The 124,990-nt window shown below is 37.2% G+C and overlaps 4 protein-coding genes and 1 long non-coding RNA gene across 9 annotated transcripts; 3 read left to right on the top strand and 2 right to left on the bottom strand.

Annotated features, from left to right (window-relative positions):
• Positions 1–3,385: 3,385 nt before the first annotated feature.
• On the top strand, positions 3,386–51,407 carry rassf7a (Ras association domain family member 7a). Of its 3 annotated transcripts, none has more exons than XM_079859701.1 (6): positions 3,386–3,503; positions 44,108–44,259; positions 44,670–45,532; positions 46,686–46,854; positions 48,614–48,700; positions 51,126–51,407. In XM_079859701.1, the coding sequence occupies exons 2-6, from the start codon at positions 44,157–44,159 to the stop codon at positions 51,155–51,157; spliced, it is 1,254 nt and encodes a 417-aa protein (XP_079715827.1). In that variant the 5' UTR covers positions 3,386–3,503; positions 44,108–44,156; the 3' UTR covers positions 51,158–51,407. The 3 variants fall into 3 exon arrangements, with proteins under 3 accessions (XP_079715827.1, XP_079715829.1, XP_079715828.1); XM_079859703.1 differs by lacking the exon at positions 3,386–3,503 and adding an exon at positions 14,103–14,208; XM_079859702.1 differs by lacking the exon at positions 3,386–3,503 and adding an exon at positions 22,979–23,156.
• Positions 51,408–54,355: 2,948 nt separating this feature from the next.
• LOC307151568 lies at positions 54,356–55,568 on the bottom strand. Its single transcript, XR_013819902.1, has 2 exons — positions 55,386–55,568; positions 54,356–54,976 (listed from the first exon to the last, which is right to left on the bottom strand). It is a non-coding gene; the product is annotated as an uncharacterized lncRNA (long non-coding RNA).
• Positions 55,569–60,386: 4,818 nt separating this feature from the next.
• Positions 60,387–79,882, top strand: phrf1 (PHD and ring finger domains 1). Of its 2 annotated transcripts, none has more exons than XM_079860191.1 (18): positions 60,387–60,483; positions 61,020–61,158; positions 61,682–61,810; positions 63,975–64,162; positions 66,043–66,126; positions 66,577–66,707; positions 68,260–68,351; positions 68,453–68,610; positions 68,947–69,079; positions 71,046–71,164; positions 71,381–71,574; positions 71,671–71,793; positions 71,938–72,083; positions 73,135–76,260; positions 76,398–76,474; positions 77,972–78,091; positions 78,192–78,320; positions 78,519–79,882. In XM_079860191.1, exons 2-18 carry the CDS (start codon positions 61,065–61,067, stop codon positions 78,675–78,677), a joined length of 5,202 nt encoding a protein of 1,733 aa, XP_079716317.1. In that variant the 5' UTR covers positions 60,387–60,483; positions 61,020–61,064; the 3' UTR covers positions 78,678–79,882. The 2 variants fall into 2 exon arrangements, with proteins under 2 accessions (XP_079716317.1, XP_079716318.1); XM_079860192.1 differs by having other exon boundaries at positions 60,406–60,483; positions 68,453–68,592.
• Positions 79,883–80,117: 235 nt separating this feature from the next.
• Positions 80,118–87,494, bottom strand: irf7 (interferon regulatory factor 7). Of its 2 annotated transcripts, none has more exons than XM_079860195.1 (9): positions 87,315–87,494; positions 86,279–86,438; positions 85,864–86,032; positions 85,685–85,785; positions 85,037–85,085; positions 83,854–83,988; positions 82,432–82,821; positions 80,825–80,940; positions 80,118–80,741 (listed from the first exon to the last, which is right to left on the bottom strand). In XM_079860195.1, the coding sequence occupies exons 1-9, from the start codon at positions 87,320–87,322 to the stop codon at positions 80,595–80,597; spliced, it is 1,275 nt and encodes a 424-aa protein (XP_079716321.1). In that variant the 5' UTR covers positions 87,323–87,494; the 3' UTR covers positions 80,118–80,594. The 2 variants fall into 2 exon arrangements, with proteins under 2 accessions (XP_079716321.1, XP_079716320.1); XM_079860194.1 differs by having other exon boundaries at positions 86,279–86,435; positions 87,315–87,402.
• A 5,925-nt stretch (positions 87,495–93,419) lies between these two features.
• On the top strand, positions 93,420–95,102 carry LOC307151602 (achaete-scute homolog 1b-like). The gene has a single exon (XM_079859700.1). The coding sequence runs from the start codon at positions 93,722–93,724 to the stop codon at positions 94,265–94,267; it is 546 nt and encodes a 181-aa protein (XP_079715826.1). The 5' UTR covers positions 93,420–93,721; the 3' UTR covers positions 94,268–95,102.
• The last annotated feature ends 29,888 nt before the right edge of the window (positions 95,103–124,990 follow it).

Here is a 124,990-nt window from a genome sequence, read left to right as displayed (position 1 = left end):
GACAAATGCGGAACAATTAGTTCATGCGTTCATGACATCAAGGTTAGATTATTGTAATGCTATTTTGGGTGGTTGCCCTGCACGCTTAATAAACAAGCTACAGCTAGTTCAAAATGCAGCAGCTCGAGTTCTTACCAGAACCAGGAAGTATGACCATATTAGCCCGGTTCTGTCAACACTGCATTGGGTCCCTATTAAACATTGTATAACTTTTAAAATATTGCTGATTACTTACAAAGCACTAAATGGTTTAGCTCCGCAGTACTTGAGCGAGCTCTTAACACATCTAACACATCTCTTAACACTCACGTCTATTGCGATCTCAAAATTCCGTCCAGTTGATAATATCAACAATAGAATATCAAAATCGACTGCTGGCGGTAGATCATTTTCCTATTTAGCACCAAAACTTTGGAACAGACTTCCTAACATTGTCCAGGAAGCAGACACACTCTGTCAGTTCAAATCTAGACTAAAAACACATCTCTTTGACCTAGCATTCACATAATACATTATAGACTTCTATAATTCTATGTTAGGCTGCATAGTTTAGGTCAGCCGGAACTTGGAACACTTCCCATAAATCCTGATGTACTTATTACATCATAAGAAGGATGGCGTCTACGCTAATATTAGTCTCTCTGTTTATCCGAGGTTTACCGCAGCTCTGTCGGATCCAGATCTGATGAAGGACCTGCACCTGGACACGATGACAACGCAGTCCTGAAGTGTCAACCAGTTCCTCCCTGTTTACTGAAGTCAGGTGGATCCCGGCTGTATCCAGATCAGATGGTGGACCTGCACCTGGACCCATCCATGACGCATCCCTGAAGTGCCAGCCTCATCAGCCCTGTGAAGGCCTCATAGACACAACAGCCATCGGCACTGATCCTCAACAAACTCATCTCCATACCGACGTGATGACAACAATTTCCAACCAGATGGAACTGGATAATATTCTGAATGTTCTGATCCAATCTGACTTCTGACCTGTAATGCTGCCTGGATCATAATCATACACTGTTTGCTCGTTGGCCAGAGGAGAACTGGCCCCCGACTGAGTCTGGTTTCTCCCAAGGTTTTTTTCTCCATTCTGTCACCTGATGGATTTTTGGTTCCTTGCCACTGTTGCCTTGGCTTTTGGCTTGCTTAGTTAGGGACATTTCATATTCAACAATATTATTGATCTGCCTTACTTAAGGTGGACGATGATGCAATCTTCTTTTAGAAACAAACTTTGTTGTATTATTTTCATGTAATCACTGTGAAGCTGCTTTGATACAATCTGTATTGTAAAAAGCGCTATATAAATAAAGGTGACTTGACTTGACTTTCAGAGCCACTGTAAAATCTGCTGAAGTTGTCACATACATTGCTGAATCATTAGGGGGCGCCATTTCCATTATGATAAATGCTTGTTTTTCTCTGCTTTATTTTAGATGTATTCCATGTTAGATTGACAGGAGAGAGTCTTGGTCCATATTCGTCCACTGATGTTATGTGAACGCTAATACAGGGAAATAATACTGTAAGTGTCCCATTGTGGATGTTAATGTCAGAGGAATCATGCTTCTCATGAAGACTATGTTTTCCTGTCGTGGATCTCCAGCAGTGCAGCATCCCCATCTGTCAGATTCTTAACATGTCTGGTCTTGCAGGTACAGTGTGTGCAGAGCAGACGCAGGTGCAGGTGCAAGACTGTTATTCCATATGTCTCTGAAATATTTTCCACTGATGATAAGTCAGATAACAGAGTTGTTCTGAAAAGCAACATATAATTAACCTGTCAATAATTTCCACATGGTCTAAGTTTTTTAAGCATTTTGGACAGTATTTAGGATTTTTATTTTTAGGTTTTTCATTGTACATCCAGATATGTATCGTAATGATAAAATAACTAAATAAAATAAACATAAAATGGCTAAAATACAGTAAGAAATTTGTTGGAGGGTTAGAGCTAAACATCAAAAGCTGATTGTTAAAAAAAGGCAAATGAAGAATGAAATTGGTAATTTTTTTCAGTTTCTCTACTCATCTCATTTTGAGTCCAGCATAGTGTGACAAAATGCATAAATATGGATCTATGACAAAACATGGCAGTTTTTCATTTCAGTGAATATACACACCTACAATAAACAACAAATATTACAATACAATTTGTTGCATTTACAACTATTTCGACTAAATAAACAAGTGTAGAGTGGGGGGAAAACAATTAGTGGCTTTTTCTTTTTTTTTCTTTTTTTTATATAAGCTTTATTTGAACATTCAGTTTACATGGTGGAACAACATAATTTGAATACAATAAGTATTAAGAATATCAGAAGTATAAAGAATAGTAAAAGAAAACACTTCACCAACACCATAGCACAAAACAAAAACCGAATTAGACAGTAAAATAAACGAGAATGGGAAAAAATGGAGGCCATAACTTTAAAAAAAAAGTAAACATTAAGTACTTAGTGCAAATTGTACATGTTCTGGTTGTGCTTTTGGGTTAAGAGAAGATGAAATCGTAATCAAGTAATGTTTTATCTTGTGTAATACCAAAAAATAGGTTTACAATTTAAAAACTTATGAATGTAAAATCTACATATAGGAAAATAATTTGATTTTTATAAAGCAGGCATTTGAATTTGCTTTTAAAAAAAAAAATCCCAAAATAACAGTTTTGGGATTTATTGAGAGATTTTGCAAGATATTGCTTGAGATAAACAAACTAACATCTAAAGTTAGTAGTTGCAACTTCCAAAGTTGCATAGACATTCTCTGGTATAACTGCACGACCAAAACAAATGAGGAGGAGTTTCAGTGTCATTCTGACAGAAAAAAAAAAATTGTACGAAATTTTTGACAGGGTAAATATTATGAATTAATTAAACATATTGATTTGACTTTGTTTGTGAGGAAAAAACCTTTGTTGTATGGACCATATATTTTATGATCAAAATGGACTAATTTAAATGATCAAAAATCCATTCCAATATGAGATTGCTGGAGGGCCAGAGACAATGTTCTAAAGGAATATAACTCTTACTTTATAATTTCTTCCTTTTTTTTCCCCAGTGTAACATATCTCACCAATAGGTGTGTTGACAGGAGAAGGTAAAGAACCTAAAGAGAGAGTTTTATTTTTGAATAGCATGAGTATGCCAGATGCAATAGCATCCATAACTGTGGCAAACTCTTTGGGAGTTACTGGTATATTATATTCTGAAAGAAACTCTGCATACCTAAAATAACCTTCGTTATTAAAGAACTGTTTAACATGAAATAGAGCTTATTATTGCTATGCACCTATATCGACGCGACGCACGTACAAACCTTTTTGATTGGTCGACTGGCGTCGACGTCACGATTCCATCACTCACAGCACAGACTGGTTGGGAGAGTTGTGAGTTTGTGTTTGGCGTCGTGTTGCTTGATAAGTGTACAGACACACACACACAGTGTCCTTCAGCAGTATTGGACGAAAAAGTGCGGGAAAATGCATTGCGTCAGTGGTAAGTATATATATATATGCACATTCTTAATTTGGTATAATCTATGAATGAAGTTTGTGAGTTGGAAGCTAAATGTCTTTACAAAGCAAACCTCCTACAGTTAAACTCTCCAGACGCTTCTGGTTGTCATGAGTCACATGTCCATATTGTTAAAATGATGAATTGCACCTGCAAGGAAACTGAACATCCTCTACATCCACTTCATGCATCCACTAAATTCAACTTGACACCTGCTGGGTAAAAAATACTGCAAAAAGAAAGAAAAAAGAGGCTCGGTCTGTTCTGAGAAAAGATGCATTATTTGTTTGTATCTAATGCAGTGACATTTGATTTTAATTTATTTGTTTAGGAAATTGAATTACACGTTTGTGGATTTATCTGGACTAGTAGTGTAAACCATGCTCTGCTCATCATCCACTTAATGCATTCAAATTGGAATATACAGCAGACTAAGAGTAAATGCTTGTAACCAGTGCTGAGGTACGCAAGAGAGGAATATTACTGTAACTGAACTGAATTCACATGTTCTTTATGTGCATGCAGAAAACCCATCACTGTCATGGAGCTTATTTGTGGTAATGATAGCAGTGCCTTGTTGTAGTTGTGATGTGATGCTTTGTGTCATGTCAGTTGTGCAGTCATTACTTATATATGACAGGTGAGTCATGAGGAAATTATATCTTTGATATGATGTACACACACACAAGATGAAGTCTCTCCAGTCATCATTTTCAAGGCACATAACCAGACTGATGCTACTAATCTTATCTCTGTAATACCCCTTTTATTAGATGCATATGGTTGCAGAATACATTTATGATGAGTGACAAATTCAATAAAATATGGTATTTTGACAGTGCTAATTATAATTGAAAACTTTTCGCTTTGCATGACGCTTCACCCATACCGATAGATGTCAGTAGAGAGTTCAAGATAACTGTGATATAATATTACTCAAGGTAATGGTTCCAAATGATCTACTTTGAGTTGTCAATTTAGAAAGTAAAATGGGTATTACATTTTTTTTTTTTTTTTTTAAATACAATTTGGTGTACAAAAAAATGTAAAGTTTTGGTAGTCTGATCAAATTATGAGCCAAAGCCAGAGATGTAAAAAATCATGGTTATAATTCATGGTTATAATTATAATTCGCCGTGAGTTTGATTGACAGGTCTGACCGAACATAATGCTGAATCTGCGTTTTGTCTGACAAACAAACCAGACAGGAGAGTTAGTAGATTAATGTTTGTGGACTTGAACTTCAAAAATAGTGTGTATTGACATCTTTTCGCGGTTGAAACGATGTTCATTCATGTTTATTATGTGCTATAACTAGTAGGAAGTGATGATCGGCTCACATGCCGCTTGAACTGAGGCGCTACAGCGATCTGTCACGACACAAAACAGGATTGTTTGAATTTCTTAAAAAATTACAACATCTGAAAGCTGAGACTTGTTTCATATCAAAAGTAACCAGCTCTGTTTTGTCTGTCGGCACATTGTTACGGACCTCTTTGCTCCACAATGTAGCCTATTTGTCACTGTGTGAGAGCGAAATGGCTTGTCGGACGTAGCAACAGTAACTAAGGGTGGTTTTTGTTAGGCTAAAATGGCCGCTTAGTTTGAGTGCACTGCATTGTGGGATATAGCATTCTGTTGAAGTGTGTTGTATATTACAGATGTAGTAGGCCATCCGTGTAGTCTGTGCATACAGGAAACTCACTTACTGTGTACAGTATTCATATTCTGCAGAAATACTGCAATAAGTATGTCGAACATATTTGTTTCATAATTTCTTTACGTTAGACCAAACATTTATTTTGGCAGGTTGTAATGAAGACCTTTGAGTTTATGTGTGTTGTTATAAAATGTAATATTATTATTATTATTTAAAGTACAATCTACAGTGCAATAGTTATGTATTTCTTATAATTTTTTTTCAAGTTAAACCAAACTTTTATTTTGACGGGTAGTCGTGAAAACCTTTGAATTTCTGTGTGTATATGCAATAGTTTTATCAAGTGAAATGCTGGTGAGTAACTCTCAGATCAGCTCTGCAGATGAAGTTCACGTGTTCATATCATCATGTAGTGAGAAGGCAGACGCCAAAAACACAAGTGTCACGCGTCCTTCAGTCAAGTCAAGTAATCTTCATTTATATAGCGCTTTTAACAATGTAGATTGTTCCAAAGCAGCTTTACATTGATAATAAGAAATTTAAGTAATAGAGATTGTTTTGGCTTTATGGCAGCTCTAGAATAAAGTTATTGTCCAGCTAAAGTTAGTGTGTGGCTGCATCCAAAACCGCATACTCTTGAGTAGGTACTGTTGTATCTAGTATGAATGTGTGTAGTATAGATGTAATCTGGACGTACTACATTCGCCATGTTGTCATTATCATGTGACCTACCAGCTTCTTGCGTCTCTTCACTGCCATTCATTAATCCTCTCCTGTGGCCTCATGGGATAGTAAAGTGTCCATCGTATGCACACTTCAGAATCTCACCGGAAATAGTCATCCGGGTACTTTTTGCCTACTATTTTATGAGTACTGTGAATTTGGACATGCTTCTTTTGTCACATACTGTTTTTCACCTACCATATCATAGTGAAGAGAGGGCCTGTCCCAAATGCCACACTTCATGTGCACTTGTGGTCTTGTGGACTTAAAATGGCTGCTGCGTGTGTGTGTCCGTTAAAGGCCCCCTGAAATCAAAATGTAAGTTTTTTTAGCTTTTAGTATGAATATGTTAGCCTTGAGGTTATAAATAAGCTGGTTTGTTCCAAAACAATGACAGAATTTGCATTTAGGAGATACAAGCATTCAAAACTCACAGTCTCTCACTTCCGTTAAAATGGATCATGGATTTGTATGACATCACGCAGACTTCAGTTTCTCATTACATCTTCTGTCCAATCAAATGCTCTCTAGAATCTAAAGCTCCGCCCCCTATGCTATAAACACCACCTAGCTAAAGCGACCACTGACTTGTCAGGAGCAATATGGGTTGGAGATGTGTGTTCGGTTGCTCAAACGCTCGAGTTTTATTCCATCTTCCAACTGTACGTTTGTTAAGAATGAAATGTCTAGAATTTATTCACACCTCTACTATTGAATCCAGCGTATCATCAGCGCTCGGATTCGCTTCCATGGAGCTGTTTCAAGTGCGACTCGCAGTCTGTGAGGTAAACTAAACGATATTGGCTGTTTGAAAAGGGGGAGGAGCCATTCAATATGTCCCGCCTTAACTTCCTGTTTCAGTGGAAATTACGTCAACGCATCAAACAAAGCTGCGCGTTCCAAGGCACTTCAGTGGGACTTTAAGTTTAGAAGAACGTAGGGTGTCCCATTTATCATTTTAGTTTTCAGAAGGGTGTTCGTGAGCGCCACCTTTGCGCCCTCGATGCACCGACCTCGACCACACTGAGACTAGCTCAGACTTTTGCCCTACAGTCACAGCGGCAAACATTTAATTTTCATTCCTTGAACCGTTTCTAGTCCCTGTCAAAAAGTCCTCCAACTTCTGCATGTTATTAAAGGACCAAATGACAGTCTCATCACAGCATAAGTTCACTTAATTAAAAATGGAGATTTAACTGTCCTGAGTTTCCTTTAAAACTCATAAGACATGTAAACTCTAGCTGCTCTAATTGCCCTGATTATCTCAATAAAATCTTATTTGCAAATATAATGTGTGCATCGATGGCTATGAATTTTATTATTTAAGTGATTTCTTCCTGTTGCATCAATAGCCACTTGTAATGGCATACAAACCTTTATTTATATAGCACTTTATACTATACAGATTGTTTCAAAGCAGCTTTACAGTGATAACAGGAAAATGAATCAATGATGCAAACAGATCATTTCGGGTGTACACCAGCTTGTTTTGTTTTTTTTAAGTGTCATTGTTCAGCTGAAGTCAGTTCAGTGTTGATTCAGGGCCATTGTAAAGATCATCAGTTATTAAATTAGTTAATTTAATCTATAAAGCAGTTCTGCAAACAGTGATGTCATTGTCCAGTCAAAATATCATTTCAAAAGACTGGTAAAACGTAGTCATAAAGTTCAGTAACATAGTCATAAAGCTCAAGCATCGCTCCATTTCCGGGGGGAAGGGAAGAGCGCTTACTTGTCTCTGCCACCTCATTCGCCTCGCTCATTCAAACCTATGATTCAAACAGATAGAGCAAGTCAAGTCAAGTCACCTTTATTTATATAGCGCTTTTTACAATACAAATTGTATCAAAGCAGCTTCACAGTGATAACATGAAAAAAACACAACAAAGTTTGTTTCTAGAAGAAAATCACGTCATCGTCCACCTTAAGTAAGGCAGATTATTAATATTATTGAATATTAAATGTCCCCAACTAAGCAAGCCAAAAGCCAAGGCAACATTCAGGAACCAAAACTCCATCAGGAGACAGAATGGAGAAAAAAGAGTCTAGTTGACACAATCTCTGCTGACACTTCAGGGATGCGTTGTGGTCGTGTCTAGGCGCAGGTCCTCCATCTGGTCTGGATACGGCCCGGATCTGGCTGACTACATCATGCGTTGTGGTCTTGTCTAGGCGCAGGTTCACCGTCTGATCTGGATACGGCCTGGATCCGGCTGACTTCAGTAAACCTCGGAATAAACAGAAAGACTAACATTAGCGTAGATGCTATTCTTCTTATTATGTAACGAGTACATCGGGTGTTATAGGAAGTGTTCATAGTTCCGGCTGACATAATCTATGCAGCCTAATAATCAGTTAACTTATTTGAATAATAGAAATGTATAATGTTCTATATGAATGCCAGGTAAAAGAGATGTGTTTTTTGTCTAGATTTGAACTGACAGAGTGTGTCTGCTTCCCGGACAATGTTAGGAAGACTGTTCCAAAGTTTTGGTGCTAAATAACAAAAGGATCTACCACCAGCAGTCGATTTTGATATTCTAGGTATTATCAACTGTCCGGGATTTTGAGATTGCAATAGACGTGAAGGACTATAATGCGTTAAGAGCTCACTCAAGTACTGCGTAGCTAAACCATTTAGTGCTTTGTAAGTAGTCAGCAATATTTAAAAATGTATACAATGTTTAATAGGGAGCCAATGCAGTGTTGACAGAACCGGGCTAATATGGTCATACTTCCTGGTTCTGGTAAGAACTCGAGCTGCTGCGTTTTGGACCAGCTGTAGTTTGTTTATTAAGCGTGCAGGGCAACCACCCATAAGAGCATTACAATAATCTAACCTTGAGGTCATGAACGTATTAACTAACTGTTCCGCATATTTCATTGAAAGCATATGTCGTAATTTAGATATATTTTTAATTTGGAAGAATGCGGTTTTACAGATGCTAGAAACATGACCGTTATCAGTTTGTAGCAGTAAATGAAGAGATGTCTCATCGATCACAAGTTCAGTATGGCGTACCACAAGGCTCAGTACTAGGACCGCTGCTGTTCACTCTGTACATGCTACCCTTGGGAGATATCATTAGGAAACATGGAATTAGCTTTCACTGTCATGCTGATGATACTCAGCTCTATATTTCTTCAAAACCTAACGAAACTTACCAATTCACAAAATTAACGGAATGCATAGCTGATATAAAAAATTGGATGACTAGTAATTTCCTACTACTTATTTCTGAAAAAACAGAGATTCTAATTATTGGACAAAAAACGTCCTCACGTAATAACCTAGAATACTGTCTAACACTTGATGGCTGCTCTGTTAAGTCTTCGTCGTTGGTTAGGAACCTGGGTGTGCTCTTTGATACCAATCTTTCATTTGAAAGTCACGTGTCTAGTATCTGTAAAACCACATTTTTCCATCTTAAAAATATATCTAAATTACGCCATATGCTCTCATTGACAAATGTGGAACAATTAGTTCATGCGTTCATGACATCAAGGCTAGATTATTGTAATGCTCTACTGGGTGGTTGCCCTGCACGCTTAATAAACAAACTACAGCTGGTCCAAAACGCAGCAGCTCGAGTTCTTACCAGAACCAGGAAGTATGACCATATTAGCCCGGTTCTGTCAACACTGCATTGGCTCCCTATTAAACATCGTATAAATTTTAAAATATTGCTGATGACTTACAAAGCACTAAATGGTTTAGCTCCGCAGTACTTGAGCAAGCTCTTAACACATTATAGTCCTTCACGTCTATTGCGATCTCAAAATTCCGGCCAGTTAATAATACCTAGAATATCAAAATCAACTGCTGGTGGTAGATCCTTTTCCTATTTAGCACCAAAACTTTGGAACAGTCTTCCTACCATTGTCCGGGAAGCAGACACACTCTGTCAGTACAAAGCAAGATTAAAGACACATCTCTTTGACCTAGCATTCACATAACACATTATAGACTTCTATAATTCAATGTTAGGATGCATAGATTAGGTCAGCCAGAACCGGGAACACTTCCCATGAATCCTGATGTACTCGTTACATCATAAGAAGAATGGCATCTACGCTAATTTTAGTGTCTTTGTTTATCCCGAGGTTTTCCCGCAGCCTGCCGGATCCAGGCCGTATCCAGATCTGACGAAGGGCCTTCGCCTGGACCCGATGACAACGCAGTGCTGAAGTGCCAACTAGTCTCTCCCTATGGAGGATCCCTTTACCACTACAAATAAAGCATTTTCGGGAAATTCGTTTCGCGTACCTACCCCGAAGTGATAAAATAAAATAAAATTCTGTATCAAAATTTATATGGAAAGCTCAGTACTTTGTTTAGGCTTGGTCTGTAGGGAATTCCAAACCTGCGCACATATTATTCAATATTCAAACGCACATAACTATAGAACCAATTCTTAATGCGCATGTGACCGTCATCAGCGTTTCTCACAGGTTCGCGTTTAAAGTCTGTGTAGAGAGAATGGTGTCATCTGATCTTAGCGTCCCCTAATTTAATAACAAATGATCATTGCGACGGAAGCGAATCAATCAAAACTAACTTTAGCTGGAAAATAACTTTATTAAAGAACCGCTATAAAGCCAAAACAATCTCTGTTACCATAAATTATACGTTTATCTCTGTAAAGCTGCTTTGAAACAATCTACATTATTAAAAGCGCTATAAATGAAGATGACTTGACTTGACATGACTTTCAAATGAAACATTGGTATCAAAGAGCACACCCAGGTTCCTAACCGACGACGAAGACTTCACAGAGCAGCCATCAAGTGTTAGACAGTATTCTAGGTTAATACGTGTAGAGGTTTTTTGCCCAGAGATAGCCAGTGGAATTGACAGACAGATAAACATTATCACACACTAAATAATGATAAAGCAGTCATACCTTTTGTCCTATGAGTGGCAACTACTAACAAGCCCAAATACACAACTGCATTCTGTAAATAGCCCCCCCGCCCCCCAAAAAAAGCTGTGACTGCACAAATCTATAGGCAACTAAAAAGCCCAAAGTTGCATGTATAATAAGTGGACTTGGCAACTCTAGACAGAGCCAGACATGGAGAGCATGCAGACTTCAGACTTCAATAGCAGATTTTTTTAAAGTCCCCCTGTGGTGAAAATCAAGCTTTTAATGTTGTTTATATGTCTATGTGGTATTTTTAATATGCTTTAAGACAAACTATGTAAATTAATAAGTCAACACCATTACTGAGTATTTTCCCCTTAAAACTGCAGTGAAACAAAGACAGTCTCAAAAACGCGGTTTGATATCGCTGGTGTTTCTGCCGTCACAAACTACCTTGTAACCAATCAGATCAACGTGTGATCGTCAACGAGTGGATCTCTGGAGGAGTGAGTGAGTGGAGGCGGGGCTCATTTGCATATTCATAGAACCGCTTATACTAAATGAGGCAAGTGTGTAGAGTTGCATTCAAGCTATTTTAAGGCATGAAAAAAAAATTCTAAGAATTTTTTTTTTAATATGTAATTTTGGTGATCAAAGATGAGTTTTAAGGGATAAAATGATTGACTACAGGGGGACTTTAAGACATTCCTCAGACATTATAGTCCATATTGTGTATGATTCATTGTACAGCCCTACTTTTGATTTATTCATCTAAAAATGGGTAAAATCCATGACATTTCGCTTTATACAGTAAGTCATTTGTGACTGGATTCCGTCCATGTTTTCTGCATTGCAGAAATCATAGGACTCACATGGTATTTTCGGTATTTAAAACACATATCTTACATGAAATTGAAACTGGTATACACCCCAGCACTACTACATTGCTACTAGACTCTTGGCTCACAAAATGTTGCTAATGTGATCACTATTTTATTGAATGCGCTTTATGTAATTTGTAGTATTTCTGCAGTCATAATATATCTGTTGCAATAGCATTCCTCGCACGCCCTCCTCCCCAAACATGATTTACCATGTTCTTTCTGGATGGAGTGGGCCAGTTTTTGGCGGACATGGGAATCAAATAGTGTCTGTCTCTCCTCCTGCGAAACCTCTTCAGTTCACAGTGACTCATCTGTCCAGCTGCTAGATGGATCGAGAACAAAAAGAGCTTATGTACCATCTGGAGATAGCGCATACTTCTTCACATCTCACACACATAGGCTTAACTATTCCTCATGAGTTATGCCTCCACTTTACGTTCCCATGAGAGAAATATGTTGGGAATTACAACTTAAAGTTCCTGAAACACAATCTTTGATTACTGCATTGCTTTTTTGATTATGTTAAATATTATCATGATCGGAATAGGGCAGTTCAGAAGGAATGAATGAGCATTGCAAAATAATTTGAAGTGATATCCTTTTCGAGTCAGTTTCGGTTTACAGAACTTTATAAAGTGGAATGGGTAGTCTTTGGCATTTGTACCAATTAAAGGGGTGGTTGATTATGTTTTCACTTTTTAAACTTTAGTTAGTGTGTAATGTTGCTGTTTAAGAATTAACATCTGCAAAGTTACGACGCTCAAAGTTCAAAGCGAAGGGAGATATTTCCTTTTAAAAAATTGCTTTTTAAGGACTACAACAAACGGCTGGTAAGGACTACACAACATTCCTCCCAGGATAGTGACAACACTAACCCTCAAATTTACATTACCCCCGGGAACGTGATTTTATAGATTATCATGACAGAATATGCTAATCAATGACTAGAAGATAACTACATGTAAGCTACATAAATTCATCAACTAACCATTCAGAAATGTTGTCTACATGTTGTCACTTCTTGAGTCTCTCCATCATTGTCTGACTCCAGTTTGAACATAAAAGGCTAAAAGTTTTTGAAATTTTCAGTGCATGTCTGTGTGAGGATGTAATCGAATCTTTTAATCGAAATGGTGCATTTTTCTCACCCTCAAAAAGTGTACATTTTAACATGCTATCATGCTATCTGTGGGGTATTATGAGCTAAAACTTCACATACACACTGTTGGGACATCAAAGACGTAGATGTAAACTTATTTTACATCTTGTGAAAATGGCATTATACCACCCCTTTAAAAAAAAAAAAAAGAAACTAAAGGAGTAACTCACCCAAAAATAACAATACTGTCATCATTTACTCACCCTCATGTCACTATACATAAAATGCGATTTATATTTACAGTGTCTTGACTCTTGAATGCACCTCTTCTATGAAAAACAAGTTTTAAATTTCTGAATTAAAATTCAATTTGATATTTTTTGGGGTTTAAAATAAAAAGTGTGGATGATACTGTCCTGAACTGTCTTGATATCATAATTAAGCAAAAAAGCCTCATTAAAAGGATGAAATTATCACGGGAAAAACTATTAAGGGACCATTCACACGCACACATAAATCACTATCACTATCACTTCATGAACAGGTTTAATAGTAATTGAGCTTTGCCCTCTTTATGTAAATCCTGGTATAAATCAGTGTTACCAGTCTGAATCTATCTATCCTGTTCTGCTTGAAATTTTCAAGGTTGTGTCTTTTTGCGTCACATTTTGTGTCTGCGTTATTTGCATTCCTGTCTCAGTAAGATCAATTAAAGAAAAAATGGATCCCTTTTTGCAAATGGACAATTTACCCCAGAGATGAACTATTGTTCACTGGAGTTTTATGGACCGTAATATTGCTCTATGATTACATCAGAGTCACTGCAATGTTTGTAGGGCACTTATGAACATCATGAACCTCATGATATAACATCATGAACTCGTTCGAAACACAATTGAACAGAAATTGTTTTATAGTTTGAGGGAGCGTTGTTATTCCTTCATGATTCTGAAGTGCGTTTTTAACCTCTTTATCAAAGTTTGGTTTAACAGTTATTGCATTCAATGGAAAAAGAATTTGTTTTGACAGATTCTCAGTGATTGTTAAAGGTCACTGGTTTTGCTTGGCTGAAGGAATGGCCCCTAAACAAGCATGAAGTTGGTGCCTCACCATGGTGGGATCGCTCGCCGTTTGATTTCTTTTGTGGCTCTTCCAAGCGTCCATTCCTCCCCCAAATGCCCCGACAACTCCTGCCCACCCCAACCCCACTCATGTTTTGTGTGCTGCTCAAACACTGGTCATGTGACTTTTGTCCCAACACAATCGCAGTGCCTCGCCATTGGCCAGTGGCTTTGAAAGAGCATCAGTCTCCATGGTGATGGAATGGCGGCACCACTTCAGATTGTCTCCGGGCCCCTCCTAACGTTTCACACGGACGCTCACGTACCACATCAGGTGGCCTCAACTGTCTCGCAGTCTCAGACGAGTCTTGCACTTTCTAAAGACAACATTATAGGTGAGTAACTAGTTTTTATGGGCATGTAGGCATATAGGGCTTCATTTTTCAATGTCTTGAAGTTTCATGCAAACTTGTGGAGTTTAAACATATATTAGATTTGCAAGAGTTCGAAAAATAAGCTTGCTTTTAGCTGCGCTGTTCCATTTAAGAGATGTTTGATCACACAAAAGTGCTGGCTTTTCTAATTACGCAGATCTTTTGTTCTTGGTCATGGTAATTAGTATTTTGTGTTACCATGGTAATGTAATTTAGTCAAATGTTCTTCAGGGAGAGGAGGTGAATTCAGGAAACACTTGCCAGGAAATGCTTCTTGATGGTGCTTCTCTGTAAAGTTTTCGTGTTGAATAGCCTTGAATGAAATATTACGGTAGTTTAGTATTTTTATGTTTTTTTCTTTCCTTTTTTTATTGGAGGTCCTGTTGTTGCCTCCAAAATGTATGACATTGCATTAGATTAAACATGAAACCAAGTGGCATCTGAAAACAAATGTGGCAAGAACAGTCTCGCAACAATTTTTTACTATTTTGATTTACCCAATTCCATGTGATCTCATTTGTACGGTTTGGTATGATCTTCTCTTTTCGGCGGGGATTTAGGAGACTCATACTTAGATTTCCCCTTACAAATCATAAATTTTATGTTCATAAAGTACATGGTCCCAATGTCATTTGTAAAGGATATGATTTAAAAAATGTATGTGGAGGCACTTTTGAATCCGATGGTGTTTGTGTCATCCTGTCCGTCATATTGAACACTAGTATATCTGTTGTATATATTACAACCAACAAACTTCTCATTGTGAAGTGTTGTGTTTTAATATGACTCGTGTATCAACACTTTTGGGCACACAGTTTATGTGCAATGTATTATAATCATTCTTTTGTATATTGATGACTGAGGATGTAAGTACTTGTTGAATGACATGGCATCATTTCTAATTTCAATCCTGAAATTCCTGTTGACCTGTTGCCCTCAGGAATGATTCCTTGTCTGGAATCCACCCAAAATACTGTCATTTACACAAACCGGCCTTTATTATCATCTCTCTGCCACCTAGAGCGTTCCAGAAGCCCAACAAAGCTTCATTCATACTGAAGATGTGCTGGCTACAATTCAATAACATCTGTTGGAAATGTTTTGAAATTTGTATGACATTTGGGTTTTTGGATCTACAAATGAATTCACAAGACTAATTTCTAAGAAATGGAACAAAAACATCTTTATATGTGTCTGTAGCTCTTAGATGGTGATGAAGGATGAAAGTGAAATGTTTTGAAAGCGTCATTGTTCTCTGTGTTTGGATATCTGTCAGACAGAGCTGGGGGGCTTTGAAAGACGAGTCCTTTTGTTTCTTGTGCCCCATGACCCCTCAGGCACATGACAGGTGATTTTGTTCATACCCCTCTTCCTGAGCTTTTGAAAGCCTTTCTGACAGAAAAGAAAAACAACCGGCCCACCCAAAACCGCACCTCCAAATTTTGTACCTCTCGCTGGAGACGTAACCTTGAAGTACTTCAAGCTGTTTTACTGTCCTAAAGAACTCCAGATGCTCACATAGTTGTCTTTAATAAGACAAACATCACTGTTGTCATTGCTCAAACTTGTGGTCAGGGATTTACTGGTCTTGGCTGGTTTAGTTGGTCTCCCAGCATGGCCAAGCTGGTGTTATCTGGTATTTATCTGGTTGGCCAGCTGGTCTCCAAACCTTACAAATACCCAAAACCCCTCTAAACCCAGCAAACAGACTAGCTTGGCCCAGGCTTGAACACCAGCGAACTATGGAAACCTAGATCTATTTTTATTTTTAGCATTCTTCTATGAGTAGAATGCTAAAAATGAATAGATGAAAGAACATTTATTTGAATTAGAAATCTTTTGATACATTATAAATGTCTTTAATGTCACGTTTGATCAATTTAATGCACCCTTACTTAATAAAATGATTAATTTCTTTCTAAAAACAACAACAAACTAAAAATGTAATGACCCATATGAATGGTAGTGTATATGGACACTAAGTGTAGCAAAATTAGATATATGGATGATATTCAGATGAGATCTAACTGATACACTAAAAATGTTTTCTCATTTTTACAGAAAAAACTGGCAGCTGTGGTTGCCAGAATAATTAAGTAAAAATACAGTAAAAACGTAGTTTAAAGTCCCCCTGTAGTCAATAATTTTATGCCTTAAAACTTATTTTTGATCACCAAAATGACATATTTAAAAGTTTGTTCCTTGAAAAAAGTCTTCATGCCTTAAAATAGCTTGAATGTAACTCTACACCCTTGCCACATTTTGTATAGTTCTATGAATATGCAAATGAGCCCCGCCTCCACTCACTCACTCCAGCTCAGAGATCCACTCGTTGACGATCACACGTTGACCTGGTTGGTTACAAGGTAGTTTGTGACGTCAGAAACACCAGCGATTTCAAACCATGTTTTTGTTTCACTGCAGTTTTAAGGGGAAAATACTCAGCAATGGTGTTGACTTGTGAATTTACACATGGTTTGTCTTAAAGCATATTACAAACACCACATAGACATATAAACAATATTTAAAGCTTGATTTTTACCACAGGGGCACTTTAAAACAACTGTAATTTACAACAACAACAAAAAAACATTTTAAACTAGTAAGTCCACTAGCCCTTTTCTGCTGAATTAGCAAGGCCATGTTTTAACATATACTAACATCACCATAATAACTGGTGGTAAAGAGAAATCGTAGCTTTTCCACAAGCTGATGGAAATACTATGTAGAAAGTGCATGCAGTGTAATGCACACAGACACAAACAAATAACACAATAAACAATAATTTAACAAAAGATGTAACATAAAATCCTAATGCACATAACCGATAACAAAAAACTAAGTAGAAATATATTTATTAAAATTAAAAACCATAAAATGTGAAGTGTCAAACAAATTCTGGTTGATAATGTAAGTATTCCCTTTATGGCAGATTAACAGTAAATGGCCAATAGTAAAATTCTTTACAATTGTCTATATAAATTTACTAAATTAACTAATTTTAAAGTCTACATGTAAATTCATACATCACAAAATTGTAATGTGCAGAATGAAAATGAATATTCATCTTGAGATTTGCCAATGATTTGCCAATGACTTTTTAAATATTATATTTAAGTATAGAAGCAAAGGTAATTTAAATGTAAAAAAAAATAAGCATTCACAATTATAACTGGAAAAAAATATCCCATTTTGACCAGTATTATACAGATATATTGTGCATCCCTAAAACTATCAAAGACTGGTTAGAAGTCCATTTAGATTCTGGTTTACCTTTCAGATGCAACTTTGGTCACATGTAAAATATCTGCCAAGATATACAGTAAGTCAGGAGAAAAAGTTTTTAAGGCAGAAAAATCATCAGCAATTAAATGAGCAGCAGGTGAACATAATCATGTTTATTCTTTTCAATATCACTGTGAATCTGACAAAATAATCAGCAAATCATCAGGGTTTTGTAACTGTATCAACTGTAACTACAGTTTGTTTTTCAACTTTGGTTTGAGGAAATAAACTATAGTAAATAGTGGCATGAAAGTTCAGATTGAATTTGTATTATCTGGGTATTATAGACTTGTGTGGTGAGTGTTTTAGTGCAAGCTTAACTTCTAGTGAAAGATGAATATTTCTTCAAACTCTTAGATGTTGTTGAATATAATTTGCTTTGAGTGTGCGTTTAAAATAGACCTGAAACTCAAGCTGTTTCGAATTGTCTTCAGCCTAAGGAGAAAGGAGAACACTTTTATTGTTGACAATGTGATTTGGGGCTTTTCTTTACTGAGTTATTGAAGTTTAACTGCAAAATGAGAAGTGTACGTTGCACTGCACACAAATCCCAGCAAATGACAAAGAACTGTGTCATCATGCGGTGACCGTAATGACAGAGTTGGGCTATATTTAACCGCGCTCTCCTATAAACAACAGTCAAGCAGTGCTACCTTGGTTTGTTTCTGCTTTCACTTCATCCTGCACTTGATGCCAAAGCTAAGCATTGCATCTTGTGGAGAAGCTTTATGCATGTGTATAAATCACTGTTAATAAACAAGATTGGATTTTTAAAGCATCATATGTTGCCTCCTGACTGAAAGGTTGTTCCAAACCATTTTGGATTTTGCTTTACTTTGCTTCAAAAGAAGTAAAAAGTAAAAAGTTGAATAACAAAGTTAATTTTTTTTACTTTTTCAAAGTATTGTTGTGCATGTGATGGACTTGATGATGGTGAGGTCAGATCTCTGTGTGGAGCACCGGCTGTTGTCAGACTCCTTGTTTATACAAAAATCTTACTATAATTACAACTAATGGCAAAAGGAATGTTTGAAAATGTAAACCGATATTTCCTACTGACACACTACAGCAAAATATATAAATAACTGGCTTAAAACTATTTTAACGTGCCTTTTGCACAGTATTGTGTGTGTGTATGTGTATACACACACACACACACACACATATATATATATATATATATATATATATATATATATATATATATATATATATATATATATATATATATATATATATATCATACATGCATACATACAGTTTATTTATATATAAATAGATCCATTGACACCTGAAATGCATATATATATATATATATATATATATGTATGTATGTATTTATTATGTATATGTATATATATTGGTGAATTCAGGTTGATTGGGATACATTTTCCAAGTCTCAATTTTCCAAGACGCATTTTTTTTCCATCTCAATAGCGAAAAGTTTCCCAATCACCCTGAATTCACCCTGAATTATATATAGATGTTTTTCTTCGTTCCTTCTTCTTTCTTCATTATGTGAAAGAAAAAGACAGAGGACCGTACACCACAACACCGCTCATACCATTTAAAACCACAACCTGTTCACACAATCTTGGCATTGCCTGTTCCAATTATGGGCTGCTTTTTTTCTTTTCTTTTTTTGTAGCCTTCTGTCAAGGTCAGATTGTTTTGTTAAACAAAAATGTTTCACTTCTCTCTTGAAGAAGAGCTTTGTCAGTTATTTGTAATAAGAGAGATACATGTAATGCAAGGTTCATAGCCTTTCCAAAGCCATTGTGTATGTGCATTTAAGGGAATAGTTCACGCAAACAAGAAAATCTCACCATTATGTTGTTCCAAACCCGTATGACTTTCTTTCTTCCATGAAACACGAAAAGAGTTTGGTTTTTCGGGTGTACTAAGGCCATGTTCATCTAGATGGTCTTGACAGAAACAAAAAAAAAAACATATGAAATTGGATTTTTTTTTCCACAACTGATTCAATTCACATATGGAAGTAGTTTGAAATGCGATTCCAATCAGATTTTTACAGATGTGACTCAATCTGGACACTCTGGCTGTTAAACTGTCTTTTGCAGCACTAACACACAACGATAACATCAAAGCTGGTGATAGAAATGCCAGAAGTATTCATACGGTGTTCAAATGGTATGTCCAAAGATTTGGGCATTTCCCAGTGGATGGAGGAGTTCTGCACAGCGACTCTTACTAAAGAAACCCAAAGGTTGGATATGTCTGGATACACAAATCTTTTTTGATCACTTGCAGTTAATAGTGTGGACAGTCTGCCCGAAAAGATCTGATTTGAGAAAAAAAAAAATTAGCCTAATTCCCTTAATCATAGTGTAAAGCGTTGTATTTAGTGTGCACTGTTATGGGTTGTTAATGTAGTATGCAGTGGCCTGTTTGAGCACAGCACACCTGTCCATGTTTTGTCCACTGATCTAAAGAGACTCTAGAGTGTTTCTGTCATTGGATTCTTCAAAGTGCACCTGTGCTTTGAAAACATCTCCTGGACGAATGATGAAATCTGTTTGAGGGAAACTACTGGGTCACATCTGTTCACGTTTTATGTTGAAACAAGCTTAACCGCTGAGTGCGCTTTTCTTTATGATGGAATATTTATTCTTTTACAATGCAACAAACGGCTTTGTTTGCGAATGGAAATGCAATGACAAGATGGATTAGGCAAGGAAGTAGTCGCGTTCCTATTCAGGCCAATCCTTGTGTTTCCTCATAAAGTAGGTCATGTGGTTATCTCAGGCATGCTTTCTGATGTCCATAATATCAAATGATAAACAAACAAATTGTACTCTTGAGAAATCGGTTTAAAATGATGAACTCACATTAAATACCAGTTTTATTGTACAGTTGGACTCCCTCATAGAGTCTGGCATTTTGTGAACACATGACCAGACAAATACTGCTTGCTGTATCTCTATAACATTCTCGTTATTGGACCTTTATGTTTGCCAAATTATTTAATCTTGGGAAGAAAAAACATACCTTTGAATAGTGCTGTTGCATTGGCAATGATATTCAAAGTGACTCTACATCCACACCAATAGGTGGCAATGGAGAGTCCAAGACAGCAAAATATTTAAAAAGTAATTTGGTGCACATTTAATTCACACATTTTGAAATGGGGTTGTAACCTGAAACTGAGGGAATGTTAAGTAACCCTGACAGGACGGCTCCAGAAAGCGTGGGGGGTCTGAGACGCCGCGGGGGGGATGGGCCGAGATTACAGGTTTGAGAAGTTGCCCTCAGGAATGCTTGAAAAGTGTCAGTGGAACGTAAAACAGATAAAACCAAGAGTTATAATCACCCTTAATCCCTTAATGTTGACCACTAAACCTGCCTCGTTCACACTTTACTAAATTAGAAGAGGTTTTAGAGGCCAATGAACTCCACCTGTTGAGTATAGACGGCTGTTATGTGATAAAGCATTGTATGATTGTTATTTTTATCACAGTGTAGAAGGTAATTGTATTGCTCTTGATGGTGTACAAAGTGAGAGGATGCATTAATAATTGACTGCTGGTTTTGTTGTGTGTCGTTGTGTGGACAAATAAGGCCAAAGGCTCAGTTGGCACTCATTACAGTCATTGTGAAATTGCTGTATAGGGCTATAGATACCAGATGTTTACATCTACAGTATTTAACTGCTCGATGTATCTGTGGAATTTCGTGCAGGTCACGTTCCTCAACTTCAGAAGAAATACAATTATACTGTTTTGCCTGAATAAAATTAAACTGATTTAGTCAAGTCAAGGCACTTTTATTTATATAGCCTAGCGCTTTTTACAATACAGATTGTTTCAAAGCCGCTTTACAGAGATAACAGGAAAATGATGCAACAAAGTTTGTTTCTAGAAGAAAATAGCGTCATCGTCCACCTTAAGTAAGTTCAGTGATGGTTCATTTTTGTTGTAAAAAAAATAAATAAATTGGCATATATATATATATATATATATATATATATATGCCAAAGACAAAAAAGGCGACAGTGGCAACAAGGAACCACTGCATGTATAGCCATATTGTTTCACATTTTGACATAATTTTTCTGACAGTAAATCACATTGGCCAAATTCTCATTACCACAACACATAAATATTGTATATTATGTGGAAGCTTTTATTCATCATGCTAGTACTTGTACTGCCTTAAATTTGATGGATAACAAAATATTAAATAAATAAATGTCTCTTAAAAAATATATAATGCATAAATAAAAAAAAATTTATTGTTCACACATTTTAGCCCTTATTTTCTTTATTTTTATTCATTTATAAATGTATTAATTAATACCTTTTATCATTTTTATTTATTTATTTATCCATTTATTTTATTTAAAGATAGAAAAAAATCCAATTGTGGCTAGGATGATTTTCATTACTGTATTATAATAATGAGAAACTAACAAGATCATCAAGATAATGAAAATCATAAACTCGAAAGTAAAACATTTGGACACATTACTACAGTAATGTAAAATTATCAAGAAAATGAGTTGAATTTTCACAAACGTCTTAATGGTCTTATAAAATGGCTTAATTTATTTATGCAAAACAATTTATTTCATTTATTTGTTTTTGGGTTGTAATATCACACAGACATCTTTTCAATAGATTCACCCACATAACCGTAATGATTTGTGATTGAGCTGTTTGTCCACTTGAGTTTTTGTTGTATGGTTTCAGTCGGAAGCTGATGGTCCGGTTTCAGTGTATCGTATGTATGTGTTTAAGCTCTCTTAACAGTGCGTATCATTATCTATTGAAAAGAAACATCACAGATGAGATCTCCCGTCTCCATTGATTCTCCAGACAGCAGTGAGATTAAATGCAGTCTTTTTTTAGAAGAATACCTTTTTTTAGGTATTTTAGAAATAAAAACAGAGACCTCCATGAAGTCTTCTGAACTGTGAGCAATACAGCTTTCCTCTGGGTACCAAAAGTGACAGAAATCTGTTTGAATAAGCTGAACCATGTGACTTCCGTCGCAAGCATCTGGTTACACTCACACACAGATAGAAGCTGTGTGAAAAAACACCTCCAAATGCTCACTCGTGTAAGTTTTGCACATATGCTCATTGCACGTTGTTAGTTCATGTGATTTAATGCAATACTTAATGTTAAAATTAAAACCTAATTAAACCTTATTGTAAAGTATTACCAACATTTCATACAAATAGTGTATTGTTAATAATGAATAATGTTTTTTTTTTTCCTGTTTGGGTTATGTTTGTGTTAGCAAAGTTAGCAATTATTATTAGCTCTAGAAAACTAACTGAGGTCTAAGTCAAGTATGTCCTCATTAAGTGAACTAAATGGATGGGCGTGGGTGTGAAAGACATCAGGGGACAGAAACTCAAGACAAGACACTCCTCCTACCTGGAGACGGGGGCGGAGTTGAGAGAGAGAGAGAGAGAGAGAGAGAGAGAGAGAGAGAGCTGCAGATGTGAGTGGGAAGTGCTGTCAGACTCTTGAGGAGTGTTAAAGACCCGAACACACACACACACACACACACCACCTGCACGTCTCTCTCAAAGGAGGACATTTCTACTTACATGTGGAAGTAGCCGGCAAAGCCAGGAGGAATTCTGTATTTATGAGGTAAGAAAACTGTCCTCCGCTTGTGTTTGCAGTTGTAAATCAACCTGTTGTTCCTGAGCCGCTGCTGTGACGTCTGTGAGATCTCCGGCTCGAGGATTATTTTACATCAAGCCTTGTTCAGAGGGAAACTTGCTCTTTAATAGCTCAGGAGGCATCAACTCTTTTTCAGATGTTTTTCCTAAAATATACACAAATGAGAACTATAAAATGAATGTGGATGTAGCCTAGCTCATTTCATTTGGTTTTAGATGAATCGTGGCAAATCTGAGCACTGTTTGAGACATTGTTGAGATCTATTCTGATTGAAACCCTATTGGAGACACATCTGAGATTATTGGAGTCTTTCTTTGAAGAAAAATCTGAGCAAAAGTCGCACATTGTTCTCCATTTTAATCGTATTTCTTTATTCTCATTTCATAGAGTTGGGTTGTTAAAAAATATATCCTTAGTGTTTTTTTAAACATATTTTGGAGAAATAAAAAATTAGACTACATTTGAGTGTATAAAGGAACTAACTATAAAAGGAATATGGAAAACATAGAACAAGATCTTTGAGTTTATAATCCAATTCTTAACGTTTAATAGCAAACTTTGGTATTTTAGAAAGTCTTTGAGACTGTTGAGATCTCTTCTGAAACTGCAGAGACACAAGTGAGACTATTGGAGTCTTTCTCTGAAGAAAAATATGAGCAGTTCATTTAAGCAAATGCGTGGATAACAGAAAATTAGATTTGAGAAGGATCAGATGAGATGTTTATAATGAGATGTTTGATGTTAAATTGCAAACTTTGCTATCTTGGAAAATCTGAGCACAGTTTGAGATCTCTTCTGAAACTCAAGATGGGAGACCTTTTAAATATGTTTACTATCTTTTTCCTCTCATTGAAAAATGAGACATGAACCCTAACATGATGAATAACTGATGATATAGCGTGGAGCCTGTATTTAATTATGTTCCCGAGTGTTCAGAGCTACATTAATCATGCTTCTTTAACAAGGCGCTTCTCACCAAGTCCTTTATGAACTTGCTGTTTGCTTTTAATCTAACCGGATTCCCCTGTCAATCTGTGTTTAACCGCATTCGCTCTGCTAATGACCAGACTGCATGCTTTAAAGTCCAGCACAGACACAAAATCTGGTTAGTATATCATTAGGAGTCGTGTAATATCATTATCCTATTCACTCAACAAAACCTTCTCAATCATTTTTCGATGTATGCATGACTTGGCCACTCAGAACACCCTAGCAACTGCATAGCAACGCATCCAGTCAGATATTGCAGATGCTGCACCTGTGGTATATGTGTTCACGTGAAACATTTCATGACTAATCAACTTAAATCTTGTGACGTAGAGTCGAAAGCAGCAGGTCATGTTTTGAAATGCCCAGCTCAGCTCTTTGTTAAAGTGTCAGTTCAGCACTTGTTCGTGTTAAGCTGTTTAGGTGATGCTGATGTGATCCGTTTAGACCACCTCGTGTTACTGATGAGGAACAGCAGGTCCGAGTGCACAGCTGGACATTAGAGATGTGTGGCCATTGATCGAGAGTGAGATGGGACATGGGAAGCGTTGTACAGGAGAGTGAGTTTCAGTAATGGTTGTAAGTCGAGGCACCTTTATTTACATAGTGCTTTATACTATTGTTTCAAAGCGGCTTTACAGTAATAAACAGAATGATCGGTGAAGCAAACAGAATTCAATTCTGCTGTAAACAGCTTGAAAAAGACCATTGTAAAATGTCATTATTCAGCTGAGGTCAGTTCAGAGTTGATTCAGTTCTGTTCAATAACTGTAAAGATCATCAATAATTGAATCATTTCAGTTTAGCTATAAAGCATTTCTGGAGAAAACATGAGAGTCCAGCTCAGTTCTCATCCGGTAGTGTCAGTGCAGTCAAATCAGTAATATTGTTGAATTTTAAGTGTAGTTGTAGTTAATTAAGTGGTAGGCTAATTGGTGGTTGAAGCTTATTAAAATCTAAATCTAAAGAAAAAAGTGTTGAGGTTTGAGAAGAAAAAAAAGTGTCAGAAAGTTCAAAAGTGTTCAATATTTGTATTTAAAAGGTCAAGTCTTTGTGTACTTACTTAAAGGTATAGCGGAGGATTTTCTTTTTCCGGGTGGATCATCAAGACTATTGGTCCTCCTAAGTGTCAATCATTCTAGTGATATGTTTACGTAAGGCCGTCGTACGTGCTCGTGCACACGATTCACACGATGGCGTGCGCTCAAAACACAGGTTGGGCTTCCCACTGATGCCTCAGTCGTGAAGTTTCTTGACAGGTAAAGTTTGGCATGCTATTTGGAGAAATCCATTTAAAATCACTGCTAGTAAAAGTTAATGTAAGCTATGATTAGCTCGTGCATGCTCTCTCGTGCACACGTTTAATAGGCGTTCCCTCTCGGGAGCAGGTAGAGTGTTGCGCATGTGCATTTTTTCAAAAAGTGGAGAGGGCGGTTCTTTTCTAAAATTCGGGAAAATCCTCCGCTATACCTTTAACTATATTTTGGGGACATATTTGTACCCAGAAGTGACCAAAACCTGACAAAATCTCCCTTTAGGGACATCCTCATTTGTAAATCTGGAATAAAAATAAAGTAATTAAAGGCTTATACGATAATTTATATATGTATATATATATATATATATATATATATATATATATATATATATAGTGCTTAATGAGAATTTGGGGAAAATGTGCTTATCTTGATCTTAAATAGGTTTCATTTTCTGTATCATGCCACTTTTTTTTTTTTTTTTCAGGTAAAATGTGACCAGGGCAAGCTCTTTTTTTAGTTTTTCACTCATATCCCCATGGTAGTAGGAAACACATCATGGTCTTTTACTGGAAAGTGATGAACAGTTTGAGTTTCATTGACCCCTGTGGTGACCACTAAGCATCATTGGCTTTCTCTAGATCAATGTTGACTAACACATGTGAGCTTTCATTAGGGTTTGTGAAAGCTTTTGTATTTTAAGATGGACAGTTTCACCTTACATGCAAATCATTCACTTGCTTTGTAAGTATTCAGTGAAAACCTTCTCCTTGTTTCTCTCTATCGTTATCTGGATCTTTCTAGTTCTCTGCAACTTACTCTTTCATGACCTGTAAGCTTTTGTCTTTCACACTCCATTGACAATCTCAGAAAGGTGTAAAAATATGTTCAAAAGTGTGAAGATTCCCAGATAACCCAATAAAAAGCCGTTGATCGCTCTCAAGGTCAGGTTAGCTTCTAGCCAAATGAAACCCATGCACTTAAATGTACTGTGTAAAGACCCAGATGATAAATGTTATAGAAACATTTTCCCAATATTCCAGTTTAGAAATGGTATCAGAAACTTTAAAACGGACAGTTTTCTTAATGCAAGTAGAGCATTGGCAATAACATTTATAAAGAGATTCTCCATTTCAATTAGCATTTTAGTGTTTAACATTTACATTAAAATGCAATGTTCAATGGTGAATTGTGTTGCTGAATATGTACAAAATAATGCTTTGTCTAGGCAATACCATCCACAGTTATTTTGGGAAGCGGAAACTAGCAACAATTTTCTGTTGTTTCAGCATGAAATAGGTTTACAAAGCACAAAGTCACTCCAAAGAGTTATTCTCTATCAGTCCGGCACTGTTTCTGAACTCTCTGAAACACTTTGTAGTCTTTCTTCCGGCAATGAACACGTCACAGTATTACTCATTTAAATAATTCCCGCCCAAGGCATACGCAAAAAAAGGGGCCTGGCCTGGTTGAGTCGAGTTAGTAGAGTGTTGTAGAAGCGGGTCATTTACATAACATGTGCAAAGCTCCTGACCAATCACAACACACTGGTCCAGTCGACCAATCAGAGCACATTGTGCTTTTCAGAAGGAGGAGCTTCATAGAGACAGGAACTGAACAGAGCATTACTGACAGACTGGGAAGAGAGGAACTGTAACAATGTCAAATATGTGAAAATTCATGTATTTTTTGAACATTCAAGCATTACAGGGGTCCTATTGTGCTTTTTCACTTTTTCAACTTTAGTTAGTGTGTAATTTTTCTGTTTGAGCATAAAAAAGATCAAAGTCCACTCCAAAGGCAGATGTTTTATTGAACAGAATCCACTTTCTAAGAACTACAACGAACAGCTCACTTGGACTCCAACACGATATTTCCAGGCTTTATGAAGTCATAATGTTCCTCATTTAAATAATGCCTCAACTCATTTGTTTGACCTTCCTAAGGCTGACGAACTTAGAATGGGTAAAATTAAGCAATAAGCCCCAAGAAACCGTGGTTTACAGTGAATTTATAACAGCTAACAGCATTTCCCAAACACACGCTAAGCACTGCCAATCACAACACACTGGGCCAGCTAACCAATGACAGCACATTTCGTATTTTGGAAGGAGGGGCTTCATCGAAACCGGAACTAAAAGACACGTTTGGGACTGTAATAATGTAAAATATGTGAAAAATACATGTAAAACACAAGTTTTTTTAACAATCAAGAATGAAAGAATTTTCTACTACACCTCAAAAACAAAATCAAGACTTCCTAAAAGCGCTTAATAGGACCCCTTTGAAACTTATTCTAGGAGACCAAAAACAAGACTTGGTAAAAAGGAATGATATTTATCATATTTAGGTTGTTGTTTCTGAAATGATTACTTAACACCATTTGTTGTAGCGTTCCATAAGTGCAATCTATGAAATACTAATCATCTAGGTTGTATTCTTATTATTTAAACATTAGAGACAATTATTGTATGATTATTAGTGGGTGTTTTTGTGTGTGTGTGTGTGTGTGGTTTACGTACTTAGGTTGGTGTAATGTTTCTAAAATCCTTTCAATCAACCTCGATTGAGTTAACATTCTTGGAGTGTTTATTTTTAATGCTCCAAAAATATTCTGAATATGTATAAAATACTTCATCTAGGCTGTCATTCACATTATTTGAATGTTGGGAACCATTATTGTGGGAACTTTCTAATCTAGTCAAGTAAATAATTTTCTAGTAAAATTTTGTAGTACTGTACGTTTCCACTGGCAAACTTTGTTATAGTTTGACATAACATTCCAGAAAATGTTTTAACACCTTAATTGTATTAACATTTTAAGCATTCTAGCTACAATGCTTTATAATATTCCAAATGTGTGTTGTTGAATATATCCTCACCTACAAGAGCAGGTGCAGTTATTCTGCTTTTCTTGTGGTTATTGAACAATATGAAAGAAAGATGAACCAAATGCAACTCCAATGCAAACAATTTATGGAAGAGACTGTAGATGTTGACCTTCCCTTCACATTGTGGTATGAGCATTCCTAGAAAGAATTAAAATGACACAATCATAATCATCATAAACATAAACATTTAAATGCTTGAATGCTCCACCTCTGAGAGTGGACCGCTTTACTCGGTGGAGAAAGTGAAAGGTGTTTGGGTTTGGCATTTACTCATATGGCAGCTCCTGTCTGATGCAAGCAAGATGGAAAAGCAAAGCAACCACAAACACTGAGTGCTTGCTTACTCAACACACAAGGACAACTAACAACATACTCAAAGCATATTACTATCATCTGAAAATCTGCAAGGACTCACACATTTTTGTCATTTAAGTTAAATTCAAAGTCAAAGACATGGCGCACATTTTCTGTATGGTTATATGAATATATTTCTTAATATAAACAACATACACTGCTTTGAATACACATCTTCTATGATGAATACGTTTTTTCATGAAATTTCTGAAGGAAAATGTATTGTGATACTTTTGGGCGTTCCATAAAAAAATGTCAGGGTGGTACAACTGTTCTGATATCATAATTAAGAAAAAAAAGCCCCTTTTGGGAGGGGGTGGGGGGCATTGAAGTGTTTTGTTAAAAATATTGTAAAAACTTTTGACAAAAAACATTTGTCTGCCAAATCAAAGTCATGTGGTGCAACCAGCATATAGAAACGTGAAGGGAAAAAAGGGAATCATATCAGTAAATCTCTTAAAATATCTGATCATTTTAATTTGGAAAATGTCATGTTGTACAAAAAAAAGTTTTGAATTAATTATAAAATTAATTTTATAATTCACAACATTTGTAAGAATAAATTTTTATCTTTTAAAATATATTTAAATGTTTGTTTTTAATCATGATTAATGTGTACAGTCACATTGTGTATTTAAGGTGAACAGAGAATATGTTCTTACGTTTTGCTTATGGGTTGCACCACATTACATATTTAGACTAAATAAATTTAAACTTCAAAACTAAATGAAAGTCAATATAGAACACAAAGATTCAAACTTGGCACATTTAGGCTATTTTAAACTAGATTTTTTAAATAATTTTATTCATCTTGGACACTGTTTTTGCAAATGTTGAATATTAGATATTCTCAGATTTGGTTGACTGGATCTTCTCTACAATTTGAAACTTTTTTGAGTCTTTGAAACGTTGTTGAATTTTCTCTCAAAGTGGTGAGTTTGTGAGACAAATTAAGTTATTTTTAAGATGCCTTAACTTTTTTGAAGGCAGGTGATGCTTCTATTTTGTTCCTCGCCTTAGCAGCTGCTGTTATTTTTATTCTACAAAATCACAGTTCAGGAAAAGGGTTAGTCTGTCTCTCATTTTCTCATGTCTCATCCTGACACCCTTTACAGCTTTTCTCACAAAGCTCAGTTGTTTGATAATCTTTGATAATCTGAAAGAGCTTAGATCCCAATCCTCTGAGTTGTAACTTTGTTTCATCCTTGGTTCCCATGTCTTGACTGAAAAATCAATCTCCTATGGTACTTGGATTCACACGCATACTAATTGAAAAGCTTGTCTGGCCCAGGACACTGGCACAGACATTGTCTTTCTGCCTGATGCATTTTGGAGACTTGGAACCATGTGAACAATCCGAATGTTGATGTTTTTCATGTCCCAAGGCTGTTTAGGTAATTATTTCGCAAAGCTCACATAATGAGAGAGTGAGTACGCTATGCTTCGGCGGGATTCACCCATATAAATATCCTCCCTTGGAAACCACAAGCTGTTGGCCACTGTTGCTTAGTGCCGATACCCCAAAGTTCCCAAATGTGCCACTGCTTGACTGCAGAAGTAACAGGACAAAACGTTGATTGGCAGTTTAATGTGTTACCAAATACGCCAAAAGAGCAACCTGGTCGATCTGTCAAGGAATATGTGTACTGAAAGTTTTATGCTAAAATTCTTTGATGGCAAACATGAATGAGATTTTAACTTCCGGATCCTGACTGTTGTGTTCTTTTGGGTGCTGGAATTGATGACACCTCATCCACGCTCTTGGTGGGAGGTAACTCTTTATCATGTTTTTTTCAGCTTGATTGGAATAAAGCTGGCAGGGAGATGTCAAGAATGCATGCACTTCGCAATGCTCCCACACCAGGAATGTGTTGTTTCGCAACACACGCATTCCTCTTACGGTTTTGTCAGTGAATCAACTGTGAGGTTTCCCGCCACAGGGACTGGATGTGTCACCTAAAACTGCACATTCCAGACCTTTTGCAAACATTCCCTGAAACTTGAAAGGTCCAAATACAGACCCTTGACCTTGAGCAAAGAAGGAATGTGGAAAGGTGATGAATGCTTATGCACTATCTTGGGTAGGAGTTGAATTTAACATGGTTTTTAAATAAACCATGGTCAGCATTCAAATCCCCATGGACACTTCAAATGTTTGGTTGTTTAATAACTGGATCTGTAAGCTTTTTGAGGAATCAAGTATATACAGTAATACAAAAGTTTGTTTTAAAACGGTTAAGGATGAAATACTGTATATATGTAAAACTAAGTATTGCAAAATATTGAAATTGCCGATCTAAATTTAAAAATTAGATAATCTTCCCTATCAACCTCACTATAATCAACCTCACTCCTTAATATAGCCTCTCACGGCAGGTGCACCTGTTCTGTCTTGCATTGAAAATAGGCCAATGCCTCAGGACTTCCTTTTGTTGGCGGTCTGTCTTTTACACCTCAGGCTTTGATGTTCATCATTTAGATAAATCTGGAATGGAAACCAAGTTTATATAAAGTGTGGAACTCCGTTTTGAATAATTTAGCGCAGCAGGCATGTATAAGAGTATTAAATAACTTATGAACCAGAAGTCTCACGCTGTACACAAGTAAATTTCAGGAATAGAGATGGTAAAGTGGACACATACACTGGCTTAAATTGGAACGGCTGTTTAGTGATGTCGGTAAACAAGTTCTTCTGATTTCATTACCTCAATGGAAAAACACATTTAATTGGATATGACAAACTGCAAAGCTGCACACAAGAGAACATAATGTTTCAAAGCTGGTTTCTTATAGGGCTTGTCGTACAAGGCTCGTACTATTTTCTCTGCAGATTCCCTTATGGTCTGCTTACACCTGGTTGGTTCCTCTCATGAGAAGTGAAAACCACCCACCTGTCTTTATGACTTGAATTACAACCCATGCATTATACTTATGTCTAACAGATTCTTTTCTTGTGGTCGCACACAGAATTATTTTTCCAGATGGTTTCAAACCCAAGATTGACATTAATTTACGACCTTTTCGCGAAGTTGATTCGAAAGACCAAAATGCAACTTCCCATTGACGGCCTGACAAAAATGCGCGCCCACACACTTGCAGTCTCTCTCTCTTTGTGTGTGTGTGTGTGTGTGTGTGTGTGCGTGTGTGTGTGTGTGTGTGCATCCCACTTGTTGAAGCCAAGATAGGGATTTCTGGGCAGTGAGCAGAGACAGCCTTGTTTGTTTTCCCAGGCTGCCTTTGTTTAGGTTAGAGGTGAAGCCTGGTCACTTTTGGTGCCCTCAACATTCCTCTGTCTAGAATCGCTCATACCATTCATGCGGTCGGAGACATCTAGAAATCTTTATTCTTAATTTATTATACAGTAAATCATAAATGACTGGAAAAATCATGAGCCCTTATTATATCGCTGTGGACTTGGAGGGACTTGTCAAAAAGTTTGAGACTATTCTGCAAATTTAGCAATTTTCTAAACTTATTTGCTAAATGAATCTACATTTGTGAGGGAGAACATTTGACACATTTTTGTTACAATACAGTATTACGTAAAACTCAATCAGATTGCAATTCCGTTTAGTACCACTAGTAGAGCAGAAATGACGCACTTCAGTTCAATTTGTTGTAATGCTGCTTTTAATATAAGCTACTCAACACATGGTCCAAGAACTGTAGGCTACAGGACTGTGGTAGATATTATATTATAAAATAAAGTCTTGTTTTGTGTCTGTGATGCTGTTCTTGTTAGCTTTGTGTGTCCTCATTAGCTGTGTCCTTTATGGTTTGTACTGTTGGAAAATGTGTTTGGAATTTGTCTCAAAAACATATCTGCCAAAGTAATGTACTGTCAAATGTATAATTCAGCAACGGAACTGAATAGTGGTGTTTTGTCCTGTGACTATGCCGTCTCAGTCAGCCAGTTGCCCTACTGTGGGGCTCTGCAACCGGAACCGAACAATGAATGCGGCTCGCTAGGCTAAGTTTGGATGCGTGTCTCAAATGCAGAGAAATATTCAGGCTGACAGAGAAGATCTCAGAATTAAGCACGTGTGAAACCCTCATCGCTGTTGGCAGTGGAAGGGACAATAACAGGAGATGACATGACTCACCATGTTTGTTGACTGATTTCGACTTACCAAAGTTGTTTTAACTCATAAAAATGAGTGTGAGAGAAGAAAAAAAAGACGGTAAACACAGATGACAAGTTAACAGGCTAGTGAAATGCTAACGTGTTGTGCTAGCGATACCGATTTAGATTAATAGCTAGCGATGTCAGATTAATGTGATAGGCAATTTTAGACAATATCAGATATATGGTGATGAGTAAGTTATATTTAGCAATATAAACAACAAGGGATGATAGAGATTCAAAAGAAAGCTATACAGAGCTACAAACACAAACCACTCAGCAGCGAGGCATACAGGAACCAGTCTTACATGTCTTAAATGTCAGGGTAAAATATGAGCAAATCTATGGTTGAATTTATGAAAACAAACTGTTTTTGGAAGAACATTTACCAATGAATTGTTAACTATAAGACCAGTAAATAAATAAAAAGTAACATTTTTACTTCATGTTCCCTTTAAACATATCTGTCTGGATCAGGAAATTAGACAAATTGCAGAGTTATGGACTACGTTCAGTTTCTGATTGCGTTTGTGCTGGCAACAAGGCAATTATGAAAGAATGTCTGTTCAGGTTATGGATGGAGACTCTCAATGCACGCTGATCCGGCTGTAACTCATGTGTGAAAGCATATTATAGGTGCATGTTTGTTCAAAGAAGACTAATCAGTTATTCAAAGAGGAAATGAGGACAAAAATGTTAACCACCAACTGACTCATCTGTAATGTTGTTGGCGGGGGGCATGTTCAGAACTTGCCTGGAGTTGTTTGATGGTTATTTTGATGCAGAAGTGTGAGTGGGATTTCCATGAATGGATGGGACAGTACGGTTGTTACAGAATTATGCAGCCAGCCATGAATTTTTTGTGCTAATTAGTTTGTCCACAAGCTGGGGCTGTCGCAATTTTCCTTCCACTGTTGACATATTTCCTATTCACCTTATTCCGGAAGTAGCACTGGGTGGCGCCATCCGCGTAATCTCACTTCCTGGTTTAGCTACTTAGCGCTTTGTTTGCCCTGGTCCAATCTGTTATCTGTCTTGATATAAGTAGATAGACTATAATATTATAGCCAAATGCGTTGGCCTATGGTTATTAACAACTGCTGCAACGTACTAAAGTACATTTCACTTGAAGCTTTTGAAACAATGCCACAATCAAATTATTTAATAGCTGTGTCTTTCTAATAGCTATTACTTAGTTATGAAGATGTGCACAAACACTACTACATGTAAAGTTTGAAACATTATTACACCAGTTTGTTTGCTTAATCACCATACATTTGCATTTGCCAACAAATGAGAAAAAAATAGCCACGAACTGGTGTAGAAAGAAAGTAAAGCCTCAACTAGATGAACAAGAGGGTAACGTTAGCTTAGCTAACTACTAGCTGCAATTTCTTATGGTTTGATCTCTAACACAAGTAATGGCTGTAAAATAAATCCAGCGACTGAATTCTAGAGGACCATAGCTTTCAAACAAGGTATAGCATGTGTATGTGTCCTGTAGTGAGACCATTACAACATTAGATGTTTGTGGCTAATGTAGGCTAAACACTACACATCGGCCGGGCTGCGATCAGACAGGCAGACGGGTCATATAAACACCTAAAAGTCGTTTAAAAATTACCCCGAGAAACAGTGCATTGCTGTGCTGTTGGTACACGCGTACATAGCACATTTGGCACAAATTAGCTTATATTATGTGACATTTTATCAGTGAGACTTCTCTGCAGTTCTCCTCGAAATTGAATGAGGGTCCGCTAAACCGGAAGTTGGTTTACAACGGAAGTACTGGACAGAAGTAAAAGTGGGCGGGGCGGAATAAGGTGAATTGAAAAAGGAAGTTGCAGAATAACCATTAGCCTTTAGTTTACATCACAGCTATGGACAATGATTAGCTACTTATGGTGGTAAGATGGTATATGGGGATGGAACATTGTCATTCTATAGTTGATTTTATTGGTCAAATATTGGGACATGCCTACAAATTTAAGGTGAGTCATCAATATTTTTGGACGGAGCAGAACACGGACGAGCAAGCAAAGTATACTTGTGGTTTCTGGTGTGCGCCTAAATGGCCAAAAATATGTCAATGTTTGTTTTGGTGAGTAGATCCATGCATTGTATTAAACATGGTTTGAAATCGCTGGTGTTTCTGACGTCACAAACTACCTTGTAACCAATCAGGCCAACGTGTGATCGTCAACGAGTGGATCTCTGAGCTGGTGTGAGTGAGTGGAGGCGGGGCTAATTTGTATATTCATAGAACTGCTTATACTAAATGAGGCAAGGGTGTAGAGATACATTCAAGGTAAAAACGTTTAAATATGTAATTTTGGTGATCAAAGATGAGTTTTAAGGGATAACATTATTGACTACAGGGGGACTTTAAAGCCTAATGCAAATACCTGCTACTGTCTGTGTCATTAATGTTAAACAAAATACAAAGATGAAACCACTCACTGCTCTTGATTGAATAACTTTAGTAGTTTTAATAAGAATCAATGTATATTTAATGCATACAGTGAAGACTATGCCGTGTTTAACTCAGGGTTTAATGACTAGTTTGACAACTGATTGTTTAATGCAATACTGTGTTTTAAATTGTGCAAATAGATAAGTCTATAGTCTGGATATTCTCAATAGTACATCTCAAAATTGGGAAGATCGCGATTCAGATTGTGAATCGGGATTGTTTGTTATAAGATCGTGATATGAAATTTTGGGAAGATCTCCCACCCCTAGTCTGACTGTTTATTTGTTTTAATTTCTATATAAAAGACCATTATCCAGAGATGTTGCTGATGCATCACTGCTGCTGATTGGAGATGCCATCCTAATAAATCACTGATTGATCCATAATGAGTCGAGACAGTAATAATTCTTCACACACACCCATGACACAATCCCTCTGCTTCCTCAGCACCTCATTCATTCAGTGATCGACTGCTGAGGAAACATTCAATCAGAGCCACACAACAGCTGACAGTGAGAACCGTCCCACCCTGCCCTTGTATTTTACAACTGTTTTGTTTAAAGCTGCTGAAAAATTAGACTTGTTTTTTGTGGCTGGGTAAAAACAGATGTTTTCTCACTCTCACAGGTATTTTGTAAGAAAGAGCAGTTGTTGTGCATAAATGGGGGCTGCAGATGAAGTGCATCATGGGATATATGCACATCAACAGCTGTAACAGAAAACACTGGCCTTTATTGCATGTGATACAAATGGCCTTTTGTGTCGGTTCATATTAACAAAGGTATGAAATTAACCCACCATGAGCCAAACAGGTGTAATTTTGCTCGTTTATTGCCATTATGGCAAGTGACCCGTAAAAAAATGTTCAGTTTGACGTTTGACAAGATACTCCATTGCTTGGACACAAAGATGTGTGCTTAAAGAAATGCATTGGATTACATAGAGAAGAACAGACAAAACAGTTAGTTGCGCAAGAGCTTTTCGAAGAACACAAAGAATTTTTCCCACCGTTATGTTTATACATATTGCGGCTAATATTTGGCTGATTACTAAGGTGTTCTGGGTAGTTGCTTAGGGGGTTGCTAGTGGGTTTTGAGTGGTTGTTAACAAGTTGGATGCTGATATGTTCTGCAAGTTGCTAGGGTGGTTGCTAGAATTTTTTTAACACATTGCTATGTGGTTGCTAGGGTGTTTGGGGTGTTGTTGACAGACACGTTGCTATGTAGTTGATATGGTGTTTTGGGTAGTTGCTAGAGTGAGATGTTCCCATGCAAATGCTAATGAGTTCTGGGTAGTTGCTTAGGGTGTTGCTAGCTGGTTGTTAGGATAAGTGGTTGTTAATATGTTACTATGCTGATGCTAAAGTGTTCTGGGTAGTTGCTTAGGGTGTTGCTAGGTTGTTGCTAGGGTGTTTTGGATGGTTGTTAACACATTGCTATGTGGTTGATAGGTGTTCTGGGCAGCTGCTAGGTGGTTGCTAGGGGATTTTAGGTGGTTAACTCATTGCTATGTGGTTGATAGGTGTTCTGGGCAGCTGCTAGGTGGTTGCTAGGGGATTTTAGGTGGTTAACTCATTGCTATGTGGTTGATAGGATGTATAGGTAATTGATTGGTGGTTGCTAGGCTGTTTTGGGTTGTTGTAACACATTTCTATGTAGTTGATAGGTTGTTCTGGGCAGTTACTAGGTGGTTGCTAGAGTTTTGTTTGGTTGTCAACACATTGCTAGGTGGATGCAAGGGTGTTTTTGTCTATGTGGTTGATAGGGTGTTCTGGTTAGTTGCTAGGTGGTTGATAGGGAGTTCTAGATGGTTGTTAACATGTTGCTATGTGGTTGATAGGTGTCTAGGTAATTGATTGGTGGTTGCTATGGTGTTTGGGGTTGTTAACATGTTTCTATGTAGTTGATAGGGTGTTTTGGATAGTTGCTAGGTGGTTGCTAGGGTGTTTTGGATTTTTCATCTGCCAGGCCTGAACTGTTTGGAAAATATCAGCGCATTCATGTCTGTAGCACAAGAAGTTTAATACTTCAATAGACATAGTCTTCATGTGTAACTTCATTTTTTCCTCATGAATTATTTGCACTTTTGCGCTTTCACATTTTGCGTATTAAACAGCTGAATTGCTAAAAGAGAGCACAGCTCTCCTCCCTTGTGGGGCAAGATGGTGTTTACGTGCTTCATTCTGCAGATGTGCTTGTGTGAATCTACTCTATCTCCCCCGAGAGCTTCACTCCTCTAACTGTCTTAATACATTTACACTGATTTATTAATGGCAACTTCACACAGTAGTGTTTGGATAAGAACAGCTGGCTAATAAACTCTGCATCAAGAGAAAGCACCACGCCTGCACAACAACAGCGTGCTTGTTCCTCAGGACATATTCCCAACAGCCCGCAAAACATAAAGAGGATGATGAGAGAGAGGAACGGGATCATTCTAGTAATCATAGCTTCTTGAGGCGGCGCTCAGAAGGGAGGAGACAGGGATGTTTTAGACTTGTCTGGGGTGGGTCTGCATTTCTGAAGCAGTGGGTCTGGACATGTGCGAGTGATTGTGCTTTAATATGGAAGTTCCACCCAAATCTCAAATGCAAGCCTGTTGTGAGTCAAATCACAATGCTAAAATATATTTTTTTCTGCTCTAACACTAATTCAGTGAGCATAAGACCAAACTGTCCGAGTTTGGCACCTGTTGATTCTTCTGCGCTTCATCTTTCACATTCCAGTACTTCATTGGCATGGTAACTTCAGTGGTCTGCATTGAGGAGTTTACCCTGAGGCCACGGACCTGATTTAGTATGAGCCTGTTAGAGGTACAGGAGACAAAAGGAGATTTGTTTTACTCCGCTCCGCGTGGCCCAACAAGGTGGCATTCCTCTGCTTCAGTGTGGATGAAAATGAACCATTTCAGAGTTTTTGAAGAACAGAAAAACAATAGATTAAGAGACTTACAAGAGCAGGTGGAAAGAAAACCGATATCAAGTTTAGGACTTGAGTTTAGGAGTAACTTCTTTACCTGCACTACTAGGTTTTGTAATCTGGCTCTGTTTACACCTGACATTAAAGTGCGTTTTGGTCGATTGGATTACAAGTGGACGACAATAAATACAGGTGTAAACAGGGTCTAAAACGTTTTGAGCTTGTCTACTTTTCATTTCGACCACTTCCAGAGGTAGTCGAAAACACATTTGACCAGATTGCTTTTGTAGTGTAAACGCTCATGTGGTCGAATGTGTTCAGACAGCCACAAAAGACCGTCTTCTCTCCGCCTACTGACCTAATGCATAACATTATGGGAAGCGCACTAGCCAGACGGGATTTAAACTTGGTCGATTGAAGACCCATGTTTGGTTTGAAGACGAAAAATGTACCAAGCACAATGTTCTCTCACCATTCCTGATTTCTAACCACACACTCACAGCGTTCATTGTGGTCTTGAGTCAGAGTAGAAACTAAAGCTGCTACTCTCCATAAGTTTTTCTGTTTTTTCCGGTCGTGTTCATATGGAAATTGCGTGAGCTTATTTCATCCATTAGATCGAAAGATCTGAAAAAACCTTTACATTTACCCGCCCATAGACCCTCCCCTCGAAGAAATCAGGACAGATGTGGACAAAAGAGACGGATTAAAACACCAGGTGTAAACGGGATTGTGTCTCCTTGTGTCTCCCTCGTCTTCTTGTGATCCGATCGACCAAAACACATCTTAATACCGGATGTAAACAGAGCCTGTGTTGTTGTTAAAACTCAGACATTACACTGTTTGTGCCCTAAATATCAAATGACTCGTACAAGTTGGTGTGCTTTGGCTGGTTTCTAATTATTTATTTAGATGGCTCAAATGCCAAGTGGCTGCTTTCAGAAACACTTTGTCACGCTTGATTGTGTGTTAAATAGTTGTTAAATAGTGTGTGTGTGTGTGTGTGTATGTGTGTGTGTGTGTGTGTGTGTGTGTGTGTGCATATATATATATATATATAGATATATATTAGGGCTGGGCGATATGGAGCAAAAAATATATCTCGATATATTTTGCTATATCTCGATATACGATATATATCTCGATATCTTTACAGGAAAAATAACCCTCCAAAAACTACTGCAAAAACAAATATGCCAAATACCACAAAGTCTTTTTTTATTGAAGTGCAAATAGGTAGGCAGTTCATGTAGGAACAAAGTGTTTCTGCGACATTTAAAAAAAAAATCCCTGTATACAAAAATAATAATTTAACTGTAAAATAAAGGAAGAAATAATACATATTGCACTATTTTAAATAAACCTGTATAGAAATATCATTACTAATTTTGGCAAAAAAAAAAAAAAAAGCCATATATCCCCCAAAAACTGCACAACTGTAGAGTAAAACATTTAAAAAAAGTGATACAAATGCATCTAAAAATTGACATGATTGTTACAAAATCACACTGTCTGGGGCCTCTGGAGAACTCAGAACAACTGCTAGCATAAAGTTTAAGGTAAAAATAACTGCCATTAAATTACAGTATCTTACTACTATGCAATTAGATAAACTGTTCATTCATTACATCACTTTACCTCTGTCTTTATCCACCTTTATCCTCTTCTCTTCTTTTTGGCACTGTATCTATAGCAGAATAGGTAGGCTAATGCTAATTTATAATGTGTCATGTAAATTCGGCCATCCGTCACAATCAGGAAACTTTCACCGTGTCTAGACCTGGCGCGAGCTGCCAGGCCCGTTTCTACAGGGGAGCATGTTAAGTGTGAGTGTGTTAAGCGCCCTCAAACAAAAGCAATGCGGCGAGAGGCGACGCTACACAAAAAATGACCAACAACAACTGATCGCGCGCGCGCTGTTTCTGACGCACTTCAAGCACTCGCTGAGCGGGGAAAGATTGATGTGCCTGACCGGACTCGGGGGACTTGGTTGAATGAGACAACACGCGAGGGGAGGGGGAACAAAAGCAAGGAGGCGGAGGAGGGCGGGGGCGAGCACAGCACAGAGAAGGCAAACAAGCAACGTGGCGAAATCAGATCAATATAAATATAAACAATATATCGATATATACGATATGTCAAAATCCATATCGAGTTTAAAAAATATCTCGATATATCGTAAATATCGAGATATCGCCCACCCCTAATATATATATATATATATATATATATATATATATATATATATATATATATATATATATATATATATATATATATATATATATATATATATATATATATATATACCTGTTCAGTTTCTCATTAATGCAATTATCTAATCAACCAATCACATGGCAGTTGCTTCAATGCATTTAGGGGTGTGGCCCTGGTCAAGACAATCTCCTGAACTCCAAACTGAATGTCAGAATGGGAAAGAAAGGTGATTTAAGCAATTTTGAGCGTGGCATGGTTGTTGGTGCCAGACGGGCCGGTCTGAGTATTTCACAATCTGCTCAGTTACTGGGATTTTCACGCACAACCATTTCTAGGGTTTACAAAGAATGGTGTGAAAAGGGAAAAACATCCAGTATGCGGCAGTCCTGTGGGCGAAAATGCCTTGTTGATGCTAGAGGTCAGAGGAGAATGGGCCGACTGATTCAAGCTGATAGAAGAGCAACTTTGACTGAAATAACCACTCGTTACAACCGAGGTATGCAGCAAAGCATTTGTGAAGCCACAACACGCACAACCTTAAGGCGGATGGGCTACAACAGCAGAAGACCCCACCGGGTACCACTCATCTCCACTACAAATAGGAAAAAGAGGCTACAATTTGCACGAGCTCACCAAAATTGGACAGTTGAAGACTGGAAAAATGTTGCCTGGTCTGATGAGTCTCGATTTCTGTTGAGACATTCAGATGGTAGAGTCAGAATTTGGCGTAAACAGAATGAGAACATGGATCCATCATGCCTTGTTACCACTGTGCAGGCTGGTGGTGGTGGTGTAATGGTGTGGGGGATGTTTTCTTGGCACACTTTAGGCCCCTTAGTGTCAATTGGGCATCGTTTAAATGCCACGGCCTACCTGAGCATTGTTTCTGACCATGTCCATCCCTTTATGACCACCATGTACCCATCCTCTGATGGCTACTTCCAGCAGGATAATGCACCATGTCACAAAGCTCGAATCATTTCAAATTGGTTTCTTGAACATGACAATGAGTTCACTGTACTAAAATGGCCACCACAGTCACCAGATCTCAACCCAATAGAGCATCTTTGGGATGTAGTGGAACGGGAGCTTCGTGCCCTGGATGTGCATCCCACAAATCTCCATCAACTCCAAGATGCTATCCTATCAATATGGGGCAACATTTCTAAAGAATGCTTTCAGCACCTTGTTGAATCAATGCCACGTAGAATTAAGGCAGTTCTGAAGGTGAAAGGGAGTCAAACACAGTATTAGTATGGTGTTCCTAATAATCCTTTAGGTGAGTGTGTGTGTGTGTGTGTGTATATATATATATATATATATATATATATATATATATATATATATATATATATATATATATATATAATATATATATAATATATATATATATATATATATACACACACATACACATACACATACACATACACATACACATACACATACACATACACACACACACACACACACACACACACACACACACACACACACAGACACACACAATGCATAAGAAAAACATATTTATATACATTATATATTTAGATTTTGGGGCCAAAATATGACCCAGACATGTTCCTGTGAGTTGCTCCTCTCACCCTCATTCTCTTTATTCTCTATTAAGCCTGACTTTAAGGCCTGGAGATAGAGCATCCGTCATCTGGTACTTACCAGCTGCTAAATGGTCTTCTTTGTATCTCAGCACTGTTTGTTTTCATTAGTTATTGCAGTAGACTTTACCGTAGAATTTCCTCACAAAGGTTGTAATACGTAACAGTCAAAGTGCACAGAGACAACATTCATTTTGTCTCACTCTTATTAATCTCACAAACTGGGATTCACTCAATAACTGCACGGCTAAAACGTTCAGATGCTACGCCTTACCTTAGCATTGCCATCTGTTCCTGCTGTGGGGCTTCAAAGTGGAGTCAGAAACACATGCAAGCACATGCAGTCTCTGAACAACTAAGTTCTGCCTGTCTGTTCCCTTAAGCATTCATCTGCCAAAATGCCTTTGAAGAGAGCCAGCAGTGCAGTTAATTGGAGCAGAGCTATGAGTCCATCAACCTCCTGCTAATAATAACTCTTGAAATTTGCTTACCCACTGGACCTGATGTTCAATCATGATTTCATGTCTCATGGCTGGAAATCCTGCAGAGTTTGAGCAATCAGGTAGAAACAACTGAAGTAGATAATAGCTTGATTTTTCTTTATGGATGTTTTTATGGATGGACCTTATTTGACAAGTTTAGACTAGAGATTGCCACTTTGGTCGTTATGTCTTCTCAAACTCCACAGATGAGGACGTAGTTTTGGTCTGAACATTGAAGAGTAAACTTTTTTTAGAGGGGTCCCAGGGCTTGTTTGTTTATTGATGTATTCTTGCAAAATGGTCTTTCGTGGTTTTTACTTATCCACACATGCAAAGTTGGTTGATAACATAACTCCAATAAAGTAATAGCCTAGTTATTACTTGTTTACATAGGATATATGATGTAGCTATTTTAGATTATTTAAGCATTTGGGACCTTGTCAGTTTGACAGAATTTTCCACTTCAAAGTGCCATGGAAAGTCAAACTAACTTTACTTTGAAATAGTTTATTTCCTACTCCTTAACAGTTCATCAGACTTTTAATGATTTCTGCCATGTTGGAATATCTGAAGGTCAGGTTTTCTTGTCCGTCATCCTACGAACAGAACACATTTTTACACATGGGGAAAACTGATTGTTTGGTTAATAATTCAAGAAGGTCCAGACTTTAAAGCTTTTGATTCTAACTTGTACTTGCCCTTATGAAACTGTACTATAGTTATTTTAATTGTTTAGCTGTAGCATTTTTTACAATAAGGCTATAATTATCTGTAAGTCGCTTTGGATAAAAGCGTCTGCTAAATGAATAAATGTAAATGTAAATTATAGGTGAGACCATTGATGTCTCCTTAGTAGGCCAATGTTGACTTCTGTCTTTTTTTTATTGATCTATAGCTTTTGTTATGAAAAATAGCAACCTACACATTTAGAAACTATGGCTACAACATTCCACAGTTGTAATATAGTAGAAAAATATATTTCATTAACATTTTTTTATTTTTTTTATTCTACAAGTTAGTCAGAATTTACCACAATAAATACAATAAAAAAAAAAGATAAATTCTAGTATAGGTGGTCATGAATAGATTAAAAAGTTTTCTAAATTATGTTTGTGCATTAAGATTAGTTTCTTTCCTCTTTTCATCTGACTTTTTAATTTATGTGGCTGTTTTAGATCATATTTTCACGCCACGAATGCACAATTAAATAAACCAGGCTTCAGTCATATAGCACTGATAATTGGTCCATTCAGTTCGGAGGGAAACTTAGCATGTATAAAAGCTCTGAACGTGTGATGTATATAATTAATGAATACACTAATTCTTATTAATCCATGGATTCTTGTGCATTGTTTTGTTAGTTGTTCTATGCATATGTATGTCACATGGATGTCTTCGGCCATTGTATTGCATCTTGTACCATGGGCGTCGCTTTTTTTAGGATGGCGTCAACTTAAAAATAATACTTTTTAAAAACTGTTGAATCAGACCTGCAAGGTATCACTGAAAATGACAATGGATTTTTGAAGTTTGTAATGTAATCTTTTTCAGACCATGAAAACATGTTGCAATAACTTGTCACTGTTGCTGTTTTGTTATTTCAGAATCCAGATATTGTCATGCATTGCTGATGTAAGCTGATCTGTGTCTCTGATGGAGCTGAAAGTTTGGGTTGATGGAGTTGTACGAGTGGTTTGCGGCCTGTCGGAAGAGACGTCATGCCAAGATGTAGTCATTGCACTCGCCCAAGCCATTGGTAAGTACCTCTGAGAATGAACTTAAGGTGGTGAGGTTAGACATTCAAAGATCTGGGCTGTCTCTATAGCACGAATTGTATTTATCGTGCAATTTATACGCGAAAATGAGTTTTTACGTGCATATGATACGCACTTTATGGCGTATAAATTGCACGGTAAACATAATGCCTGCTATAGAGAGACGTATTTCATTAGATCTGGGTTGACTAACCAGTAGATTGTAGGTTAGAAGCCAACAAAGTGGTGGTCAATGAGCCCTTGCCATAGTGCCCTTGAGCAAGACACTTAAAATGACCCTAGGACAGTTCCCCCAGATCAAGGGGGTTGGCCACATAAAAAGGGTACAGAAAAGTAAGTAAGTAGGTGTGATGCATTTTTTGGTCTCTAACTACCCCTGTGCTCTCTACAGGCCAGACGGGTCGTTATGTTCTCATTCAGAGATTGAGGGACACTGAGCGCCAACTTCTGGCCAATGAGCGCCCACTGGAGTCCCTGGCCAAACTGGGCCAACATAGCAGTGAGGTACAGTTCTTCCTGCGGCGGACTGGTCCCAGCAGCAGTGAAGAGCAAAGTCTGCACAACCGCACCCTCCCTCACTCCAAGCCTTCCACGTCAGAACCCAAACGGGGACTACCGAAGAAATCCTTAACCTTCAACTTGGGCCCTTCCTGTTCTCCTCGTACAAAAACTAAAGACTCTCGTAAAACACCCTCTCCTGAACAGAGGGCATCCCCAGTTCCTCACACGGCGTACCTTCCAGCGCCATCTAAAGAGGAGGTGTTTCGGCATGTTCTCCAGCAGCAGGAGCATCTCCGTGCCCTTGAGTCCCAGCTGGTGGATCTGGACAGGGAATGCGAGACTTGGGACCAAACGTCTACAGAGGAGTCGTCCCTGCAGGCAGAGATAGAAGTCTTGGAAAATACCTTGTGGAAGAACCAGCAAGAGTTGGTGGACGAGGAGTTCTGGGAGGAGGAACTAAAGCTAGAGATCGAGAGGGAGCGTGGGATGAAGCGGCGATTAGGAGAGCTGCATGCTAAACTGGATGACTGTGGGCAAAAGTTGCATGAATTCAACACTCGTGCAATACAACTTGAAAAGGACGTTCAGAGGGAAATGCTACAGGTGGACACCTTGCCCAATCAGCCCGATTCAAAAGACTCTTTGGGGGTAGTCAAGGCAGATGTTCAAAGTCGACAAAAGCAGGGGGAGGACTTGGAGGCAGAGCTTGTAGAGCTTGAGAAGGCTTTGGGGAGGGCGGAGACTCTGCTGAAGGTAAGCAGAGAGGGCGTGGCTCAAGAAAGAGGTTTATAGCTGTTGGCGGAAAAATGATGGCATGTATTACTGTCCCCTTAGGCAAAGGGCGTACGAGCAATGAACTGAAAATCTGAAAGTGAGCAAAGGAACTCACCTTTTGAAATTATTCACTCAGAATGTATGCATTCAGTCTTTTAACCTACTTTCTGTGCACAAAAACTAATGTTTTTATTTGAACACGCATACATTTATTTTATTTCCTGTGTATTTTATGCCTTGAAAGGACAAAATAAAGGTATACACCTATTAAATGAGTTTCCTTTCCTGCTAGGCGTGTATGAATTTCACACTGTAGGTAATTATGCACCAGACATTTCAATATTTCACTATTCCAGTGACTTAAATCAAAGACTTCCAGTTCTGTGAAGATGATCTGAACTACTTCATATCGCAGTGCCACTCAAAAATCTTCCTTTATGTCTTCTTCCAAAAAGCAAGAAAATCAGCCATGACTAGCCGGATCTTACATAATCAAAATCTATTCCCATTAGATAAGTCTTGTGAAGTAAGACAAGTAGGCTGCTCTGCCTCCACGACCACACAGTGAATTATCATAGTTTGCGAATAGAAACTCAGGTGATTACTTGAGTCACATACTTTGTGATTACCTTTGACTACCTTTGTCTGTATTTTAGTTTGGCTTGTCTTGTTAAACACATGAAATCTACAGCCGTAAAGGTGTCAGACAAACCCATTGAGGACAAATCCTGAGATTACTGTAAACACAGCCGAAGGGCACAAACTTACTGCCTTGGCTGTTGTTGCTGTTAAAACATGGCGTCCCCTTGTGACTGCTGGTGGAATTACAAGAAAGAAGCAAAAGAAAAGAAGCAAAGTTTTGTATTCAGACAACATTCACAGGATTAAAACGAAAGGTTTGCATGGATTGATTAAAGGTACTACAAAATTATATTATAAATATAAAAAAATAATTTAATAAATACAAACATCTAAAATGTATCCAATCTTAGGCTTCTTAACAACATACTACAGTGCAGCAACTCCAAAAATGACTTGAGTTTAATAATTCATCTTCATAATGATTTAAACTGTACTTGATTTTATTTTCGTCAGCAGGCTGTTTGTGATGGTCTGTTCTCTCTGTGTGTAGGCAAAGCAGGAGGAAGTGGAGGAGTTGAATAAGGAGCTCAGACAGTGTAATTTACAACAGTTTATCCAGCAGGCTGGAGCCCTGCCCACCCACACTCAATCCCGCACAGACCTTAATGAACACCCAGAAGAACTGGACCTGACTCAACAACAGCAGGACAAACACAATGGTATGGCCTGCACATACACACACACACTAAGTGGCTGTTTACACAACACCGTTTTCAACTTAAAACCTAAAACGTTTTATGCGTTTTGGCCGTTCGTTTACACGACAACAGCATTTTGGGTGCCTAAAACGCAAACTTTTGAAAACGGGTTTCCTAAAGTGCAAGTTTTTGAAAACGGTCTCCGTATAAACAACAAAAACACGAATCTCTGAAGATGGTGACGTCATGCACATGCGTATTACGTGTTCAGTCTATAGTGTTTCGTCGCCATCTAATGGCCTGGCAGGAGAATACAGCGTTTTTAGTCGGTTTCGCGGATCCTTGTGAATGGGGATCGTTTTGACAATGTACGCGGAAAACTCAAAGGAAAAACTTCTCAGTTTTAAGCATATCGTTGTCGTGTAAACGTACCCTAAATCTACTGCACGTACACATGCATAATTCATCAGAGTAAATAAATGAATACTAGCATACTGTTTACTGCATACTACCAACTAGTTGCATGCTAACATAGTACTATAGTGTGTATTCACACCTATACTTGGAATTCCTAAATGATTTACTGATTTATAATGTATACAAATCAGTATACAAAATACACACTGCAGAATACTATATCCTACAATGCAATGTGTTAATGATGTGGTAACTGGAATCACATGGACCAAATTTGGAATAGCATACTACCATACAAATCTTCGCATTTCTAGTAGTGTGCTACAGTATAGCCTGCAACATTTTAAGACTAGATGATGCTCGCTAAATTAAACATGTAACATGATGAGATTGCATACTACTATTTTAAATGTTTATCCTTGCATAATGCATACTGTTTCACATAGTATATATTTTAAATAGTATATACTGCACAGTAGACAAGTATTTCATTCAGAACTAGGGATGCACGATTTATCGCCCACCCTATCGGTATCAGCTGATATATGTTAATTTTTTATGTTATCGTTATTGGCCTGGTGAGAAAATGATATTCGATAAGAAGGCTGATATATTAAAGCAGATAAATAATGGATTTCCGATGGAAAGCCGATAAATTATTTCCTTCAGCTTTTCACCATGATGGTTTTGAATTGCTTGAAATATGATTAGAGTCTGTCATATAGGCTACATAAAATTATAATGAGTACGTTATAATTGTGTGCTTGTGACAAGGCTTTTTATGGTGAGACTTTTGGTTTTGTAATCAGGCTCACAAAAAATATATAAAGATTTAGATTTATCGGCCAATATATCAGTTATCGGCTTTCAAATATAAAGAATTATCGGTATAAGCCAAATTTTTCATATCGGTGCATCCCTATTCTGAACATGTGAATCAGTATGCAGTATGTAATGGCAAATTGTCTCACTTTGTTGTCATATTACCCAATTATGATTGTTTATGCATATGTAATTCAAAATATAGCATTCGGTTATCTTCTTGGATTTAAATATTAGAGTAACGTGAAAATTGATAGAGAAAAAAATGTTCTAAACATTTATATATATATGAGATTCTAAACATCTCAGCTGGAAAAGGAAAGTGCGTTGCATTGTGGGATACAGCATTTCTTTTAATGATTTTTGGTTGTATACTGCATTTCTTTTTGTTATTCCATGAATACACATAGCATACCGCACAAATAGTACAGTATAGTACAGTATGACAATAGGTCATTATATGGCCAGCACAGATATGTGTTTTTATATGAATGTCTGATGTTGTTGTTGTATATTTGACTTACATATTTCATTGGCACAGATTCCCCCCCACGTCCCACTGCTAAGCAGTTCCTTGGTCACCCTCGAAACCTGCAGCACCCGCTGGTGTCCAGCCTGAACCCTGAGGGTGTGTATGTGTGACAGACGCCCGCTGCTGCTTCCCTGCTCCTCAACCCCAGCGGGACAGTCCTGTCTGGTGCCTGCATGGTGCCCCCCCCCCCCCTTTAACCGCACTCTTTCCATCAACATGCCTGATTATTGTAGCACTTTAGCTGAAAGGCATTGCGTCAACTAATTTACACAACATTACCGATATATCTTCAGTCTCTGTATATTAGTATTATTAATATACAGTATATGCTGATTTTGTTTAACTACTTGGGTCTATAAATATGGATGTTACATATTACATTGTCAGTATGTAGTGCCTTTCATAAAGAAGTGTTACTATGACCTGTGTTCTTCAACACTTTAGTTTAAAGGGGTAGTGGGCTGGTTTCAAATTACATCTTGACAAGCTGCTAACAACTTAAGTCTAGTTGAGATATTTTTGCTTATGAAGATGTAATTTGTCTTAAAATTCGCAAACTAAAGTGTTTCCGCAGTGTTCCTTTGAGCTCTACACACCTTTCCTTTTTTACGCTGTTCTGTCCCAGTTTGGTGTCCTTACATTGTGTGGTTTTGAGCCCTGTTTCGCTGATTTATAGTGCCTCTCTCACTCTCTCTCTCTCTCTGTGAGTGTGTGTGTGTGTGTGTGTGTTATTAAAGGGATACTTCACCTTATATATACAAATTCAGTTTTCATTTACTTTACTTGGGGTTCCAAACCTGTATAACTTTCTTCCATGTAACTGAATGTTTTCCCAGTGATGAGCTGGACTCAGCATAACCTGAATGTGTTTGGGGTTCCAATCCAAACCTGGAGCGATGTGTATCAGAGAAGAATTATATTTTTAAAGGGATAGTTCACCCCAAACTTAATTTACTCACCCTCATGTCGTTCCAAACCCGTAAGACTGTCGTTCATCTTCTAAACACAAATGAAGATATTTTTTATGAAATCTGAGAGATTTCTGTCCCTCCATTGAAAGTCTCTGCAACTACCACTTTAACGCTTCAAAAAGTTTGTATTGAGCGGTTTAGTCCAAATTTTCTGGAGACGCAATCACTTTATATAATAAACAGATTTAATTTAGTCTTTTATTCACATATAGACACTCATCAACACAAACATCAGTTGTGGTAAACGGAAGCTCAAGCATGTTCGCTTGACGTGCGAGAACCAATGAGGTTCATTCTCTTATTACGCATCACGTTTGAGCTTCGGTTTACGTTTGCTGATCAATGTTTATATGTAAATAAAAGCCTAAATTCATCATAAATGCGACCGTGTCTCTTCAGAAAATTTGGACTAAACCGCTCAATTCATATTGATTAGTTTTACGATCTCTTTATGAACTTTTTGAAGCGTCAAAATGGTAGTTGCGTAGCTGTCAATGGAGGGAAATTCTCTCAGATTTCATTTTAAATGTCTTCATTTGTGTTATAGAGATGAACGAAAGTCTCACGTGAGGATAAGTAAATGATGACAGAATTTAGATTTCTGGGGGAACTGTCCCTTTAAGAATGTTTTGTGAATCTTGCCCCTGATTACTTATGGTTTCGAATGGAAAAGCAGCAGCTTGAACATTTCGCGAAATATCTCCTTTTGTTTTCCACGGAATAAAGAAAATCATATAGGTTTGGACGTCATGAGAGTGAATAAATCAAGACAAAATCTTCAATTTCGGGTGATCTATCACTTTAAAACGTCTAATGATGTGACATGTTAATATCTCTTGTCTCCTTAAACAACTATTTGTCCACAAGATGTGCCCGAGTGGACAATGATCCAAAACAGTCATTTTATTCATTCTGAATGTTAATACAAGGATTGTGACCAGTGTACATAAAAGAGTCATTTTGGAAGCATCGCGTTTGTGGCATATGATTGTGAACGAATGGCATTTACAAGTATTCAAAAATATAAACTATTTCCACTCATATACTTTCAAACAATTACAAAGCTGGGACTTTTAAAAAGCGGAACCAGTGGCTAGCTACTTATTCTAAGGAGAAACTTTCCAATGATGACATTTTCTTTGTGCAAGAACATGTAAATGACAAGAATATCATCAGTAGATGTTTTAGCAGTGATCAGTTGTTTTTTTCTGGTCTGTATCTGGACTGTTGGAAAGTCTCTGTGTGTATTCGCTATTTCCAAAGAACCAATGATGTCGAATTTATCCTTCCCACATATTATCAATGCCTTGTGCTATATTTTACATATTCCTCCATAAGACTGAGTCGGTATGTTTCTGGTTTAGCGACTGCTACATGCAGAGTGAAGACGTTTGGGCTTTTCTCTGGGTTTGAAGCTTCCCGCTGTGTTCTCTCGGCTGCTGTGTGCATGGGAATGTGTCTGAAACCTCCACAGATGAAGTATTTTTGTACCTATCATGGTTTCTAAACCCAACAGCCTCACTCAATGTACTTTTCTATGTGTCTTGCAGTCCTGACTTCCAGGGAATCGTCTTGGCGGTAATAAACCTGAAGCACAGGGCTAAGGATGTAGAATGACTTTCTGCTTAAATTCATCTTAACCGGCATCAGTATAACAGTTCATGTTATATATATATATCCTGTATATATGAATAAATATATATATTAATGATATATTTACTACTTTTTGGTACATTTCAAAACATGTATTTACTGTAAAATATTACCAGATTTTATCTCGAGAACTTTTACTTTTGTCTATGTATTTAATAAAGACTGTGCATTGTGTCTTAGATGACTTGCGCTTGATGGTTTGTCGACGAGACTCACTTTCCATTACTGATTCACAAAGTTCAGATGTTAAGAGAAAGCAAACACAGGGAATGTTTTCTAACACTTACACTGGGTTAATAATATACATGTTATAGGCTAACATGAGTGTTCATATCACACAACTGCAGTCTGCCATGATATTAGTTTAGAACTAAAACCATAAAAATTGGTGATTGAAATAAAATAAACTTAAACTGAAATAAAATTTTACAGTAAGGTTACATTTGGTTACCATTAGTTAAGATAACATTAACTAACAATAAACAATACTTCTAAAGCATTTATTAATCTTACTTAATGTTAATTTCAACATTTACTTATTCATTATTAAAATCAAAAGTTGTATCTGTTAATATTATCTAACGGACCTGAGCTAACATGAAACTGTTGTAATTTTATAACATGAACAAATACATTTCTCATGCACTGTAAGTTAATGGATTAACTAAAGTTAAGTAATAGACCTTACTGTAGAGTGTTACCAAAAAAACCTATTTTATTTCAGCTAATTATTCAGCTTTTCATTTTTATTTGGTTTAAATAACTACTAAAATGGAAAAGAGTAATAAAAAATAAAAACTATGGAAAAAATGAATAAAACAAACTTAATTCTTCTAAAACGACACTGACAGTGGGGTCCAAAGTTTACACTTATTTATTATTATTATTACAAATTATATTAAGATATTTTGAGTAAAACAATTAACATTCATTTTCTGAATTTCTTGGTATTATGTGTTATTATACTGTACTTAAGCTGGCCTGACCTCCACAAATATATATTTTTATTTAGTTATATTTTTTATTGTTATATTTAGGCATTATATGCTTGTATACTTATATCTTACTTACTACAATACATTTCACATTTAATATACATAATATTAATATATTATTTTATTTATTTAAAAATTATTCTTTTTTTTTTATTATTCTAATAATTTGGAATTGTAATAAACATTTTTTATTCATCATCACCTATTCATGTTACGTATATGGTCTGAATCTGATTTGATCAAATATGGTTCTTGGAATTAAGTTTAGGAGACACTAATCTAAACCCAGAACTGTCCTATAGTGTATAAAAATCTATAAAGACATATTTTTATAAAGGAAGTCATAATTTCATTAGTCCACTAACAGGAAAAAACTCTACACATCTTAACTTATAATATCACAGATCTGTTCTTCCACTTCACCACAAAGGTTTTAAATACCAAGCATGATTCAGTGTAAAAAACCCTGATTTTTACCTGAACCTGGTTTGTCTGAGTTGTTCTCTTTTAGCTTGGCTGTTTTGATATCATGAATAACTATATGAAAGTGGATTATATAGATAAGATCAAGGAACCGTCAGCCATGGTGGATAAGCCTCCAATCCTCTTATGCCTGTCAGCAGGAACTATAGGATAAATACACACACACACACACACACACGTAAAGGCGTGGCTATATGCTCATGAATTTACATTAATGAGAATTATATTTTTTAATTCATAATTTTCACATTAATACACCAAGGGAGGTTTAATCACAACAAAAAGGCAGGTTCAAAAGTGATTCAATCAAATCAAATCTCTAATCTGTGATGAATTCCCTGAAGTGGACCAGAGCCATTAACGGCACTAATGCAGTCCGAGACACAAGAGACACAGTAATGATTTTTCAGTTATTGAGTTTTTCCCCAATAATGGCCATACATTACACTCTCAGAAAAAAAGGTACAAAAGCTGTCACTGGGACAGTACCCTTCAAAAGGGTTCTAATATGTACCATTTAGGTACTAATATGTACACGTCTGGTACCAATATGTACATGTTTGGTACCAATATGTACCTTTGAGGGACTTAAATGCACTCTTTAGGTACAAAGGTGTACCTTTTGAAAAGGTACCGCCACAGTGACAGCTTTTGTACCTTTTTTTCTGAGATTGTATAAAGAATTTGATTTAATGTTAGGGGGCAGGATTTACATTTTATGGAGCTCAAACTCCAAAATGTAACCATTTATCACCTAAATTTAGTCAGATTTATGTAACAAAGTGCAGTTTGTGCTTTTCAAGACAAAAGCCTGGAGTATTTTTGACTAAATTTGACATTTAAAAATGAACATGTTAACTTAGTGTCATACCATGTTACTTGTTTCTTTAGCACAATCTCACCAAAACCTTTTATTCTGTTGCTAAAAATTTGTATTCTGAAACATTAGGATTTTTATATATATATATATATATATATATATATATATATACACACACACACACACATATATATATAGCCTATATAATATGAAACAATAGTGTATGCTGCAACATTAGGATTTTTTTTTAATATTCTTTTTTAATATAAGGTTTACAAATCAAATTTGTTAAAAAGTATTACCCCCCCCCCCCATGTAACTTTTAAATTGTTAACAACTTGTTAACTTTGCGTCACACCACAACGTTACCCATTTCTTTAGTTAAAATCTTACAACATCAATATTTTGTTGCTTAAAAGCATGTTTGTATACTCAACATTAGAAATATTTTTTATATATTTTTAAACATAATATAATAATGACAACATTGAACATTGAAAAGAAAAAACATTGAAAAGAAAAAAAATTTACATTTATTTTTATTAAGTGTTAACAACTTGTTTGTTGTCATATGCATTACCCATTTCTTTAGCAAAATCTTACAACCAAACTTTTGTAGCTAAAAGCATGTTTATATTTAAGAAAATAAATATTTTATATTTTTAGCAATATAATATATACGGAAACTTTAAGGTTTATATTTTCTATATTTTATTTGATAGCCTATATTTCCATAATATTATATAGTGTCAAATCATGAAAATCTCAAACATATTGAAAAGGGAAAATGTCTAAACCACATACTGTACAAAACCAAAACTGAAAAGGGTGAACAAAATGAAAGTTTAATGACAAATTAATGTAAGATTATCACACTGTTTGTTAAACGGGTGAATATGATTCAAAGTCGTTTCGATTGACAAATAATGACACTCCCACAGCTACTGTAACTTGTATTACTGTACCTACAAGTTCAGAAGTTCAGAGCTGCTGGTTGCATGCAAAATATATTGGTAACGTTATTATGCATATATAAACAACTTAATATAGAGACACATGTTAAAAACTGAGCACTGAGCACATGTCTACTGTAGATCTGTGACTGTCTGATGCCATTCAACATTTACATTTACTGTACATTGATTATTCAGGACATGTGCTCATGGGAATCCAACACGCTTGGTTTCACGCACAGAGAATTACCAGTTGAGTTACAGGAACAAAAAGATTTGTCGAGGGCCAGTGGATCCAAAAGTGTCCCTCCAGTGACTGTATCCGTCCGGGAGTCTCCAGTGGGACAGTCCCAGTAAGGCACACATCCAAAAGCTGGTTAGCCGCTGTCACACGCACAGTGGAGTGGAGAACAGGCGCAATGTGCGTTAGTCAGTGGCTTACCTGCTTTCAGAAATCACAAGATCTGATGGAGTCCGGAGTATATCACTGCCAATGTCTGAATAAATATAATAAATATATAACAGTACAGATGGATATGCATATACAAAATTCTTTCTTATAATTATATTACTATATGATAATTATATGAGTTATACATAATCTAATCTATTCTTCGACCATGTGGCTTATGGATGAAACGCCTGAATATGTTAGTACATATAAATGAGACATTTTCCAACCATGTTTTGATTCATTATAAGTCTCAATTTTTAATTTATCACTTATGGTAAAATATTGATGATATGTCAATGTATCGCTATATATGTCTCATACAAGAACAATAAAGCTGAAATATTAAAGGATACAATTATGCAAGGTTATCTGTTTATCGCATGTTCAAATAAACTGATAAAAATAATTTTGACAGACAATTAACGTTAGAGCTAAAAGCCACACTTACTCACCTTAACTTCCCAGTAAACCCATTAATTACTCGAAGAAGAGCAAAACCAACATTCCTTAATGGTGTCCTATCAAAACACACGCAAAGTAAATCATTTCTCAAATAAAGTATTAAATTGAAGATAGTACACTATACCAGCGGAGAAGTTCAGCTATCCCAACCCTGCCCACTCCCCTGCAACTGCAACCTGACCTGCTTATGCAAAACAGCATTTGATTGACGTGATAGTCAGCCAATATTCGGCCGATCCCTTCATTGAGACCCCGCCTATTAAATGGAATTATCGAATTACAGCGTCAGAGGGGCGTGTATGTGACCATCACGTCGTTTGGTGGATGTTCTGAGTGTTATAGCGGGGTGCGGCGCGTTCGGTTTTGCACGTCGTACTTTAGGAATGAACCATTTTCGGCGCACTTACTTTCCGCTTTTCTGTTATATTTCGAGTAATATCCGCATTACACTTTGCATTTTGATTTTTGCAAGTGGACTCTGATGTACTATTTCTCAGCTTATACAATTATATATTGCTTTTACGTGTTTTTGAAAAAAAGAGCTCCACCCGCGTCTTGAAAGTGGTTGGACTCTGTTCGCCTGTGTATAGTAAAGCCATGAAGCTAGTGTGGATGTGCACGTACGAAGGATGCAAAGAGAGAAGGGGGGAAGAGAGAGAGAGAGAGAGAGAGAGAGAGAGAGAGAGAGAGAGAGAGAGAGAGAGAGAGAGAGAGAGAGAGAGAGAGAGAGAGAGAGAGAGAGAGACAGAGAGAGAGAGAGAGAGAGAGAGAGATGGCGCGAAAAGTCATTTTGAAAACTCTGTTTTAGAATTGTTTTCCATTTCCATTAATTTACAAATAAACTAACGAATATGGATCCGGGGAGCCCCTAAAAAATAAAGGGAAAAAATTAGATAGGAAAAAGCGGGCGCTTACATTTTTTTCTGTTCTCTTGCAAATGTATTGCTTTCCTCTTGGAGAAACTTTGCATTGAAATATCGTTTTTTCTTTCCCCCACCTCAAAAGATTTGTGAATTAAGATTCTTGGGGTAATGCACGGAATTTTACAAAAGAACGTAAAAGCATTTTTCATGTTCTTACTGCTTGTCTAAATAAAATAAATAATGCAAATAATTTAATACTGTGACTAAAATGAACGAATAAATGAATAGGGACAACAATCCTATCAGAATTCACCAGTCAATTTGGAGAATGCATATTGATCTGAAAAAAATATAGTGTAAATATAGTATAAATTATGTTTTATGAAATTATAGGGAAGGCTAGAGAAGTAAACAAAATTGTAAAAAAACAAACAAAAAACATAAACAGATTTTATGGTGTGTGTGCGCGCGCCTGTCACAATCTTGAATATAGCTGCAATATCTTCATATCTCAGCTGCTTTTTAAGACCTTCATGCCATCTATGTTGTTAGGGTCCATAGGCCAACGCAAAATGAAGGGCTGACAGCCTGACACCATAAAATATCCATGATGGAGAATTTACTAAATCATACACAAAAGAATGAAAGGCTTAAACAATAATACTTACACACTAAGCATGCTTACACACACATGCACACACATTTTGTTGCAGATATAGATATTTAAAATAAATGATGATATGTAACAAAAGGCGTACTGTAAATCTCCTCTGTATAACACCATTTTCAGGTTTCACATTATTCATTATGTGGCACAATTGTCAAAACAGAGCTCAGTACAAATGAAGTGATAAGCTGACAAAATGTGATTTTAAGTGTTATAAGTGTTTTTATAAGGTCTACACATGAATGCAAAAGCAAAACCTGTGAAAAGAACTTTTAGTAAGTAGAATGACAAAATTACAATTATAACCAGCAGATGGCAACAGAGGACCACTAATTGGCTCACTTTCATTTTGAAAGTGTTGGTTTCTAACAGTAATCTCAAAGCAAATCAATTTTAAAGCAGACACACACACACACACACACACACACACACACACACACACACACACAAAGACAAATATCTTTTCAATGTTATCAAGATGTGTAATTGTGAAAATATATTCTTATGGTTTATAAGTATTTCACATATTTCTTTGTGAACTAATTATATAAAACAGTATTACCAGAAAAAAAAAATGGTTTTAAGCATTTGTTTATCAGCCAATGCTGGAAACTCATAGAAAGATTACATCGAAAAGATTTCCACTCCTGCGGGTCCCTCTAGTGGACAACAGTAGCATTACAGCCTCATTTTTCAGTTGAAATAATTGGGCATCAGAATTCGTTCAAAATGACCTGTTCTCCAGTTTATACTTTGTGCACACAAAATGTTACTCACAATGGGCAATACCAGATATATATATAAAATTTGTATCTGCTAAACAGTTTAATCGATCATTAAGCCATGAGGGTCCCTAGATGATGCATGTCAAGTTTCGAACAAATTGGACAAACGGCTTACGAGGAGTTTGAAACAGTAAATTTTAAGTAATTGCAAATATTTAATGAACAATTTTATTGACAGGTTCTTGAGGCAAAGTTGAGGAGATTCAACATGATATGAATATTGTGTATGTGTGATATGTTGCAGCGCCACCCGGTGGCCATTTTCTTTCAAACTTCGCACAGACCTCTGTGGCAGCCATGTTTTTGGACAAAGACACTGCATGCCAATTTTCAAGTCAATCAGACTAACTTGCGTAGTTTTTATGTTTTTTTCGTATTATAGCGCCACCAAGTGGTGAATCGCTGCAGATTTTTTTGTGTCACCATAGAATGACATCGTACATGAGCCTTACAAGTTTGTTGAAAATATCTCATTGCGTTAAAGAATAGCCATTTTAGTGAAATGCAGCGCCAGGAACGACGCAAGTATTTTATGCTAGTTTCAGCCTGACGCAGTTATCATTTTCACGTCCTGCCCCACGTTGTTTAAATAGCAAATGCATTTGCGCCCATCTGTGCGCCCATGGGCTGCCGGTCTGAAAACCAGCTGTGTTCATGCGCATTATTGGCGCGTTGCTCTTTTGAGACAACTGAAATAGACTGAGGCAATGACCAACAAAAACCTGGTCTAAAGTCAATGGCGCAATATTTTTTTTTTTGTTATTTAAAGAGTGCGTTAGTTAGTAATATGCACCTATAGGCGGGTGCACAACACGAGTACACTTTGTCCCGTAGATGGTCTGCTTGCAGGCTTTAACCTCGCGCATGAGCAGATCCGTTTCCTCGCTAGAGAAGCGTTCATTTTTTCTGCTTGCAAATTCCGCTATGTAAATAGCTAATCCGCCATGGCGCAACTAGCTTTTAAAGGGAATGGGAGATGAGACTCTGATTGGTTTATTGCACGTTACGGCCAAAACACACCAATTACTCATCAAGAGAATAGGAACAACCCTTTTAGACCATGCGCAAAAGTGGATTTGGACACGCCCAAAGTGCACCGTGCGCTTTACGCCATGAGGAGTTAGGAGCATTTTTTGATTGATGTAGCGCCTCCTGTTGGCCAATTAAGGTCATAACTTGCCAATGTCTCCCCAAATTGAGACCTGCATCTGGCCAGGTTTTAAGTCTCTAGGCCTTAAGGTTATGTCTGCATGATCAGTTTTACGACAGAATAATACTTTATTATTATTATTATTATTATTATTATTAACAAGACATAGCTGCTTATACAAAGTAAGAGACCAATGACATGTATAAAGACAAAAGTACACATAAAAGAGACCCAGACAGCTTATAGAGTGTATAAATTATAAGTGTTTATATATAATGTTTTGGAATTGGATTTTGTAAGGAAGGGGAGAGGAAAGGAGGACATATTTTTCTGTAATAATATAAATATCAATACTGCTACCTCTACTACCACCACTAACAATCATAATAGCAATAACAAATTTGTTATTATTGACATACATAGAAAAGAAATGAAAGTATACCATAACATTATAATATATAAATGACATCAATCTAAAGATAATTGTAGAACAGTATATTAAGTATTACTTATTTATCTATTATAGAAATAGTCTGTTGTAATTTATACCAAATACAAAATACTAATGCCAAATACTGACACACTGGAAAGACAACAAAGAAAAAAGAGGAAAAGAAGACAACAAATTTAAGGGCAGTAGAATTTAAATTATGATAAGAAAAGTAATTGACACAAGCTGACAGGATATAAGCTACATATGTTATGTTAACAAATGTTCCTTATGAGTTTCTCATGGTTTATGACAAAGAGGAATCAGTTCTCCTATTTAGGTATTGAAAAAGGGGACCAGGTTTGTTTGAATTAATCTATATTATGTCCAAATGCAGTTAATTACTCCAAGTTTGAGTGTACTAATTGAGCCAATGATTTATTGAGAGTTCTGTTCTGTCTTTCCAATTAAGTAGAATCTGTTTCTTTGCTATGGACAGTATTTAAAAAAATGGTTTGAGATGATTAGAAATCGGTAGACCAGTAAAGCTATGATGGGACAAATTGGGATGCTGAGCCCAAGGATGTCTGACAGCTCATGACCTCTGATCAGAATGACTGAACAAGTGGACAAAGCCAGAATGCATGAAAATAATCATCAGTGGAGGCTGAACAGTATGGACAGTTGTTATTTTTAAAATGCGCTGCAGTCTGTAGGCTATGTTGTCATATGTGTTCTAACCTAATCATTTGGATTTTGGTATTGCAAGACAGAATAATTACAATTTACAATCCATGTGGAAAAATGAAAAGTTTTATTATAAATTAAAAACATTGGGTTAGTCTATTGTGTGTTGGCTGATGGTTCCAAATTGCAATCGCAAATAATAATAATAAAAATAAAAATCCTAACAATTAAATAGGGTTTCTTGAACCTCTAAATATGAATCTAGTCGTGCTGAATTTGCTCGGTAAACCTGCTAATTAATATTCATAAGCCAAAACCTTTACCCAAGTAGAATTAATTGTTAAATTTGCAATAAAGCCTATTGGCCGGACCTCACGAAACTTGTATTAATATTCATGAGCAATTCCTTGCCATAGTAGGATTCGTAATTTCTCCAACCGGTGCCGTCAAAGACAAACGCCGAGTGGACTTCAAAACACAAATAATGTCTTACACAACCTTACAGGGTAGGTACAAATACTCAATATTATAACCTCCCAGATGAATTCAATAAATGAGACATTTACCGCCTATAAAAGCTGCTCTATACGGCCTAGATAGTACATATAACAAAAACAGCTGATGAGTTAAATTTAGACTAAGGACAAGAAACACTGATAGCGTGTTAGCTTTAGCATTAGCTATGGTGCAAGTGCACAAGGCTCACTTTCACTAAATAAAATGACTTAGTATTTTGCATTGAATGTTTTTCATGTTTACAGCCTCATTATAAGTATCCTGGAATGTGTAGGTAAAATGAAGCAGGCTAGTGTTTTTATTAGCTGGCTTGATGTTAGCTGTTAGCATCGAGTCAATAACATGTCCGTACAATAGAAGCATTGAGAGTTATGTGCATTGAACCATCTGACTCAAACTACAAAATCAAGAGGACATTTAAGCCTGACGTGAAAAAAAATAAACTAATAGTTTGTGTGACACTATTTCAATTTTGGTCACATTTGGAGTGGATGTTCACATTAGATAATGCTTATGTGCCCTACAGGTTGTTCAGTGCTGAAAAATATCTAGATTAAATCAGTGCATAACCATGGATGAGGAGGACAGCCAGGATGAGCTGATCAACAGGAACGTCTCCCATGGGAAAGGAAAAAGACCTGCCATGTCCATCATCTCTGATGACGGTTAGTGGTCTTGTGTCAGCAAATGGAACAACACAGAGAAGCCTAATGTGTTGTGGGCCTTAAATAATGTTGTCCCTATTTAACCCTGTTAAGTCTGACATGTGAAAAAATAGTCAAACCGTTTATTGAACCTTTATGTTTTGTATCATACTTGATATATGGATAAATCAAGTAAAGTTGCTTCAGTTCAGTTACAGAAAGTGTTCATCTTGAAATATTACTAACAATATAAAGAAAATCAGAAAAGATTTCACGTTAAAAGACACTTGCCATGACTTCCAGGGAGACATTTTTATTATTATACTAGAAGACCTTTTACTTACTAAAAATATATGAATTATCAATCAGACGACAGAAAGCATGTAGTAGATTGTCTACAACAGGTTTTACAGCAAAGTTGTCGTGTTGATAATTTAGAGGCCTTGATAGAGGATAGAGGATAGTTTAGATTGCATTTGATATATATAAAAAAAAATTCTTTCACTTTACACAACTTATCTTCCTGCATGTCATTCCAATTCAGAGGACAACTCAGAAGACGAGGGGGAATCAGAGGAAAGAGAAACAGGCAGTGAGGAAGATGATGATGACGAAGAGGAGGATGTCCTTGATGGAGAGGAGGAGGAGGAGGAAGATGAGGGTGAAAGTGAAAGTAAGATTTAACTTCAACATGCTTGTATTGACTTTTTTATGCTTGTCAATTTAACAAGTTAATTATATTGAACGAATTGAAATGTAAAAAAACAGAATATTGACTTCTAAGGCCACTTATAATATTTATTTAATGATTTAATCACCTGCCAGAGTAATGTCTTTGATTTAATTACCTTTAAGTGTTAAAGTCACCATAAAACTTATTTTTTATGGAATATTGCAGTGTTTATTACAAATTATTTGCCTATGCACATCAGAGTTGGAAATTAAAGGGGGCTTGGGGCAAAAATGCCACCAAAATGAACAAAAATGCCCCTGCACAATTGAGCTAGATCGTGATTAAAGTGCAATGTAAAATGAATGAAAAGTATCGATTGCGGCATTACATTTACAGTAGATTTTCTCATGTTGCATCATATTTCATATGCAGTGTTGAGCATTATAACCAAGCACACACGTCTCTGTTCAACTTATGAATGCAATGTCCAGTCAGATTCGGAGTTGTTCAGTGTGCGCTTACTGACTGAATTCTGAATCTGCATTCGCACAAATTCTCTCATCATAAACAACAAAGTGCAGAAAAGATGCAAATAAGAGATTTCATTTTACAGTGTACGTTCCCTTCAGTTATTGTAACGGCAGTTTTTGTGAGTGCATAACTTGACTCGCTTCGGTATTCTTTGCTTGCATTCTTTGTATAATTTATTCCCAATTTGAATAACTGTTTTGTTTTTCATGCTATTGAAATAACCAATGTGAAGTCTTGATTTTCTAATCAGTAAAAAGAAATTAACACTTCTTGTATAAATGGTTCTTGGCTTGTTTTATCTGTAGCCAAATATGATGTGCTTTTTCCCCACAAAAACTGTTAATCAACATTAATAATCATTATTCTAATATCAAGTGAAAGAATCATACATATATTTACATTAAACAGCATTATAGGACCCACTGAAGTGCCTTGGGAATGCACAGCTTTGTTTGATGCGTTGACGTAATTTCCACTGAAACAGGAAGTTAAGGTGGGACATATTGAATGGCTCCTCCCCCTTTTCAAACAGCCATTACCTCACAGACTGAGAGTCGTACTTGAAACAGCACCATGGAAGCGAATCTGAGCACTGATGACACGTTGGATTCAATAGTAGAGGTGTGAATAAATTCTAGACATTTCATTCTTAACCAACGTACAGTTGGAAAACGGAATAAAACTCGAGCGTTTGAGCAACCGAACAACATCTCCAAGCCATACTGATCCTGATGTGTCAACAGTCGCTTTAGCCAGGTGGTGTTTATAGTGTAGGGGGCGGAGCTTTAGATTCTAGAGAGCATTTGATTGGACAGAAGATGTGATGAGAAGCTGAAGTCCGCGGTGCAAATTTTGTCATTGTTTTGGAACAAACCAGCTTACCGGTATTCATAACCTTAAGGATAACATATTCATACTAAAAGCTAAACAAAAATTATTTTGGTTTCAGGGAGCCTTTAAACATTCTGTGTAAATAAACACAAATGCATTATCAGATGCAGCTTCTGTTTCACCTTTGCAATATAAAGATGTTGAAAAACATTTGATTGGTTACAGTCTATAGCATAGGATTGTAACTGGTTAAATTTAAATATTTCACATAAAAAAACAACACCACAGATACATTTAATAAGGGAATTATAAAAATTGCCCTTACAAAGGTAAAAAAAATGGCCCTTAATTGACCCTTATGCACATCAATATTTTAATCAAAACCATTAACTTCCCTTCCCCTTGACAATGACAACTTGTGAGAGCAATTAGCAAACGACAACAATCAATCCATTCCGAATGGACAAAATCGAGTCCTACACTACATTTTTTTTTTCTCCTTCGAGAAGCCGTTTCATTTGGATAAATGTCACAATACAGAAGATGATTGCATCTTCCGTTTCTTATTGACTAAATTTCATTATGAATGCAAGCTAAAATAAAACTAATCTAACCAAAAGCATATCTATCCATCAAATATGATATCAGTCTTATAAAAGTGCTTTCCAGCAGATATCAGATCATGTGGATCTTTAATCGTTGGGAGTGATGTGTTTGCATTTTGCCTTAAAATATGCATAATCATAAGACCTGCCACACAATATTCAAACAAACACGGGAGCACTGTATCCTGTATCCTCAGATGAGGACTCTGGGAACGTCCTGGAAGGAGCTGCAGGGAACGTTCCTGTGGATGCAGCTGACCTGAGCTCAGACGAGGACTCGGAGAAATGCCCCATCTGCCTGAACTCCTTCCACGAGCAGCCCGTTGCCACACCGGAGTCTTGCGAACACTACTTCTGTCTCGACTGCATTCTGGAATGGTCAAGGGTAAGATTGACAAGCTTAAACCCTTACGTTACCCTTAACGTAACTCGTACATTAAGATCTATTTGGTCAGTGATTCTCTATGTTTATTCAGCATTATTCATAATATGCAAATACTGGGGAAACAACTTGGTTGATGCAATATTATTCATAACACTGTTATTTTATTAGGGGTCCAAGCACCGAAGTGCTGGAACACTATTGTGTTTGTACTGATGTTCTTATTTTTCCTCCCTAAAAGTGTATGGGCGTCAAAGACCGTAAATTGTAGAGACCCCAAAATTGGCAGAATGGTCCCAATTGAGCACCGCTACTCGGACGCTCTGACACACACCCTTCCATGACTATTTGGCACTATAAGGTGGCAGTTTGGATTTTTGAACCATAGGGGCTAGAAACATATACTATATTATGACTCGGATACCTAAAAAAAACAAAAAAAACATGACCGCCAGCAGGCAATCAAATTTCAGTGGCTAAAAACATCACATCTGAATGGCCTACCATTAAAAAATGTGAATAGTGATGCGCAGATCGCGGTTATATCTGTGGACACTGCGGATAATCCATTATCCATTGATAATCCATTAATTTTAATAAAGACACTTAACTCTCATTTCACGATAAAACAACAAAAGTGCGTCACTGTTTTACTTGTATCTCTTCAAGGAATCAAGGAAAACATATGCCTAGAGCACCTTCTAGTGGTCATTATATGTCATGTCATATATCATATATCATATATCATATATATATATATATATATATATATATATATATATATATATATATATATATATATATATATATATATATATAATCTTCATGAGATATTGCTTAAAATATATTCATGATAAGAGGGTTTTTTAAACATGATTGAAATATTAACGTGTTTTAAACCTAATTTTTCAGCCACTAATTTGCAGACTCACATTAAGCTACGCAATTGTGGGGTCAACTTGTTAAAGCAGCAATGGGGTTATAACAGATCTGAGAGAAATTTCAAAAAGGAGAATTAAAAACGGTTAAAAATGAAATATTTTTGGGCTAAACACATTTCATTTCTTGTGTGTGTGTTCGGGAAACTGCAGTGACGAAAACAGTGACATTCAGCAATGGAGCAGCAATGGACATTTATTGTTGTGAATAATAAAACAAACACAGATGTGTTAAACTGCAAGCATAAGTTTATGAGGCAAGTTTATAAAAATGAAAAGAGCCTTAAGATAAAAGATTTAGATAAATGTTTTGAGCTGCAAAATTATATCTTCACATTCATTTGAATTTGTCCTGTGACATCCTATGACATGCGATTCATCTAAATTTAAATGTTGAATATAAGTCCACACATTTTATAATCAAACCTTAACTTTCAGTGAAGATTCAAGATGGACTTTGCTATAAAAGCAACATTGTAAGATCCATTTAAGTTGGGTCACTAATCATCCACATTAGCCATTAGTGCTTGGACCCCGATGATCATTGACGTACTATCAGAGTTATTATTAATTTTTCATTTTAAGAATTAATTAATTTGGATTTGTTTGTATTTATATATATTTTTTTATTAAATTTAATAATTTTGTTTTTGTTATTTTTATTAGTGTTTCTTTTAATGCCTATATAATTTTTATTTCAGTTTTAATACAATGAATTAATTGTATTAGTTAATTTTAGTACATCATTAAAAAAAAATTACCTTAGCAACTAGTTGAAATAAAATAAGTTGTTTTTAAAGAAGTTGTTTTCTTTAGGTCAGTTACAAGTAACTGTTCAAGTCATCTGTTTCAAGTAACAAAAATGTTTTTAATTGTTTTAGTTAACTGTAATAACCCTAGTTCATAAACAATAATGCCACTTTTTATTTTTATTATTTTTTTCAGAATGCCAACTCCTGTCCTGTGGACCGAATAGTCTTTGAGAACATTTTCCTGAGAAAGTGCCATGGTGGGAAAGTTAAAAAAACAGTGAGTCACATGCCAGATCTGTCCATCAGGATTATTATTACCACGACATTGTGTTATACAGTAAAGAAATGTAAAAGTAAAGAAATGTATTGTGAATAATAAACCCAAATATCTACATCTGAATTCAAAATGTTGAAAAATATTGATTTCTATCACTTATTTATACATGATATCACAACATGGTTTCACAAATATGAAAGTTGAGTGATTATTAGACCCGCTCACTGATCTCTGTAGATTTATAGATCAGTGTTTCAAATCGCTTATAATGTAAAACTTGTGTATTATGAGTTTTCCCCCTTTCTAAATATAACTTTTCTCTGTCATTCATGTGCTTGGGCATCGTAATTACGATTTTTCCGACTCCACTTGAAGGTCACAATGAACGCACCATAATATCAGCCTCAGTTAAGCAGATGGGAGAGTATTAGTTTGTTTGTGTGTGCTTAGATTGCAGTTAAGAAGCCTGTGAAACCTGGCGAGGAACAGCTGGAACTGGACTTGGATCAGACCAGCTGTGAGGTTTGCGGGGGTCGAGACCGTGAAGATCGCCTCCTGCTGTGTGATGGCTGTGATGCTGGGTAAGAAATGAATGACAAACCAGGGTTGTGGACTTGAGTCGCATGACTTGGACGTAAGTCCCTAATTTGATGACTCAATGGTAATGGTACCAAAGTTTTGACTGGTACTGTATAGTACTTTAAATATTAAAATAAAAGATGAATATAAAATAAATATATAAATTCACTATAGTAATACATACTGAGACACTAATTTGGGCGAAGAGCACCAATGACTTGTGGACTTTTGGTGTTTTGCCTTATTTTTCATGTTCATAATCAGCTTTATAGCCTTCCTGGAGTGTGTAATGTAAATGAAGTTACGTGTTTTTATTTGACTTGATGATAAAAACACTCAATAACATTGATTTAAGTATAGTACAGCGGTGGGCAAATGTGGCCCTTAAGATCCACTTTCCTGCAGAGTTTAGCTCCAGCCCTAATCACACACACCTGAACAAGCTAATTAAGGGTTTCAGGAACACTAGCTATAAGCAGGTGAGGTTTTTGCCTTTTGTAAAAACAACATAAAGACGTATAAGAGTTTTTGATCTATTAATTCAAAAGATTATTTCTGATTTAGAAAAGGATCAGTTTGCCCCAGTAATCTCTATAAAATGATTAAATATTCTCCTTATCCATTGATCACAAATGACTGATTGGTCCTCTTGACCAGTGCAGAGGTACATGTGCTAACTGCTTATTTGTTACTTAAGCAGCGTTTTGGATTTGAATAATGACACTGACAAACTTTTTATAGACAATGAATTGAAAATATACAGTGTCGTTTTAAAATCGGAGAAAGGGATTTAAGTTTTCAGGAATAGTAAAAAAAAAAAAAGTATCATTAAAGGCATACAATGAAAAGTCACCCTATTTTCCAAATGCTTGTTATTGATCTTATTGTGAATAATTAATTTGTGCATGTTTCATTCTTCAAACCTTTTTATTTTACCTCGAAATTCAAAATGTGTGTAACTCGCTCTTCCAGTTAGACGTCAGGCTTCTCTGTGGTGATGTATGCCGGGCTGCTCCAGTCATGTGGTCCACTTAAACTCCACCCCTTTCTTACAATCAGATCTGCCTTCATCCAATCAACAACCAGCATTTTTTATTTTCCGAAAATCTGTTTTACTCTGAAATACGTCACAATACAGAAGAAAAGATCTGTCACTACTTCAGTTTCATTAAAATTACTTCTGATTTTAAAAGGATCAATTAATTAACCATTAATGTTAATACTGCAAGACACTCAAAATATCATGCACATATAACAACATATTATTATTATTATTATTATTATTATTGTCATTTGTATCAATAATGATGATTATAATGGTAGTAATATATAATATGCTCAAGAATGGCAAATATAGGTGTTTTCCTCTTTATACATTTTCATTCCACTATATTTGAATACATTTAGGGTGTTTGACTGGATGAACTTGTGTTTGTTGTACTTTAACATACGGTCATATATATATTAGCCCTGCCTATTTACAGGGACGCTGGTTTTATTGTTTAATTTCCATTTGACTACTTATTCTATATTTTTCTCCCTTTTTTATGGAAGGTACCACATGGAATGTCTCACGCCGCCTCTGGACGCTGTACCTGTAGAGGAATGGTTCTGCCCAGAGTGCATCGCCAGCAACCGCACATCAGGTCATCTTTCATCTCGCACAACCACTTCTTACATTAACATTACATTTATGATTTGTTACATATTTGTAGTAATAACCATAATTTTCATCTAATTGTTTTAGGTTCTGAACAAATTAGTGAGGAGGAGAGCAGCTCTCTCCCCACCACCAGCCGTTCCCGGGCCAGACCGACCCGAGCGATCGCACGGACCCAGCAGAGCGAACGAGTTCGGGCCAACGTCAACAGACATCGGATCACACAGGCACGCACAGCAGCGCAGGTTTGCATGATGCTTTTGCTTTGCTCTCTAACCACAAGTGTGTAACATGGCTGAGATGTGTGTCACTGGGATGATGAAGCAGGTCTAACTGGTTTGTTTAATGCTTAAACAACTGGATACTTTGGATGTTTATGTTGTTTTGTTCAAATACAAGTGAATGGGATACTTAAATGCTGGAACAAGCATGAACAAAAAAAAAAAATCACTTACTTCTGCTCATATGGTTGGGTTTAGTGGTTGAACAAACTCTTTTAAACTTTGGGAATGTTTTGTGCAGTGCTGTACTATTGTTGTTGTGAGCTAAGTGAGTGTTTGATTTGTGGTATTGTGTTTTAGCTTACTCCCAGATATATGATGCAGTCCACATGGTTGGATGAGACCATCAATGCTGTAGTGGCTGGACTCAGCACAGCCGTGTATGTGCGAGACTTGACCCCTCACTCCAGAACCCGCCGGAGGAGAAAGACAGGTGAGACAAATAGACCCACCGTTTGCACCTGGTATTAAAGGGATACTTCAGGATTTAGCTTTAAGCTTTGTATTAGTAGAAAACCTGTAGTATTTTCGAATTACCGTGCTTTCCACCCTCATATCCCCCTGAGAGGAGAGATTTATGTATTTTTTATCTGGAAAAAATCCTCCGATGACGCAAAAAACTTCATTTTGCGTCATCGGAGGATTTTCTGGCCAGAGGCAAAAGACTACAGCCAGTAGTAGGGGCTGTTCCGCATTTGTTCAACCCGCCCATAGAGGGTGGGATCTCACTCACATAATGTGCACACAGTCAGCCGTCTTTCTTTGGAAGCTAAGCTTGCAGGCTCTTGTTCTGTGAAGAAAGCTGAGTAGTAGGGGTTTACCATCCTCCTTTTCCCGGACTTGTCCGGCGGGCGAGATCGTTCAAAATGTCCGGGATTCAGCTTTTGCTTTCTGCAGTCGCCATTCATTGTTTACATGCACACCTCTTGTTTCAATCTAACTGAATTCATTCCGATTGGTGAATCTGAATGTAGTGTTTACATGAACGCTAAACAAGTGATCGGTTGATGTGCGTTTTAACATTGCTAAGAAAATTCCCGCACCTCCGTGAGAGATCCGGCGCGTCTCAGTAATGACGCCACCGGCCTCGCGCCGTTCTCCCGCGGCCGTCAGCCTCGTCCTGCTCGCCACAGTAAACATGATGAATGGCGACTGTAGAACGCAAAAGCCGAATCCCGGACATTTTGGTTGATCTCGAAATCCCAGGCAGACTCGTCACGGAGACTCACTGGTAGCCTAACCTTGTTGTTTTCAACTGCGCTCTCTAACCGGTAGGCGTGGCCTCCTAGGGCAGCGAAGCAAGTGGATTCTGGGAGTTGTTGTCTTTCATCCACATAAGCCAAAAATACATTTTTTACATCTGGCTTTTCTCAGTCTAGAAAGCTCCAAATTAATTTAATTAATTAATTAATTAAAAATAATTTCTTCACATTTCTTCTACATAAATGACCAATTTTAAATACACATTCGTCTTTCTAGAGGTGAAGTATCCCTTTAAGATTTGTTTAGGTAAATGTGTCAAATCTGAAACAAAATACTCCAAGAATCTTAAAAAAAAAAAAAAAAAAATATATATATATATATATATATATATATATATATATATATATATATATATAATTTGTGGGAGAAAGTTTTTTTCTTTTTATGCAGCAACACATAGTGATGTGTTGATTATTGTATACAAATGTTCTGGCATGGTATAGATTGAGTATAGTATAGTATAGTATACATGGTATAGACTTCAGAGCGGTCATAGTTAATGATATGCTAAAGCCCGCTGGCACGTTGATGTGATTGGTTACAAGGTAGTTTGTAAAGTTTGAAACAATAGCGATTTCAAACTGCGTTTTTGAGACAGTCTTTTAGAGTTTTAAGGAGAAAATACAAACAATGGTGCTGACTTATGAATTTACACATGGTTTGTCTTCGAGCATATTAAAGACACCACATAGACATATAAACAACATTTAAAAACTTGATTTTCACCACAGGGGGGACTTTAATATTTTTTTGATGAATAAAAAGTTCAAAAGAACAGCATTTATTTGAAATATAAATATTTTATTACATTATAGAGGTCTTTACTGTCACTTTTGATCAATTTAATGCATCCTAGCTGAATAAAAGTATGTATTTTTTTCAAAGAAAAATAATTACCCCAAACTTTTGAACAGTAGTGTTGAAATCAGAGACCCTACTCTAAAATAACACATGGTTTACTGAAGACTTTTTTGAGACGTGTGTTACTACCTACTTACTGTTTCGCCTGACCACTTGTCATTGGTTAACCTGAAATGGATAATAATACCATGTGTAATCAGACATTTTAGTTTTCATTAAACTGGAGGTTTAGTTCGGTGTGATTCTGTCTGATCTAAATGGGATTCTCTTACCAGTTAGAAGAAGGAAAACCAAAAGCAAATCCTCAGCAATATCTGGGGGGAAAACAACAAAAAGCGTGGGAGTGAAGAGACGGAAACGCAGAGGGAGGAAGACAAAATTTAGAAGAAAACTGGTGAGTTCTTGGCAGATGTAGAACCACAAAATTTTAACAGTTTTTGTTCTTTATTTTTGGGTTGTTGAAAGGTTGCTGTTATGGGTTTTTGAAAGCTCAAATATAAATGTTTTGCTGATTAACAGTATTTACCTCCTCTATGCAAGAACACGTGAAAGTTTGCAATTATATGTCTGGCAAAAAAGTGCTAAAACCAAAAATGTTTTGCTGCTTCAGGTCAAAAAGAAGGAAACTAATTCCAGAGGTCGTATTGCACGGAGTTTAGGGATTAAGAAGCCCAAGGCTGGTTCCATTATTCCCTCAGTTTATCGGCCTTCAGAGTACAGTTTAGGAAGTATGCGGGCAGAAATCGGCGCAGCCTCCCTCTCTGTGTACGGAGATCCCTTTGACCTAGACCCCTTTGATGATAGGTGAAGTTCTGTTGGTTTTATATTTTATATTTGTCAACAAGTTTTAAGTAGTGAGTGCTTGAGTGTCTAAGTTAATCTTCCAATTTATCTTGTTAGGGAGGATGAGAATCAAGTTCCAACACCATCCTCTGTTCTGGAAGCTAAACGCCGTGGCCTCTCCCGTTCTGCCTTGCGGTCCCATCAGCCTGTGGCCAGACCCATATCTGCCGGCCTCTCCAGGTAACTACTAGAGGGGGGGAATCACTCTTTATGGTCACGATGGAGGAAACAGATGATTTCTACTTCAAGGTGATGAAAATCACAATGAAAATATGTTTGAGGATTAAATGGGTGTTTAAATCCTGGTTGTGTGGTGGTTTCCAGGCAAGGTGTGAGTGTCCCACAGGAGGAAGATGTTGCCCCTGTATCAGACCTGCTGGGGAGTATCCTCAGTGGTCAGAGCATGCTCCTCATGGACAGTTCGGATGTGGTCATCAACAGAGATGGTTCCCTCAAAGCAACCAAACCTGGTAAGTCATGCTTCGGAGACATTGGGTGCTTCACTGGCAGTTTAGTTCAAAACGGGACACTGTTTGCGTGAAAAATTGGTAATGTGAAAGCTGTTATGCGTACCCGGGAGCGCACCAGGGTACCGAACCTGAGACGACCTGTAGGAGGAGGTGCACTGGAACTGTGGTGCGATTTCGCTTGAAATACGTCAATAAAACAGCTTGAGAACAAAGTCATGTAATGTTATATTTACTTCAAAGCCATTCATTGTCTTAAAAACTCGTTAGTCAGCTAGAAAAATAAACTTAGGAGCATTCTGATAAATATATGAACTCTATTGCATATTCACTGTATTTTTACTTAACCTGTCCTACAATATTTAAGGTTTATATTAGGGTTGGGCCGATAGACGATACCATCGTCCATCGCGATGGCTGACAGACATCACAATGTTGAGCCGGCATCGCGATTCATTACATTTATTATTATTTATTAAGCACTGGATTTATTACAGCACGTGAATTAATCAGTTTCTCCCGAAATACATGAAAGTAAGTGGCCGGTGAACTGAGAGAAGAATAGTTAACTTTATAGTTACTTACAGTGTCTGATATGAATATCTGATATGATATGAATAATGATATGATCTGATATGAATAAAACACGTCGGCAAATATATTTGAATGGATTGTTATTGCTGCTTCCATAGACACCATTGTGTGTTTTACAAACTATAAATGTATTGTTTTGCTATAAATTATATGTATTTAAATGTCTGTAACCTAAAATAAACATTATGTGGTTAAACACTGAATAGTTGTGATATATGACAAGCGCTAAGTGCGTCCATCTTTGGCTCAGCGCCAGCCATATGAAAGCACAGTTTGAATCAGGCAGTTATGTCACGTCACTGTACATTCGGTCCTTAGTAGTCAGCTGCTGCAGAGCGTGCCAAAATCAAAATTGCTGATGAGATGTAGAGGAAAATATCTAGTGGAAAATTAGAATGTTACGTTGATGTTGCATGACTGTCATCCTTTCAAAAGTCAAATGTTTGTTCGTTCCTTTCAGTGTCCCTGTCCTTGCCAATGAACACTACCCCTGGAGAATCAGGCTCAGGGGAACCAGGAAACACACCAAACACAGAAACAAGTCTCATCCACCCCTCTGAACATGCTGGTCCTTCCTCCAGCCCATTGAGGAGGCCTCCACCAGTACACAATTCTCATGGGTCCTGTTCCACACCACAGAATCCCACATCTCCACCCATACACACTCCGCATCTTCCTCACTCTCACCCATCTCCCTTGGGTCATCCCAATCTGCATCCATCTACTCTTCACAGACCGATCACCTTAAATCCACCAAGACCTGGAAATGGTCACTTGAGCACTAATGGGATTAGAGGTCAACCGCTTTCAAGGGTGTCAAATAGCTCTTCTGACTCTCCCCATCAAGACCAGGAGGGAACTGCCCGACAAACGCCTGTCAGAAAGCCCCCTCCAAAGCCTGTATGGGTGGATGTTTCTGTATTGCCAAGAATACCAAAAATTAAAAGGGACAGTACCTCCAGTGCAAATAGTAGCAGTGACAGCAGTAGCAGTACTTTGCCTGGGTCTTCAGTGACCAGTTTAGCAGGCAATACAGGTAGGGAACGTACCGTTGACCAGCAAGGAATGGGTACAAGTCAGCAAAACAGGACAGTGGATGCTCAGAGGCAAAGATCAGACAGAACTGGTGCTGCTTCTTCATTTTCTAGCTCTTTCACCTCCAGTACATCATCTTTCAGTGCCTCTTCAAACTCGTGCCCGTCCTCTTCTTCCGTCAGTTTCCGTATAAACTCTAGCAGAAACCCATGGCAAGCTCGGCGACTTTCTGCATCAGGAGGGACTCTGCCTGGGAATGAGGAGGAATCAACAAAGAAGAGTAATAAAAGTAAACAGATGTTGTCATTAAAAACAAAGGCCAAAGAGGAGAAGAGCAAAGAGGAGAAGTGTGAGGTCTATGACCCCTTTAACCCTACAGGGTCTGATTCATCTGATAATGAACCAGAAGGTGAAAGTCTTGATGTTAGCACCCAAAATACTGAGTCTCGGGTGCCAGTTGGAGTCAATCAGGATGCCTGTGATCAAATCAAATCTGAGTCTGTGAATGCGGACTCCGATATGGAGAGAGACTCGGAAATCTGTGCAGAAGTTAAAACGGAGCCAGATTCTTGCAGAGACGAACCGTGCAAACAATCACCACATCATTCAGATGCAATCCACAGTTGGGTTACCTCAGGATCTTCAGATAATTCTACTATATGCAAGGCTAGCATAGATCCTGGAAGTCGTGAAACTCCAGAAAGTCCATTTCGGAAAGCTCAGGAGCACTCCAGATCAAGCTCGTCATGCAGTGACAAAAATGTTAAGCTGGAGGTGAAGTCTGAGCCTGAGGCTGAACCTCAACCCGTCAGGCCCCAATCAAAGTCCCTTGAAGAGTCTTTTGCAATCCAAGCATCCAAAGGAAATGGGGTGTGTAAAGAGCTACCTTCAGTCAGTGGTTCCTTTAATGCCACTAACATAAAAATGGAAAGACCTCATCAGTCCCAGTGCATGGATAGGAAGCAGTCACCATCAAACTCGCAAAGCCTTTCATCTAAAGACTCCCATAAAAAGAAACACTCAAGGTCAAAAGACAAGAGGAGGTCACGCTCAAGGTCAAGGGATCGGCGGCGATCCCGTTCGAAATCAAAAGAAAGGCAGCGCTCAAGATCGAAAGAGAGGAGATATCCACGGTCAAGAGACAGGAGGTGTTCCTCGAGTTCCAGCAGTAGAGAGAGGAAGACAAGTGGGAGAAGAGGGAGTCGTGAGAGGAATGACAACCGAGGGAGAGAAAGACGAAAGAAGAGATCAAAAGAAAGAAGGCGCTCTCGATCTCGTTCGTTTTCTAGATCTAGATCCAGAGAAAGGAGGAAAACATCAAAGGATCAGGGTGAGAATAGGTTAAAGAGACAGAAGTCAAAATCAAGATCAACGTCTAGAGAGCGAAAAAGGCAAGAGGATCGATCAGACACCTCTCGACGCACAGAAAGGAGCTCCCATAAGTCAGCAGAGCCCATGTCCACTGAGTTACATGAGCACGCTGTTGGTACAGTCAGGTCTACAACAAAGGTGAAGACAGAGAGGGGTGCAAGAGCACATAAACATGAGACTACTTCAGTTAAACCATCAATTAAACAAGAGACTCAGTTGGTTGACATCACAACTCGTGGTCTTGGGTCATCAAGACATGGTGACCAGACTAGAAGAGTTAAAGAAAGCAAGGAAGATCTTTCGCTTGAGCTGCTTAAGTCCGAAAAAATTAAACAAGAGGAACCTTGGCCCATTAGTGCTGTCAAGGAGTTGAAAGATTTCAAAAAGGAGGAGGAACTGTGTGGAGAATTAGATGGTGTTAAAGAGATGAAAAATGAAGAGATGTCTTTTAACATCTTCAGCAAGGAATCACCAAATCTTAATGAAATGAATTTGAAAAGAGCGGATTTAGACAAGAGACACGCTGGCTTTCAGGATGAAATGAAAGTGCAAGAAATGGTTGAGCCAAAAAAGATTAAAATCGAGCAAATATGGCCTGATGAAGATGATTCCCCAATCTGCAGTGACAACCCTCTTGTCATCAGTTCGGGCACACCTGACATAGACGCTGAAAACTGTAAAAAGGAAATTAAATTGCAAGAAATGGTTGAGCCACAAAAAAAGATAATCGAGCAAATATGGCTTGATGAAGATGATTCACCAAGCTGCAGTGACAACCCTCTTGTCATCAGTTTGGATACACCTGACATAGACCCGGCCAACTGTAAAAAGGAGCCCATTGAGTCCTATCAGTCACCGCTTTTAGAGGAGGACATGGAGGTGTCACCTCTCCAACCACCAGACCCGCCAGTAAAACAAGAACCTGTTATGTCATCCGATGAAGATATTAGCATTGATTACTTGATTGATAACTTGGACTTCATTAAGAAAGAAATGAGTGAGAGCTCTGTGGCCGACTCAACAGAAGCTGTCGACCCCAAGCCTGCCGTTCCAGAGGCTCCAGCTGGGAATGAGCAAATGACTGAACCCATTACAGCTGGTATGAAGCCTAAGCCGCAGGGAAAGCGAGTTACTTGGAATTTGCAGGAAACAGCAGAGCCCCAGTCTGAGAAATTAAGCAGTGAGTAAAAATGTTTGATGCACTACTTTACACATTTAGTCACATCAGGCTTGGTCTGAAGCATTCAGGCTACATAAAACTAAAATATTTTGAAAATGAGTAAAATTGTTTTGAATGTTTTCCCATGGCTTATTTAGAACTTGCACTCTTCAAACTAAAACTCAAGCAAGAAGGGTCGCGAAGGTCTGCTTCATCCCAACAAACCTCCAATCAGGTACAAACCCGTCTTATACTTTATTTCTTCCAGTGTTTTAAAGGGATAGATTCCACCCAAAATTAAAATTGTCATAATTGACTCACCCTTGTTGTTTCACACTTATGACTTTAGTCTTTGGAATTAAAAACAGACATTTTTTTAAAAAACTTTCTTTTGTGTTCCACATACTACAGTATCATACTTGATTGGAGTGATGAAATGTTTTACTTATCCTATAGAAAACAATTGTAGATGTGCTGGACGTTGCTAAAACGTTGGAAGAAACCCTATTATTCTATAAAACATCTATAATTGTAGATGTTTCCTATTAATTTCCTATTATCAATGTAAAGCCGCTTTGGAACAATCTACATTGTTAAAAGCGCTATATAAATGAAGGTGATGTAATCTGAATACTATAAAAACCAGATGTGTTTTGAAGGCCTCATGGCCTTACATGACTGAGAGAAATGGGATTTTACCTAAAGTTGTTTGCGGTTGGCATCTGCACTGTTGAAGGCCATGTGAACCAAAAGAGCACCTTATATCTTCTCTTGATAAAAAATAATGAGGCAAAAACACTGAAGAATTATTTTGTGGGACAATCAAAATATGTTTTTGACTGGTTGGCAGTCAGCCACCCACCCTTATAAAGAGAAGAAGAAGATAGCCCAGTGATGAAGTAGCCTAACTGAGTAATGAGATCATTGGTTAAAGCTATAAATGTGTGAGTTGCGAGTGAGGAGGTCAGATGTCCTGCAGATGTCTCGGCTTTGCCCAATAAAGTCTTATTTTGATTTCTGGAACTCTACATCTTGAGCATTACTTTTGCAAGATTGAGAAAACTTTTCTCCATGAGAGGAGCAACTCTAGTAAACAGAGTTTTACTGAAGAAACCTTTTAAGAGCTCTTAGAACAAGTTTTTGTGCATACCAGTGCATGTCATAATTGTTGCACCTCATATGTAGTTGCTCTAAGAAACCAGAGGGTGTCATAATGTCACTGTTCACATTCACAATTTGCACTTGCTCTCTCAAGATGGTGAAAACAACGATGATGCAATTCCTATTGTACCCATGTGACAGAAACTGAAAGCAGCCTTATAAGGCTTCACTTCAGAAGAAATGAAAGTTAACGTTACACTTGGAAATTGTTGCATCCTTCATTCCCAAGGAGTGACCTTGAATACAAGTTTATCAAGATTTATGATGGTCATTTTGTGGATCTTCAGCAGTTGACATTAAATCTTTGTCAAGTTTTGCATTTCTCAGCTCACATAATTATAATTAAAATATGTATTAAAAAAATATTTTTTTCAAGTTTGTGCTTGATTAAATTATTACTTCACATTACCTTAAGCGAAGGGAAAGCCCGGAAGATCACAGGAAGTCGAGACCTTATTAGTCTTTGAAGCGGTTAATGGGAATTTTTATTATTGTGGGCAGTTTTGAGCTTGAGTGATGTTATGGGTACTTCAGTACTACAATAATCCCATGAATCTATTTCATATTAAAGGATAAAGCTTCATCTAAGGCTGATACAAAACTCACAGCAACAGTCTCCAGCCTTCCTCCCCAAGAGGAATCCAGCAAACCAAAATCCCACAAAGAAGGGGACCCCGATCCGAAAGAGAAGGTCAATAAAGCGTCACTGCACAATTTCATCACATCGATGACTCATTTAATTCGATTGCCTTGATGTCTTGAATTTTTAAACATTATTTCTCTTTCTGTAGTACATGAAGAAACTTCATATGCAAGAGCGAGCAATAGAGGAGGTCAAGCTTGCAATAAAGCCCTTCTATCAGAAGAGGGACATCACAAAGGAAGAGTACAAAGAGATTTTGCGCAAGGCCGTTCAGAAGGTAACTGAAACGTCAGATGTTGTCTTTTGCTGCTGTTTTTCATATTCACTTCCTTTTACCACCCAAGCACGTTTGCATATGCGAATACTATTTTGTTTTCCTTCTCTTCAGTAGGCAATTTCTTGAATGAATAATGAAAGAATTATGTTATTGTGTGGAAATGATCCCATTCATGTCTTGTTTTCCCTCATTAACTAGGTGTGTCATAGCAAGAGCGGTGAGATCAACCCTGTTAAAGTAGTTAACTTGGTCAAAGCCTACGTGGATAAGTATAAACATACAAGGAAACACAGGAAAGAGGAAACTGGGGAAAACCAACAGGCAGACGTCCCGCAAGACTTCCAAACTTCAGTGTGAAGTCAGTGGTAAAACGGCTACGTCCTTTTCAGACAGTATCATTAGCAATCAACTGTAGATTTGATTGTTTTTAAATCTGTGCATTTCTACAATGACGTAGGAAACTCTTAAGGGCTCAACGTCTTGTTATCAGCAAATGAACCTTTTTGAATGTTTGTTTGTTTTCTTTTGAATGTAAAGATCATTTGAAAGTATCTGGGTGTGTCTGAATACAAGATATGTTAAAAATCTTTACGTTGCCATTGTTTAAAACGAGTCTTCAAGAGGGTGTTGTGTTTCTTTGCTATTTTAAGCTTATCCAACTGGAAGTTTAAGTCATTAGTCAGGCTCTTGCATCATCAGACTAAAATATAAATCATTTATACACACACACAAAATACTTGGTGAACATCAAAGTTCCATCATAAATAAAAGATATTGGAGAGCACATAAATTTTTTTTTGTATGTCACTTATGTCGTAAATGCATAAGATCCTCTGGGACATTCTGTGATCTCTCCGAAAACTTACAAAGAGCATTTATTTGAGTTAAAATATTGTTCTGATATCTAGTCTTTATGAGACTCTTAAATCTGTTTGGTTAACATATTTCTTTAAATTCTTTTAGTTTACTAATATAAGTAAAACAGGAAAACTGAAGTAGACCTCACCCTCATTGAATGGTTTTGTTGTAATAGAAAAACGATAAGGTTCATTCATGATAGATCTTTTATGTTCAGTTGAAAAGTGACTGCTTAGCAGATTTCCTGATAAATCCTGCCAGATGAATGGGTTTGCCAATTGTTTTGTTTTTTCTAATTGCTGTTGTTTTTTGTTCTGTTAGTGAATGACAGCTTTTACAAATTACTTTCAGCCTAGAAAATAACCATTTATTTATGCATTACTAAAGAAAAGTTGATCGTAAATTATGGCTGAAGAGTGTAATTCAAAAGGTTGGGATTTTCTGAACCCTTTTCATTAATTATGTCATTTTAATTGCTTGAGAAATGTTGAATTGATCTCATGTAACTTCAGTTGTATCAGACAGCGAGGCGTGCAGAAATGTGGCAAACCGTTGGTCTTGTCCTGATAGAGAGGATTCTGTTCTCTTAACCCGAGTGAACTTTATCATGTGAATCCAAGCAGTCACAGAATACATGATTCGTGATCCACTGTTTGTGTAAATATTTTTATTAGATCCTTTATTTAATAAAAAGAAAAATCTTTGGCATGCTTCCTGCTTCTTTTTTTTTTCAGTCGTAAAATGTGCTGATATTTAAGGATTCATGCACACTCAAGTGAACATAATGTTTAGTTAGACGCTTTCAAAATTCCTCCTATTTGTGAAATGCGCTGCTGTATAATTTAGTTAAAGATTGGTGAATTTTCAATTTTGAGTACATCTTATTCACCATCTTAAATGTAAATATATAAAAATAAAAACAAAATATCACATTTTATATATATATATATATACACATGTTTATTAGACTTTATATGTATGACATTTTTACATGTCTCATCAGCCACACAGATATTGGTATCGGCATTATCTAATAAACTAACACCCATAACAGTCAACCACTACTTTTTAAAATGACTCCATTTAATGATGTCAAACTTTCTAAACATCACATTCATAAACAAGGCAACAGACAAGAAGCGAATTAAGCCCTTTGGGCAAAGTGTGAAAGATTCTTCACTAGAAGACAATATATTAAAACGAGGCTGAATCCCTCATTAGACAATGTTATCAAGAAGAGGTTTCTGAGCATTTGAATAATAGTTTCATTGAGATTAAACACCCTCAGAATACCCCATGGAAATTACCTCTGAAAAATTCTCTCGGTTTGCGTTGTGCTATGAGTGTAACAGTAGCAAAGAGAATATATGCAAAAATGAATGACGGCTGAGTAATTTCATGCTGAAAACAGAAACTTTAGTCCATTGAAGGCAGACCCAAAGAATTGATAAGGTCATAAAGGCTGTTGTGGGAGATCTGCAAGCTGACGTTATCATTTTGAAGAGAGGACGCTCCCTCCATCTGAGCTCTTTCGTGAAATTCACGGCATATCAGTGGTACAACCTGTGGAGATGGAAAAAAGATACGTTATAACACTTAAAATGCAGACAAAAAGACTAAATGTGTTTCTGTTTTGAGATATTTACTTTGACTGTAATAAGTTTTTTCTCCAGTGGTTTTCCATCAGGGAGCTTCTCCCCGAAGCACAGGTAGATGGTATAATCCGGAGACCCCCGTCTGTTCTCTTTAAAATCCATCAGATCTGAAAAACAATCGTGATATTCCAATCAGAAAAACACATCGCTGTAATACAGGTTGTTCTGGTCTGTTTTCTGCTGAACATCTAAAGGAAGCATTTGTAACACTGTCACTTACAACAGAAACTTGTCTATCAGTTTGTAAAAACAGTAAAAACACTTAACAATGGAAGTCAATGGGGGCGGGTGTCCAGGAGGGTTTAAAAGCATGAATGTGAAGCTTGTCATTTTGTTAAGCGTTTGGTAAATGAATCTGTCATAACTAATGCTAGCATGTGTAATATTAAAATCATAGGTTAAACTTTCTAAATTGTGTTAAAGTAGCATATTTTAAAATATTATCCGCTGTGCTGTACACTTCGATTGTAAGTGGTGACTTCCATAATAGGGTACAAAATAGGACCTGTTTTTTTTTTTTTTTTTTTTTTTTTTTTTTTTTTACAATTGGTCAGTGAAAGGTGTTTAAATCTTGTTTTTTTTTTGTTTAATTTAAAATGGTCTATATTCAATTTAATACCATTTAAGGGCAACTTTTTGAGCAATGTTGCTGGGCAATCTTGCCAAGCGATTGTTGTTTGGGCACTTTCCCATTGAAAATGGGCAATACATTTCTATCTGGATAATTTAGATCAGTCTTGGGCCCTGTGTCTCATCTGGTTGCCCATTGACGGCAACATTGCTCAAAAAGTTGCCCTGATGTTGTCAAAAAGTTGCCCTGAAAGTTGTCCCAAATGAGTAAAGGCCCGTTCGCACCAAGGATGATAACTATAGATATAACGAGAAAGATATAGTCATAAAAATCGTTCTCAATATTAAAGAATAGCAGAGAAACAATATTGTTGGAATCACTTTCAGAATGATTTTATCCAGCTGATTAATGATAAAAATATTGATAGCCAATCAGAATCCATCCTGCTGTAAAGAGCTTGAGCCTTTAAAGTGACAGACAAGCATGTAATTAGAATGAATGTAACGATATCGTCCGCTGGTGTGGACAATAGTATAGTTATCTTTATAGTTAATGTTCTTGGTGTGAACGGGCCTTAAAAGGGTTGCATATTTCACATAATCTGTCACTCAGTAGCCAGTTTGGGACCAAATACTGATTTATAGTTTGTGATAAACTCATAATTTCCAAAGATTTAAGAAGAATTTTTTTTGTTTTGTTTTTTATTCTGCACTATAAGCATGAGGTACTACAGGTTTGAAGATTGAGCTTTATGCATGCAGTCAATTCTGCAATTTGTGGGGGGAAAAAACATATTTTGCATATGTTCCTGCCATGCTGTAATAATGATGACATCACTTCCTGTATGCCACAATTTTAAGGAATATTTCATTGGAACAGTCATGGTAACCGGGTTGCAAATGGTGGAACCAGCTATAAATTATGTTTTTGGTCATTTTAAAGTAGTTTACAAATGAATTGGATATTAATTCAACATATTATAAAGATCATTCAGTATGCAGTAAATATTCCTTTCTATCATTTATACCTCTTACGAACTTGTCAAAACTGAGCAGTAGCTCCTTGTTGTTCTGATGCAGTTTTCTGGGCTCTGGGTTGTGGATCTCGGACGGGTCACTGGTGCTGACGAAGACTTTACACTTGTCCTGACGGAAGCCGTAGATGCCGTACTGGTTGACCTCCAGCTGCAGGCCTCTCTGAATGCTGTCGAGGATGCGTTTCGTGAAGTGAATCTGTACGTGGTCGATCAGACCCTCGGTGGTCGGGAAGCGTATTGGCGCTCCTCTCAGCTCAGATGGGTCACACTGGTAGTGAAACTGAACGAGTGGCGAAGACAGGCGAGTTTTCAAAACTTCTGTTCTTCTGTAGTTGATCGAGATCTCCAGGTCCCAGAGAGCAGGAAGGTTTCCTTGGTGCGCTAGAAGTAACATTATATAACACAATTTAGAGATACACTACTATGTATGCAATGTTCTAGATATGAATAGTCAATGGTTCAAATAAAGCTAACGCAGTCTCATGGCAATTCATAACTATTTTACGTTTTGGCAGATTTGTGGCAAGTTCAGATGAATTTGTAATCTGAATCATAAGTTTTTGCCCCACTTACAGTTAGGTTTGGGGTGGACGTTAAAGGGGTGGTATAATGCCCTTTTCACAAGATGTAAAATAAGTCTCTGATGTCCCCAGAGTGTGTATGTGAAGTTTTAGCTCAAAATACCTCACAGATATTTTTATATAGCATGTTAAAGATGTCACTTTTTGAGGGTGAGCAAAAACGCACCGTTTTGTGTCTGTTCCTTTAAATGCAAATGAGTTGCTGCTTCCGGCAGAGAGGGCGGAGCTTCAAGAGCTTGCACTCACACAGACATGCACTGAAAATTTCAAAAACTTTTAGCCTTATGTTCAAACCGGATTCAGACAATGATGGAGAGACTCAAGAAGAGGTGACAACATGTAGAATGCAACAGGACGTTTCTGAATGGTTAGTTGATGAATTTATGTAGCTTATGTTTAGTTATCTTCTAGTCATTGATTAGCATATTCTGTCTTGATAATCTATAAATCGTGTTCCGGGGGCAGGGTTTATGTAAATTTTAGGGTTGGTGATGTCACTAACCCTGGTCGTGTAGTCCCTACCAGCCGTTTGTTGTAGTCCTTAAAAAGTGATTTCTTTAAAAGCAAATATCTCCCTTTGCTTTGAACTTTGAGCGTTGTAACTTTGCAGATGTTGTTAATGCTCAAACAGCAACATTACACACTGACTAAACTTAAAAAAGTGAAATCATAATCAGCCACCCCTTTAATGTTTGCTTTTCTCTTAAAATTATTTTTGTACTAATCAACCGAATTCATATGAAATATCCAACTTGTGTAAAACAGTTACAATTTCTCATGGAATTGGGTTGAATGAAACGGTTTTGGCATCTGCAACAGCTTGTTGTGTTACCATTAGTGTCGGATTGCTGGACTGGGGCCGGTGTGTTGTTCTGCATGCACGGATCATCTGAGTAGGGCGTCTCAAAGTTGCTCCTCGAGGGAGTCTGTATGTTTTGTTGGGAAGAGGTGTCCCATGGAAGGGGTTCTGTGGATAGAAAGGGTATATTATGAATCTGCCCAAGTAAGATCCTCATCTACCCTTTATTTATATAGCGCTTTATATACAGATTGTTTCAAAGCAGCTTTACAGTGATAAACAGGAAAATAATGATTTAATGATGCAAACAGAATTCAATTCTGCTGCTCTAAAAAGAAAACAGTGTCATTGTTCAGCTGAGGTCAGTTTAAAGTTGATTCAGTTCTGTTCAATAACTTCGTAAAGATCATCAATTATGAAATGAGTTCAATTCAACTATTAAGCAGCTCTGTAGAAAACAATGATGTCATCATTCAGCTCAGCTCAGTTCACAATTGTGTCAGTGCAGTCAACTCAATAATATTGTTGAATATGAAGTGTCCCCAAATAAGCAAGCCAAAAGACGACAGTGACAAGGAACCCAAACTCCATCATGTGACACATGGAGGGGAAAAAAGTGTGGATTCTAAAGGTGTGGTAACATTTGCAAAATTTTGTAAAAATAAAGTTGAATGTCAAAAGGGTAGTTAAAGTGGGTGGGATTATAGACTGATTGTTATAGTTGCGCCACCATCTCGTCTACTGTCCACGATTCTTTTTTCAAGTTTTGTGCGATGGTCGAAAGCAAGTTGTTTAAAAAAAAAATTGTGCGAACACATGATAGTGCAGTGGCTGTTGCTTACTATTTAAATCTAGCGGGTTTGGTGTCGCAAATCCAATGATGCTGGTAGTGACGATTCTCTCTGACCAGTCAGTGATCTGCAGTGTTTACACGTCACATTTTAGTATCGCTACGGCTCGCTTAGAACCTTAACTGAGGTGGTACTAAAAAAAGTACTAGGTACTGTACACAGTGAAACCCCCATGATTGCATGTGCATGATTGCACAAACATGGTTTGTTTAAATTACTAAAACTACTAAATGTAGTAAAGATAGTGCACAGACACCAAAAAGTGTCGTCCCAGATCCGGGCCACATCTGGTACATGTGGATTCAACGCGTACCAGACATGGGCCGGATCTGGGCTGACGATGATGTAGATAGTAAAATTTTTACCTGCATGTTGATTTAGATGCATTGTCTTCACTTGGCTGAGCAATTCCTGCTGTATCAGACATAATATAATATATATTTATTATTTATTTGAAAAATATAATTCAATCATTTTATTTATATACACTACCGGTCAATGTGTAATAATTATGATTTATTTTTTACCCTTTATCAGCATAATTACTCCAGTCTTCAGTGTCACATGATGCTTCAGAAAAATCATTTTAATATGCTGCTCAATCATTTACAATTACTAATAGGGCTGAATTATTAATAATGTTTCTTATTGTTGAAAATATGTTGCTTTTGATCAATTTAATGTATCCTTGCTGAATTAAGTATCTCTCAAAAAAAAAAAACAATTTCCACAAAAATATTACGCAGCAAAAACTGCTTTCAACATTGACAATAATAATAAATGTTTCTTGAGCAGCAAATCAACATATTAGAATGATTTCCAAAGGACAATGTGACACTGAAGGCTGGAGTAATGATGCTGAAAATTCACAATTATTCCTAACTTTTGGCCAGTAGTGTATAATTTATAATTCATGTAATATTTAAAAATATCTCATATTTTAAAAAATAATGAATTCCATTTATTGTGTATATATTATTATATCTACTGCCAGTGATACATCTGGGCCTTACCTCCATGTCCATGTCAGACATGTAATCAGAAGTGCTGTAGATGTCAGCAATGAATGGTAGCTGAAGTTGAACTGGCTCTACCCTCTGTATCTCTTGGTGATCTGAAGAACAAGGTTAACCAGAGCTTTAAAATCAACTCATTTTCCCATGACAAGAGCAGACTAAGCAATTAAACTCACTTTGAGGACGGATAATGCGATACACTTTGTGTTGGTCCTCCGCATCTTTGGAGTGATCCTCTAACATCTCAAAGTTTTTTAGACTACGAAGCGCACAACGGAAATTTGTCTTCCATTTCGCTTTGTCGTAAGGGTTCTCCTTGATCTTCCCGCTGACCACAGCCCACTCCTGAACAGACCAATAATACAACACGTTACATTTATTTCAAGTTAGTGTAATTACAATTCAAATGATGTTTCAAATGATTTTAATAACTTTTAGGGTGAATTCCACTTAATTGTTAGGAAATCCCACGGCCCGCCCCCTTTTTTAAAACCCTGCCCCCTTTTAAACCCCCACCCCCTTTGAAGATCTTCAGAGTGCAGCTATATTGTTCATGCAGAAGTGAAATGTGAGATGAAAGGAGGAAGTTACCTTAAATATTTTAACATCCTCGTCCCCAAGGTCTCTTCTAGAGTTGTGTTTCCAAGGGATCCGAAATGTATCGAAGCCTATCATGCGCAATCCCTCATATTTCCCACTTTCCACCTGCTCTATAAGCCACGGGCCGAACTGAGGTTTGCCCATCGTGCTGCTTAAAAAAAATCAATGGGAGATCAAAAAGAGATGTGCTTAGTGACGTCACTGTATGTCAGACAGCTGAATGTACTACATTTTGTTAGCTAAAGTTTACATTGATAAGCATTTTTTTACAGGTTGAATTAATAATAATTTCTTTCTTAATTAATAAATATTCAAATTACTTATAAACTCAAATACAATATGTATGCAACACTGCAGTGTTTATTATATTCTGTAATAAAATGTAAACAAATATAAGGATTTTGGTTGAATTTGAACAATATTAACTACTATATTTTGATTTTATTGAAACTTCTAAAAATAAAACGTCCAAAATAATAGCCAACAATAGCTATTTCTTTTTTTAGAATTTCATAATACCTTTCACTTTTTAAACAGCATGCAATATGCGCATGTAAAAAAAGATCTATCATTTTAATATGTAAATCTGTAACCCAAAAACTGTACCCACTTCATATCTGCAGCTCAAATCGAGGCTATTGCATATTTCCTGGAACAACATTCCTATCCCTAACCCTTACCCTTAAATTATCTCTAAAATCAGAGGGAAATGACAGATGAATAACACTGATGTAGAAGCAAAACTTGTTTACACCCCATGGTTTACACTCATGTAAACTTGGCATAAACTGTAAACTAGTCCCTAAAATCTGATTGGTTGATGGAAATGTAGCTCAGGATCCAGGAACGTGTTGTATTTGGTGAAATCACGTTCACTGACACATACATGAACACATACGTCAAACGCGAGCGACGCTTCAGGTTTAAACGCTCGTGAAAACGCGTAGCCTATTGGGTCGTGCTCGTGCACTAGGTTTTGAGACACAGCCTATATTTCATAATAATGATAATAATTGCATCATCTTACCTCTGCATCGCTGCTATGATTTGGTCCTGACGAAGTTTTTCTACCGCGTAGTTTACATCGGTTTGGTGTGTGTGTGTGTTGTGTTTTATACCGTGTCCGTGAAGCGTCACACAGGCACACCCCCTTGCAGACAGGAGGAGTTTCAAGAGAAAGCGAGATATAACTGAAAATAAAACTGACTTGGCAATAATTCGTCTTCTTACATCATCATCGTTTCCGTTTAAGGTGAAGGCTGATGATGATGATGACACCTATTGGCTTTACAAATAAATGAGCATGTTTGTGATACCGGGTTTTCCACCACTTTCATTTATTATAATCATAAAGACTCACGGGTATTCAAACTTTTTTGATGTCAAGGGCACCAAAATATGATGACACCAGTAAGTAAGTGTGATATTATAAAGACAAAGCGATGTTTAAGAATAAGCCTAACTGGCATATTATGCCATTGTAGTACAAAATAATTAAAATATTGTCTAGATAATATTCAAAATACTTTGTGAAAAATAGCCTAATACGCAGCACAACCGTGATAATAAGAATAATGAATGACACTGAAGACTGGAAAATTTCAACTTTGCCATCACAGGAATACATTTTATTTGAAAATATATTAAAATGAGAAAACAGTTCTTGTAATTTTACATGACAGTTTTACTGTTGAAGTTTTCCGTGACCCCTAGACCCCTACATGTTATTGCATTTTAGTGTTGTTCGAGTTTTACGGATGTGATAGAAACTGAACACTATTTTTGAATTTGTATGTACTTGTATGCCAATTTAACATTCAAAACAACTTCTTTTGTGATTGCTCAACGCTGCATATTGCCAAATGATATTTTGACACAAAGGCCTTGTTTATTGTGATTGTAATGTCTTATCAACATGTAGGCCTACTTAAGCTATTGCCTATTGTGTACATAGAACTGTAAAAGTACAGAGTTCAAACAGATCCTGCATCATATTCATCATGGGAAAGCACTTATGAACAGCACTGCTCAAATCACAGTGGAATGTCTTTTGTTACACGCACCCTTCTCTGACGTGTGAATCAGACAATACAGTGATTTATCAGAAAACGTCCAGACAAATATGCTTAAGGCCTATTTGCTTAAGGCCTAAGTATATTTTCAGTGCTATTTCTAAATCCTTTGGGACAGAGGGTTAATGCTAAAGTCTGATTACTTCCATATTGGTCCAATATACATCTAAATACAATATTCTGTTTTATTTTATTGAATACAGTGATTCAATTGCAACCTTTGGTCAAGAGGGATTGATGTCACGAGAGCACAGTTTCAGGGATGCGTGTAGTGACTTGAACAGGTGTGTTTCTGCACACTGTCCTCATTTATGTGGCAGGGCAGCTGTAAGAGAGGAACCTGAGAGAACTATGACAGTGCTGTTATTAATATTGCACGTTCACTGCACTTTCTCTTGAAGTTTGGAGAGCATGTGTGTGTTGTTTCGCAGTGGAAAAAGGAAATGAATCTCAGAGTAAGGGTGCACTTCTCTCTACAGACTCCTAGGAAGAGCTTTCCTCCGGTGTTTGGTTGTTTCCCCAGTACTAAAGTCTCTTGACCACAGTCAGCTGACAGGGTGCTCCTAGCCTACATCAAGCAATATAGTGTTTTCATATCCCTTTTTTCGGTGATTTCATGTAAAATAGAGAGAAAGTGTCAGACACCTGTGACTGCATGGAAATAAAAACCTATTTATTCAGAACACCATTGCTGAAATCTCAGCTGGACAAAACTGTGATCTTTCACCAACAAAGTTGCATACCACTTTTTATTCCATTATTCTAAAACTACTTGATTATTTTTGTGAATGTAAATTTTAACAGGTAAACATATATAATATGATAACAACAGACAGTGTGACTACTAGTTTTGGATTTGATCAAGTTATGGTAATAGTTGCATTAATGGACTGGTAAAATGAAGGTCTACTAATGATCAACGATTGTTTTCATCTTGTCCAATTCTGCCCTCTGCTGGTGATGAAACTCCTACACAATAGAAATAGAAGTTTCATAATTATTTAGTAACCAGAAATAGTAATGATCTATCTATCTATCTATCTATCTATCTATCTATCTATCTATCTATCTATCTATCTATCTATCTATCTATCTATCTATCTATCTATCTATCTATCTATCTATCTATCTATCTATCTATCTATCTATCTACTCTATATTGTGAAAAGTGCCTTTACATGCACATGAACTTTAATGACATCCCATTCTTAATCCGTAGGGTTTAATATGGAGTTGGCCCACCCTTTGCAGCTGTAACAGCTTCAACTCTTCTGGGATGACTGTCCACAAGGTTTAGGAGTGTGTTTATGGGATTTTTTTATCATTCTTCTAGAAGAGCATTTGTGAGGTCAGGCACTGATGTTGGACGAGAAGGACTGGCTCACAGTCTCCGCTCTAATTCATCCCAAAGCTGCTCTATCGGGTTGAGGTCAGGACTCTGTGCAGGACAGTCAAGTTCCTCCACATCAAACTCGCTCATCCATGTCTTTATGGACCTTGCTTTGTGCACTATCTATCTATCTATCTATCTATCTATCTATCTATCTATCTATCTATCTATCTATCTATCTATCTATCTATCTATCTATCTATCTATCTATCTATCCATCCATCCATCCATATATCCATCTATCTATCTATCTATCTATCTATCTATCTATCTATCTATCTATCTATCTATCTATCTATCTATCTATCTATCTATCTATCTATCAGTTAATGTCTATTAATTAATGCTTCAGGTATCATGATATAATGATTAACAACACTTTTTACAGCACTTAATACAATGTTAACTTCTACATATTAATAGACTTTAGCATTTAGTGTTGTATGGATTAACATTAGTTATGTTATTAACATTAGTTAATTAGTCAATTACCTAATGTTAATAGTTACAGTTTTTCTCAGTCGCTTTGGTGCATTTCTCACATCACTATTTACATTTGCACAACAGTTAATGCAGTTCTCAAAACAATTAGTACAAACTGCAAAACCTAGTTGATAACCTGCAAAAGCGTGTCACTTGCTCAAAATGGATAGCTCATTCCTCAAAAGCAAGTATTCATGTCAATGAAAGTGTCATCAAGATGAAAAGTCCTGACACCATTGTTTATGAACAAGATAGTCAAATGGCTTTGTCATGTTTTCATTATGACAGTTTACTCTGTAAATGTTTTCCAATGCAAAAAAAGTCAGATCTTGGTGACACTACCTGAAAATGCTCAAGACAGCACTATATACTATTTGCACAGCCATTTGAAAAATACAGTAAAGTTACACATTACTGTATTTAGTGAGGTAAATGAGTACAAGACACTGAATATGTATGTTTCACATTTTTACTGCATATGCTCTTTGCAATTCTAATTTGTTCACAGCATTGTGCAAAAGAAAAAATACACCCTTATTTACAACAAACATAAACTCCCTTTGGGTAGAGCTGTGCACAACTGTAAACAACATTGCAGTACATATTGGAACTGAACATACAACATACATAGCACTGAAATCATTAATGCACATCCAGACTGAGAGAAATTGTTCAATTTAGGAGACATTTTCAGGAAAAAAAAAGATAAAAAAAAAATGTGTAAAATTTGCTTGACAGATTTTGACAACTAGTTCAACATTTTTGTATGTAATGACTCAAGCAATGAAATGATGACTATTAATTTTATATGGAATGACTATTCAGCATTCACAAGTATAGTTAATTTTGACTGACATGACATAAGCAAATGATAATGTTATAAAACAGCAGAGAGTTGTATGAAAGCAATTGATGCATGTCCAAAAGCATTTGCAATTTGTTGGAAGGAATGAGAAACTGCTACTATGATGTGCACAAATGACTAAATGTTGTGGAGGTTGAACTAACTGTTGTGCAAATGTAAATAGTGATGTGAGAAATGCACCAAAGCGACTGAGAAAAACTGTAATTGTAACCAGAAGAGATCTAGTGGCTTTGATGGTCATTTGAGTAGTGAACTCTGCAGACATGTTCAAGAAACCATGAGTTTTGTGACATGGCGTGTTATACTGCTGGAAGCAGCCGTTTAACCTGTGGTCATAAAGGGACTGACATGGTCAGCAACAGGCTGTGGCGTTTAAATGATGCTCAATCGGTACAAAGGGGCCCAAAGTGTGGCAAGAAAATATCCAAAACACCATTACATCAGCAGTAGCCTGAACCATTGATACAAGGCAGGATGGATCCATGCTTTCATGTGGCTTATGTCAAATTCTGACCCTACCACCTGACAGGAGTGTCACTGGTGTGTCTTCTGCTTCAAGGTTGGACGTGTTGTGTGTTCAGACCTCGGTTGTAACGAGTGGTTATTTGAGTTACTGTTGTCTTTCTATCAGCTGGATCAGTCTGATCATTCTCCTCTGACCTCTGGCATCAACAAGGCATTTTCAACCACAGAACTGTCGCTCACTGGATATTTTCTCTTTTTCGTACCACTCTCTGTAAACCCTAGAGATGGTTGTGCAAATCCCAGTAGATCAGCAGTTTCTGAAATACTCCAGCAACGAGGCCACGTTCAAAGTCACTTAAATCACATTTCTTCCCCATTATGATGCTCAGTTTGAACTTCTGCAGATCGTCTTGACCATGTCTAAATACCTACATGCATTGTGTGTGTGTGTGTGTGTGTGTGTGTGTGTGTGTGTGTGTGTGTGTGTGTGTGTGTGTGTGTGTGTGTGACATAAACATACCTAATGCTTGTTCAAAAAATGTAATATGAAATAATTATGGATTAATGAACCATATTATTCAGTTTATAAAGTAACATTAAAATGAACAAAAACAGTAAACATTGCTATGTCCATTGTTAGTTAAACTAACTGTACTTTATTATATGTAATAGCGATTCATTTTATAGTTGATGAATTATCAGGATATGGAGCAAAATACAATCCTAGCAAGACTTTAAAAAAAATGTTTTGGATAGCCATGCCTCTTTTTACCACTAGAGGGAGTCAGATTTCTGCTAACACACCAATATTTAACTATAGGCTTCTACTACTGCAACTACAGTACCATGAGTTACAGTAATAAATAACAGGAGGTATTAGATGAGCAAATAAAACAACAAACTGTCAGGTCTGCAGCACAGACTGTCTTCATTTGTTATGACTTTAGGCTGTTATTAAAATGTATAGGCTTATGCATTCCATTTACTTTCAAAAGTATATGGGTATATTTTTAAAAATAGAATAGAAAATAGCGAGACCTGTGCTAAAGAATCAGATAAACAACAAAAGTCCACAAATGACTTTTCATTCAGAAAGACACTTGCAGGGGCAGATGACATTTCAGTATTTCAATATCGTTTGTATGTCACAAATAAATATTTTATCATATAACATTATATAATATATAAATAATATGTACAGTAAGTTCCAAAGGTCTGAGACCACATTGTAAAAATTATTGATTTTTTATTCTGTAAAAGATTGGATTTTGAAAAAAGCAAATCAAAGAAAAGTTATTATATAAAATAAATAGGATTTACGATTCCTAAGCTTTTGCAAGGTCAATATTTAAAGGTAAGCAAATTTGTCAGACTTGCTTTCTCTTTGGACATCATGAAACACAATCACCAGGGTCCAGCTTGAGTGGCTACTGTGCCATTAAATATAAGGGCTGGATTTTAAAATGATGCTGTTTTTTCTTTTATATTATGAATCAAAGTCAATAGCGTGCATTTTCATTAGTGATCTTAGACTTTTTGATTTCGCTGATAATCACAATGTCTTTTACATGCAGCCCAATTCATAGTCTATATTTTATTACATTTCTGTATGTTGGTATTTTTGTAAGTGAATTTGTATTGGGTGTAACAGACCAAAAGAGAACAAATCTAAACTGAACTCTTTCAAAGAATTTTAGTTTCTTTTCAAAAGCATCTATAAAGCCATTCACCTTTTATTCAGCACATTTTGTGGTCTCTGTCATTCAGTTTAAAAGCGTTTGAATCCACCAATAGGCTTTGAGGCTGCAGATATTGGGATGTAAATGAGCACACAGCGCGTGCTGGCGCAGTGAAAGCGTCCGATTGTTTATTGAGCTCGCGGAGCCACGCGCCCGGCTCGCGGAGCGTCACCCGGCGGGGGCGGAGTCTCGCGCAAGAAGCGTGCGTCTTCAAAGGGGGTGGGGTGTCGGACGCGTGTTGAAAAAGCAGAGGGCTGCCAAAGTTTGTATCAGATACGAGGGACAGCGAGACTCGGACCACAATACTCCCGAACGACCACGCGAAAGGCACGAGAGTCGTGCGTCGCCACTTTGTGTGTGTGTGTGTGTGTGTGTGACAGTGATAGTGGATTTCTTGTTACACTAGACTTACCAAAAGAGATGAATACTGCAACGCAACTGGCGCAAAGTGCATGCAACGCGTCCATCACCCTGCAAGAGTGCGCGCTCCCGAGTCAAACCAAGTTGAAGGTGCTGAAAAGACAGCGCTCGAGCTCACCGGAACTCCTGCGCTGCAAGCGGAGACTCACGTTCAACGGGCTGGGATACACCATCCCGCAGCAGCAGCCCGTCGCAGTGGCGCGACGCAACGAACGCGAGAGGAACCGCGTCAAACAGGTCAACATGGGATTCCAGACGTTGCGTCAACACGTCCCTAACGGCGCGGCCAATAAGAAGATGAGTAAAGTGGAAACGCTGCGCTCGGCGGTGGAGTACATCCGCGCGTTGCAGCAGCTGCTAGACGAGCACGACGCGATCTCTGCCGCTTTCCAGTGCGGCGTTCCGTCGCCGACGCTCTCGAACTCGTACTCCGCAGATCCAGAGTCGCCGCACTCGTCCTATTCGTCCGATGAAGGGAGTTACGAGCACCTCAGCTCTGAAGACCAAGAGCTGCTGGACTTCACCACTTGGTTTGATCGCTACTGATGAGATTTTACTAGCCTGCACCCAAACTTTCCAAGGGAACTTCTTCTCGTGACTGCTGGAAAACCCAGTTTAGGCAATCTACATGTATTTTGGAACATGGCTGCTAGTTTCTTGCTGGTCTGTTGACCACCTTAAGCTATTATGGTGGTTTGTTGCTGGTCCGAGATGATCTTAGACCAGATTGAAACCAACCACTGTGTTTCAAAATAGCCTAAACTTCACAGATCGCTGGCTCAGCAGGCAGTGCCGTGGCTTAGTGGTTAAGCTGGAAAAGGCTGTAGGCTCAAACCCCAGTGGGGTCCATGAGCTTCTACAAAACAATACAAAAAGACTGCTGAATGAACATTTCATAAGTGCAATTGTGGGCATGATATGCCGAGGCATATGTTCTTAATGTCCTGTTATGTTATTTTGATAAAACAAACTCCCCTAGTCAATTCCAAGAATGTCAAGTTAATGGGAATATTGATTATTCCCAGACAGCAACATACGGTCCAGATCCGGCCCACATCTGGGCTGTGTGGAATCCATGTGTATCAGATATGGGCCGGATCTGGGCCAAAACTATGTTGCTGTCTGGGTTACCTACAACCAACTACCAGGTCTGCTTAAGGACCTATGTTGAAATTTGTACAATAACTTTTTTGTATTGTTAAAGATGAAGATATATTTTTTTGTAAGCCTCTTTGTGACAATGAACACTGTTAGTTTGTTGTAATAATAACCATTCCGTTATAGGTCAAAGTTGTTTTTAACACTGGAGAAGATTTGATCTGTCGATCTGTATTTATCAAAATTGTATTGTTTAGATGTAGTTCTTCCTGTGAAACCATACATGGCAGATTTTTTTCAATGCACTTGTCCATTTTTTTAGTAGTGTACATAAGTGATTTAACAAATATATTTTGTGGTAAATAAATCTGCTCTATTTATGCATACGTCAGTGTTTCTGGTTGATTTTCAGCTTGGGAAGACAATACGTTTTCCCTGCTTGACAGGTGATAAAACATTCCTGTGGATGTGGAAGAATCCGTCTCTTTACAAAGACACTATATGGGCTTTTCCACCCTTTCTAAGGACAAAGATTTCTTGTCTGAGGGCGATCAGTCTAAATGAAGCTATTTTTTACTGTCAGTGTTGAACCCCAACTTAGTTTTCCAGCCCTGTCAAACCAACTCAAAGAAGTAATTTTGCCTTTATGCCTCCTCATTTATGTATATAGATATAAGACATACTTATTGTTAATCATTGAAATAATGACTTGGATTTCACCTAACGGCTGATACATTTCAAATGGGGACAATAAAAGCACAAAGACCCCATTTAATGATCCCTCAGTAAGAGTTTTAATAAGTGCAGGTCATGCATAAAAACTTAGATTAGTTGGTAACACTTTATTTTATAGTGTCCTTGTTACATATGTTACATGTATTTACCATAGTAATAACAGTAAATTATGCATAATTACATGCAATTAACCCTAATCCACCCTAACCCTATAGTAAGTACATATAGTTGCTTAATATTACTCAGTACTTAAATATATAATTACAGTGTAACAATGACAGCTTAAAAATATAGCTGCGAGCAGCGATTACGGGCCCAAGCCGGTGGCACCGCAACCCCGGTGCCTTTAGGGTGGCGGTGCCGCCGGCTTTGGCCCTTCATCGCTGCTCGCAGCTATATATATATATATATATATATATATATATATATATATATATATATATATATATATTTATTTATTTATTTATTCATTTATACATTCATTTTTTTTTTTTATTATTATTATTATTTTTATTTTTTTATTCAGATTTTATGATACACTCAAAATATTCCACAACAAATCCTTTAAATTTAATGTAAAAGTAAAAATGAAAGTAAGCAGTGTTGGGCTCACGTAACCCTCTCATCAGAATCAAAATGTTTCAACATTTGCGATGTATTTGGATGCTAAACTATTCTTTATTATAGGCTTTGTTCTTCACTCGTGTTCCAATATTGATGGAAAAAATCATCCTCTTCACATGCGCAAAAATTTGCTTGGAAACATCACAGTGGAGCGAGCGGTGCTTACTGTGAATGTACGAATTGTACTACTGACTATTTAGAGCAGTGTAATTTTTATATGTTAGGTTGACTATTTTATTATTATATTTTATTAAGGCTATAATGAACAGGCTGCGATGTCAAGATTGTAATGCTGGAGTGTGTGTGTGTGTGTGTGTGTGTGTGTGTGTGTGTGTGTGTGTGTGTGTGTGTGTTCATGTTTTTCTATCCCGGTGGGGACTTTAACCTGAATGCACACAGACTCATGGGGACTCGTGTCACAGTGGGGACCTAAATAGAGGTCCCCATGGGTAAACAAGATTATAAATCATACAGAATGAGTTTTTTTGGAAATGTAAAAATGCAGAAAGTTTTATGGGATAGGTAGGTTTAGGGGTAGGGTTAGTGTGAGGAGATAGAATATACAGTTTGTACAGTATAAAAACCATTAAGTCCATGGAGAGTACCCACAAAGATAGTAAACCGTGTGTGTGTGTGTGTGTGTGTGTGTGTGTGTGTGTGTGTGTGTGTGTGTGGCGTGGGCGCGATTGAACAGTAGACACATAAAAACATACTCCGTCATTATACAGGACGACATTCAAACTGCAAAGTGTTAACTTATATTTGTGTACAGTTGCAATAAAACACAAAATTGTGCTTTTGTAAAATAATTTCAAGCAATCCACCCCCCGAAAGGCGCTAATTTTAAAATTAAACTAAAATGCTCATGGCTGCACGGGCATTCATAACGGTGCGCGTCCACGGCGAGGAACGAGCAGAACAGAGTGAACGTTTTTCAGTTAATTCCTACTTCCATAGGAATTCATTTGAAACGCTCGATCAACCATGTCAGTGCGGACGAACATATTTTACTTTCGTTTTTAAGTTAGCGATTAAAAAGCCCCCAGCGGTGTCACACGTCAGTTAACCGGTGGTAAAATATTCTCACCGTCACATACCTAGTATATTTTTATATAGATATAATAGGCCTACCTGATTTTGAACACAAGAGGGCAGTATAGCACTATGTTTGACTTTATTTATGTATTGTTTAGACTAAACAACCATTCTAGCAGTTTTTAAACTTAAAATTCATTCTTAAATTGAAAAAAAAAGAATAAAATGTTTAGTTGTGATGTTTGTATACTTTTATATAGAAATAAATGGTATATAATTACATTTTTAGAAAATTTGAGGCTTTTAGTTTTTCCTTTTTGGACATTACTTTAATCCCTCGCCATAGCAAAACCGTTTGAGATATTTATTATCCGTTCACAATTTAGCATATTTTATGTATTTTCATCATGTTGAAAAAGTTTGGTGGGAATAAAATAAATAGTTTAAGAGGAGTGGCTAAAAATTCATAGGCTGATTTTGCAAAAAAATCCACATTCAGACCAAAATATCTGACTTCCTTTTGCTCTGAGCTAATGAATGTAAATTAGAAAGTTGTCCGGCTTGATGAGAACAATATAAAAACTTTTTTTTTTACTGTATTTAAAACTAACCCCCCCACTTTTGTCAAAAGCATGTTGAAAGTGACACACTTCCTGCTGCCAGTTGGTGGCGCTATAACTTTGACTCACAATAGTCACATCCATCTGATCGGCCTCTTACCACGAACACACTGCTGAAGTTTCATCAAGATCAGTTGATGTATGCAGAAGTTATAACACTTCGTGTCTCTCTTTTCTCGCCATAAATTCGTTTCCTCACCACGGCCAAACCGTTCAAGATATCAAAAATCCGTCCGCAATTTAGCACCCTCAATGTCTTTACTTCATGCTGACTGAGTTTGGAGGTGATTGAATGAATTCTCTAGGAGGAGTACATCACATTCCACAGCAAGCGTTTTCCAAACAACCCATAATAGCTGACTTCCTGTTGGGCTGGCGTGAAACTTGACAGAGGGAAAGTTGTTCGGCCCGACGAGATCTATATGTGTACCGAGTTTCATATTATTTCATGCAAGCGTGTTTGATATATGGACCAAGTTTTCAGACCCTGTTCAAGAGGGCGCTGTTGAGCCCCCCTGCCACGCCCGTTTCTGAAACTTTTCACATGTCTACTGGCTAATAAGTGTTATGTGTCTGTCGAGTTTCATCCAATTTCAAGCATGTTAAGAGTCTCAAACGCATCCGAAAAGAATATTAAAACTTGATGCGTTGCCACGGCAACAGTATCTAAGATATCAATAATCCTTTCACAGGTCTACATCTGCCCTGTGTTTACATTATACACATAAAGTTTGAAGCAAATCGGGTAAAATTAAGAGGGTGACTTCAAAGCATTTTGAAAGTGACACACTTCCTGCTGCCAGTTGGTGGCGCTATAACTTTGACTCACAATAGTCACATCCATGTGATCGGCCTCTTACAACGAACACACTGCTGAAGTTTCATCAAGATCAGTTAATGTATGCAGAAGTTATAACACACTTCCTGTGTCCCATTATTCGCCATAAATTCGTTTCCTCGCCACGGCGAAACCGTTCGAGATATCAAAAATCCGTTCGCAAGAATTCATCCTCAATGTCTTGACTTTATTCTCACCGAGTTTGGTGGCGATCGGATGAAATCCCTAGGAGGAGTATTTCACATTCCATTGTATGCGTTTTCCAAACAACGTATAATAACCGACTTCCTGTTGGGCTTTTGTAAAACTTAGAGCACGAAAGTTGTTCGGCCCGATGAGATCTATATGTGTACTGAGTTTCATATTATTACATGCAAGCGTGTTTGATTTATGGACCAAGTTTTCGGACCCCATTCCAGGGGGCGCTGTCGAGCCCCCCTGCCACGCCCCAGTACCAGCTTCAGCCCGGCCCTGATGGCCGCAGGTTCTGACGTGTGTGCAAAATTTCAAGAGTTTTTGAGCATGTTAAGGGCCCCAAAAGTGGCAAAAAGGCAAAAAAAAAAATAATGAAGAAAAAAAAAAAAAATAATCCTTACGGAAACAATAGGGCCTTCGCCCTTTCAGGGCTTGGGCCCTAAAAAAGTGTAACCGAGTGGGTTCTGAAAGGCAAGATAAAGATCTATTTGAGCAATTAAGGTCCTTCAAAAACTGTCAAATACTAATGCCCCCCCCCCCCCCCCCCCCATCTCAAAGGGGGCACTGATGCCCCTTGGCCACCATAGAGTTGTTCTAAGCAGGTGTGAGGCACGTGCCTGTGTTTGGTGGGACACATCTGCTCCACCCCATTGGCTGGCTGATGAACCCTCTCGGCTGGAGTTTTATAAATAAGGGAGTGATTTATGACAGCAATTATTCATCTCTTTATGGATTCTTCTATATCTTTTAGGGCACCAAAAGAAAAATATACTCAGCATAAATCACCTACTGGTGGGCTATTGTTTTATTTTGAAATATAATTAATCTTTGCTGACCTTCATGGGGTCCAAAATGACACGTCACTGTGTTTAATACCAGGTCGACTCTAGTTTATAAGAGAATGAACTCTTGAAGTGTGATATTGAATGCAAGTGCTGCTATATTCAACTGCATCCCCAGCAATTTTGAAAACGTCCATCAACATGAATTGTCAAAAGAAAATAATTTGATCCAGACTAATAATACAATAAAAAAGAACGCAAAAACAATAATTAAAACTCTTGATAAAACAAAAATATAAAATCTATATTTTTCAACAGATTTAAATCTAAATCTGTAATTTATTCCTACGATCAAAGCTGAATTTTCAGCATCATTACTCCAGTCCCCAGTGTCGCATGATCCTTCAGAAATCATTCTAATGATTTGATACTCAAGAAACATTTCTGATTATTATCAATGTTGAAAACAGTTGTGCTGTTTCATTTTTTTTTTTTTTTTTTAGGTTTCTTTGATGAATAGACATGGAAAAAAAACTTTATTTAATTGAAAAAGAAATCTTTTGTAATATTATAAATGTCTTTTCAGTCACTTTTGATTTTGAATTAAATGTCTCCTTTCTATTAATTCCCTTAAAAATCGTTTATGAATGGAATGAATGGAACTGTATATTTTAAATGTGTATTTTTGTTGTTGTTGCTGTATTTATCAGCCTATTAAAGGGCCCATAGCTGAGTGATGCTTCCAGCAACACCTGAAGCACATGTGGGCGGAGCCTGACCACAAACTGTGGATGAGAATCCAGCCACTGTTGCTTGTAAAGTGATGAAAGTGGACTTTGTCTTGGCATGTAGTGGCTTTCTTCAGAAGGTAATCCCACCTGGGTTTATTTTTATGGCCCGTTGAGCAATATTTGATTTCAAAGCCTGAAAAAAAAAAAAAAAAATCATGTAAATTTTTTGAATGTTTGAGCAAAAAAAAAAAAAAAAAAAAGAAAAAAATGCTGCCTTTAAAAATCAGACAAAGGTATCTCAGTAGACAGGATGTGACACGATCATTGGATTCAGACGTGCCTCGTTTCCTTCCTAACAGTGAAACATCACTGAACTTACTTAAACTGGACTTTGACGCTATGTTCTAGAAACAAACTTTATTGCATTATTTTCCTGTTATCACTGTAAAGCTGCTTTGAAACAATCTGTATTGTAAAAAGCGCTAGGCTATATTGTAAAGTGACTTGACTTGAATTGACAATTCACTTACAAATACAACTGTCATGCTGAACGTGCTGAAGCATAAGTTACACAAAATAGGAAACACTTCGGGAGTTTTGAAGTCATCATCTGATTTGCTGGATTCTGGGAGAGTATTCTGGATTCAGCATTCACGAGTGTTGTGTTCTTCAACCGTCCACCTGGAAACAAAGGTGTCGGGACGCCAAACCCCCTCATGAAAGGAGAAGCTGTTGTCATGTTTACAACGGTTACAATGAGTGCTTCTCAGGATCAGCTAAACGCTGGATTTTCACAGGTTTGTGAAGTTCATGGCATAGACTCTTTAAAAGACATCCAAGAGTTTTACACGCTGGTCTGTAATAGGCCTTATTCAGAGCAGCACCATGACAGGTATGAAAGCAAGGCTGTGAGGAATAGACTTACCGTGTTTTTAGTACCATCCCAGATTTCTTGGAAAGATATTTCATCAGCAGAACAATCCAAAAGCACATTAAATAACCCACAGAAGAGATGTATGTTAACCCTCATTCCCATTAAAAAAAACAAAGATGGCGTTGCTCTAAATAAGGTCTAGGGGAGACCGGGGATGAAAGTAACCCCTTTTGCTTGAGCAGCGGTAACTCAGTCGTTTGTGTTATATCTCTAAAAATGTTATACATCGTACCCACGTTTGTCTGCTACAAATATAACTCACTTGGACATGTACAACACAATCACAGATTATGTGTGTTATTGTCAAAACACAAAGATTTCCGTTGTTACAACTTACACTACTGGGGTGAGTTGTAACACAGTCTTGGGATAGATTTAACAGTGGGGTAGTCGACTCGTGACCTAATGATAGAGAGTCCGACTGGTTACCCAAAGGTTGCTGGTTTGATTTCAGTACCGCCGGGAAATGGCTGAGTTGCCCTGAGGTGCCCACCACAGCATAATGGCTGCGCACTGCTCCGGGTGTGTGTGTGTTCACTATTCACTATTATGTTCCTAATGAGTGTGCACTAACTTGGATGGGTTAAATGCAGAGGACAAATTCTGAATATGGGTTACATACTTAGCTGTCACTTTCACTTAAAATGAGAGGTAATTTGCTGAAATAAGATTCACACAAACTAAATGTATGCAATAATGTTATTGAAGAACAAAGAATAATCAGTTTTGAACAAAGTGAACAATTTAAAGTAACAAAAAACATTGTATTGTACCTGACATTGCTAGCTTCAATCTAAATCGTTATTGCTAGCACAACACGCTAGTAATTCGCTAGCCTGTTAGCGTGTCATCTGTGCGCAAAATTTTATTTTATTTTTTTCTCACACGCTCGCGCCTTTTACGAGTTCATCAAACAACTTAGGTGAATAGGATCAGTCAACAAACATGGTGAGTCATGTCATCTTCTCCACTTATTGTCACTTGCACTTCATGTAACATGTATAGCATAGCCTTCTCTGTCAACACAGGATTTACATGTGATAAATGCAGGGAGATAGTCAGGATGACGGAGAAGATTTCAGAACTAGAGACACGAATCCAAACTTTAATCAAGGTTAATTGTAAGAGTGCAAGGGCTTTAGATACTGCTTTGGATGCGACTAGCTTAGTGAACTCTGTACATTGTTTGGTTCCGGCTGTAGTAGAGCCTGTGTAGGGCAATTGGGTGACGGTGAGACACTGTAGTCGCGGGACAAACACCGCTCTTCCGTTCCGATTACCATAAGAAATAGATTCTCCCCACTCAGTGAAACACCCACTGTGAATCCTGTTGAATGTGCCCTAGTTATTGTGATTCGATCACACGGAACGTGAAAATAGAGACACCAGCCACCATAGTCACATGTTTGCCGGGAGCCAGAGCGCCTGACATCAAAGCAAATTTAAAAGTGCTGGCTAATGCTAAACGTAAATTCTCTAAGATTATTATTCACGTAATGATGTTCGAACTGATCCAACTGATCTCCGCCAGTTAGAGATCACTAAAATTAACGTTAAAGAGGGTGTGTGAACTCGCAAGTACAATGTCAGGCACTGTAATTTGCTCTGGCCCCCTTCCTGTTCGCAGGAGTGATGAGATACTTAGTAGACTGTCCTCACTCAATGGCTTGCTGTCTAAGTGGTCTCTGCAAAATAATATAGAATTAATAGACAATTGGAAAAGTTTTTGGGGCAGACCTGACCTGTTGAAAAGAGATGGTATTCATCCCTCCTGGGATGGTGCTGCTCTTCTCTCTAGTAATATGGCACATAGTCTTAGAGATCAAGCATGACAATCTAGGCCTCAGGTCTGGAAGCAGACAGACTGGCTAAACCGATTACATTACTTTAAATGAGTCCACCCCCCAAGATTACTGTTATAAACATGAACCTCGTCTGAAAGGAAAAATTAATTTAAAACAGTGGCTAAACTAACGAAAAATAAAGCTTCAAGCCCAGAAGTTTCCAAGCAGCACAGCAGTAATAACTTTATGAACTTCTTCACTCATAAGATTGATAATATCAGTGAGAAAATTATAACTATGCAACCGTCTACTACAGTATTGCATCAGGCAGTGCATTGTGGAATATCAAAATCGACTGCTGGCGGTAGATCCTTTTCCTATTTAGCACCAAAACTTTGGAACAATCTTCCTAACATTGTCCGGGAAGCAGACACACTCTGTCAATTCAAAGCTAGACTAAAAACACATCTCTTTGGTCTAACACATTATAGACTTCTATAATTCAATGTTAGGCTACATAGATTAAGTCAACCAGAACCGGGAACACTCCCCATAAATCCTGATGTACTTGTTACATCATAAGAAGGATGGCGTCTACGCTAATATTAGTCTCTCTGTTTATCCAAGGTTTACCTCAGTCCGTCGGATCCAGGCCATATCCAGATCTGATGAAGGACCTGCGCCTGGACATGATGACAACGCAGTCCTGAAGTGTCAACCAGTCCCTCCCTGTTTACTGAAGTCAGGTGGATCCCGGCCGTATCCAGATCAGATGGTGGACCTGCACCTGGACCCATCCATGACGCATCCCTGAAGTGCCAGCCTCATCAGCCCTGTGAAGGCCTCATAGACACAACAGCCATGGGCACTGATCCTCTCCATACCGGCGTGACTCCAACCAGATGGAACTGGATAAATATTCGGAATGTTCTGATCCAATCTGATTTCTGACCTGTAATGCTGCCTGGATCATAATCATCCACTGTTCGCTCGTTGGCCAGAGGAGAACTGGCCCCCGACTGAGTCTGGTTTCTCCCAAGGTTTTTTTCTCCATTCTGTCACTGATGGAGTTTTGGTTCCTTGCCACTGTTGCCTTGGCTTTTGGCTTGCTTAGTTGGGGACATTTAATATTCAACAATATTATTGATCTGCCTTACTTAAGGTGGATGATGATGTAATGTTCTTCTAGAAACAAACTTTGTTGTATTATTTTCATGTTGTCATTGTGAAGCTGCTTTGATACAATCTGTATTGTAAAAAGCGCTGTATAAATAAAGGTGACTTGACTTGAATTGACTATTGTATTTTTTTAAGGACTTTAAATTTAGCATGTGTTTGTGTGACTGATCGTGTGTGTACTCAATTCCTGTCACATAACAGTTTAGTCACTAGCTATCCACCTATTTTATGTACATTTTGGAATATCACATAAAAAAAACGCTGGATGGAAATGCCGAGATGCACATAAATTCTAAAAATGTCCACAAAAATATCGTATGTGCTCAATTGAGGTGTATAATGGTTTTATCCAATAAGAACTTGCACATAAATTATGATGGAAACATATTTACCATATAAATCCCTCAATGCACAACTCATGAAATGAAAAAAAAAAAACCTCACATTTTGTCTTAACAGGGTATGTGATTTATAACTGAATCATCATAAGGGGTTGGTACATTTTTAATGAACTGTTACAACTATACCTTGTTTCAACACCCCTAACTGTTTTAGCATGTGGGTTTGAAGTTAGCATGAATGCAAAGCATCAAATTAAACCAGAGAAACAGCAACTTTAGATTATGCAAGTCAAATAACTGTATCTACAATACAATGATTGCTAGGCAAAAACAATCAAATAAAAAGGTTTACTTTTCTTCCTGAAAATCTGTTTTTTTTGGTCATAAAATGTACAGTGTTGATCACAGTAACATAGCACTTCTCTTGTGAGCTCAAAAAGGTGATGCGAGTGTATGATATTGATGACATCACCACATCTCTTTTCTGATGCGTCAAACTAACAGTGTTACAACACTGTCTCCTATTGTAGAGACGATTGCTGTGTCCCAATTCAGATGCTGCATCCAAGACCAATTGCTTCTCCGCGGCGTGAAGAAGGCCGTCCCAGTTCGAAGGCTCCTTCAAATTTGTGTCCAATTGCGTCCTTGCTTTCCTGTGAAATGAAGGATACAGCAGATGGATCCTTCGCAGCCTTATCGACCCCAGAATTCATTGCGCACCTGTGATGACAGGATTTTATTTAGAGAAATTGCCAAATTACACTTAAACATGAGTATTGGGTTTCAACTTTCAAGAAATCGCAGCTCATAAGCAAGCTTAAGACGCTGCTGAGATATTAAAGTCACATCGATGTCACGTGTCTTTACGGGATTTTTACGGGTTGTGTGTGAACGCACTCTCTGATTCCGGAAAATCACTGGCAGTGTGAATGAACCAAAATCAAAAGAACCCGGGTCAAATCCCGGGTCACTTTATCCGTGTATTATCCGGAATCTCTGTGTGAAAGGGGCTTAAGATGCAATTGTATATAGTTTGTATTATTTACGTTTTCAGATTTATCCACTCTGGGACCAGGTTTAAAAAAATAGCGGTTTAAACGTGTGTATGTGTATACTCCGTGTGTATGTGTATACTCCATGTGTACAGGTTCTAATTCTGCTGTAGTTGGTTTTTTTTATGTTATACATTGTGTCTCTTTTTATTATGTTTATTTAATGTTTAAAAAGTCACACAAATCAGTATTATAAACTTTATTTAGATGTGCCCTGAATTTTAGTAACTGTGCTGAAAATAACCTAATAGAAAACAAATGAAAAGTATTTAAAATTTCTAAAGGTTTCTAAAGGTATCTTTTTTAAATAAATAAATAAATAAATAAATGAATAAAATTAAAATTACTAAGTTTGTAAGCTTGACTATATTGTTTGACCAATGAATTTTTAAGTTACATTTTCACCTTTACATTTAACAGTGTTTTTGTTTAGTATTTGTACTGCAAATTCCAAATAAATTCTGTCTTCCCTTATCTTGCATGTTAACATCAGGGGCTCGCCTTTCCATTTATGGATACAATTCTTCTGCTTTCTCTAAAAACCTCAGGATGTCTATAAATCCTAACAAAAAAATAAATAAATCACAAGACTTTGTGTCTTTAAGTCTTTAAGGAGGAGGGAGATAAAACTTGCTTTTCACTCAAAAGTTAGAAAGAAGAAAGTTTGAAAATGCAGAGCCTAACACTTTGACAGCACTAAGCTGTCTAAACTTCAGACGACCTAACCGTGTCTCACAGAGTTGAGGACAGGGGGTTTGAAGTCATTTGCATGAACCATTGTACCACACAAGTTTGGCTTCTCTTTTTTTTTCTTATGAGAGCCTTTTGGCCATTTACTTCCACCCTGGCTGGCTGTTTGGAACTGTGAATGGCCTTCACTCCAGGCCCACACAAAGAAGCCTTTGTGCCACGGCTGCACCATATTCATCATGTAATGCCTGTTAGACAAATCTGATTGGACGCTCCTGTCACTTTGATGTGTGTTCAGGGGGCGAGTGGTTTGGTAGTGGTGAATTTCACTCTCTTGCTCGCTCTCTCTTGACCTTTAGGCCTAATATAGATGGGAGGTTCGGGTGCTGTGCCGGGGATGGAGACCCTCATTATGTGTGAAAGCAATTTCATAACAATTTCTTAAGTCTCACAAAAAACGGGTTGAGATGATTGACGTTACTTTACTCTGGCCTGAACAAAACCCAGATTTGAGCAGAATAACAGATGAATGTGCAGAGTGTGGACTCAATTCAAACAATTTTAATCCCCCCCCCCCCACGCACACTTTATTCACCCCTCGAACCCTCTTTTCCCCCCTCTTTGTGGCTCTTTCACTCTTTTCAGCTTTCTCTCCTTTTTTATGCCCAGCATTCCTGATTTTCAGGGTAATTCCACACAGACAGAGCTGCTAATTAAGTTCATTAAAGCAGGGGGCTGCTAGACTTCTGATAGTGAGCTTATATCTGTCTAATGACTGTTGGAGCTGGAATTGGACCCATGTTGGGTTTGTTGTTCACGGAATAGGCTAAAAGATGAACCAGGGGGTCTGGTTGGTCTGGCTGTTTTTGCACTAGGTGCTGCTTTCGAGTGGAATCTTTATGCTACTGAATCCAAACTGAGTTCTGAGATGTCCTTCACATAAAAACTATAATATTTAGCTGTATACTTTAGCCCCCGTAAATTTCCACCCAGCCCATGCACTAAAAATTTGCAGTTAACTTTGTAATATGTACACTAAGTCCCCTTTAAAACTCATATAAAACCGGCGGCAGGCTTTGGCTCATCATTCCTGTATTTTAGTCTGCGTTATTCGTTCTTCAATCCCCAGCAGCGCCAGTGTCAAAAGCAGAGGACAACGTGTGTGCATTTATTGATAGATTGTTATGCTAAAAATTGTTTTAATGTTCATTTGATAATAAATCCAAAAGCAAAACACAAGAAAATAACTGTGAAAGGGAGTGGAAATGGCAAATGAACTAATGAGTGGTCCTCTGCTGTCATCTACTGGTTATAGTAGTAATTTAATGTAATTTTCATGTTAAAAGTGTTTGTTTTCCACCAGTTGACAGAAATCCTCCACTAAAGCATGGCACATTTTCCATGTTATCTCCATGAATGAAAATGAAAAATGTAGATCTTCTTTAAAGGTAATTTTACTGCACAAATGTAGAGTTTTTTTTAAACAATTCATGTTGAAAAAAACTAACAAACAAAAAAAAACACCCTCTTATTGCCTGTCTAGACAATGCAGTAATACAAAGTTTGTCTATATTCTTAATGGATATTAATGAATATTAGATGGTTATTTAAAAAATAAATTAATTCAATATTCAGGGATTGACTTGATAAGTAGTGTTGAACCTGCTGTATTTTTCAAGTCTACCCTAGTATACAAACAATATATTATTATTATTATTTTAAATCATACCCTATTGGGTGCTGAGCCCTATTGAAATCCTAGAATCGCCTTAGTGGTATTTATTATAGTAGTACTAGTTTTACAGATATGGTAATATGATGGTAGTATAGATGGCAGCTTACACTGTAAAAATTAATACGCTATATCTAATCAATAAAATTGTGGCAACAGATTACAAGCAATATTATTAATTAAATTTAACAAATTAGAATTGAGTAATAATTAATTAAATTAATTCCTTAAAAGTTAACCAATTAAAATGAGTAAAATTTTCTTTAAACAATTTTTTTTATTGCCAACATTGAAGACACCTGATGTTAACAAGCAGAATCACTGAAGGAGAAAACCGTAATTTTAAGTCGCCATTATGGTGATCAGTGTTTGTTTTAGTTGGGCTCTTGACCCTTGAATCATTTACTTTAGATTTTGTTTGGCTGCTGTACCTGAGTTATAACAGCCAGATGAACAACGAGAAAAGGTGATCTGATGGTGTTGGTTGTGTTTTAACATAATCATTATTTCACAATCATTTAACCTGATTCACGGAACTCATATAGAGCCCAAATTCTGAGTTAGGTTTACTTTATTAACTATAGCAGCACTGTACAGCATAATATTTTTAGCCTTTTCGATGAAATCCATATGATCAAATAAATAAAATAAAAAGTTTTCATGTAGGCAAACACAGACATCAAGAATTCGCGTATGAATCTCAGCAATGGTGACAAACAGATCACCTCTGTTCATAAGCTCATTATTTATTCATGCAGAAATGTATGATGGGAGCCATGAATGAGTTTTGATTGGTGGCACCCAGAATGTACTGCAACATGCTTTATAATTGTCACCATTGTTGAGATTCACAGGCTGATTATTGATGTCTGTGTGTCTAAAAAAATATATATATATATTTATTTTATTTTTTTTGTATATGAGACATGTTTAAGAAATATTTGGATTACATTTTAAAAGTTCAACATATTATGCTGTGCAAGAACAGTGCTACTATGATTAATAAAGTAAACCTAAATTGGTAAATTAGGTTCCCAAGTAAATTGGGATCTATATGAGTTCAGAGACTCAGGTCAAATGATTGTGAAATAATGATTATGTTAAAACCTAACCAACACCATCAGATCACCTTTTCTCTTTGTTCATCTGGCTGTCATAACCCAGGTACAGCAGCCAAACAAAATCTAAAGTCAATGATTTAAGGTCAAAAGTCCAACTAAAACAAACACTGATCACATTAATGGTGACTTAAAATTACGTTTTTCTCCTTCAGTGATTCTACTTGTTAACATCAGTTGTCTTCACCTTAATTTTACTCATTTTAAATGGTTACCTTTTAAGGAATTAATTGGATTAATTATTACTCAATTCTAATTTGTTAAATTTAATTAATAATATTGCTTGTAATCTGTTGCCACAATTTTATTGATTAGATATAGCGTATTCATTTTTACAGTGTACTTAGCCCATCAAAAAAGCTTAGAAAGTGTCCGGATCAATTAATCTATGCAAACGTGTATGAAAAATGCACTTTTTTTGACTTGAACCAATGAGTTGAATACACTTCTCTTGTTTTTAATTTCTACCAGAAAGACTCGGGAGAATAAATACTGTAACAATTAACATTTATTAACAGCCCAACAAGCAATCAAGTTCTTTGGCGTAGGCCTCATCCGTAGCTTGCAATCCGAGGGTCCGGATCTGCATATCCTGCCTGAAGAAGAAGGCAGGGGCGCAGCCGAACCCCTGCGAGGTATAGGAAGGGACCATCCTGGTGGTGGTGGGGTGGATGGAGGGAAGAGACCATCCTGGTGGTGTTGGGGAGGATGGAGGGAAAGATCCATCTTGGTGGTGGTGGTGGGGTGGATGGAGGTGAATTGAAGCGTCAGCATCTGCGAACTCAGACGTGTGTAAGTACCAATCTTTTATATCATAAGTATAGGAATATCATTGGATAGATGAGAAGATTTTCACACATTTCACCTTTTTTCAATTTTCTTAATGTTTTCAGCAGAATTCTACACATAAAAGCCCTCATTTTTCACAGTTTTAATTGTTCTCATTCATAAAGCACTAACACATAATATAATTAACTCAAGCATCAAAATGTGAACTCAAGTAAAAACACATTTATCCATGAATAAACATTACAGTAAGTAGCAAAACTGATGACATACCAAATTTAGAATATAGAAAGGAGCAAAGGTGATTATGTGCTTTAGAAAATGCATCCTAACATCTATGTTTTTTTTAAAAGTGTTTCACAATTGCTAAGACACAAAACCCCATTCTATGAAACAAACTCTCAAAGGCCTAAACACGTTTGTCGAATAAATCACTCACTAAAACACATTTGGCACTGAACTTATGTTTCAAACCGGTAAACACAGACAGGCAAAAGTTAAACACAACTACTACACAGTTGTCATTGTTTACACAAAATTGTTCACACTTATTTCTAATGATGTGACCAAACCAACTGTACATAATACAAGTCAGTTCAGAGTGCCAAAACTGACTCAAAATGTTGCACTGAATGTTGATTACAATGGATGGAAACAATATAAGAGGAAGAGGAGAAAGTGTATGTGTGTAAGAAGTGGTGAACAAGGAGGAAGAGGATGAGGACGAGAAAGAGCAAGGTGTGGACAGTGTTGTCCAGGCTGGATCCGGCACACCAGAGGGTTTTTCCCTTTGCCTTCAGAGATGACATTGTCTGTGATGTGAACAAAGTCCTCCGGACGGACCAACATGAAAACATGAAATGAATCTCTCACTAACCTTGATTTTGCAGTTGCACAACTCTTCTGAGTGTACTGTAAGATGCTTTCGTTTAGGTTTTTTTACTGTAATTTTTTTACTTTTGCAGTTGGGTCACTGTATTTTTATCAGTATGCAAGTGCTGAATATACATTCAGTACTATACAATTTTCAGTACAATACTATACTTGCAGTGCATACAGTATACAATTTATTAACCTTACTACTAAGTTGTAATTACTATACTTTTCTACATAATTGCAAAATTTGTTTACTTTGTTACAATATAAGTTTTTTCTATAACTGCATCTGCTTCTCTGTACTCCATTTTTTGATGTAGTGTATAACAAATGATCTGTAGTGTTCATAATATTGACTCAATGTATGTATGATCTTAAAGCATTGTTTTATTTTGAGCACAGATAAAATGGTTTTGAGGCAATTGTGCCTCAAAATTTGGTTTTGTGATTAAGGTTTTGAGAAAGTCAGTGATGGTTTCAAGAAATGTGTTTTAGCAATTCAGAAAAACTGTAATATGGCAAAATATCTACATTTTTATCATAATTCATTTATGTCCTTATCATTATTCATAATTTACCATTTTTTTTCCTCTTATGTGCCAGAAATTGGCTTTCCTTGAAGGTTTAGTTCACCAAAAAAATGTAAATTCTGTCATTAATTACTCACCCAATGAGGTTCATTTTCATGTGTTATGCAGCACGTTTGAGCTTCAGCAAGAACCAATGAGGTTCATTCTCATGTTACGCAGCACATTTGAGATTCATCAAGAACCAATGAGGTTCATTCTCATGTTACACAGAACTTCTGAGCTTCTGCAAGAACCAGTGAGGTTCGTTCTCGTGTTACGCAGCACGTTTGATCTTTTGCAAGAAGGTTCATTCTCATGTTACGCAGCATGTTTGAGCTTCAGCAAGAACCAATGAGGCTCATTCTCATGTTACACAGTACTTCTGAGCTTCTGCAAGAACCAGTTAAGTTTGTTCTCGTGTTACGCAGTACGTTTGACCTTTTCAAGAACCAATGAAGTTCATTCTCGTGTTACGCAACCCGTTTGACCTTTTCAAGAACCAATGAGGTTCATTCTCATGTGTTAATGCAGCACGTTTGAGCTTCAGCAAAAAACAATGAGGTTCATTCTCATGTGTTATGCTGTGCCTGATGGCTCAAAAACCTTGAAATAGGTTCCAAGATGCAAGTGTTGAATCTTTTTTGAAAAACGTTATCATCTCCGCGTAGACTTCAAAAACGTGAATCTGTTGAAACGCTGACGGCGTGCACATGCAAATTACGTGTTCTTTCTATAGGTATGCGCTTTTGAATATATTTGTGAATATATATTGAGCTTCCTCATGTGCCATGAGGCTCATTCTGCATGAATGAGGTTCATTCGATCAATGAGGTTCATTTGATTGCAGAAGCTCAAAAGTGCTGCGTAACATATATGCAGCACTTTTGATCTTCTGCAAGAACCAATGATTTTCATTTGCGTGTGTTATGTAGCACGTTTGAGCTTTTGCAAGAACCAATGAGGTTCATTTTCATGTTACACAGTACTTATGAGCTTCTGAAGAACCAGTGAGGTCTGTTCTCATATTACGCAGCATGTTTGATCTTTTGCAAGATCCATTGACGTTCGTTCGCGTGTTGCACAGCACGTTTGAGCTTCTGCAAAAACCAATAAGGTTAATTCTTGTGTGTTACCAAGCAAGCTTCATCTTCCGCAAGAACCAATGAGGTTAATTTGTGTATTACGCAGCAAGTTTGATCTTCTGCAAGAACCAGTGAGGTTCATTCTCGTGTTTAACGCAGCACGTTTGAGCTTCCACAAAAACCAATGAGGTTCATTCTCGTGTTATGCTGTATGTTTGAGCTTCTGCAAGAACCAAAAAGGTTCATTCTCCTGTTAAGGAGCACGTTTCAGCTTCCGCAAGGATCAATGTGGTTCATTCTCGTATGATACGCAGCAAGTTTGATCTTCTGCAAGAACCAATGAGGTTCATTCGTGTGTGTTCAGCAGCACGTTTGAGCTTTTGCAAGAACCAAGTCAAGTCAAGTCATGTTAATTTATATAGCGCTTTTAACAATATGGATTGTTACAAAGCAGCTTTAGAGTGATAATAGGAAATTACCGTAACAGAGATTGTTTAGGCTTTACAACAGCTCAAGGATAAAGCTATTTTCCAGCTAAAGTTAGTTTTGATTGATTGAATCACTTCCGTTGCGAAGATCATTAGTTATTAACTTAGGGGCCACTAACACAACACCGTTCTAACAGGAAAACCCTAACACGCTCCGGCCGCCCATCCGCACAAACCAGTGCCTGGTGTCTCGAGACACGATTATCCGTTATTCTCGTGTTACGCAGCAAGTTTGAGCTTCAGCAAGAACCAATGAGGTTCATTCTCATGTTACGCAGCACGTTTGAGCTTCTGCAAGAACCAATGAGATTAATTATTGTGTGTTACGCAGCAAGTTTGATCTTCCGCAAGAATCAGTGAGGTTCTTTTGCATGAGTTACGCAGCACGTTTGATCTTCTGCAAGCACCAATGAGGTTCATTCTCATATGTTACAAAGTACTTATGAGCTTCTGAAGAAACAGTGAGGTTCGTTCTCATGTTACGCAGCACGTTTGAGCTTCTGCAATAACCAATGAGGTTCATTCGCGTGTTACGCAGCACGTTTGATCTTCTGCAAGAACCAATGAGGTTAATTTGTAAATGTTACGCAGCACGTTTGAGATTCTGCAAGAACAATAAGGTTCATTCTCATGTTATGCAGTACTTTTGAGCTTCTGCAATAGCCAATGAGGTTTGTTCTCGTGTTATGCAGCACATTTGATCTTTTGCAAGAACCAATGATTTTCTTTCACGTTTGTTACACAGCACGTTTCAGCATCTGCAAGAACCAATGAGGTTCATTCTCGTGTTAAGCTGCACGTTTGAGCTTCTGCAATAACCAGTGAGGTTCATTCTCATGTTACGCAGTACGTTTGAGCTTCTGCGAGAAAGAATGAGGTTTATTCTTGTTACGCAACACGTTTGAGCTTCAACAAGAACCAATGAGGTCCATTCTTGTTTGTTATTCAGCACGTTTGAGCTTTTGCAATAACCAATGAGGTTAATTCTCGTGTTACACATTACTTTTGAGCATCTGCAATAACTAGTGAGGTTTATTCTCATGTTACGCAGGACGTTTGAGCTTCTGCAAAAAAACAATGAGTTTCATTCTTGTTACGCAACACGTTTGAGCTTCAACAAGAACCAATGAGGTCCATTCTTGTTTGTTATTCAGCACGTTTGAGCTTTTGCAATAACCAATGAGGTTAATTCTCGTGTTACACATTACTTTTGAGCATCTGCAATAACCAATGAGGTTCATTCTCGTGGTACGCAGTACATTTGAGCATCTACGAGAAAGAATAAGGTTTATTCTCATGTTACGCAGGACGTTTGAGCTTCTGCAAGAACCAATGAGGTTCATTCTCATGTCTTCCACAGCCCGTTTGAGTTTTGTAAGAACCAATGAGGTTTATTCTCGTGTTAAGCAGCCCGTTCGAGCTTTTGCAAGAACCAATGAGGTTTTTGCTACATGTAATGATATGCTGTGTAAATGTCAAAGTATTCCACATCTTGTTTCACTGGAAGTCATCTTATTGTGCCTATCCCTGCTGAAGAGCCACATAATAAATGTCTATGCATGCCCAAAATAATTCACAAGTGAACCTGCTTATTAACATGGCTAATTATTAGCATGGCTAAAACACTATTCAGTAGTTACATCCAACAATTTGTCAGTAGTGTGCATCCCTGCATAGCTACTTAAATAAATATATATTCTCTATTGTATCTATACAGAAACACAAACAAACTACATTCAATGTGTATCGTTTATCTGTATTATATAAAAACAAACTGTTGAGATGTGTGGTCACACAGTCAGATAAATGTGGTTATATTCTTAAAACTATACTATTGCTTCTTACTGATAATGCCCCACATTGCTCTTTTCCTTTTTCCATTCTTGGCTTTTTGAATAATGTCCCAGCAAATAGGATTAGTGAGCACCATTTTGTGGGACTCTTTTCATTTCATTAGTTTGTGACCTCTCCAGTTAATTATCTTGATCTGGCCAAAGACTGGGCATACTTTAACCGCCCTGAGTGACACACTGCCCAGAAACACACACACGCACAAACAAATACACACAATAGTTAATGCACCCAGGGTGAATGAATGAAAAGGCCAGAGAAGGCAGAGAATGAGAGAGAGAGATTGAGTGTGGCATTGATCGCTATAAGAACCAGGTTGAATTGATGTGGAATCTTTTTTGGAAGGAAGTGAAATGCCTTAATAAGCCTTTTGTTGAAATATGCAATTGTTGCAGATTGATGGAGTGCTCTTATTGACAAGGCAAAATGGCATTAAGCTGATTTCAGTGGAAAGAAAGAGAAAGGAATTAATGGTACCTCTTTTGAAAAGGTAGAAAATAGCATTAAGTCACATGTTACCTGAATTCAGGATGACCCTTTTGTTCACTTTCACATTTTTTCTGGTTAAACTGAATATTTACAAAGATAGCCTGTCTGCAATTTTATATAGTGCGGTCTCCTTTAAATTAGGTTTAACTTTAGAGTTAGCTATAGTTTAAGCTCAGTTTTGGATTTAGCTATAACTTTTGTTTTAGCTTTAGTCTATGTTTTACAGTTTTTACCAATTGCTTACACACGTTTTCAAAACTGAGTCTCCTTTTTTCAAAACTCTGCACACAATTCTCAAAACTGCACACACAAAATGCAAAATGCCTCACATCTCCTTCAACATGCAACACTGCATTCAGAATGCCATAAACACAAGTCAGAATGAAGCATTTGCATCAAATGGCAAACACTTCTTTCATAATAATAAATTTTTGGATATACCATGTAAACACTGCTGTTCTAAATCTAAAGCTCTTTGGTCTTTCATAGGCTTATATCTACATTTCAATAATGTTCTACAGTGAAAGTAATCTGATGTAACAAGTACACTGTAAACACCAATGCAATGTAGAAACAGAAAATATTTATTAGGTCTAACATTATTGTTGTATACAGTAGCATACAACAAAACCATAAACATATGTACTGTAAACCAAAAATATATTCTTTAGAATACAGTAAATAACACAATTGTGTGTGTGTGTGTGTGTGTATATGTGTGTGTGTGTGTGTGTGTGAGTGGGAGTGGGGGGGGGGGGTCCCAGGAATCCATTGTTCAAAAACAGATCATCTGACCTTTGACCTATTTAGGCCTATACTACAGTAACGCAGTGATTGGTTAGTGATCAGTTAAGCAATTAGTGTTTGCACATGTGAGGAGTGTGTCTGTGTGACCTGGTGAATAAGTGTAGCATTTTGATTGGTTGTGTTTGGAAAAGGAAAGCAAGTCACTTCCTGATAGATCTTTGTGTTTTAGGTAGAGAATTGTGTGTAGTGTTTTGCAAAAAGTGTTTTATGCAATTGAAAACTGAGTCAAAGGCTGAGACATAGCTTATGGTTTTGAAGATTTGGCATGTAGTTTTGCACTTTGAGTGAGAGGTTTCAAAAATCGTGTGACATGAAAAGATTTTGTGTGTAAGCAGTTGGTAAAAACTGTAATATTCATTTTACCTTTTTGTTTTAACTCTAGTTTACAGTAAGCTTAGTTTTGTCTTTAGTTTTAGATATAACTTTATTTTAGCTTTATTCTGCCTTTTAGCATTTATTTTAACTTTAGTTTAAGTGTTTGCTTTAGTTTAAGCTTAGTTCTGGCTTCAGTTTTAAATATAACTTTACTTTAGCTTAACTTTAAGCTTTATCCTCAGTTTTGGTTGTTTTAGCTTTTTTTTATTTTAGGCTTTATTTTTAAAAAGATTTTTTAGCTTTAGTGTTTAAATTGTAGCTTCCCATCCACAGACAAACAAAGCAACAAAAACAAAACATGAAATGTTACCAGATATGTTGAGAAACAATCTTTATTTACTGTACATATAGGCAAATGTATAACTTCTAAAACTAAATTACTAACACCTGATGCTATTATATTTTACTTTTGACTGATGTACGACTTATAATAGGTGTTGTAATTTGTCAGTCAAGACTGAACGCTGGTCCAGAGCGCCTCACCTGATGGGCCTCTCTCGGTCTCTCTCTCTTCTGCACCTGTCTCTCCAATACTTAGCTATACAAATCCCCTCTTATTTGTTCACTCTGTTGATGTTTGCAGAGACGGCTTCAGTTTGCTGTCTCATATGCAATATTGAAAACAAATGCAATCAAATCCAGACAGTTTGCATAGTCCATCTCTATTGTTTGACCAATAAACAAAGAGGAATGAAAATCCTTTAAAATGTTTTGGGAGAAAATGCTAAAAAGGCCTGTATTTTTCAACTTTTTTTTTCTTTTCTGAAAGCCAGAATAGTCTAGTCTGTCTGGCTATGCATGTAAAGAGAGTCCTCCTTTTTGTTCCAACTGTGGCTGTGAGCCAAGGTCTTCAAACATACCCACTCACCACCCTCCACAAACCAACAGCACCAACCTCCACCCCTCACCCCGTCCAACCCAGACCACCTCGCTGGAAAAGTGCTTCAACACAGGAGACGGTGATCATTTAAAAAGCAGGTGTTTGGAGTTTTAAAGAAAACTCAAAATGGACATCCTTTCACCCGTGAGTTAAAGTAGCCAGTCGGCCAATCAGCACCATTTAACAATGGCACAGGATCTCTCTCTCAGACGGACCGGCAGAATAATGCTGGCTATTCTGATTGATTGGTGCCTCGTTTAGATTTGAAGTGTGGATAAGCCTTCTTTTAGACTGGTCAGGCCTCATAATTGTTAATCTGAGAAAAGGATTCATTAAATATGACAGCAAGAGATGACAAAGACAGAAGCACACCTATTAGTACTCTAAGCATTGAAGAAATGTAGACTCAGCACTTTTCACATTCAAACATTGCAAATAAAGTAATAACATATTTCCCTTAGACTTTGAAATTAATAGACCAAAACATTTTTTTTTTTTAATATTTATTTAAAAATGTTATGAATCATTCATTCATAAATGACATTACATTTGTGGAAAGTCACACCACACCTGAAATAGCTAACCTTGCCGGATATTTAAGAGACTTATTGACCTTGGTTTAGATTATATTTTTAATGGAATCTAGTCTCAGACACAGAGAAATGCGGATAACTGAGGTTTATTTACAGCAGAATGGTGAATGTGGGTGAGTATGCAGATCAAATGGTGACAGAATAACTTGGTAATGATGACTTTCCTTGTATTACAGGTGCACTGCAGGAGATCGTGGATGGTTGGATAAATGCGCACACACTCTCGTTCTGACAGCAGAACGCAGGAGAACAGGTAAGTAGTCCAACATGGTCTGAACAAGAACGGACCATGATGTGAGACGAGGTGTGTGCTTGATGACAGGCCAGATGGGTTGCAGGTGCGGGTGATTTGTGAGGTGTGTGCAGGTGGGAGTCAAGAAGGATTATGGAAAATATAGTGACTAAGCAGCAGACCGATGATATTGTGACATATTATAATAAAAGATTATGCCAAATAACTTCATTTTTGGTTTAAGGACAATTGTATCACTTTTTTTGTGGACAATTGTATCATCCTGACATTTTTTTTTACTCTTAAGAATAGAAAAATCCAAATAATTTTAAATTCTAAAAATGATAAAATGCTGATCCTAAAATAGGTGTGTTCAAGTCATTATATGTATGAATTTAATGTATTTTTAATAAATTAATAGAGAATATTAATAGTCAAAAACATGACCATTATGCCACTTTCCCAGATGCAAGTTATTCAATTTGTTATTTCTATAGTAATAATTTGTTCCGGAAGCAGACTCAAGAGATGGATATGGAAGTTAATAGGAGTTTATTGATAAAGAGTGGGAACAGAATGCAGGTAAGGTATATGAACAAAGATAATTTGCAGAGCGGTGTGCAGGCATTGAGTGGATGGTTCTTCTTACAGGTATGAAGACTGATGGTGGATGAGACAGATGACAGGAACAAGGAACACCTAAGAGAGACGAGATGCTGGAGTGGAGAATGGTAATTGGAGAATCAGATTTGGCAATCATAAGGTAAGTAGTCCTCTTCATGTGAACAAGACCAGACAATGAACAGTGGTGAGGAGTGTGTGTTTATAGTGGTAGTGATGATGGTGATGATGAGGTGCAGGTGTGTGTGTGTGATTAGAACTCAGGTGAGGGAGTGCACTGTGATTGGCTGGTGTGAGATCCTGGCTGATCTGTAACAATAATAGAAATATGAATTTCTTTACAGAGTAATTCATTATAGAAACAAAATCTTTTTAGCAATTAGCTGTATTGTGGTCAGGTTAAGCTTAACAGTATTGTCAGTCTCAGGGCAAATATCCCTTATTAATCTTTATATAAGATAACATTGTGCTTGTTCCTTTATGGATTTTTAAAGCTTGATTCCGAGTGTATAACTTGGCATTTGTCTCCCTTGTGTAACCATTAGCCAGGCTGTCTGCCACCAGCCTGAATCTGTGTGTTTAGTGTAGCACTTTACCATGAGTAAAAAAATCCCACTTGAGCACATTTATCTGAGTTTGGAGATGGTTTGATTAAATATTGGTGAGCTTTCGTATGTCAACACACACAGATGCCAAGCCTTTTACAGCACAGTCAGAGCCCATCTCCAGAGGTTTATGGGTAATAAAAGGTATAACACCATTTTCCCTCTAGTTTCGCTCTCCATTGATCCACCACTGGGCATATTGTCCAAATCTCAAGTAAGGCCACTAACATGAATATGGTAATATCATATGGTATTTATTTAGTACTGTTATATGCAGTATTATGATACCACTTTTTTGTAAGGGGTATTATGATTATTTTGTTAACAATACTTGATTGGATGCTGGTATTACCAGCCATTTAGGGGTGTAGCAAATTTAACTGACATTTTTCTGTTCATCCTGGATAATGATTACTTTTGAAAGTCTCCTGCCTCGGGAGGAATTCCACCCTTTTTCATTGTGGTTGGAGTTGGAGGAAGTTGTGCTGGTGTAAGTGTCTGTTTAACAACCAACATTACACATGAATTATGTTGCAATTCTAGAAACCCATCCCAAAACTCAAGAACATCCTTGCCACTTACAAAAAAACAAAGTTATTTATATAACACATTTCATACACAATGGTTATTCAAAGTGCATTAAACAGGTAAGATAAATAAAGTCAACATTAAATAATTGATGATAATCAGATGATTCAAAATGTATACTTTCTAGAGTGTTTGAACTACAATGTTAATGAAAAATGAAAGAACAAGGACAAAAGAAAGATACTTTACATGACTATATTTAGAATATCTCTGCTCTGGCTGGTATGACTTGTATGTGAAAGTGTTGGTGAGTTTGTAAACAATTGTGTATTCCACACAAAATCTCATTTAGGTCTGAGGAATGTTAGGTTTGTCCTTCTATTCTTCGAGAAGGTCCTTAATCAGATTCCTGAGTGGCAGGTTTCAGATAGCGTGTAAATGGCACAGCGTGAGAACTGAAGTACGTATCTGAAAACTGCACTCAGTCAAATCCTGTCACAGTAGGAACAGGCGGTTAACCTAAAAGAGTTTGTTCTTCTTATTAATGTCACTGTGCTGTAATGAAGTTAGTGTGATCAATCAAGCAAGACCTGGAGATGTTCATTGTTTAAGACCAAGACTGAGCCATTCAAATGAAAGTGGCAGGCTTACTTTCTTACTGTATTTTAAAAGAGATTTAGAAATGTTGAGTTTTACAAGTTTGCTACTAATAGGGGTTAAAGGATTTTAAGAAATAATAAGAAATAATAATAACATAAATAAGACCATCTGAGGAAGGCCGAAATGCATCAGTGTGCATGACAACACTATCTCACGACCAATTCGTACGAATTCGTACGAATGATAAAAAGTTGGCTAATTTGTCTAAACCCATGTGATGGGTAGGTTTAGGGGCGGGGTCAGGGGTAGGTCATTCGTATGAATTCATACGAAGTGGGCAATTCGTAAAATATGTACGATTTTGCAAAAATTTTGCAAAAACGAGTGAGGTCGTATGAATTCGTATGAATTAGCCACCTCGTAGAATTTGTACGTTTTCCCGTGAGATCAGGTTGTGCATGATGTGAATAAAGGCTTTTTAACTTTTTGGACTTGAAGAAGACATAACATTAATAACTTTAAGTTTTAAAGGGATAGTTCAAACAAAAATGTACTCACCTTCAAGTTGTTCCAAACCTGTATGAGTTTCTCTCTTCTGTTGAACACAAAAGAAGATATTTTCAAGAATGTTGGCAATCAAACAGTTGATGGTAGCATTAAAAAAGGCGGTCCTGTAACCACCATAGCAATGTAGTAAAAAACACTCAGAACACCTTTGCAACCACTAACAATAAACTTAAAAATCTGTATTGTTTGTCAACTGCTCTTTGTTAAATGACCATGATATTCATGTCATCATTCAGCATTTCTATGTGACTGATACAAATTCCATATGACTGATAAGCAATTATATTTTAATAATGATTAAAAACTGTTTTTTATACATAAACAACAACAAAAATAGCAGCAACAATTGAAACAATTTATATTGTTAAAAGCGCAATATAGAGTAAATGACTTGACTTGACTTGACTCAGCTTAACTTTAAAGTGAAGTCACCAAAATCATCTATTCATCTAATCATCTACCTGTAATCTATTACTGTATTTTCTATGGTAAAGTTCTGTAATTAATAATTAATCATACCTTACTTTAGATTTGTTACATGATTCACAACTTTACTAGTCCCTGCTGTTTAGTGAATTTGAGTAAACACGTAGATAAAGTGAAGCAAAACCATGCATGTATCGGTGGGATCCGTGCAGAATGTGTGCGCTCAGATAACACTGATTATTTACGTCAGGGCCACACTTTGCAAATCTTGGTTATCTCGTGCCCTGATTTTCGTTTAGATAAATACCCCTCTGAATGTTTGCAGATTTCGTTTGGAATATGTGTAACAGGTGCTCAGTTTAAGCGGGAACGTAGATTTATTTGAGTAGTGACCTCTGGAGACGTTTACAGCCATCTGCAGGTGAGCAGGTGAGCAGGTGTCTGGCGGAAGGTCTCGTGGAATTCTGTTGAGCTTTGAATGTGAAAGTATTAGCTTGTCATACATGGAGAGAAATGGTAATTTGTAAAAAAATTAATAATGGTAATGGTAAAGCCAAGGGCGAGGCCAGAAATGTTCAAACGGGTGGGCCTTCATAAAACAGGGTGGGCAAAAAAACAAAAACAAAGAAACTGCATGCCAAATTATCAGGGGGGAAAAACACAGAAGTTTTAAATTCAAAGTTACAAAACAGCAAATAAGAAATAACCTACATAATTGAATGAATGAAGGAAGGAATTTATATATGGTCAGACACTTGCATGTGTAACTATATTATTATTTTACCAAAATCAAGCTCAAATTGAGTTATGAGGTTTTTGACCTGCGAATTTCGGAGAATGTCAGAGATGCATGCTTTGTCCAGTTTAGTCACAAGCACTTTTTAATACTTTTCATTGGTTTCATTGTTCCTCCTCCTCGGTCCATGGTTTCACCTCCCTAAGGACGGCCCAGATACATTTTCAGGAAGGAGGAGAAAAGGCTTCCCGTTTCTTTTGTTGCTGATGTCAAAATCAGTGTATCAAACCCCAGAAGTATCAATTTGAAAGAAAGTTTACTTAAGTGTTCTGAAATGTAACTTGTTCCCTATCTGTCAGTCACTTCGATGTGGTGTTGATGACTGACACTATAGGTCATACTCGGGAGCCCCAATCACCAGGGTTGGGAATCCAATTCTGTAATAAAATTTTGTGAGGACCTGACCTTGAGAAATGTTACATGCAAGACCCCATTCTTCCTCGCTTGGAAGAGAAAGCGCGCACAAGAAAAAACTGAGGAGTGATACATGACCACAGCATTTATAGTCAAAGGGATGCATCCCTTTTATGTTGAGTCGCCATCATTTAGGTAGGTGTTACATTAGAGGGGAAATTATTATTAAAAATAATATTTTGAGCTAGCCGAGCAATGTTTGTTTATTCCCAGGAAGATGACAGGGCGCTCAACCCAAAGTACTCTTCTAGGGACAGCTTGTCCAACATCTTAATATCTGCATGGTACAAGGTAGAAAAGGAAAACTTAATAAGGAGCTAACAACTGTAGGGAAAGTTGCACTGACAAGTCTCTCCAAAGATCATTATCTCACAGTAACGGCACACTACATTCTTGAAGGGGAAATGAGACAGAAAGTTTTAACAACAAAAGCAGTATACGAAGCACAGACAGAGCCAGGTGTTGCTAAATTTCATTTCACTTATGCTTCTGTCCTAAATTTGCCCCAATACTCACTTTTTTGTCTTGATACAAGAACCGTTTGAAATTCCCATTACTTGATGTTGGAACGATTTCTTGAACAGTACCCTGCCATTCAGCCAGCTTGGATCAGTGTTTGAGAAAGCCATAGAGAGCAAATGGTAAGAAAGAAGAGTTTGCATAATTCTTTCTTTGCTATGAGTGCTATGACTGTAAAGATGACTGTAAACTTCCTTCCTTTCCTTCTTTGTTATGTAACTCTGAAAATTTATTCTTTCTCAAACTGACTTGCTTGGAGCTGACTGAGGAAGATTTCAGAAAGGGGGAAGACTTCATACATCTGATGAGAATTTTGTACACTTCTACACACTGTTTCTTCAGAAAAGAGCCCTACATGTGGTCAGATCTTACCAATTCTTCAAAAGCTTGGGAAGCACTTCACAGTTATAGAGGATGACACAGTATTTGTCTCCAGCATTAAGCAGGCTGTGAAAACCAAGCGATACCTGGTAAATACATTTTTTAAAGGAGGAAAGAAAAAATTAATAATATGCTTGATATCTTCCTTGTTTTTAATAAATATTTGTCTTACAGAGGGATGACATCAGAAGCTTTCTTGAGGAGGCCACTGCATTGGACCCACACTTTAAACACAACGTTGAGGACAGCAGCACTGTCTGGCTCCAGATAAAAGAAAAGCTGATGGCGGCAAATCTGTCAGAGTCTAAACAGGTGAAAATTACAGAGAAAAAAAATATGTAGGTCTAATATCCTTAGTCTTGCAAAAAAAGTCTAAATCTTAATTGCACTGTCTCTTGCCAAGAGTGGATTGTGGACAAGAGGGAGTTACAATGCAGTCAAAAAGTGGAGGAAGGAGAGAAGAAAACAAAGAGAGAATGACAACACAGACAAAGAGGAGAGTGAGGAAGAGGACAATCATGTAAATGTATAATAAAAATAGCAAGCATTATATATATATATATATATATATATATATATATGTATATATATATATCTCTTTAGTATGTCTTAAGAAATACGCCTTCTCTCTGTAGCCACCTCCCTGCTAGAGGACCATAAAATCCCCCCAACTTTTTTCAGCTGACAATGAATTGAAAATGAAATCCACAGAGAGCAGCAAACCAATGTGTAATGTTTGGGACTCGTAATGAAAAGAAATAAACAAGGAGAGAGGACGACTCGTTCACAACATTATCAACACTTCCTTTACTCTTCTTCTTTTTACACTTCTTTAATAGACAATTCTCTCTCATAGCCTCTAGCGGACTGGTCCACTGTTGCAGTCTATGAACACTAACACAGAACATAACACATTGTTCATTGAGACCAAAGTGGATGCAGAGCTAAATATGTATCAAGACATGCCTTCTACAATGACATCTGATGACTTCAGCTGCCTGGTGGTGGAAACAAAAAAACACACATCATATCGTGTCAGACCTTGCCTCTTCGTTTATGTGTGCAGGCCTCTTTAACTCCAAGTGAAAGGGTTCTCTTACGAGAGGTTCTCTCGTATTGCGTAAGTTGCTTACGCTACGGGAAAGTCTTCTTTCTTCGAGATCTGAAGCCAAAAATTATCCTTAATTTTGTATTCATTGTATTCCTCATCAGGGGATGAGGCGGACGAGTTTGATGAACGCGCCGCTGACAGCTGTTCCATCCTGGCCTCTGACAGCGAGGAATGGTCTACTGCCT

Source organism: Squalius cephalus (assembly GCF_949319135.1).
Source record: "Squalius cephalus genome assembly, chromosome: 23".
Lineage (NCBI taxonomy): Eukaryota > Metazoa > Chordata > Actinopteri > Cypriniformes > Leuciscidae > Squalius > Squalius cephalus.
Note: the sequence above shows the minus strand (reverse complement) of the source record. Positions and strands in the feature narration are given on the sequence as shown.

Bases quoted from the DNA above. Each gene is read 5' to 3' on its own strand.
- rassf7a (XM_079859701.1), top strand. From the start codon at position 44,157: ATGGAGCTGAAAGTTTGGGTTGATGGAGTTGTACGAGTGGTTTGCGGC. The intron at 44,260-44,669 runs GTAAGTACCTCT...TGCTCTCTACAG, and splicing joins TGCACTCGCCCAAGCCATTG to GCCAGACGGGTCGTTATGTT. The intron at 46,855-48,613 runs GTATGGCCTGCA...TCATTGGCACAG, and splicing joins ACAGCAGGACAAACACAATG to ATTCCCCCCCACGTCCCACT.
- irf7 (XM_079860195.1), bottom strand. The intron at 82,822-83,853 runs GTAACACAACAA...TGTTACTTCTAG, and splicing joins CCAGCAATCCGACACTAATG to CGCACCAAGGAAACCTTCCT. The intron at 80,742-80,824 runs GTAAATATCTCA...CCATCTCCACAG, and splicing joins AAAAACTTATTACAGTCAAA to GTTGTACCACTGATATGCCG.
- LOC307151602 (XM_079859700.1), top strand. From the start codon at position 93,722: ATGAATACTGCAACGCAACTGGCGCAAAGTGCATGCAACGCGTCCATC.
- phrf1 (XM_079860191.1), top strand. From the start codon at position 61,065: ATGGATGAGGAGGACAGCCAGGATGAGCTGATCAACAGGAACGTCTCC. The intron at 61,159-61,681 runs GTTAGTGGTCTT...ATTCCAATTCAG, and splicing joins GTCCATCATCTCTGATGACG to AGGACAACTCAGAAGACGAG. The intron at 76,261-76,397 runs GTGAGTAAAAAT...TGGCTTATTTAG, and splicing joins CCAGTCTGAGAAATTAAGCA to AACTTGCACTCTTCAAACTA.